This window comes from Globicephala melas, chromosome 1, assembly GCF_963455315.2.
Source record: "Globicephala melas chromosome 1, mGloMel1.2, whole genome shotgun sequence".
Taxonomy (NCBI): domain Eukaryota; kingdom Metazoa; phylum Chordata; class Mammalia; order Artiodactyla; family Delphinidae; genus Globicephala; species Globicephala melas.
The window spans coordinates 23,403,961-23,547,801 of NC_083314.1; the positions used below are offsets into that span (position 1 = coordinate 23,403,961).

A 143,841-nucleotide genomic window follows, 5' to 3' on the forward strand; every position below is an offset into this window, starting at 1 on the left:
TCCCAGGCTGACTCTCCCTTCCCAGGGCAGGCAGAGCTCGACAGGCCAACTTGGCCAGTGAAGTTTGAAGCAGGCAGAAAGACCCAAGATCCCATTAATTGAGCCAGAGAACAGCTCTTCCCCACCCAGGGGCCCGCGCCCTGGTGGTGCCCAGGCTCCTCTAAGGGTCTCCCCATGGCCTGGGGTCTGGTCCTTTCTCTGTGGCCAGAGCCTCTAGGGGATGTGTGGCGTCCACTCCAGGTTAGCAGGATGAGGGGTGCAGAAGCTGAGAAGGACCGTCCTCCGGTGGGTGGCCCAAGTCCCAGGGCGGGCGGGAGTGGGGGACAGTGGCACCACCCCTGAAGGGCTGAAGGAGCATCTCCATCAGCCTGTGTGCTGGACACAGGAGGCTGAGCAGGGAAACCCAGGCAGGCACAGGAGGCCGGGGTTTCATGGCCACAGGGGCTCCGCATGGGTTGGGGGTGATCACAAAGCCCTGGGACGGGGGTAACCACAGCAGAAAGGATGAGAAGAGGGAGTGTCGCTCACCCATTCCAGAAAGTACTTGTTGAGTGCCTTTACTGGTCAATTACCGGCAACAACAAGATCTGGAGAGACACTGAGAACGGCTGGCTGAAAGGGGCGCAGATAAGATCGCAGGAGAGGACCGAGCCCAGAGAAGCCACACGACCTGGGAGTTGTTCTCCTGCCTAAGAAGGGGTGTCTGTGTGCCCCACTGCCATGGTCACGCAGGTGCTCAGGGACCCCATCAACATTCCCTAAGCACCTGTACCTGGCACTGCGAGACACTGAAAACAACAGTTAAAAGGTCAAGTCCCCACGCTCAGGGGCAGTGTCGCAATGGAAGAGACAGACCCCAAGTCCTGTAGATGGTTTTGAACCCTGAGCAACAGTGTGGGAGATGAGACAGGGCACTGAGAGTGCGGCTGGGGTACGCTTGCTTTAGCTGGGGGTTCAGAGACCACTCCAAGGAGGCAACATGTGAGCCAAGATCTACACGATGGTGTATCTCTGTTCAGGTTCCCCAGGGAGAAAAGCCTGAGGAGGAGGCTTATTTCCTGCTGCTCTGTCAGAGCGCAAGCCCCACTAAGTGCAGCTGGTTGCTTGATCTCATAGGACCACTTTCGGGGAAGCCAATCAGGATGCATCCGTCGGGGGGGGGTGTGGTGAAGGGGCAGGGACCTACTGACCTGTTCTCGTCTCCCATTGGGGAAAAGTTTGTACCATAGGGGGATTAAATCCCCCAGACTTCAGGGTTACATGGGCACGGGGCTGGGTACCTCCCGGGGCTCTGGGCTGACAGGGGAGGAAGGGCAGGAAGCAGTTTGCGTGAACCTGTGTAGACAATGGTTGGAGCCCACTGAGCCAGCTGTGGGGCAGGAATGAGATACAGGTGTGAGAATCCGGAATGAGCATAGTTACCACGTGATAACCTGGGGAGAGCAGTCCAGGCAGAAGGGACAGAAGGTGCAAAGGCACTGTGGCCTTTTTGTACTTTTGTCCTATAATTTTTCAGAATGGTAAAGGAAGGAGGCACCAGCCCCCAGATACAGAATTCTGAGTTCTGCAAATGAAGCCACTAGCTATCCAGAGCTGGAGAGGCCTGAAGGCAAGTGCACGGAGAACGTTTGATGTGCTGCAGGGGCTCCTGTTCTCAGCTGTCTTCCTTGGCCATCCCAGCCACACGGCCATTCATGAGTCCATCAAACCCTCGCCGGGCAGCTACTACGTGCCAGGCCCAGTGCTTAGCGCCTGGGATGCAGGGTAAAGATAAGCCAAGCTCTCTGCCGTCTAGATGCTCCCTAGGGAGGGAGGAAGACAACTGGTTTTGAAACCAGACACATTCTGGATCTGAATCCCTGCTTCCCACTTATTACCCAGGTCAAGGTGTTTGTTCTAAGCCTCAGTTTCCGCATCTGTAGACTACACAGCCTTAGTCACGGAGTTAATACAGGGATCAAAGGGGACTACGGATGCAAGCACCCAGTGCCTCGTACAGAGCTCCATAAGCAAAAGTTGCTGGCAGCTCGGCCAGCCCGGGGTGGGGAAGGTGGGGAGCAGTTTGTTGCTTTGTCCCTGAGCTGCTATGTAAAAGTTTTCATGGAGAGAGCAGAAAAGAGCAGTTTTGAAGAGTGTTTAAAATCCTTTGCAGATTAAAATATTACCCAAATCTGACCCCCACCCCTGGGGGTTGTCATAGCCCCCACTGGATCCTCCAGCTACCAAAGACCCCCTCACCCCCAGACACTCCTGGAGGGCTTGGGGTGACAAGGACCACACGCAGACAGCACCCAGCACCGTGGTCTCCAGGGCCTTTATTCAGGAAGGTACAGAGCGTCTGCAGTCTGTTTGCCAGGCACTGTGCGGGGGTTTGTAACAGCTCAGTTTTCTCCAAAGGTGTGGCAGGGAGAGGGGTGCAGGAGGAAGGAGGACGCTCAGGGGAGTTCTCTCCTCCAGAAAAAGGCACTGGCAGGGGGTGAGCACCCTGCTTCTTCCCAAGCAACGGCCTGGGTTATGTACACACGGGGGTTGACCAGACGCAGAGAAACTCAAAGCTAAATACAGCGAAGCGTGGAAAGAGTCCATGGCGGAGGGTGGTGGGGTAGGGTGGGAGGACGGCCAGGGCTGCATCCGGCTCTTTCCATTGGGTGGGAAAGGAAGTTCGGAAAGAAGGCAAAGCTTTAAAGGAGAAACAGAATCCAGCCTCTCAGACTTAGTGTTTTGTGCAATTAAAAAAACCCGACAAAATAAATATAACTTAAAAACTTCTTACATGACACTAAAGGCACATCTGGGACAAGCAGTTGAGATACCTCCCTCCACTGCTGAGCAGTGCTGAACCCCAAGGGCCCCGGGGCCCCATGGGGACAGGGCAGAAAGGGCGCCCACTCACCTGTACGCAGGTGTGCACACCACGTCCCACCCTCCTGGCACCTGCACGGCCGGGACCCAGGGAGTCCCTGCCTGGACCAGGCTGGCTGGGGAAGGTTTTCAGACCGCCTGGGCAGGGGTTCTGGGAAATCACATTCCAGGATCCATCTATCCCGCTCGGTCAAGGGAGTGGGGGGACAGAGGGGAGAATGGGTTGAGAGAGAGAGTAGGTGTGCAAGAGAACTAGCATGGGAACTACAAACCCCCCAAACCCCTAATAGCATTAACCCTAGAAAGATGCCACTTTCTACCATTCACATATATACTGTAACTCAAAGCAAAAGATCGCCAGTAAGAGGCCCTATGGGCCTCCTTTAATGAACAAGTCACTGGCATATTAGCACATTGTTTGCAAACAACTGGTGCCTGCCTAAAGTGCTTGGAAAGTTTGTTCTCTTAAATTGGTTAAGTTGGTCCCCTGTAATTTTTGTTCATAGCATTAATTTGCTTTAGCAAACTCTTTTCATAGATAGAATGAGGGTAACTTGGCCAGCCCACAGTCGTAGAATTTTACATCTGAATTAATGCTGTCCCTTCCCTGCAGACAGGAGCAGCCCAGACCCCCGGGGTCCCTTCTGACCCAGCTGACTACAGCTCCCAAGACCCCGGGCTGACTTTGGTGCTTCTGCCTTCTAGGGTCATGTGGTGTCACAAGGTCTCTCGTGCTCAGCCGGGAGGGGGTGTGACCTTTAGCAAGGCAGCCCACACGGGAGCTCACTGCTGTTTTGAACAAGAGCCAGGAAGTTCAAAAGTGATTTCCATTTTTAAACTCTGTACTTATGCATCCTCACGTGTCCCACCTTCTGCCCCCACCAACCGTCACTCACCCAGCATGAAAAGGGAAACGAACGTGTCACGTGGGCAAGTTGACAGTTCCCCCAGAGACCCTGCGGTGACAGGGGGCAGCCCAGGAAGGCTTCCCCCTGGATTGGTCCTCCAGGCACACACCCCTGGGGACACATCATCTCCAAGTGTCCCTGGACCAGCTCCCTGCAGAGCAATGGGTCCAACCTCCGACAGCAAAGGTGAACACCTGGGGCCCAGCTCCAAATGGCCAAAGAGCTGGACTTTTGTTCTTTACAACTCACGCAAATTTACATTCTTCTCAATAATGTAGACCTACTTGCTTTACAATTAAAATAAGGCTTATAGTTGGTTCCTTGTGAATCTTCAAGCAACCTAGAGATCCCAGGAAGAGATGCCTGGCACCCTCCACATACTCTGGAAGCTGCTCACACCGTATCTGGGAAGCGGGTCTAAGCCCTTCAGGCCGTTAAGACTTATTTCGGGGGCGGGGTGAGGGGGGTGGGGGAATGATGGCAGTAAGCCAGCTTCCTGCCTCCTCCCTGCTTAGCGCTGGCCTGGAGCTCTGCCCCATCACTGCTGGGGACCCTGGGCCTCATGAGCATCCTGGGTGTGCAGCAGGTGGACCACCTGGCACCAGGAAGTTGGGAGGTGAGGGGACAGGAGAGGAATGTCCTTGGCAGGTTCTGTCTTTTTTCCCCTGGGGCTGCCTGGGCCCTGGCCCACTGCCCTCCAGCCCTGAGGACCCTGTCACAGCAAGGTGGGGAGTGGCAGGTATAAGTGGCTCTGGGGGTTGGGTGGCATCCCTGGAAGCTCAGGGTTGCAGAATGTCCCTCTGAATTCATGGGCGAAAATCACAGACGGGAGAACGCAGCTCCTGCCTGCCCCCTCCTGGGAAGGCCAGTGTCAGACAGCACAGTCAGGTTGGGTCTGGACTTCTGGCTCCTGGGTCTGTCCCAATGCTGGAGGGTTTCAATACCGGATGGATGGGGTCTCTGCTTTAGCGGCCCTACAAAGGCCACCACGGCATCTCTCGGAGTCCCCAGGCTGCTAGGCAGAGGGTACTTTATTCATGGCCAACATTCTGTTCCCAGTGGTTTTGTGCCCCAAATACCAGAAAGCCTGGCACCAGGCACCTATTTTTACAGCACCAGCCCATCCCCAGGCTGAGAGGATGGGGCAGGAACCGGCTGTGCCTAACAGTGGTGCCAATAGCGCTGGCCACCAGGGGGCAGCAGGCCTCCACAGGTAACCTGCCCAGAGGCTTGGGGTGGGGGGCTCTTCTGTTAGCTGGAGCCAGGAACCCCACGGCTACCTGAACCTCCCTCCAGGTTTAAACCCTACTGACCTCCCTGCAGGCGGCCAAGCCTGGGTTTGGGCATTTCTCTGCCAGTAGGAGATCCTATTGAGAAAGCAAAACGGAAGCCCCAGCTCCAAACCCTTCAATCAGGCAGTAACTAGAAAATCTCATCTCGTCTACAAAGTGTCTTGTAGTGCCGTTCGGGAGGGTCAGTTCTAGGGCTTGCACCCAGGTGGAAGTGAAGGAAAAATTCAGAAGGAGAAGGGAAGCAAGGGGGAGAAGACGCCAGGGTGGCGACGAGGTGGGGCGGAGGGTGGCCTCAGGAGAGGGGGGCGCCCGGGCACATTTCCGTCAGGATGTCGACGAGGTTGTTCAGACCCGACAGGTAGCCGTCCTCCCGGTTCCCTTCCTGCCACGGGATGTCGTGCTGCAGGGTCTGGCCCTCGGGCAGGGGCGTGGTTTTCCCAAAGTCGATCATCCACACCTTGGCCTGTTCCTTCTTGTCGTGGATGAAGAGGAGGGAGCTGCCGATGACCTGGAGGGGAGTAGGCGGGTGAGGCGGGGAAGGGCTGGGGCCCCGCCCTGCCCTCCAGACAACAAGCCGGCACCTTAGGGGGGCTTGGAAAAGCCTGAGACCTCAGGGAAGTGGAGCGAGCTTTGCTCAGACGATGGGCTCTGTTCCCCATTCTCACCTGAGCGGCAGAGCCTGCCCGAGTGGCCACGCCTTGGACGGGGGACATGGGACCCAGAACAATGACGGCCCACACTGCCAGGGAGGAATGTCCAGGACGACAGACCCCGTCCCCATCCCCCAGTCCCAACCTGCACACTTTCCTCTATTTCTAGACCACAGCTAACCCATCCCTCAGCACCTCTGAGTGCTACCCAACTGCCCGAGGGGGAGATGCCAAGGAGATGCCACACGCCCGTCTGTGGGGAGACCGGAAAGGACCCTGTCCCAAGGCACTCACAGCCCCTCGGGGACGGCGGACCGCCAGGCTCAGGTCACTCCCAGCCCGGGAGCACACCTGCTGCAAGTCCTGGGCAGACAGGGCTTCTGAGGCTGGTCTTTGCTCACGGTCTCTGCCAGGGACAGCGGGCACCCTCCCTGCTGTGGTCAGAGCACCTGCGCGGGGTAAGGCGCCTTCCCAAATATGAACACACCCTCCGACCCCCTGGGTCACCTGTGTGAGGCCCGAAGGAGACGTGGAGGTGTGGCAAGGCGCTGAAGTGTCATTCTAGCTCCCAGGGCCCCGGCCAGGGCAGGGAAGACCCCCTGGACGTGCTGAGCTCAGAGAAGGGGGCTTTCTCTTCCCAGATGGAAAAAAGCAGAAGCCCCAGCTCATTTGGCCTCGGTCTGGACCTGAAGTTTCCAAGTGAAACTCCAGAAAGAGTACAGCAAAACAGTTTTTCAGGAAGTAACAGCAAAGTGCTGAAGAAGGGGGGGCAGAGCCGTGAGACGAAGCCTGGGGCTGCCAAGTGGGCAGCCGCGGGTCCTTCCGTCCACGCAGGAGGTCATGGGCGGCTCTTCGGCCTCAGGTCCTTTCAGCCTCGGCCCCAGGCTGTCCTCCAGAGAAAGCAGGCCAGCTGGAGGAAGCTCTGCCGGCTGCACAAAGCTAAGAAGACAGAGAGACCCCAGGAGAAGCCAAGGACCCAGGGACGCTGGGCTTCAGTGAGGACAAAGGGAGAAGAGGGCATTTCCAGGATGGCCGGACCCAGTGCAGCTACACAGGGCAGAGCCAGGCCGAGCAGGCCCTCCGTATGCCCCACTCCTTCCTTATGGGCGGCCCGTCTAGGAGCAAGCAGGTCTGCTAGCACGGGGGTCAGGCGCACAGCTCAGGCGGGCGTGCCCAGGGGTCGTGGCCAGCCACACGGAACACGGCTCTCTGTCCCCGAGGACAAAGCCCCACACCTACCTCATGGCACATGAAGAAGGGAGAGACTTCCAGGGTGGCCCGAATGTCCTTCAGCCGGTCCCGGTAGGCGATCTGGGAACAGAAAAGATGACCAGATTTTTAAACACGTGGGCGTGGGAGGTGGATTTTAGGTGCTAATTGGCCCATTAGAGTCTCTGAGCGTCAGCGTGAGAGGGCCTTACACCCTGCTTATTCCAACCTCCTCATCTAGAAATGAAGAAACTGAGGCCCAAAGAAGGCGGAGCAGCTGGGGCCCTGGTCCCACACTCCCCCCACTACACACTGCTTTGTGACAGGAGGCGCGGTTTGGGGACGGGGGAGCGGGGGACAGTTCCCGAACAGCCCGGAGGCCTCCAGGAGCCCCTCGCACGGGGGTTAAGTCTATCCTGGAACGCCAGCAGTGTGGAGGCAGCACCCAGAGAGCCCGGTTGCCATGGTGCTTGTCTTCCTGATACAAACTTCAGTGCCCTGAACTCCTGAAAAGGACAGAATACGAGAGCCAGAGCCACAAATATCTCTGCCAGTGGCCTCTCCACAGAGCTGCGCTGGCCCTGGGGGTGCCCGCCCTCCCCAGGGGCTGCGAGGGAAGCCTGTCGCACACAGGCTCATAGGGTCCCTTGATGCCCATTTGAAGCAGCGCCAGCCTGGGGCTCAGGACCAGGAATAACCCCTCTCGTCCGGGCGCAGGCAGCGCGCGTTCTGTGGCAAACTCTGCTGAGGAGCCGGAATCCTCCCCGGCCGCTGACCCGGCGTCCAGAGGCTCCAGCTATGGAAGAGTTGGGGTGCCTGCCCCGTGACTGAAGCCTCAGCTCTTACCATGGGCCAAGCGAAGTCTCCCAGCTGGAAAAGGGGGGTAGGGAAACTCCCCAGTTCCAGCCAGTGCTGAGTCTCCTTGGAGAAAGGCTGTCTGGGTCCAGCCCTCCCCACTCAGCATCCCGGGAGCCTGTGCAGGGGAAGGTGCCTCTCACAGGGGCTCCAGGGCTCAGGTCCCTGGGGTACCCAGGTCTCTGATTGTCACAGGGCGCCCTGTCCTTGGGGTGTGGGGACTCAATACACCCTACCTCAGCTGATCTCAGTGCTCAGAGCCTCTGTCCAGCAGCCTGCCTGCGGCGAATGAAGTCACTTTGTCGTGAACTTCTGCCACCCACACTTCCAGGCTCAGAGAGCCCATCAGTTCTGGCTGGGGAGGGTGACGTGGCACCTCGCCCCGCAACGCCCACACACCTCCCTCACTCAGTCTCAGCCTGGTGGAGGCCCAGCCAGGCCTAGAAGCGCAGGGACCAGCAGGCTGCCGGCCCACCTGGGTGTGAGCTCCAGCTCCCCCTTTCCTAGCTGTGTGCCCTTGACCTCTCAGTCTCCTCATCTGTAAAATGGGGACAAGGATGCCAACCCGCGGCAGAGGGCTGCTACGAGGGTTTGATGAGCACTTGGCACAATACTTGGCCTTAGAGGAATACGGGCATCGGAAAGGGTTGCTCTGAAGGGGATGGAGACGTTTTTGGGAGCTGAGCTGCTGGCTAAGGGAAAGAGTGAGCACGTGTTCACCCGCTGGACGGGCTGACAACCACACCACCTCCCTCTTCACCTTCCAAGCAGAAGCTTGGGGCCAGGGTTTTCTGTGTGGGAACCTCGGTTCCGTCTCGGGCTGGGCAAGAACCTCCAGAGGGGATGCAGCTACCCCTGCCCGGAGACCACACGGCCCGACCCCTTCACAGGGGGCACCCAACTCACCAGGATGTTCCGGTTTCCTTTAGTGAATTCTCTGAAGGCCTCAATCACCTGCTCCCTCGTTTTGGTCTTCTTGAAGTCCCGGTTCACGGAGCCATCTTCTTTCTGAGAAGGAGAATGACACAGTGCCTCAGAGCCACGAGCCCCAGGCTGACCCCCGGGCAGCCAGGTGCCTACACGGGGCACAAGGAGGCAGGCGCCGCGTGGTCAATCCGACCGCACGGCACGGGGGAGCCTGTCCTGCGCCCTCGCTGAGGAGAACAAAGCAGGTGGCACCAGCATCCCAGGCAGAGTAAACGGCATTAGGGAGGCCCGGAGGCCCGAGGGGCGCTTGGACCAAGACTGGAGGAGCGAGGCTGCGGGGCCCGCACGTCCATCCTGGGGGTCTTGAGTGTGAGCAACTGGGGGCTGAGGGAGATGCATGGGCCTCTGCTTCCACGAGGGGCCACGTCCCTGGAACCGGGGTGCCTGAAGGTCCCTGCTGCCCAGGGACACCCTCCCTCACCACAGGAGAGAGGCGTTCCTCGCCCCAAGCTCAGCTCGATTCCCTTGTAATGGAAGGTCTCTTACTTAGGCTCCCTGAAAGCGAGGATAAAACACAGCCCATCCCGCTCCCTTCCCCACCCAGCGCACGGAATGGCTCCATTTCCTGAGCCCAGTACTACGTCTGTTCCAGGCTGTTCAGGCAGCACGTGGGGCTCAGCATCTCTACGAGGAAAGCTGTTCTTTAAGATCAAAGGGTGAGAAAGGCTGGCTCTACTAGGCCCCCAGACGTGCATCTGTGCACCACCAGGGTGGCGCTGAGCGCTGTCGCTGCGCGCTATCGCTGCCTCTGCAAGAACAGGCAGGACCCTGGGCAGAGGGAGAAAGCCGAGGGCTGGGCCTTCCCCACAGGGGTCTCTGCAGGGCCTTTCCTGGACCAGGGACGGGGGAGGCGGGGGTGTGCTGGTGAAGGCAGCTGGCTTCTTTCGGAGCTGGTGGCCCGCAGCCCGAGAAGATGGGCTGTCGGCCGTTCCTGCAGCTGGACAGTGGACAGAGACCAGGAGATCCAGCGAGAGACGGAGAGAGAGGTCAAGGGGAAAGCAGACTGTTTCAAACAGATACAGAAAGGAAAGGAGCCTTAAGAGGAAGAGGATGAGCATATAATTTACTCTCCCACTGGATCCAAAAATACAGCAAAAGCTGATTTCAGAAGACAGGGGAGGGGCAGATGGCTTTCTCAGCCTGGAGGTCGTAAAGCAGCTGTCACAGGAGAAGGCGAAAACTTTGCCCCACTCGAAACCATCGGCAGCCAGGCACTGCCCCGCAGGAACTTCCAGCCAATGCCATCGGCAAGGAGGCTGTCCTGGCTTCTCTCGCTCGTGAGTCAGGGCTCCCCGCTGCCCTACTCTGACTCGAGGGCTGGCCAACGTGGGCCAAGAATGGGCAGAGAACAGAAACCCGAGTATGATCGGACTGTCCTCTGCTTGAGAGGGACGGCTGCCCGAGACCGAGGGGCCAGCGCCTCACAGCCCCGCTCCTTGGGGTGAAGCGTGTGTCTGAGCAGAGGCTCTCACATCTAGCAGCAAAGGAGGCGTGTGGGAGCCTGGGTCTAGGGAGAGCGTTCTCAGGCCCTTCCCGGGAGAGTGAGAGGAAAGAAAAGACACTGAGGCGGCCCCGACCCTGGGGGTGGCCTCGGTACAGCCTCCCCAGAGGGGCTTGGTGACCGGAGGAGCAGCGCCTCGTTCTGCCTCCCAGGCAGATGGCTCGGACGTCAGAGGCAGCCGGCGCGCTCCCTCCCTTGGCTGTATCTCACTGCCAGTCCCAATTTTCGGGCCCTGGGCAGAAGGAGCCAGCTCCCGGCACTGGCACGCGGCAAGCCGCCTCCTGGGTGGGTGGGGTTCTGTGCTGGGCATGGTCTGGGCTAGATGTAGGGCCCTCGGCGGAGGGCTCAACGCTGGGTGGGGCTAGAAGCCAGCCCTGCTCCGAGGCCCCAGCCCCCTACGTGGCCATCCCACCCGGACCCAGACCAAGGAGCAGGCCAGTTTCCCCAGATGTCTGTCCCTGGGGCCGGCTGCCCATGCCCTGGGCCCATATGGGGAGGAATCTTACAGCCTCCGTAGGGTCTTGAGAGCATCCAGGACCGCTGGGTGAACGCTGCTGGAGCCCCAGGACCCAGTCGCTTCCCCACCCAGGAGCGGGGCGGCTCAGGCAGCCTCAGGCCACCGCAGGCTGTCCTCACCTTGATGCCCTCGATCCTGAACCCGAGGGTGGCCGTGGAGCTGATGGTCTCCCTCCACTGCATGTACCGCGGCTTGGTCACAGCCCGCTGGGCTTTCTCCTCCTCGGTAGGGGCCTCTGGGTCCACCTCTATCATCTTCTGGTACATGTCCTTCCGGAGGCTGGGCTTCTTCCGGGCCTTGGTGAGTTCCTCCTCCAGGTAGGTCCTGGGAGGGAGGGGAAGCCACGTGAGGGCCAGTGGCCGGAGCGCGGCCCACTGGTGCCTTGCCCGAGGGCTGCAGTCAGCTTAGCCAAGTCAGCCTCGTCCCGGACAGGCGCACATCTGCTTGCGCTGGGCCTGGCTGTCGACCGAGCACGGGCCAGCCTTGCCTAACGCGAGCAGCTTCGTTCCAAGGGCGCTGGGAAGGCCCGACAAAGCCCAAGGAGCTCTTCCTTCTGGGCACCTCACAGGACCAGCAGAGGAGCGAGGAAGAGGGGCAGCTTGGCGGCTCGTCCTGCTGGCGTGAGGGTGGCGCAGGGGGCTGAGGGCGGGTCCCCCCAGGATCCAGCTGTCCCCCCGGCTGCCTTCCACGAGGCGAGGGCTTCGTAAGCCAGCACCTGTGTGAGTCGCGGAGTGCGTTTCGTCCACATCTCCCTGGTGCCCCGGCAGCCTAAGGGCTCTCTCCGAAGAGGGGGCACCTTCAGGCCAGAAGGCGGCCTCTGAAGGGGCCCCAGTGCTGGAGGGAGAAGCCCGTGATGCGAGGCAAAGCCTCGGGGCTCTTCTTCTACCACAGAGACGTGCTGGGCTCTTCCTGCCCCTCGGACCCCAGGCCTCAAGACAACGTGGCCAAGTAAACTGTTCACCGCCCTGGCCTCCGCACGGGCTGGTAGGGTCCCCTAGGAACTGGCAGAGGTAACAGGACTGGGGACAGTACAGGATCTGGGCAGCCCGAGACCGGCTTCCCGGCCCCAGGCTGCCTCCCTGGCCCCCTTCGCCAACGGGGTGAGTCACCCCTGCTGCACATCACAGACGCCCACCCTCCTCCCTGCTTCTATTTGAAGCTCCCCTTCTCCCCGACAGTGGGCTCAGCGGCTGCCCGTGACCCTTCCTGAAACAGGAATCCGCAACGTCAGTTGAGTGGAGGGAAGTCTTCTCCCTGGGCCTGTGTGCGTGGGCGTTGCCCACACGGCGGCCTGTGACAGCAGGCCCAGCCTCCACTCTCCATCTGTCCCCGGGGCCTTGCTCTACCACTTCCCACCATACCTCTAACCTGCCGGCTTGGGACCCAGGACAGACTGGTCAAATCCTTTAAAAGATAAGTTTCCAGAACCACTGTAGCAACTCTTTCAAGAAAAAAGCAAATCCTTGGTGGTGAACTTGGGTCTGGTCGTTTAGGACCTTCCAGCGGGTGATGCAGACCATACGGAGGTTCTGTCCTTGGTTGCGCCCCTGCACACGTACACACGCACACACACACACACACACATGCACGCATGCACGCACTACTGTAGGCACGCCCACGCACGCACACGCGCATGTACGAACACGACCGCGTGCAGAGCCCGGTCAGTGCCGATAGCGCGACAGTGCAGAGCTGCGAGGCAGGCTGCTTTCGCATGGACTTGTGTCATGCTGGCCCGTGTGTGTATTTGTGTGTGTGTGCTGTGTGGTGGGCAAAGGGTTTGCCATCCCCAGTGCTCCTGAGCGTGCTGCAGGGCCTGCGGGTGGATGGGTGCTGCACTTCTGCAGAGACTTCTCAGTAGTTCCGTAAGCAGGAGGCAGCCCTCACCGTCAAATCCCTTTCCACACGGGGCTTGCTCCAGAAAGGGCCCGTGCGGCGCAGTCTGGGCAGAGTTGCTCGCCCTCTGGGAGAGGAAAAGGGCCGGGCAGAGATGCCCACAGGGGTCACGAGCCTGGTGGTGGGGTCAGGGATCCACCGGGAGGTGAGCTGCAAAGCCTCCCCAACCCTGGTGGCCCGGCCCACCTTGCCCACCCCAGCAGGAAGGTCGGCCAGCCCATGGGGAGCCAACAGGTGACACACCAAAGCCATCCGCTTCCCACCACGCTCTCTCCAGCCTGCTTCCCACCAGGGCACAGGTGCTACAGACAGCTCTGGTCTCCACCTGCCAGCCCTGGTCCAGAGGTCGGGAAGACACTCCTGATTCTCCACGGCAGGCTACGTGACACACAAGAGATACGGGGTCAAACCTAAGAAAACGCCCTAGAGCAACGTGAGCTCATGTCCATGTGGAACCGGGGTCCCCAGACACCCCTCGTTAGGACACTACGGGTGGCTGCATCACCTTTCCCTCAGGCCTCACCATGGCTGGGTCTGCTGACCAGCCAGCCCTTCCACCACTGTGACAAGTCTGTGACAAGCCTCAACCTCTCATGCCCCGGACTCAGGGCTGGTGGTGGCCCTGGGCTGTGGCCTCCTCCCTCTGGCAAGCACAGAACCCTTGGGGAGTGCCGAGCTGCAGCCCAGGCTCGACCTGGTAGTCAGAGCCCTGGTGTAGAGGCAGGCTGTGTGGCTGCGTGGCCCCGGGGAGTCCCTTAGCCTCTGGTGTCAAAGGGACTGCTCAGACTGGATGGTGGCCCATCCGCCAGGGCGGCTGTAAGGAACACCCAGCGCTCGGAGCACAGAAGGGCCTACACCCCGTCCTCAGGACCCGTGAGACAGGGAAGGGGGTGCTGGGGTGGGACTGGTCCTGGGGAGACCTACTCCTCCCCTCCGTAGGGGATCCTCACACACGTCCTCCCTCAGCCTCCAGGCGGCCCTGCCCAGGACTGGGTTAAACACGTCCCAGGCTTGCTGGTCACTCTGGGTCTCTCCTGAGAGCCCTGGGTGCAGTGGGACAGAAGCTCCAGGCAGCAGGGGGATGGGGCAGCCTTGGTAAGAGAGGGGGCTCCTGTCCCCAGCAGCCTCCCAGGGAACAGACAGGCACCCCGGCAGCCTTTTAGGACTGGCCACACGTTCCACCCACAGGGTGTACTTTTTCTGGCCCTGGTCTGAGTGAATACCGATCAGAATATTTATGTGTCGCCCCCTGAGAGGGCACATCCTGGTGCACCACGGGAAGGCCTTCCAGGGACAGAAATAAGACTCTGGGGAGAGCAGTGGCCGAGGGGTGGCTGGAGGGACATTCTGTCTTCTCCCTGTGGGCTGGAGATGGTGAGACCCCTGGATGGAGGGAGGGAGAGGCTGGGGACAGCGCAGAGAGTGGGGTCTCTACTTCCCCACCCCTTCGTCCCTGCCCTCGGGGCCAAGCCAAGGGAACACAGCGGGTCCGCCTGCAGGGTCAGGGTCTGATTTTACGACACAATTCCCAGGAGGAACGAGGAAGGAAGGAAAACCGACTGGCTTGGCTTCTTTCCTGCGGGCGCGCGCGCGCGCGCGCACACACACACACACACACACACACACACACACACACACCTTTCTCAAACTCCTCTTATAAGAAATAAAACCGCTTAAACCATCCAAGGTAAACGCAGGCTCCAGCTGTGAGCTCTGCGTCTCGGAGCCTGGTCTCCCCGGAGAGCGGCGGGCCGGATGGAGGAGGCCCGCGCCTGGCCGTCCCGTCTGGGCACCTGCAGTCGGCGGCTCTCTGAGGCTTCAGAGGACTTCACCACCCGCTGACCCGCCAGGGAGGACCTATTCCATGACTCCTGAGACGGAATGGTCAGAGTTTGAGAGGAGATGAGAAAACCCTGCTGCCAAAGCAGGGTCCAGAGCACAGGCGCCTGGGGCTCGGGTCCTCCTGGCTCTGCCCCCCATCCTGTCTTCTCCAGCCCACTCCTCCCGCCTCCTTCCCTCCCGGGTCTTCTCTGGGCGGAGCCTGGTGGTGGTGGGGGGAACACACCCATTTCCACACACATGCCCACATACCCATCTGGCCCTGTGCCCTGGACCACGCAGCCACTGGGCTGGGGTCACCGCCAGCCCCAGTCCAGAAGGCGGCAAGCTGGTGACTTGTCAGGGCCTCTCGCACCCCTCTCTCCTCCACTGCACCCTTATGACAGGCGCGAGTCTCTTTTGGCAAATCAACACAATCTGCTAACCGGCTGCCTCTTTGGCCCGGTGTTGGGGGGCGGGGGGCGGGGGAGGGTGGGATGAGAACAGCCTCTACTCCAGTCTCCCCCTCGCAGCCCACATTAACGGGAAGTCGCCCCCTGCTCTCCCCAGCAATCCCACCTGACCAGATGGGCAGCTCTCTCTGCCCTCTCCCTGGGGAGGCTCCGCATCCACCAGGTCCCCTTTCTGGTCCCACCGGCTACCGGCTACCGGCCCCTCCCCCGCCGGCCCCTGGCTCACCAGAGAAGGGAGGGGGCCGTCCTGAGCAAAGCCAGCACATATGTGAGATGACCAGAGCGGGGTCCAGCCAGACCCCTGGCCCACATGAGGCCTCAGGGACAGCCCAGAAAGCCCGGCCTCCTGGAAGCCTGGAATGCCATGCCTGGTATCTGCCGCCCGGCCAGCTGGGGGCTGAGGGGCGGGTGTGCCCCATCTGAGGAGCCTGGCTCACCTGACGCCCATCTTGCAGTCCATCACGCACGGCGAGTCGAAGTCGGCCAGCAGGTCGTCCATCTGGTTGTAGCGCTCCCCGTCCTTCACCACGTCCCCGTGGTAGGCAGGCACGTAGGGTCTCAGCACGTCGGCCATCAGCCGGTCCAGGCAGCGCTGCTCCGACTCACAGTGCTTCTTCAGAATCCTGCCATTGGCAGCCGCCTTGAAGCTCCCTGCACAGCAAGGTGGGAGGAGGCCCTGGGTCCCCAGCCTGAGCCCTCCCCGCTCTGACCCCCGCCCCTGCCAGACACGCCCTCCGTCACAGGGCCCGGGCCGCTCGGGGATGCTGTGGAGCTTGCCAAGCACGGGGCTGAAGGTGTGCCCAGGTCTCCACTGGTGGACCGAGCCCTTTAAGCGGAGTGGGTGCAAGTCCCAGTCCCCGCCCCGCCCCGGCCACGCCCCGTGCCCTGACGGTGGCTCCTGGACTTCCCAGACCCCAGGCTCCTCCTCTGAAGATGGAAGTACACCAGTGCTCACCACTGGAGGGTGAGCAAGACGAAGTGAGAGGTCTGTGTCAGGACCTATTCACCCCTCTCTGTGCGACTACCACCTCCCAACCCCACCATCGACCTTGCTTCCCAGCCACGAAAGTGTCTCCGGTCTCAGTGGAGGAGAAGCCTTGATAGAACCGGATTTAGCGCCAGGAGAGGGAGACCAGCTGAGAAGCCGCGGTCCAAGGCTCTGCAGGGCTGGGTGGTGTTCCTTCTGCGCCACACCCTCAGGTAAGTATTGAGGAAGGGTGTCCATCCACCTGCCTTGGGGTCTGGGCCAACGTGGTTAAGGGTGTAAAAAAAAATGTCAGACCCTGTGCTGGCCTGAAATCCACGGGCGGCCACTGAATTGTCCCCTGGGGACGATGCCCACCAAAGGACCACCATGGTGGGCTAGACAGCTCTAGACATCGTCCCCTGTCACTGAGGGGCCACCTGGAGACCTCATGGCTAGCCCAGGGCATGGCCACTGCAGCCGGTACTCCACTACGTCTTAACACTCTTGGGGCGACCTGCCTGCCTCTCCCACCAGCTACGAGCTCCTTCGGGGCTGACACTATATCTACATACGTATTGTCACCCAGAGGAGCACCCTGATGAGGGGATACAACAGGCACTCAGGGAAACACTTAGCTTTGTCTCTTTGTCCCAGGTGACAAATGGCAGGCAAGCTATAAAGACTGATGACTTCAACTGTTTTATTGAGTTAAAATGGAAGAGAGATTGAAAGAAAGAGATTGAAAGAGACAGAGAGACTGAGGGGGGAATGTGTGTGATTTGTGGAGAGGTGGCACAGACTGTGGAGAGGGCGGGTGTCCATGTGCATTTTTGAGGCAGTGTTAAGGCCCGTCTCTCAAGTACGCCTGCGACTGCAGACCACGAAGCCTCTCGGGGAGCACCTGTTCAGATGCTTCATCCCCAGGAGCATCCAGGGCCAGGCCCGTCCCCCACACGCGCTGGACGCCTCCCCAGAGAGCCGGACATCCTGTCAGAAAGTCCGGGAGAGCTGTGGCTACCTGCGTGTCCTGCCAGCTGGATCCAGGGGTACTTCTTCTTGAAGGACATGACAAAGGGAGACCAATGCACCATGTTTTTTATTTTCCTCCATGATTTGCTCTAGAAACAAGCAAACGAAAAGCTCTACATTAGAAACACAACTACTACTTTCTGGTTAGGATGAATTCAAAACCAGGGAACCCCCTGCCTGTGGCACAGGACAAGAGGTGAGTCTGAGGACTTCACCTCCATCAACTACGTGGCATGCATCTATGGGCTTTGTCCCATGCTACAAACAGGCTGAGCAAAACACCCAGGATCAAAGGGACAAGGATCTGACAGGCTCTGGGAACAGAGGAAGGGAAGGACAGAGCGTTCTCCATCCAGGGCTGACCCCATCCCACGCCACTTCCCCATCAGGGGACAGCTAAACCCGCACTGCCTTTCTTTGTGTCCCCTCTCAGTTTCCTCATCTGTCTAGTGAGGGATGGACAGCTGGTCCCCCATGCTCTTTGGATCAGCGGACACTCTAGGACTCTGGAAAATGACCTCTTGCATCCCAACAGCAAGGGCCCCTCAGAGGAAGACCAGAGAGGCCACGATCACCCAGCTGCAGCGTGTCACCTCCTACTGCACTTGCAGATGCGATGCCAGCAGAGGCACCTCTTGCCTGTGAGAGGTTTGAGGAGACTCTAAAGGGAACTCCCCGGGGACAGCAGAGCCTCCAAGGCTTTGGTGCACACAGGGGTGAGCCAGCCCGCAGGACTCTCTCTCCACTGCACTTCTCCTTCTCAAGACATTTCTTAAGTAAAAACTCTGTGTGTGTGTGTGTGTGTGTGTGTGTGTAGGAGGGGCTCCTTGGACAGAAAGGAGAACTAACATTTATTGAGCACCTTCTTATTTTATTTTCACAGCAAGGATGCAAGGTAATCATTATTTCCATTTGCAGAACCCAAGCCTCAGACAAGCAAGTGATAAAGCCGCGTTTAAACCTTCACCTATATGACTACTTTAAAGAAAATCCTTTTTATCCCCAGCTATAAACATTTCTCTCTATAAAAATATCCCTAAGTTACTTTAATAAGAACGGGCTGTAGACATGAAGATCAAGTGTCCCCAGACATGAGCCCCTGAAGGGAGTGATGAGAAGTGAAGCATTTCAAGCTCCTGAGAACAAAACCAGACAGTAAACCCCCAAGGCTCTGCGCTGGGAAGGAGAAGCTGGGAATTCTACAGAAGAGGGAGGTGAGAAGTGGTCCTGCCTGGACAGTGGACCCCAGGAGAGGCGGGTCCTCATTCTCTGTCCTGCAGCGTCCGCTAGCAGCCACGCTGAGGGTTGCTGGACTGACTCCAGCTGCTGGAGCCTGAGGTTAAATCAGTCTCCTTTGTTTTTTTCTCTCTGGTGAGACTCAGCTGCTTCTGTCATCAAGGTTTCAAGTTAAAATCTGTTTAAGGAGAAGAATTCTTCCCTACCGAGCCTGGCAATGTTTACCCCACCCCAGAAACCCTCACTCCACCGCCAAGACCTAGTCTAAAGCGAGGGCAGCGCTCTGCCAGGCCACGTGACAAAGGACCGGCCTCACCGACAAGGGTGTTTTTCCTAGATCCTTCTGATGCAGATCTCCGAAGAAGGCTAAGGAAAGCCAGCTTTTCTTATCTAAGCACCCAGAAGGCTGCACAAACACTCAGGACAGACAATGCACGGGGGCAGCAATGGGAAAACCTAATTACATGAGATGACCAACCAAGTGATGGTCTGTCCAGAAGGGAAGCGCACAGCTCTCACCACCTGCTGGTCATACCCCTGCAACAGAGCTCAGAGGGGACGAGGGTCCGACGGGTTCAGAGTGGGGTGGGAGGAGGGGGAGGGCAGAGCGTTTTCCATCCAGGGCGGACCCCATCCCACACCACTCCCCCATCAGGGGACCACTAAACCCACACTGCCCTTCTCCATGCCCCCTTCTCAGGGCCTCAGCTTCCTCATCTGTCTAGTGAGGGATGGACAACTGGTCCCCCCAATGCTCTCTGGATCAGTGGACACTCTAGGACTCTGAAAAATGACCTCTCACATCCCAAGAGCAAGGGCCCCTCAGAGGAAGACCAGAGAGGCCACGATCACCCAGCTGCAGCGTGTCACCTCCTACTGCACTTGCAGATGCGATGCCAGCAGAGGACCCAGGGAGGATGTGTCCCGCTGCCGGGGTCGGGGGCCTGCAAAGTTGGATGCCTGCCGGGGAGGAAGGTCATCACAGAGGCTGACCCCACAGACGCAGGCTGGGGGCACAATCGACGGAGCAGAAGAAGACTACTGCGGGCAGCGGGGCCTGTGGGAACAGAGGTCCGGGACTGGGCTTTGGAGCAGTTGGGCCGGATGTGCTGGGAATGGGAGCCGGAAGCAGTGGCTGATAAGGGTTAGAGGGCGAGGCCAGCTCTGCACGCGGGGCCGAGACGCTGGGACTCTGGGGAGTGTGGTGTTGGGGAGGCAGGCTGCCCTGGGCCTGAGTCCTGGCTGCGTCTGCGAGCCCCAGAGGTAAAGCCATCAGAAGTTCATGGGCACCGGGGTGTTTGTGGAAGAGTCTTAGTGGTCTGAGTTCAAGGAGGGGTGCCCCTGAAGTCATCCCAGGAACAGTCAGTCCGGAGCCAAGTGGCGGTGTTGCCATAGTTACTCAGGAATAAAGGTCACGGAGCCTGGGGCTGGACCAAACCCACCCTGTCAGGATGCAGCTCTCTGGGGATCCACGGGGACACACTGGGCAGTGGGCCTGGGACCCGGGAGGCAGGAGGGAAAAGAGCTGGGCGAGAACAGCCAGGTTCGAGTCCAGCAGGGTCATCTGAGCTGCGAAACCTCTAGTTCCCGGACCGCTCTTCAGGGGTCCAGAAAGGAGAGGGGTGCTCCAGGGCGGGGTCCTCTGATGGCTCGCGGGACCCGAGAGCCTCCCAACACGGCTGAGCTCTGAGTAAATGGGGCATTTTCCCGCATAGCTTCCTCTTTCCCACACCTCCTCCACAAGGGAGCATTTCTTCAACATGAAAATTGGGCCCCACATGGCCAAGGCCAGAGAGTCCCCCTGCTTCCAAGGTGGAATATTCCACTGGGGCGGGTTTGCACACCACGGGATTTCTCGACTGTGCTGGCAGCAGCAAGCAGGGGGTTTTCCTGTGGTTTTTAAATAGCGGCACCCAGGCAGTGCCTAGAGTCGCTGCCAAACATTAAACAGAAACGCAGGTCCAGGAAAGGCCCGGGAAAGACGGCGGCAGGGTGACCATCGCCCCTACCCCCGGCCACGGGAGTGGAGAGAAAGAGAAGGGCAGGAGATGACAGAGAATCGATTCCCTTACGATGCCCGGGAGACCACAGCACCCATTTAAGAACCACCAACTCTAGGCAGAAGCCGCTTCCAGGTGGTCGGTCCCAGAGGGTCAGTTGGGCTAACAGTCTCCCTGCAAGCCCCTCGCTGGAGGAAGACGCAGTCCTCAGGAATGGATACCAGGCCTCTTCCCCACCAAAGACAGCTGACGAGGCAAGAAAGGAGGGCAGCCCAACAACCTGGAAGAATCCCATCCAGAGGAATTGATCCCCTTTTCTCTCCTGGGAGAGTCTCAATTAGCCTCAGTCACTTCTCTGCAATCAGACTACAGTCCCAGGTCTCGAATTTCTTGAGCTGAGCTGTGTCAGACACACAGGCAGCTCTCAAATGCCGTGAACACGGTGTGGCAAAGGGCACCTGGTCCCTCCCCCTCGGCAGCGCTGGCTGCCGGATGATTTCACTGGCCCCGTCCCTCCATCACCTCCCAATCACCAGGGTCATCTGAACACCCTCTGCTGACCCTTCCTGGAACGCCCCCCAGAGCTCCACATGCCTGCCAGGCCCCCTGGCCTCTCTGGGTGGCGGGGTCCTCCTGTGTAAATCTGACGAGTCGGCCAGCTGACTCCGCCAAGCTCTACCCTGGCACGCTCCTTACACGCGGATCTGATAGATAAAATGGCCCACCTAATGGATACGCTGGGGTGTTCTTCCTAAGTCCACTGGGCATGACAGAGCAAAGGGAATGGCTCTTAGAAACTCCCTGCAAGCTGGCATCAGTGGTCATCTCACCGGCAGGGCTCTTTTCCCTAGATGTGCAACAGGACGGACGGATGGCCAGCCTCCCCCAGCACTGGGCCTGGCGTGAGCGTTCACGACTCATCACTATGGGCTCTCACTGTGTGACAGGAGCTGGACCGGGCTCCTTATGGCCTCGTTTCTCATCTTCAAACAACCTGGTGGTAGATAGGATTCTTTTCTCTGTAAGATGAAGAATCTTACAAGCTGAGTTGCTTCCCCAAAGTCATTCCATTCTCCTCCCCGCCAGTAGGTTGCCACATCACCCTGGGAACCTAAAGCGGTTCACCAACTGCTGTGCCTATCAACAAGCAGGGGTCCTTCCAGCCCAGAGCACGCTGGGCAAGGGGATGGGGACAGAAGATCGGGCAGGAAGGACAAGGAGATTCCTTCAAGGAGGTTCCCCTGGGCAGCCAGGCCGCTGGGCCGGCAGGACAGTGCTCCGGGGCAGGGGGTCTTCCGGCTGCTTCTTCAGCAGAGGAGCCCAGAGCCTTCGGGAGAGGCTCCACAGCTGGCCATCAAAACCCCAGATAGGTCTCATTCCAGGGCTGGGCAGGTGCCACTTCCAGCTTAGCTACCAGGGGACACAAGACTCTCCCATGAGTCCGATCAGACCAGCTAATCGCCCCTAGACTGTGGCTGGAATGTTACACTTGGGATGTTCTCGGGCAGCACTTCAAGGGAAAGGCAAGCCCCACACAGCCGATTGCCTCCTGTGCAGGGAAGGAGCCACAGGGCGGGCTGGCGACACACAGCCCTCACCTTGATTCTGTGCTGGGTGTAAGCCAACTGCAGACCAGAAGTGAGGTTTTTCAGGTGACACCTCAGGCTCCTGGGCTTGGATGACCCAGCTCCACAAATCCCTAGACGCCTGCACTCCTGGGTAAAATAAGCACTGGTTTTGTTGCGCTGTTTTCTACTTGAGTGAAGGCAGGGCCTTTCTGTTACAGCCCTGACCTCGCTCTGTAAGAGGTGGGGTCATGTTCTCTGCTTCGGCTGCACAGGAAAAGGTAGGGCCCTCATTCACACAGAGGAGCTCAAAAGGATCAGAAAAGAGCCAGGCCTGGGGAGTGGAGGCTGGTCCTTTACGACTCAGAGCGGCTGGAGACTGCCTGGGGCTCTGAAGCCGCTCTGGGCAGTTCCCTCCCTTCATACCTGACTTGACAGGAGCTGAAATATTCAGAGAATGTGGAGAGGGATTTGTAGCAGGAGAAAAAGCCTAGTAACAACAAAACCCCACCCCTCTTTAAGCTTGAGGTGACAGAAGTCACCTGGAAAGGGAGTTTCAGAACCCCAGCTGAGCCCACTGCAGCCACTGGTGCCCTTGGAAGGCTCGGGGGCTCTCACTTTTCCCTCCTCCTCTTTGCCCGAAGACTTCTGGTCTCACAGCAGACATGCATCTACTCCCTAACGGCCCATACCCCCGTGTGGCGACCTCTCCCCTCAGCACGCAGAGCCTCAGGGCGCCCGGGGCAGCCCTGGCGAGGAAGGGCAGCTTCTCATCCCTCTGGCCTGGACTCACCCAGAGCCCTTGAGAGCCCAGCATGGAAACGGTCCACTGGCCAGTGGGGCCCAAGGGAGGAAGCCTGGGCAGCGTCTCGGACTCTGTGTTTATCTAAACCGGACTCCAAGCCTCCCAGGGATGCTAATGGCTCCTGGGTAAACGCCACCCTCTGGCTGGTTCCCCCAGCCAGTCATCCGCCTCGTGCTGCAGGGAACACTGCCTTAAATAAAAAGGCTAAGTGGATGACCTCAGAGGCAGGCCTTTCTTTGACTTCCATCAAACAGGCCAAAAGGACTGGTGGAGATGAGGAGAGGAAGGCGGGGAAGCAGGGACCCAGAGCCAAGGCTGGGGGCTGAGGGGGCCTCTAGGCACCCCACTCACAGGACACTTTAGCTGTCATCAGGATCAGCTTCATGATATGCACGGCCCAGAAGGGGTGGTGACGTGGGGGCCAGCTGTTCCTTTGCTGGAGGACTGCCTCACATGCCCTAGGATGTCTGCAGGCCTAGCTCTCCTCCCCCATCCACACACGGAGGTATCTGCAGTTCAGGAAACACATGTTCTCTCAGGCCCAGGAGATTCTGCAGGCGACCCCTGGCTCGCCGCATGTACCCCTGCTCACCCACCCTCAGACACCGCAAGGGTGACACCTTCCGCCACCAGGAATTTTTTGCAAGCAATGGAGTGGAGGCAAAGGACTCTGCTAACCCCCAGGCAGCTCAGAGACCCCGGAGGCCCTTCCTCTGCTCGAGCTGTCCCTCCTGGGTGCTCCCACAGTGCCCGGGGCACGCCTGCACCCCAGCTCTCCTCTGGGCGAGTGTACCCTCCCGACAGCCAGGATCCCCAGCAGCTGGCTCCGCCAGATACTTGGCAACCCCCTGCCGCAGGTCCAGGAGAGGCCACCAGGGCCAGTCAGCTAGGCCTGCAGGCGGGAACCTGGTCAGAGCCTCTGGAAGTAAGCTGAAGTTTCCAGGGTCCTGCGGGCTCTGCTGCCCTCTTGTCGGCCCCAGCAGTGCCTGCACTGTCTCCTGTCCGGAGAAGCAGGCCTCCTGACAAAGCCTCTTTACCCAAGGCAGCCGGCCCTTCCTGCAGCTTCCCTTCCCGCTGGCTTTGCCAGGCTTGCCGCTGTTTCCGCCCTGCAAACTCAGGCTGAAGCGACGCACTCTTCCCCTCCGTCTCGAGTGTGTTTAAAATCCTCTGCCTCTGAGGCAGGCCACAGTGTTGGATTTTGTTTCCAGAAGACAGCACACGACCCAGGCTTTGGAGCTAGAACGATCCCTGGCTCTGCCACCTCCCGGCTGCAGCTGTGAGCAAGCCTTTGAACCTCTCCGACCTCAGCGTTCTCACCTGTAAACTGGGCACGATAACATCACACTTGCCCTGAGGCACACTCTACCTGATCAGTTCTGAGAGAACTGATGAGGTGGTACACATGTACACGGGTGCTCTGTATACCGTCATTGGACAGGTGAACCTTAGATGTTCACTTTGTTTGTACTTCTGTGTCTATTTTGTTTTGTTTTGTTTTAATTGAAACAGTTTTCTCCTCCAAGGCATAGGAGACTGGCAAAAATCCGCTGGGCACTTCCATAGGGTCAGTCATTGCCGGTGGCAAGAAGATGAGCTAATTGTGTGGTTAATTGCTTACAAAACTTCCCTTTGGATGTTCATGGCAACTGCGAACACACAGGGCAGCTCCTGGGGCCTCGAGCTCTGTGACTCAGGGAGAGCAGAGCCGGCCGGCGTCCAGGTGCCTCGACACCAGTTTCTGGTTCAGAAGGTCAGTAAAGTTGCTAAAAGGATAAAGAAGAGTTCCCCAAAGAACGCCATTTCACACGTGTGGAACTCTGCTAGGCACCAGCGAAGTACATAATAAACAGTGAGACTGCTGAACGGATTTCATTTTATACAGAGGGTTTACACACTCTTCTTAACCCCTTTCCCATCTGAGCTGTTCCCCTAATATTCTGCTCTTTCCTCCAGTACTTCCCTTTTTATGTAAATAGTTAGAGCACTTGCCAAACTTTTATTTTTAGATAATTATAAAGAGTATCCTTTTTTTTTTTTTTGAGTGGAAGAGATGAAGGGAAATCTCTAAAATATCAGAAAAGGGAAATTATCTCTGGACCCTATGACTCTTCCAAGCAATATTGCCAGAATCCTTTGCCTTGCTGCACATGTGTGCATGTGTCTATGATGCCTGTGCATATGTGCTGGTTAGTGGTGATAACCTGGCTTGTCCAGGGAAAGAGGCAGAGAAATCACATATTAAATGCCTAACATGTTGCTAGGTACTATGCTAATATTTCATGTAATCCTCACTCACAGCACTGATGCTTATCTACATTCTGCAAATGATGAAACATGTTCAGAGAGGTTAAGTAACTTGCTCAAGGTCACACAGCTTCCTGGTTTGCTCCGAGGATTTTGTTTTGTTTCAGCCAACAGGGTAACTGGGCCCCCATCGTCTCTCCTCCAGTTAAAAAATAGCCTCAGATAAACAGCAAGTGCTTTGTCAAAAGAGTGACCTTTCAGATGGGGCAGGCTTGAATAATGACCCGCCTTGCCCTCCTTTCCAAGTGGTTCCCAGAACAGCCTCACTGACACCCACTTTGGGAAGACACATTAACAAAGCGCTGAAAGTGGGTGAAGACGCCCGTGCCCGGGAAGGTTCATTCTGTGTCAGTGCCTTTGTTCTGGCCTTGCAGAAGTCTGAGCAAAAGGCACTGAGTTGTCCATGTTTGGAAAAAATGCTTTTTTCTTCCTTCTTTTCTTCTTTTGGTCTTTCTAAAAAAGCAGTTTGGGTTTCCCTAGTGATCGTTCTTTCCTTCGCTGGGGAAAAGGCTGTGCTTCTCCCAGGAGGCAGAGCCAGGGCAAGACAACTTTGTTCATTGTATTCGCCCTGGCAGGGCCCTCCTGTGACGGCAGTTGGGTGCAAGCCCAGGCAGGTAGGGGCCCCTGGCTCAATAGCTCCGTCCTGGAGGCCTGGTTAGAAACCTGGCTGGGGCCAAACCCACCCCTGCCAAAGTGAGCTGGGAGCCTGGAGCGGAGGAGGGAAGGCCTTTCAAAACCAAGACACCAAGGGTAGGAGAAACAAAGCCCAAGGACTTGGCAGGGCAGGTAGCTCTGGCTAAAAATAAGCATCTGGATTTTAAGACTAACCGTCTTTCCCCTTTAACAGACAAGGAAACTCCCCTAAAAACCGAATGCAGAAACACTCTTTGAGAAAGACCTGAGTAACGTTGAATTTCATCCCTACGTCTCTCCCCGCCCCACACGGTGCTCCCACAAGATGAGCGGTTCAGGGTCTACGGCTGGCACAGCGTTTCCTCACCTGTCCTGCACAGAACCCACCCACAGATCACGCTGAGGGCAGTGGGGTGGGCGACGTACCTCCCACAGCATCAGCGGCTGCTCTAGGGCAGGAGGATGAGGACGGCCGGGCCCTCACCAGCCCCTGCAGGCCCGGACCCCTTGGCTACTGAGGGCCTGAGAGGCAGGGACCAGCTCTGTGGTCTCAGGGTGGGTGCTCTGTCCTCTCCACTGCTGGTCGGATCAGAGGGCTGCTCTGCTCCGGGTTTGGAGCGTAGGACCCGGGCAGGGCCCAGAGCGCCTGTTGAAAAATGGGAGCTCCTGATGCAAGTGTTCGGCTCGGGCTGGCCCTTCCTGAGGGCCAGGAAAACCCTGAGCAGCTGCCTTCTTCCTGTCGCAACCAGAGGCCCAGTTTCTGGGACAAGGGTAGCACCCAGATTGGCACACAGGGGTCCATCCCTCATTGCCATTCTCCCTCCCCTACCATCCTCCAGAATCCCTGCCTGAGGAGTCCACCCAGGCCCAGCTGGCCCGACTGGCCACCAAGAGTTCCCTGACCACCTACAGGCGGGATCAAGGCCCCCACCAGGGACAGAGGGCCGCCCCAGACACCTGCCCACCCTCCTCTCCTACGCTCACGCTCTCGGACGCCCTCTCTGATCCTGCAGGGCTGGCCACCTTCTTGTCCCATGCCCACCCCACCTCTAGGTCCCCGCTCCCGCAGGTGTTCTACCTGCAGTGTTCTCCCCCCTCCTTTTCTTTATCCACACCCCACCTGTCCCCACAGCTGATGGTGCTGGAGTCCGTGAACTGGCCCTACCGTCTCCATAAAGCTTCTCAGACCAGCTACAGGCCATTCCAAGAACCCTCCCCGCTGGCAGGAGAGGCTTTGAGAACTTCGTGATCCCTGTGTCCTGTGCTGTGTCTCCCATCAGAGGGTAAGCTTCTGGAGAACCGGAATTTGTCCAGAATTTGTTCTGGACTCCCCTCCAGGCTGGACACACAGTGGGAGCACAATACTACCAGCTGCATGACCGACGAGAAAATTTTACAGGTCCGTCACACGGCCGGGGCTCAGGCCCTGCTGCGTGCCATCTCCTGGGAATTGATTCCATCTCCTGGAATCTCCACCAGCTCGTACCTCTTTATGCTGGCATGCTCAAGCTTGGAGCTTTCCAGAGACATCTCCAGGGGGAAGACTTGGGGGGATTTCCTGTCCAATCTGCCTGGGGCTCACTACACACCACCAGCCTCCAGGACAGTGGGCCCCGGCCCCAGGGCCTTTTCACATGCACACATAAGGGTCTGGAGGACACTCGTTCACTCTGGTTAGTCAACCCAGGAAAGAAAGCACTTCTCCCAATGACTGTTCCAGATCCACCCTCCTTCCCTCTTCCTAACTTTACAGGAGCTGGCAACAAAGGGGCTCACAGTCTTGCCAAACCAGTCTTTTTTTCTGGTTACCAAGGAATGGAGGTATCCTTCACCCAAAATGGAAATGCTCCAAATACCCCCTACCAGGAAGGCCCGGCAAATGCTCCATCTCTGATCTAGAAGGTCACAGGCTTGGCTTCTCCTTCCTCCTCCCTCCTGGACTTCATCTTCTTAAGAACTAAAAATAATGGAGCGCTAGAAGAAAGAGGCCAGAGAGGGGAAGCAGCTGAAAGCAAAGGAAATGCTTTGGTGCGCAGGGGCCTAGCCTACCTCTCACACCAGGAGCCTGCCGGGGCCGCTGGAGCCGAGGCTGGGGGGGAGGCAACAATTGCAGGAAACAGGGAGTGGCCAGGGGGCTGAGGAAGAGCCCTGGGGGATGGGGAATGGCAGCCTCTAGCAGCTGACTTCCTAACGGACAAAGCTCACAGGACAGAAAGGCTCAGCCTTTCCTCTGGGAAAGGGCATCTAGAGCCCTGCCCAGCTGGTGGAGGCGGCCCCTGCGACACACACCAGGTCCCTTCCCTCCCTCCGCTTCGTCCACCCCTCCCCAGAGATTTTATTTTTACTTTGGTTAAAATGCAAAAAACAAGGCCGAGTTACAGAGGGTGGAAATTTACTGAAGGTCTTCACTGGTCAACAGACAATTGGCACCGAAGGCCTGGGACGGCTGAGCACCCCCAGTGCCCCTCCTGGGCGACTTCCTCACAGGGGCCGGTCATGACACCCCCAGCCCCAACACAGCTCCTGCAGCTCAATCTCTCCTTCTCAGCTCGCAAGACGTAAGGCCAGGCGGGCAGTGCGGTGGAGCCAATAGCACTGTGGGCTGTTCTAGTAATAAATAGGTGACATGTCTCGACTGTTTTCTAGAGCCAGACACGATGCCAAGTGCTTGATAAGTATTATGTATGCATGATACAAATATCTCAACCTGTCACACAGGTCATCTCATTAGCCCATTTTACAGGTGGGGACACTGAGGCACAGAGACATTAAGCAACTTGCCCAAGGTTCTACACATGATAAGTGGCAAAGCCAAGATTTGAACCCAGGCAGTCTGGCTCCAGGGTCCAAGCTCTCCATCACTCTGCTAGGCTGCCTCATTGGTCATTTGTAACATGTAAACTTATAGCCGGATAAACCTAGGTTTAGATCCTGTTATTCTTGGCTGGTGGTATTAGGCAAGTTACCAAACCTCTCTGAGTTTCAGTTTCCTCCTTATCTGTAAAATGGGAATACCACCTACCCTACAAACCTCTCATGTGTCCAGTCTGGTCTGTAAGCCCCCTGAGGGCATGAGACTGTCTGTGGGATGAAACACACAGGAGGAGACTCTGCGTTGGCTCAGCAGAATTAGCAGCAGGGTCTGATCACCTCCTCCTCTATCCCAGCCCTGGCCTTCAGGGGCCACTTTTCCAAGAGGAAAGGGCAGAGGGTGAAGGCCACAGACGGCAGGCAGTGGGTCCCCAGGAACTAGCCGATTCCTTGCCATGAAATGAACCCTGGAGGAGCTGGGGGCTGGCCTTAAACAGAGACTTTCTGGAAGTCCAGAATGCCCAGGAGCCCTTCTAGGATGGGTGTGAGAGGCGGCACATAAGGAGGCGGCCTTGCACGGAAGCCACCAGCGGTCCTTCTGTTTCCTGCAGACCCTCCCCTCCCACCGCCCCAGTCCACCCCACGGACCCGAAGTCTGAAGGAAGTAACTCTGCCTGTTCCCAGGGAGGTTCAACCCAGCAACAGGACTCATGGGCTCTGACAGGTGGCCCATGTGGAAACAGACTGCTTCATCCCATGCTGGAAGATGACATTTAAATTAAGCCAGCAATCTGAAATGAAGTTTTCTGCAAAATGAGGCAGAATCAGAAAAGTCCTCTTCTCTGCCCCCAGCTCTTACAAGCACAGCCCTGCTTACGGAAACAAGCTTCTCCTGTGTTAGCAGCTCCTGTATTTTCTCCGAGATTCTCTGAGATTGAAAATCTTCTGGTTGTAAATTTGAGAACCTAAGGATCCTACTGTGTACATAGTAGAAGGGACAAGATTTCCTCAATCTCCAGTTTGCTGAAAGCTTACTTCTCCGGGCCAAGAACATTCACAGACAAAATACTACCTTTTAAGTAGTTTCGGAGAACCCAGAAAGCACTTGTAAGGGATTTGGTAAGGGGCTTACTCTGGACTAACTCCAAAGTCAGATTTGGGGGGAACTCCCACCAAAGGAATTTCTAACAAGGAAACTTTTCAGGAAGAGCATGAATACCACATGAGAACAAATCATGTGCAGTATCAAATATTTAGCTATATTTAGAAAATATTTCCCAGCAAGACATACTGGTGCAATTCATATTTCTGACAGATTACACTGATTTGCCTGTGGCTAAACGGCGCTCAGCAAATGGGAAGGCAGACTCGCAGAGGCTCAGAAACCCAGCTGCTGCAGCCCTGCCCACCAGAGGCTGAGGAACAACTCTAATGCCGGCTCTGAGTCACCCGGCCTCCCTCTCCGGACCAGGGCTGTTCAGGGCACAGGTCTGTTTCAGCGAGGCGGTCATGCATCTGTTCACGTGTAGACTGCTGGAGGCCAAAAAGACACACCAGTGAACCCCCAAGTATAAGCAAGACTTGTCAGCTCTCAGCACAGCTGTGAGATGACCCCGGGGGCGGGGGTGGTCATCCTGACGTCTGTGTCAATATGTGTGATTTTCATAAACAGATTGACTCATCGCCCGTCCCCGTGCATCTCTGTCAACTGGGGCCCTGAGTGCTTACTTAGCACTTTCCTGTGTAGCAGGAGCCTCCCGGGGCCCTGAGAAACAGGCAGCGGACTCACCTCTCATTCCCTGAGCAGCAGGGGCCAAGGGGCTCAGCCAGGCTTGGGTCCCAATCAGGGGACAGACCTGGGGCTCCCACCCCAACCCCTATCCCTGGCAGCCTGCATGCCCAACTGCAAGGGGGTCTCCCACACCCTGGCACCCTGGAAGCAAGGACACCCCATCCCTGTTTCCATCACCTTTTGGCTTTAGGCTACAATGCATTAACATCTAATTCATGTTGAGGTATTCTACAGCAGCTCCTGGGGTAATTACATGGGGGACGGACCTTCACAGCACTGTGGTGGGGATCTCCTGTGTTAGAGATGGGCAAAGCCGGCTTCCGCTGCAGTCCCTCCTGTCCTCTCCCTCGGATTTAAAGAGAAGCTAACCCACAACCCAGCATCAGCACCTGCGTATGGGTGGCACCTTTTCTATCTAAGGTACACACCACCCTCTACCTCACAGCTTGACCCACAGAAGTCCCCCTCTTGCCTGTGCAGCTTATGGAATGCTTCTGCTTCTCTTAGACGTGTTTCATCCCCTTCCTACTGAGTTAGAGGAAGTGAAACATTATTGAGAGATGCGAGTGGGTTGTCTGGAAAATGTATTCTGGAATGGGAGGGGCTGAGGTAGGGGCTTAATGACTGAGGGTCCTTCCGGCCAGTGGCCCTGAACCAAAGGAACTGGAGAGACCCTTTGGAGGACTGGACTGCTCGAAACAGACTGGGTTTAGGTGTCACCAAGCTCCGGGACTCTGGGCACAGGGAAAAGGCAGGAGCTGAGTGAGAGCTTTGTCTGCCAATCTGTGACAAGTGCAAACCACCTTTGCGATGTCCACCTGCCGTGTGCCGGCAGACCGGGAGCTAAGCTGGAAGCCCGGACGAGACGTGAGCGCTGCCCTCCTGGGTGAACAGAGCCGCAGGGACTCTGTCCCAGAGGGAGGGACACTCCGGAGTCTCACAATGACCGTGGCCCTGTCGCAGGCTCCGCCCACACCCCTGGGTCTCTGGGGACGGCCCACATTTAGGAACTGTAAGATCACTTCTAGGGAACAGAACCAGCTGGCTGATTTATTCCCTTCAACTTTCAATGCTATTATTAGGGCACATCTGTCTCTGAATGAGGTCACCAAGGAAAAACCCAAATGAAGAAAATATTTTCAAGCCATCGTCATTTCAATCTTTGGAAAAGGAAGTGAGGCGATAAACCTCCAAAGAACCCCAGAATTCAGGGTGACCCAAGAGGAAAATGGAAAGTATTTGCCCTGCGAACGCAGGCGGCTGAGCTGTTTACACGGTGCTTGGACAGCATGACGCGAAGGCACCGGCAGCTCCTGGGACCGTTTCCTCTTCCCTTACTTCCCAAGCTCAGTTCTCCCCTGCCCTTCACCAGGGAAGTCAGTCAGTGGAGTTCCCCCTCAACCCTGAATCAGACCCAGAGGAAAGCCACTTAGTGACCAATGATGCAGGGCTGAGTTTCCGGCCAGTGGCCAGCAGACTTATTTTCTTTGGCAACAATTTTTTTTGTTGTTCTAAATTAGTTGCCAACACTTAAAAATCGGGACATTTCACAGAAACATCCACATCTCCAGAGTTCTTTGAAATGCTGGGCCCGCATTCCCGGTAGCGACCGTCTGTGGGCTGGAGCTAAACTGCACACCTTGAGACATGCCTTCCGCCCCCTGTCACCAGGCCCTGTTCATGTGCGTCACCTGCCCGGCCCCCGACGGCATTCGAGGACAGATGAAGGGGACGGAGTGCCAAGGACAGCCTTAGGACCCCAACTGGTCGTAAGCAGGCTACTCACTGCCATGTAACATGGACAAGTCGCCTCCTTCCCTGAGCTTCTGTTTCTCCATCTGCAGACAGTGCTCAGAACCTCCCCCCACCTCTCAGACCGTAGGGAGGATGACGTGGGGAAACAAAAGGAGTGCTTTGAACACCTGCCCACCCCACAGGCAAGGTGAGATGGCCATTTAGGTCTAAAGGATAAAATAAAACACTCAGAGAAAGTTGGCCTCTATGAATGGATTAGTAGCCGGGGAGGGGGAGACAACAGGTGACTCAGTGGTCGCTTACAGGAGCTGAAATAGAACCGGGGGCTTCTGAACCCCTGCCTGCTCACCAGAGAGGTGGGACATCGCGCGGTCACGGCCGAACAGAACAGGCTCTGATGGGCCTCGAGTCAGTTAGAGCAGAATTTAGAACTGGGGGTGCCTGGCCCTTGGGATTGGCAGCTGTGGCCAAGCCTTGGAGAGGTGACACGCACCATGGCATCTGAAGCGGGTCAGGAGGAACCCTCACATCCTGGCTATGAAACTTAACACTCAAATGCTAGGGGAAAACCAGAGGGTCCCACGGCCTCTGAGTATTTCACAGGACAGTCGCCACGCCAGAGCCAGAGCCCCTGCCCCATCCTCTCTCTTCCCCCAAACCTGCCGAAAATAAGAACGAAATGACAGACTCGAAGGTAGAGGGCTAGCCGCCAAAGGGCTTCTCCCAGGCGAGGAGAGCTCTCAGTGGTAAATGCCCTGGTCCCACCTCCATCCTTTAGTCCTCCCGAAGGCAACGCACGAGGGAAGGCTGGGGAGAGAGCGACTGTGAAACGAGAAGAGCAGGGAGCACGGGATGGGATCCCATGGCTTGCGTGACTGTGGCTAGGGGCTGGGGACTCGGCGATGGGCCACCCAATCAGGGCGCCTCCCCAAAAGCCAGAGGCGCTCAGAGGGCGGGGCCCAAGTGCTCACTGCTCCTGGCATTACCAGCTCCTTCCCAGAGCATCCAGAGGGGAGGAGCCCCACTGCTTGTCCTCACCCCCAACCGGTTTCCTGGTGGCTGGGGGCTCTAGGGGCTCTGGGGGCTCTAGGGGCTCCTGCTCCAATGCCCGGCCTTGTCGCTCCCGCCCAGCAGGCCTGATGCAACTATGAGAATCACAACTTACGTGGGGGACCCTGGAATCTCCCCTCAGGGGAGCTAAGGAGACCCTGGTACTGTGTTTCCAGGACATCCAGGAGATGGCCAAAGGCCCCCGATTCTACCACACTGACACCTCTCCCGTCCCTACCTGGGCCACCCCTTTGCTCCTCCCATCTCTCCTGGATCTGACAGCCTTCCCGTTCGTTCTCCAGGTGTGCCCTCCTGCAGGCCCCTCTCCACACCTCTGCCTTGGAGATCTTTCTAAAATGTAAAGCTCATCACACCAATTCCAGCAGACCCATCCCTGCTGTTTTGTTTGTTTTTTTTTGCAGTACGCGGGCCTTTCACCGTTGTGGCCCCTCCCACCGCAGAGCACAAGCTCCGGACGCGCAGGCTCAGCGGCCATGGCCCACGGGCCCAGCCGCTCCGCGGCATGTGGGATCTTCCCGGACCGGGGCACGAACCCGCGTCCCCTGCATCGGCAGGCGGACTCTCAACCACTGCGCCACCAGGGAAGCCCACCCCTCCCTGCTTTAAACCTTCATTCAATAGCTTCCCCAAAGCCTTCAGGACAAAGACCAAACTCCTTCAGATGGACTCTCAAGCGCTCCTGCCCAGCCAGGCCCTTTACCCACTATGCTGAAGAAAAACTGACCGATCCTCCAAGACACATCCTGCTGCTTCACGCTTCTGAGCCTTTTGTGCGGTTCCCTCTGGCTGGAGAGCCCTCCGCTAACCTGCCCAGAGAGTTCTCCTCCATTCTCTCAAACCATGCTCACTTATCACCTGCTCCTTGCCCTTCCCCAGACCCCACTTCCCCTTGCCCAGCGCATGAAAAAGCTCACTGCTTCCTCCTCTGCAGACCTGCTACTCCGTACCTTGTACATGCATTCGCTGCTCCTCTTAGAGTGTATTCAACTCACCTGATTGTACCCCGGCTCTCACCCCCACTACAGAGAGCCATCCTTGAGGGCAGCGAACAGCTGAACCCCTAGGCCCTAGCACACTACTTTCCCAGGGTCAGGAAGCAGTACGTGCCCGTAACACTAAACTGCTGGGAGCCCCCTAGACTCAGAGCCTGGGTGGGAAGGCAGGAGGGAGATGTGCCCGGAATCCCCAGCCCTCACTAAGGAGTCTGGCTGAAGGCTGGAGGTTCCTAAACCAGGAAGGGGCGCCTGACACTCACGCAGAGGTCAAGAACTAGAGGCAGCAGCCTCTGAGGCCTGCTTGAGGTCCCGCCACCAGGGCCAGCCCCTCAGGGAGAGCCCCAGACCCCGGAACCAGGCAGGTATCCCTGGGTGGGCCCCCAGGCCTCCCCGCTGTCAGAGGCTGGTCCTGGCCTGCACACAACACACTGTGGTCGGCTTCCTCCCGCAGACCTAGGGCAGGGCCGCCTGGGGACTAGGACACACAAGGAAAGCAGATCCCCCAAAGGCACCTTGTGTGATGCTCTGACCATTGGAGCAAGAAGCAGCCACCGTTCAGGCCACCCTGTGCAGGTCCATCACGCAGAGGATGCCCAGAGGGAAGGGACCTGCCCAGATCACAAGCTCAGCAGAGAAGAATCCAGGTCTCTCCGTACCCAGGCCAAAGCTGGTTCCACAAGTATGTCTGTCACCTCTCTTTGTCAGCCCTCCTCTCCAGAAGGGTCTATCCTTACTGAGAGCAAACAGTCCAGCTGTGCTCCCTCCACTACTAATCCCCAGCCCCCCACCAAACACACAGCTTTTATTTACTGCCATGATCATATACACAAAATTCAGTAAGAGAAAAGTTTCACTGTCTGCAATTCTTTTCTAGCCATTTTCATTATTTGTTTTCTCTCTTAATTATCACTGAAAATAACTCTGTCATACAGAAGAGAGGAGTGTTAAAAAAAATCATCCACGCCAGGTGCCAAATATGCTAGATATGCGACTGATTCAGCTTCCTGACAAGAAGGTGTCAAGAAGAGAGCAGAAGGTGAAGCTTTGGCAAAGGAGAACGAAGCCAAGATCACCAAGGCCTGGACTGCCAGGCTAATGAACTTGGACGACAGTCTCTAGGGAAATAGGTAGAACCGATGGAGGAAATTATCAAGAGCTTTGACTATCCAAACTGTAAGACTTCTAAGTATCAAGGGCAAAGAAACCCCCAAATCAAAATAAAAGTCAAATCAACTGGAAAAAATATTTTACAAAATACATTATGGTGGAAGGGTTAACACATTTTGTCCATAAAGAACTTAAAGAAATGGGTGAAAAAAACCCTCTTAGATGCCAACAGATAACTTGGCAACATACACAAAATTCAACAAACACATAATGAAAAGAACAATATACGATTTCCCTATGAAATGAGCAAAAAAACAGAAAAATAATCAATACGAGTGATTGTGAAGACCAGGACACCACAGAAGTCTGCTGGAGACATCCCAAGTGCACAGGACCCTCGGGGAAAGCAACCCTCGAATATGTTTCAAAGGCAATAGAAATGTCTGAACTTTGCATTAATTATTTTACCTCTGGAAATCTCCTTAAGGAAATACTCTAAAATATGGAAAAACTTACAAGCACAAAGATGTTAATTAGGCCATTGTTATTTAACAATAGCATTGAAAATAACCCAAGATCCAACAATAGAGGAATAATTAAATAAATTAGGGGTCTGTCCTTGGGATTTATCATTCAGTCCTGAACAATAAGACTTAGAAGGAAACATGGAAAATTTGGTAAAATGTTAAGCGGGGGCCAAAGCAGAAGAGACTGTGAAGAATGTGCACATTTAAAAGGCCAGGAGGGGGAAATTTCCTGGCGGTCCAGTGGTTAGGACTCTGCGCTCTCACTGCTGAGGGCACGGGTTCGATCTCGGTTGGGGAACTAAGATCCCGCAAGCCGTGTGGTGCGCAAAAAATAAAAAAAAAAAAAAACAAAAAAGGCCAGGAAGAACTATACCAATTTATATGAATAGTTGCATTCGTATGCATTTCTGCATATTAAATTTATACTGACTTCTATAAACGTATTTAACCCTTTGATTTCTTAGCTATTTATTATATTCTATTGCACTACATATGTTTGTAAGCATCCTCAAACCTTTTTGAATTAAGATGGAATATAAAGTAACCAATTAATAATCAACAGAATCAATAGATTTAGTTAAGATTTTAGGGTTATGATGATAGTACGGTTATAGGCCCTTTTGCTTTATTTTTTAAATGTCTGCGTGTGGTTAGTCTGCTTTTATAATTTAAAAAAGTGTACGGATCAAACACACACACACACACACACACACACACACTAAACAGGCGACATGAATACGCTGCTGCTATATCTCCTCCAGCACCTTCAGTGCTTCTCCCTGCATTTGATCTGAGAACACAGCTCCCTCCAAAACGCCTCTTCATCTGAGCGAGAAGCAGCCTTCCTTCCCCTCTGGGTAGGCTCCTCAAGGTCGAGACTGAACACGGTTCCCTGAATGGGACCCCGTGGAACTCTGGAAGCCCAGGAACATTAGCAGAGGATAACAAACAGCTAGAAGCACATGGTGAGTGGCCTTCCCAATATTCAAAAAGCACAGGCAAGAACAGGAATGGGGAACAGAATTATGTGTGAAACCCTCCCACAGAGAAGAGATCAAGGTTGTGCAACGAGCAGGGCTATGAGATTCATCCTTGCGCCCCTTGCTACAAACACGACGCCCAAGCAAGAGCTCCATAAATGCTACAGCTTGTGGGTGCATTTCTTTGCTGGCCTTTGGACAAATATTTATAGAGTACCTACCACATGCAGGGCCCTAGGCATGGGGGACGCAGCAGTGGACACAGCAAAGCCCCTCCCTTCCAAGTAGAAAAAGGCATAAATATATAAATAGTACATCATGTAAATACATACACAGTACCTTGGATGGCAGCAAGTGTTTTGAAGAAAGAGAACGGGAGGTGGAGGAAAGGGTATGGCGGAGGGCAGGGGGAGGGTGTGCCATCTGGGCTGGACGCTGAGGAAGCCCTTCCTGCAGGAAGTGAGGGGCTGAGCCCTGCACACCTCCTGGTCCTGGCCAAGGGAACAGCCAAGTACAGAGGCCTGGGACAGGGCGTGCTGGGCAGGTTCAAAGGCCAGCAAGAGCAACAGAGTGGCCGAATGGAGTGAGCAAAGGGGGGCGTGGAATGAAACCAGGTCCACTCAGGCAGAGCTCTTCAGGCTGCATTGAGGATCTTGGATTTTATGTGAGTGAGACAGGAAGGCACTGGAGGGTTTTGGGAGAGGAGTGTCAAAATCAGTCTCAGGGGCTTCCCTGGTGGTGCAGTGGTTGAGAGTCCGCCTGCCGATGCAGGGGACACGGGTTCGTGCCCCGGTCTGGGAAGATCCCACGTGCCGTGGAGCGGCTGGGCCCGTGAGCCATGGCCGCTGAGCCTGCGCGTCCGGAGCCTGTGCTCCGCAACGGGAGAGGCCACAACAGCGAGAGGCCCGCGTACCGCAAAAAAAAAAAAAAAAAAAAAAAAAAATCAGGCTCACTCAGCCTGTGAAGAGCAGACCTGGGGAATAGAAAGAAGGGCAGAGAAGAGAGATCAGTTTTGAGGCTGCTGTAATCGTCCAGGTAAGAGAGGAAGACAGACTTTTAAGAAAACCAACAGCTCTCTGCTTTGGACCATGACTGTTGGTCTCTGGGTGTGAGAGCACAGCTCCTTCACATGCCCACTCTAGCCTGGAGGCGAGATCCCTGTTCAAAGTAGGTGCTTCCAAAGACCTTGGGATCCTGACAACAGGGAAGTGGGAAGGAATCCTGTGCCAGAGATATGAGCCTGTCTGTGGGCAGGTGAGGGGTGCTGCCCTGGGTGGGCATCGGTGGGAGGTGAAGCCTGTAAGGAATTCCATGTTTCATTAGGGGCGCAGTAATCTCACTCCAGACTTCAGCTCCTAAGAGAGGTGTGAACTTGGGCAGACAAACAGGAAGTAGGTCCCAGGTGCAGAACCTGCACTTGGTTTCTGTCCCCCAATTCCAGGGATGAGAAATCCCCACCACGTTCAGAACACTGGCCCTTCCTAACCAGAATCCTGCTTCTGACAAGTGGAGAACATGCTTTAAACTGTACCAAGTGTAACGACAAGAATCTTCTTCTAGATATTCCCATGTTTAAAAAAAGGGATGCATGGGAGAAATTGTGGAAACAGGTTCGGTTTTGCTCGGGAGCGGAGATGATGTGAAGAAGGCCAACACAGACGTCTCGGTCCGTCTAAACACAAGCACAGCAACCAGGGGCGGTACTAGTAACGAGTTCAGCCGACACCCAACCCGTAGCCAGTCTCAACTCCTACCTATCAGGGGACCCTCCTAAATTCTCTAGACATACGGAAATATTTGATAGGTCTTCTGGAGCCTGTAGAGTACAGAGTATAGCGTAGCTATAGATGGATACATAATACATCATATACATTAGATATACGTCATATATTTTTGTTTCTTGGCCTTTCAGCCTTATTATCTATCTGCGCGAAGTGAGAAACGTTACAAGCCTGTGTGCAATTTAAGTTTCTATATCTGGACTGCCCTGCGACCCTGCCAGAGTTGCAGGAAGCTCCTTCTTGTTCTGTCGAGAGATCTCTCGGAGATCTGCTCTTGTACTGTTCCATTTAATAACGCATAAAGATTAAGCACAAACTACACAAAGAGTGGCTTTACTTGTTTTCCCCCTCCTTTGGCTCAGGACCGCATAACTGGAGGACAGAGTCAGGAGGTTTTACAGCCCATACATGCCTCAAACTCCTCCACTTCCTCGTCGACCTCAGTTGCCACCCTCCAAAGGGTGATCTACATCATAAGCATTTTCTGGTGATGGGATTTCACGGTCTTCAAGGCTCTAAGAAAGACGGGTGGGTTCAGAAGTTCTTGTAACCCCAAACCAGCAATTACAATTTTTTTTTCATTATTAAAGTACTTGAAAAATATCTAAAATCAACAGTATCTTCAGACATTTTACTCATCCTTTACTGACCCTTTCCTTATATTCCCCACACCCTTTTAATTTCTCTAGAATCCCTATTTGCTTCCTTTTCATCATTACCTAACCACCAAGTCCTGCTCTGCTCCCCTTGCCAATTTCAAAAGAACCACTGTTCCTTATCCTCTCTAACAACCTGACCATCAAGTCTGCGATGTGATGCAGTGTGTCCCCCTCCACCCCTGATAATTAACGGCTCCGTATTCCTACTAAGTTGCCTCCAACCCAGTTCCCTCCAACATGAAGCAGGATGACAAAGCACCTCGGCAGACCTGCACCTGACTTGTGTGTGGGTTTTCTGTGTTCCGAAAACCCTACACCCGAGGGGAAAGGGACCTATCCTTCACAGCCCTGTGTGTGTATTTAAAGACAAAAGGAAAAAAAGGAACCCGATGAGGCTCTCAGAAGGGAATACTCTTCTGTAACTGGTGTTTACCATGTTCCACTGGGTGCTGAGGAGGAAGTGGTTACTATAACCCCAAGGGGGAAATGCTCGCTTGAAACAGGAAAATGGAACTCTTACTACTTTCCACTAGCAGCGTGCAAGAAACCGGCCACACCTGGAAACGCTTGCACAGCACTCTCCAGCACTGAGTGTCTAAGACTCAGTCCTATTACCCTAAACCTTAAAAAGCACAGATCAGGACACAGATACAGCTCCACTTTTTTCCAGAAACATCTCAGCACTGGAAAAATTCTCACGATCACTTCCCTTACCTCTAAGCAGAGGGATGGCCAGGACCCCCTGGGCAGCTGAGGGGAGGAGAAGGGGAAGAAGCCTGGAAAGCGGATTGGAAAGAACACTCAAGAAAGCAAGGGTCGGAAGACCCGGGTTTAGTCCCAGCTCTGCCATTTACTAGCTGTGGAAGCTTCGGCAAGTTACTCAACCTCCCTGCTTCTCGGTTTCTACTTCCTCTATAAAACGGGGATATTATTAACTGCTCTGCTCACATCCTTGGCTGTTGTGAGATTGATATGGCATAAGGCATAAAGGTGAAGGCATAAAGGACGCTCCAACGTGCTATGCCCATGCAGGCTGTTACCATCAACAAGATTCAAGTCTTTACAAAGCTTTCCTGAGTGCTGAGCTTCGGCTCCTCCAGTCCATCCCCTCAGCTACATTTCCACTTGAGTACCTGCCCAACTCATCCTTTTGAGCCTTGTTTAATATTCTGCCCACAGTTCTTTAGAGTTTTGGTAGAATACCCTATAGAGTCTCGTCAGGGGATCTAAGCAAGACCAAACAGAAAAAGTGGGGAGAAAGAAACAAAACTACCTAACTCTGGGCCCCTGCTCCCACATCTTCTACAATCAATCCAAAGACAAAGACTTCATCCTCAATGGCTAATTTGCCTGCTTGGTGGGTCAGGGTGGCCCCAGTTCAGAGTCATATTTTCCATTTATTAAAATGAACATCTGGCTGCTGCCTGATGCCTTTGTGTATGGCCTTTTAACTCACGATTACCTGCAGAGCAATTCTGATGTGTAAAGTAATGCAGAGAAAAGGATCATGGACACCCCCATGCTAATCCACGCCACTGTGCATGGTGCGAAAGCAGGCTGGGTCTGGCACAGAAGTCAGCCATCTTTGTTTACGTGCAAATTCTAATGAAGAAAAGCCACAACCAGCAGGTCCACACACTCATAAAGAACTGTGGGGACTTCTCTGGTGGTGCAGTGGTTAAGAATCCGCCTGCCAATACAGGGGACAAGGGTTCAAGCCCTGGTACGGGAAGATCCCGCATGCGGCGGAGCAACTAAGCCCGTGCACCACAACTACTGAGCCTGCGCTCTAGAGCCCGCGAGCCACAACTACTGAAGCCCGTGCGCCTAGAGCCCGTGCTCCGCAACAAGAGAAGCCACCGCAGTGAGAAGCCTGCGCACCACAACGAAGAGTAGCCCCCGCTCGCCGCAACCAAAGAAAGCCCGCGCACATTAACAAAGACCCAATGCAGCCAAAAATAAATTTATTTTTGAAAGAACTGTGAATTAATTTAATCCAAGAACACCCCCACCCCACCCCCAGATCTTGGGTCCCAGGAACCATCCTGCTGTTTCATCTCAGTGGGAGGCAGGCCAGTTAAGGAAAGCCTGAGCTCCAGGGCCCTCTCCGCTCCCCGTGTGACCTTGAGCAGGCCACTGAACCCTCCAAAACCTTGGCTTCCTTATCTGTGAAACAGGGATAATAACAAGACATGCCCTGCCTGGCTCCCAAGGTTATTGTGACAACTAAGTGAGAAAACAGATGTGAAAGTGCTTTGCAAACCACAAAACATCATCCAAGTGCGAGGTATTACCTAGCAGAAGTGCCTGGAGAATAACCCCCAAATCTGGAAGTGTTTTATTGAATCCATTAATGGACATATATCCTGCATTCATTTAACAAGAATTTAAGGTAGTTGCCCGGAGGGATGCTTAAACAATTTCTAAAGGAGTTCATACAAGCAAGTTACAAAAACCACCACATGAACTGGACAGTAGGCTTCGGGGATTTTTTTTAATAGGAAAACTGGAAATCTTTTACTTTTCTTCTTTCACTCTGATTTCTGCTTTAGAGCCTTGAAAAGGACTACCATAAGCATATTGTGTTGCCTTTTAGGTAGAACTATGCAGCGTAGCCTCCTCACATTTACACACACACACACACACACACACACGCACACACACACACACACACACACCGCCTTCCCACTTCTTCCCCCAGCACCTGGGGCAGCAATTTGGCCAAACCTGCAAGCCCTCCCTTCCCAGACCCCAGCTGGGTTGGAAGTCTAGGGCTATTTGAAACTAGGTTTCCCTAAGATCTCCAGGCCAAAGGCATCCCCATCACACTTCCAGGAGGGTGTTGCCCTCAGGGAGGGACAGCACGAGTTTCCAGGACACACAAAGGCTTATTCTGCTCACAAAGGCTATTTACCAAGTCAGCCCAGCAAGTTTGCCAGAGCAGAGCTGGGACAGCCTCCTGAATACACTGCCTGGCAAGATACCCCTCTCTATTATTAGCACCAGGCAAGATGCCACCGGGCTGGGGAGAGACCTGTGTGTCAAGGTGGAGAAGGCAGGAAGAGGTGTGTGTGCAGGGGAGTAGCATGAAGAGCTGCTTGAGGTTTGAGGGGGAGGGAGGGGGCATTAAGGCTGTCTCCCCTTCCTCCTCAGTTCTCTAACCTCATCTGAACCTCAGACAAGCCCAGGCCCAGGATCAGAAGGCCTGGAACTCAGACCCAGACCCAGACCCACTCTGGCTGGAGTGGAGAGGTGAGCTCCCACCCGCCGTCTGGGCCTCGCTGGGAGTCACCAGCCGCCGCTGCCCACTCCCCCTGAGCTCCGGGCTGTGCCAGAGGCTGCGAGACGGAGGAGCCTGGAAAAACAGAGCGAGTGGGAAAGCTAGCGAGCCCCTCTTTCCACGGCAAAAACGCAACTTACTGCAGCCCTAACGGACATATGTTCCCACTGCGTAACAACTACCATTTTATTTATTTATTTTTATTGAAGTATAGTTGCTTACAATGTTTCAGGTGTATAGAAAAGTGATTCAGTTATACATATATATATCTATTCTTTTTCAGACTCTTTTCCATTATAGGTTATTACAAGATAGTGAATATAGTTCCCTGTGCTCTACAGTAGGCCCTTGTTGTTTACCTATTTTATATACAGTAGTGTCTATCTGTTAATCCCAAACTCCTAATTTATCCCCCTTCCCACCCCCGCTTTCCCCTGTGGTAACCATAAGTTTGTTTTCTGTGTCTGTGAATCTGTTTCTGTTTTGTAAATAAATTCCTTCATATCTTTTTTTGGGGGGTTCCACAAACAACTACCATTTGAAGAGAACCTTCTAGGGACTTCCCTGGCAGTCCAGTGGTTAAGACTTCACCTTCCAATGCAGGGGGTGCGGGTTCGATCCCTGGTCGGGGAGCTAAGATCCCACACGCCTCACAGCCAAAAAATCAAAACATAAAACAGAAGCAATATCATAACAAATTCAATACAGACTTGAAAAATGGTCCACATCAAAAAAATCTTAAATAAATAAAGATGACCTTCTACATAAATCACGCTCAGTCCTTCACAAAGTGGGGCATCATGCTCACATTATAGACAAGAAAACAAGCTTGGAGAGGCTAAGTAAATTGCCCAGGAGAAGAAAGTGTCTAACACTGATGAAGACGGACAGCGTTGAAGGGGGAGATGACTAACTTCACTTCTATACATCTTGTAATGTATTATCCCGCCTGTACGGGTATTTCACTTATATTATTTCACTTGCTGTATCAAGCTTGTATAGGCATTACTTGAACATCAAATGAAGGAATTTTTTTAGAAGATATGTTGCCAGTCAGTGGTGATCTATATTTAAACAGATTTGTCCAATTCCAGAATATGATCTCTGGTCACACATCTACACTTGTCCAAACCCAAACCAGGACATGGAAGCTGACCAAGATTATTTTTCTAATATTATTGCTATGAAAAATTTTACAAAAGAACCAGTTACTAAATGACAATTTGTTATTAAACATGACAAAAATGGCCTGGTGGAAAGAAAAGAAAATGACACAAAATGAAAACTGGTTGCCATGCAAACTTAGGACAGAGCATAGGAACCAAGGCTTCTACCTAGTGTTCAAGACCTCAGACTCTGGCTCAGGAGAGAAGAAAATAAAATCCCTGCGTAGCTGGCTGCAGACCTCTTATAGTATGCTGTCACACAGGCAAAGGGCTGAGCCCCTGTAGGAAACCAATTAGTCTAGTCTAGTGGTTAGAAACATGATCTCTGGAGCCAGGCCAAGTGTGAATTCTGGCTCTGCCATCTACTAGCCCTATGACTCCCGGTAAGCTTGTCTGTGCCCCATCCGTTTCCTCATCTGTGAAATGAGCATGGGACACAGTGAGATAGCATTAAATGCTCTCTAGGTGTTGTAGGAAAAAATGGGGTGCGAGAGGATGGTCACGTCCCAGGTATCGCGTGAGTCCCCGGGATGGGCCGCCAAGTGAGGGTCCTTGGCTTCGTGCAGGAAAGAATTCAAGAGCAAGCCATAGTTAAGTGAAAACAGGTTTATTTAGAGAGATACCTACTCCACAGACAGAGTGCAGGCCGTCCCAGGGCATGGGGTTGGAAAGGGCACTGGGAGAAACACATTCCACAGACAGAATGCATTCTGGTCTATCTCAAAAGGCCCCGAGGTGTGGGGTGGTTAGTTTTCATGGGTGGGGTAATTTCATAGGCTAATGAGGGGGAGGAATATTCTAACTATACTGGAGAAGGGGTGGGAATTTCTAGGAATTGGGCACCACCCACTTTTTGGCCTTTTATGGTCGGCCTTGGAACTGTCAAGGCACCTGTGGGTGTGTCATTTAGCATATGCTGATGTATTACAATGAGTGTATAATGAGGCTCAAGGTCTACTGGAAGTCAAGTCTTCTGCCATTTTGGGCCTAGTAGGTTCTAACCAGTTTTTGTGGTATCCTGTTCTTTTTAATGGTTGTGTCATTCTTTTAATGATTGTGCCCTGCCCCCTTCCTTCCTGTCTCATAGGTGTCCATTTTTATTATCATTACCGTCCCAGTCAGAGAGAAAAAGAGTGAATTATCTATTCCAAAAAGAGCCAAGCTGCGCTAAGGCTTTGGTTGGGATTTTACATGGTCTTGACAACCCTGTTCACAAGAGGCTTACTCTAGGCTGCTCTCAGGAAAGAGGTTTCCTGTGTGAAGAGAGAGGCCTCCCAGGAAGTGACAAGGAGTGTCAATGAATTCTCCCAGGAAGAGAAACAGGGCAGGCACAGAGCGGATGCCAGGAAGTGGAGCATCCCCAAGGGGCAGGCCCCAGAGAAGGTGCTAGTAATGGGCGAATGAAGAATGGTGGCAGCCCAGAGGACAGACCAGCAGGAGAAAGCACACAGCCTCCAGGATTTTGGCTAGAGGATTTGGGGGCTGACTTCTTCATAGATACGGCCATGTATCCCAAAGAAATGGGTGCCTCTCTAAGACAGAGACCTCTGCCTCTCTATGTATCCATCTCCTTGCTGGTGTTTTCTTCCAATGGGGACAGCATCTATTTAGAATTTTAGAAAACGTCATTTTATTTCCATTTGTGAAAAGAAATTAGAATGTATCAAAATTCCAAAGAAAATTGTCTCTCTCTAACTTGACTGCCTACTTCCCCTGTACCCTTCTCTGCCGTTCTTAGTTTAGATTTCCAACCTGAAAATGAGTTGCCATATTCCGTGTTCTTGGAGTTTGGGGAGATCTGCAGCTAAATCGGCAACCCCAAGCTTGTCATGTCACTTCTGAGTCTCAGTCCACAAAACGGAAGGGTTAACCACATAAACTGAAAAACAATAGCTGGCTCTGAAATTCCGTGGTCTTGGGATAATCTCAAAAAAGGCCAAATTGTGGTTACTGACCTGCATTAATATTCTGCTTCCCTTTTGAAGTGATTTTTAAGAGAGAAAGCAGATAAGAGAATGGAAAATTTGTACTTTATCAGAGTAACCCAAAAGAGTATACTTAAAATTGCATTTTGACAGTATGAAAGCAATTTTTTAAAAAAATGCTTAAAAATGTCTAACACGATAAATATAGGTGATTTTCATTTCTTTATAGTTTTCTGGATTTATCCAATTGTCTACAACGGACGTATAACGTTTTCAAGAAACTTAAACGTTCCTGTTCCATATTATATTTCCTGAGACAGGGTTAAGAAAGAATCTGACTTCAGAAATATCCCTCTTCACCACTGTGAACTGCCCTCACTCCCAACCAGGCAGAAACCTGACAAGAGTTAACGCGATGCCGGGCGTGGGAGAAAGTGAAATGCGAAAGGCCCCTGACAACCTGTTGTTTTCCTACTGATGTGGACACCTTGGCCCCGCGTCTACGCCTCTAACCTGCTTACGGAGACCACCTCCAAGCCTAAGACACATCTCTGGGCGGGTAGTGAATTTCCCGGGACGCCCCGGCCCCAGCAGGGGGTTGAAACTTAACCCAAAAGTCAGAAGGCCGAGCCTCCCAGCCTCACGCCGACAATGTGACCGCGGCCCCGCCCCTGCCTTGAAGAGTCGCGGCGCTGGAGGGCGGGGCCGGAGCGCAGGGACCGGCGCACTGGGCTCACGAGCCGCCCAAATCAGCGCGACCCGGAAAGAGCGCCACGCTTTTGGAAATTTAATTCGCATTCCTTTGAGATTTGAGGTTCTAAATCCCTTTTGGCCGCGAGGTGGAAGGCAGGAAAGCGCGAGGGCAGCTGAGTACCGACAGGAGGAACGGAAACTCTTCCCCTAAAGAGATAAGACTGAACGTTTCAGGGTCCTTGTCTAAGAACAGCGGGTGGACGAGTTACTGGACAGTTGACTTTACCGTGATTAATTGTATTAAGTTAGCCACGATTTGTATTAAAAAGGAAAGCAAAGTCTCACAATCTGGGGAGGAAGCAAGGGGACCCTGGCTTTTCAGCTTAGCTGGGATGCAACTCAAGCCAAAGAAAAGTCAGATCAAGAGAACTTAAGCCAAGACCTGTTGTCCAGGAGACATTTTAAATGCCTTCTGTCATCACAGGGATTTATGCTACCCTCTTGCCTTGAAGCCCACTGGACATAAGAGCGCTAGCCTGTCCCTGCGATAAACAGGGAAGAATGTTCCACCTCATGCTGGGTGAATGTGAGGCCTCACCACACTCCAACACACACACACACACACACGCACGCACGCACACACACACACACACACACACACGCCTTGTGATGGCTAGGTGGGTGTGTTTCTTCATATGCTGAGAAAATGTCCCCAAACGGGAAATGGTCAGCCTGTGAGGTGAAGTCCTTGTGCCTGACAGTGCCTTTGAGAGGTACTGTCCTCTGAAACCAAAATTCACCAGGGATGGCAGAATCATTAGTGCCACCTCCGGTGGCCTTTCAGCTGAGCACCTTGGTCAGAAAGTTAACCATCCGCTTTCTTCTACCATGTCAGACCGGGTGGTCTTGAGAGAAGATCTAACACTGTGTGGTGGGCTGTTGCCAGTTCCCACGGAGAAGCCAAATAGCTCCTTTCTTCCCAGCCTGTGGATCCTGCCTAGACCAGGCCTTCGGCTCTTGAGGGGTTTTACTTCACTTAACATTGGGTTGACCGGCAGGTTCACTACTGCAGAGCAGCAGACATCCCCGTCTTTAAAATGGGGCAGAGAAGGAAGGGGAAAGGATTCATATGCATCGGGTGTGCGTTCCATGCCTGGCACTGTGTGAGAGAGACTGTGTCCGTTCTCTCAGGCTTATCCGCCACCCTGGCAAGGGCACAGAGTGGGTAAGTGTAGAAATTTTGATAAATCCAGAGCCCAGATCTAACCCAGGTCTGCTAGATGTCAGGCTGCCTTCCTGCAATTGCCTGGGGCACCTACATCAAGGTAGAAGATTTGATTTAAAAATTAAATATAGTATTTTATTTTAAAACCCAATTTGCATATTTTTGCATTGTACAGATTTGGATCTGTGCTTAGCGTTTCCCACCTGCAACATTTACATGCCTCAACCCGAGTGCTGAAAAAGGGAGTGAATGCAGGTCTACTAGCTGGCCATCTTTTTGGCATCCCTGCAGGACACAGTTCTCCTGACAATACCTCACCTCCCTCTTCAAAACAAATACCTTCATTCCCACATCTGTCTTGAGAAACCCAGACTGGGAGTTTTCATGCTGCTTATAAAGCTTATAGGCTGGGACTTCCCTGGCAGCTCAGTGGTTAAGAATCAGCCTGCCAGTGCAGGGTACACAGGTTTGAGCCCTGGTCCGGAAAGATCCCACATGCCGCGGAGCAACTAAGCCTGTGCACCACAACTACTGAGCCTGCGCTCTAGAGCCCGCGAGCCACAACTACTGAAGCCCGCATGCCACAACCACTGAAGCCTGTGCACCTAGAGCCTGTGGTCCGCAACAAGAGAAGCCACCGCAATGAGACGTCTGCGTGCAGCGCAACGAAGACCCAACGCAGCCAAAAATAAATAAATTAAAAAAAAAAAAAAGCTTATAGGCTGTCTGACGCCATTAAATGAAAAGTCAGTGGCAGAGCTATCTGGAAAGAGTGTAGCAGCCGTGGAGGTGGGCCACCTAAAGGGCGGGCTGAAGAACTTCTTGGCCTCCTGAAGGATCCCAGGCAGCTGCCACCACCTAACTTCCGTTACTCAGAGGAGCACCGCCGGCTAGAGGCCTGGTGGGCGAGTGCAGTGGTCCTTACTCCTGGCTGCACAGCACCACCTGGGAGCATTACAGCCATTGTTGCCTGGGTCCCACTCCCAGAGAGTCTGACTTATTTGGTTTGGACTGCAGTCTGGCATCGGGATTGCTTAACGCTCCCACGTTTCCAGTGTGCAGCCTAGGGAAGAACCATTGGGCTAGTGTTTGGTCATAGTGGCCCCAAAGAGCTGGGAAAACAGAAGTAACATTCAGCAAGCCATTCGGGGTTCCTGAGGACTTCTGTTGACCAGCAGTGAAGGTGAGTTGGCAAGGTAGAGCATAGGTTTCAGAGCCAAGCAAGCTGAAATCAGAACCCTAGCTCCAGCATGTTGCCCACTGTGTGACCCAGGCCAAGCCACTGAATGGTTCTGAGCCTTAGTTTCCTGGTCTGTAAAGTGAAGGTGTTAATAATAATACTTCCCTCACGGGGCTGTATAAGGACTAGCTGTACTAGGACATTGCCTGGCACGTATTAGGTCCTCGGTAGGTGATGCCCTGTTAACAAACCACCTAGGATTAACTCGCACTTGGTATGAAGAGAAGGGATGCTGTGGGCTGACGGCAGTCTTCAGCGGAGCCCCCTTGAGTGAGTGAGATTCATACCTCTTTGGGGAGGAGATCCATGAAGCTCTGAAGTGGCATGGGAGACAGGCAGGGCAGCCCTCCAAGCCTCCAGGACACCTCCCACTTTGGTTCCCCACCTCCAGTCCCCTTTTCACTTCCAAATTCAGCCTCAGGAGGAGGTGTGTACTCAGGGGAGAATCCAAATGCATCTGGCTACAGCTCTACCTCCCAAAGTGCGTGGCCATCAGACTGGATTGTGTCACCCTGGGTTATGTCACCCGAGGCAGCTCTGCCCAGGACAAGTCTGTCCGCCCAGGGACCCACGCCTGCTCCCTCCCTCCTACTTGATGCCATGACGTCATGACGCTCCGAGGGGAGCCAGGCCCCAGGGGGGCGGCCACACCACAGCAAACTGTCACCTGTCCTGTACAGACGTGTGCAGACCTGGGTGGAAGAGACAGAGCTTGGGAATCTGTGACAGGTGTCCGAAGGCAGAGAGGAAGGGGGGAATCCCACTCCGGAACAACAGTTCCCCATTCATGCTCTGAGCAGCCCAGCATAAAAGACCCTGCTGCCAACATGGTGATGTCTCCTTTTCCTCTCCTCTCCTTCCTCCACATCCGCAGAGTTGATGGAGCTCTTCTGCATATACTATGTCACTTGATGCTCAAAACAGACCTGTGAGGCAGGCAACGCAGGGACTAAATTACCCTTGTTCATCAATAAGAAAACAGAAGCTCAGCAGATCCCATGATTTGCTCAAGGTCACAGAACTCATCAGGGGGCATAACCAGGACTTGAGTCCATGTCTGTGTACTGAGAACCCATTTCTCTCCACCACGCTATGTCCCCTTGCCCCTACCCATTTCAAAATCCCTCCCGCTAGCTGTGTAGTGTAAGTCAATTGTGAAATATGGGGGGCAGGGGATAAGGAGAGGTGGCAGGCTTGATTTTCAATTCCAAAACTGTAAATGTGGGCAACACATCATTCCTTGTTTTCTATGCCTGTCTCCTATCTTCAACTGACAAATGGCCAAGCCACCTACCCAAGGCCAGGTTATAGGAGGACTAAAAAACCAGTCACCAAGCCCCTTACAAGATCTATGCCCCAGAGCAGAGCTTTAATCTTACCAAACTTCATTTTAAAAAATTAAGGAAATAAGGATAGTGCAAGGTATTTTGCAAAGAGAGTTTATTAGTTGCTGATCCCAAGTGGGAAATGTTAAGTTCCAGCCAAAGAAGGCACAGATATCCTGCTAATTCCCCAAGGCGTGCTCCATACTGACAAACCATCTGGCTTGATGGGTCTCAGGGAAATGTCCAATACAAACAGTAAATGAACTTGAAACAGTAGAAAAATAGCCCCTGTACAGCACCCAATTCTCACCAACAGAATTCTCTCCTGCCCTTAGCGTGAAGTAGTGATGTGGCGCTATTAGGAACAAAACCGAGGGGAATGAGATGGAACCCGCACAAGCGTTACCAGAAGGGAATGTGGGAGAAGTACAGACTCATCCCCAAAGGACTCAGGGCAGGAGAAACTCCTGCTCACCTGTTACCAGGCCCTCTCCAACCGGCCCGCCTGGCACAAGGCTTCCAGTAGGAAATGAGCACCACCCAGGCAGCAGAGCAGCCAGCCCTTAGACCCCACCAACCTCCTTCAAAAGCCTGTGCGGAATGCCTACACTTGGATTCACGGAGCAGCCCTTTTGTCGGTGAGCGGGGAGGGGTGGACGAAAGGTAGCTCTTTTTTTTAAAAAACCAAAAAGGGACATGCACAGGTACAGTCCCTACAAACCCGAAATCACACGTGACCCAGACTGGGGTCTCTAAGAGCCCTTCTCCTCAGGCAGAAAGTCGTTTCCACAATGGAGGAAGCCAGTGAAAGCCCTTGCGGGGGCCAGGTACAGGACCACAAATGCACGCATGCAGGGTTATCATTTGCCATTCAGGGAGAATCCAGAAAGTGTGCAGTCATTCACATCTACAGATAAGAACACCCAGGCACAGGGGCCTAAATGACTCGCCCAGAGGGACACAGGGGGGTTCAGAGGCCACTGTGCTGTCCTCTCCATCCTGGCACCCTGCCTCCTGCCCTCCGCCACTCATGCCCAGGGGTCAGCATTCCCGGGGCAGCAGAATATAGAACTCAGGATCAGACTGATCGACCGGTCCATCGAAAGAAACCAAGGTGGGGAATGAAGGAGGTAGCCTTCCATGCACCAGGAGGGAAACAGTCCATCAACGGGAACAACATGGTCGGAGAGTCATCCCAAAGTCCCTGTCGTCGGAGTTGCCTCTCCACACCTAGATGTGTTGTTGCCGTTTTCAAACCTCGACATGTCCTCTTGTCACTCACAGGATATCTGAATCTGCTGAGAGTGATGCCCGTCAAAATTCAGCCTCCGTTGAGCTCAATGTTCAGTACCCTCGGTACAGACACTCCAGCACTTCCCCACCCCCGCCCCACAGTCCTGGGACGCCGCTCACTCACCATTTCCCGGTCCCACCACACTCTCTCAAGTCTCTTGGTTGCTGGCTCTTTTGACATGGACTCTTCCCTCCCTGTCCAGCCACCGATGTCCAGCTCACCAGTGAAGACGTGGCTCCACTGACCCCGCGTCCGGGAAGCCTTCACGGATGGCTCTGGGCTGGAGGCTTCCCAGTGTGCCCCACGGCCCTGCCCTGCCCCTCCCAGGCTCTGGATCTGATTGCACCCCTGTGACCAGCTACACCTCCAGCTCCTCCAGGGCAGGCACTGGGTCTCGCTCAGCTGGAATGCTTAGCATGTGACAAGTGTTTAGTTCAGTGTTTATAAAATGAACTAATGAAAAGTCCAAACACACTGCAGAAGGAAAAAGAAAAATCCCCTTTCTTGATTACAAAGCTCTTGATCTGGGGAAGTGAAGTGGCTTCTGAGTGCCAGGAGGGCAGGGGACTGACTGATGGGCAGTCTTTGGGAAGAGGCCTTCCCTGAGCAGATAAACGTGGAGCAACACAGGAGCTGCTGATGGGTGTAAGCAGCTGAGTGAAGAGTCGGGGGAGGATGACGATACCCACCCCCGATTAACGGGACAAGTTGCCACAGGAAAGTGAATAGCTCGTCCAGCATGGTAGATAAGGTCCATGCCCACAGGACTCCCAGGGAACTTCAGGAGAACCCAGTGGAAAGCCATGTGGGCTAGCAGGCTTCCCAACTGGTTTTGTCTGCTGCAAGGAAGCAGTGGAGGTGAGTAAGCTGGGGGCAGGTCACAGAAACATTTGCCCTTAGATCAGCAGCGAGGCTCTGATTGGCTGGAGAACGTTTCCAATCCCTTAGCCGCCCAGTGAGCCTAATTCCACTTCTGGGCATGCCTGGTGTTGACTGAAAAGGAGGGCATGGTTAGTTACCAAAGGACATGGAAAAATTCCCTCGGGTTCACACAGATACCATTACTGGACTCGGGTCCCCTCCAGCATTTTGCAGTCCAGAGCTGGGAATCCACCTTGGGCTTTGGGAAAATGGGATAAATTCAGAAGGATCGGACCATTCAAGCAAGGCTCCTTGGGAAAACACACCCAGTGGGAAAACACGAAGCTCCTGCACCGCCCCTCCCCAGCCTCTGAGAGGCCCCGCCTCCTCCAGCCTGAGCTGTGAGCGCCCTCCACCCAGCACAGACCAACCCAGCGCTAAAAGTGCCTCCTGCCCACCTAGGATTCCCTTCTGTAGCATTAGCTACGCACAGTGTTGGAAAAGGGCACCCAAAGGGTTTGGGTATATGTGCCTGGGGGCTACTTGGGGCTGGTTTATGGCGATGGACGGGGCTGGAGCAGAACATGAGGTGCAGGAGGACGCGTGGGGAGAGGAAAGGTGCCGCTGGGGAGGATCTGACTGTGACAACAAAAGCCCCCAGAGGGCTCGCCTGGCTGGGTGCACGGCCCGAACCTCCAGGGAGTGCTGCGGCCCTGGACCAACCCCTGCCTCACTGATGTGGTACAAGTCATCTGCTGCCTTGAGTTTCGAGTTCTGTAGTTGGTGAGCAAAAAGGAATACCTAAAAAAGGAATCTTTCTATAGCGTCATTTACACGTGGGCTGAAGTTAAGTTCAGGGTGGAGCAAAGTAAACTCCGGTTAAGAGGAGAAAGCAGAAACAGAGTATAGGGATAGGAAATAGGAATGCTGCCGAATATCTAGCCCATGAGGGACGGAACCATAAATTATTCGTGAAGAGAGCTCTTTCAGGGTCATGGGTCCACGGCTCTCATCCTTGGATGGAAACAAAAACCTCACCCACTGCCCACACAGAGCCGCCAAAAGTGGGCCTTTTTAGGGGCCACCGGAGGGTTTCAGCTGCCGTCTGCTGCATTCCATGTCCCCCAAAGCTCCCTGGTTTCTGTTCTCCAGCCCAGGGGTCAGCCTGGAAAAGAGCCTCTGCCTTTTGTCCCTGTAAACTGCTTCCTCCAGCATAAAGGAACGTGAGCGAGCTCTGACACAAAGTCTGCTTCTGAGCCTGCAGACTTGAAGCCAGTGAAACCGAGGAGTTCCCTGAAATCCTGGTCCTAGCAGCTCCACTCCCCTGGAGGCGCAGTGCCTCCTGCCCTCCTTCGGCCCTGCATGGAGCAGAGACAGCCAAGCAGATGCCGCTGAGGGCCAGGGCAGCTCCGTGATCGATCCGCACCTTCAAGGGCCCCTTACACGTGGCCCTCTGCGAGGCAACAGAGGCTGAGGTCAAAAGACAGCATCCCACACCTCCTCAGGGAGCTCACCAGCTCCTGCAGGCATCTGGGGAGAGGGTAGAGCTGCCCCTGGGAACCAGGACCAGCCAAGGGTGTCTGCAACAACCTTTTCCCCCTGTTTTTTTTTTAAACAAGAAACAGGAGAAAGCATCCAATCTTCCTAAATTTTCCTTAGGATAAGGAAAAGTGGAAGCTTATATACCAAGTCTGGCCCAAATCCAAGGCAAGGGAAAAAAACCCTGGGCCTAACCCGTCTTATAGAGCTAAGCACCGATTGCAAGTCCCTCTGAAATGACAAACTAGACTAGTGATATTACTGTAAAGAAGATCCCTGCAGCCCTGAAGGGCTCAGAAGAGAAGAGTGCTCCCTTGATCACCGCAGCCCTCTATGTGACAGCTGCCATGTTGGGCAGAGCTGTTCCTGGAGACCCAGAATGTAAACCCCCGGCTCTGCCAGGACGGCCCCATCTGTTTAGCGTCTCCTGTAAGACAAAGAGAAGAGCCACCCCCATCCCGCTATATTTGGCATTAGGTAATCATGAAGGTCACGAGGAGAAAGGAGGAAGGGAGGCCTCGTCACCAAAGCAACCCTGACGGCAGACACACTGCTGGGCCCATGGCCCGATGCTAACGAGGCCCATGGCAATTAGGGGGAGGCTCAGAGCCACGGGATCTCAGAGCCAGTGCAACATTCCCATGTGTGGGAGGAGCCCATCCAGCCCAGGACAGAGCTTTTATGCCAGAACTTTCTCCTCTGCCTTCCACCTGGCGTCTGGAACACCACCAACAATCCCTGCATCCTCCTCTCTGCCCAAGTCACCAACTACCCACGGAGGCTGGTATGATTCACTGGTCAAACCAAAGACACACACCCTTGGTGGGGGGGAGGGGAGGGTGGTGGTCGGATTTGGACCCTTTATCCTCCAGTCACCCATCCTTCGGCCCCCAACGCCAACACACAAGCCTTCCCCACTTTACTGATATCCAGATTCCACGCCACTAGCTTGGGACAGACGGAGTTTGTTCTCCGACTTCCTCAGGGTATTCAGTGACCCTTCATCCAAAGAGCTCTCTCCAAGGAGAGATGTTTGGCTTTACGAAAATACCTAAAGCTACTGGGGTATGTTTTCTTGCCAAGATATCTGACAACTGGCCTATTTTTAAAGTCCCAACCAATAATCTTTGAGAGGCACCCTACACACAGACAAGGAGGCGATGAGCAAAAAAGTCATGAGACCAGTATCAGGTTTTTGTTTTTCAATCAAGCCAGAATCTACCCAACCAAATAAACAATATTTTCTTCAAAGGGGTCTCCTTAGGGGGCCCTGCCCTCATTGCACTGATGCTTTGTTTGTTCAGAACACTTTTGGGAAGTCCTGTCGTAGCAGAGCCTCTGTTTTGCATATAGTCCAGCATAATATTACAAGCACTCAACTAGCGCTGCTACTGTGAGCCAGGCACTGTTTAGGCCCCGAGGCCATCCAGGTAAATAAAACAAGGCCCGTCCCAGCAAGGTGCTCACTACCTGGTGGAGAAGGGAGGAGAAAGGGAACAAAGATTTTGGGGGGAATGCACACCATAAGCCAGGTACTGGGCTAACAGCTTTTGCTACGTTGCCTTTAATACACGCACACCAAAAACAAGGTCCTCGTAAATGCAAAGACTGAGACTGAGTGAGGTTCAGCGATTTAGCCAAAGTCACACAACCCGGGAATTACAGGACCGGTGCTGGCCCCAGGCTGCCAGGCTCCCAGCTGGATCTCCCACCACTGCAGCACCCGGCAGTAAACAGGCCATCCTAGTACAGGAGGTGAGGTGGGGCTGGTCAGAAGAGGCTGCTCAGAGCAGGGAAACTCCACCTGGGCCCAGGGGAGGAGCTTGCCACGCGTGTCTCCTCTCGTGTCGAGAGCTTGCCTTGCACGCGCCTACTGTTTATCCTCTCGTCAGGACTCTGTGACAAGCCAGGTGGGCAGGGAGAGTTTCTCCAGATATTAAACAGGACTCTTATACCCTAATAATGTATGTACACGTAGACAGACAGACGGACACTCAGGCACATCCAGATGTGCCTCACGCACTCACACAGAGTACCATCCACGCAACTTGTCAACCTCACAGGGAGGCAGGGAAAGCAGGCCTTCGTCCCAACATGTCAAAACTAGTTTCTCACAATAGCCAAAAGGTGGAAACCACCCAAGTATCCATCAATGGATGAATGCATGAACGAAACGTGCGCTACACTCACAATGGAATGTTATTCAGCCCTGAACAGGAAGGAAATTCTGACGCGTGGATGAACCTTGAAGATATTATGCTAAGTGAAATAAGTCAGTCACAAAAAGACAAATACTACATGTCTCCACTGATATGAGGGACCTAGAGTGGTCCAATTCCTAGAGACAGAAAGTGGGATGGTGGCTGCCGGGGGCTGGGAGGGAGGGATGGGGAGTTAGTGTTTAATGGGTATGGCGTTTCAGTTCGGGAAGGTGAAAAGGTTCTGGAGATGGAAGGCTCTGGTGTTGGTTACACAACAATGTGAATGTACTTAGTGCCACAGAAATGCACACTTAAAAACGGTTAAAATGGTAAATTTTATGCTGGAGAGGATGTGGAGAAAAGGGAACCCTCCTACACTTTTGGTGGTAATGTAAACTGATGCAGTCTCTATGGCAAACAGTATGGAAGTTCCTCAAAAAACTAAAAATAGAGTTACCATATGATCCAGCAATCCCACTCCTGGGCATATATCTGGAGAAAACTCTAATTCGAAAAGATACATGCACACCAATGTTCATAGCAGCACTATTTACAATAGCCAAGACATGGAAGCAACCTAAATGTCCACCTATGTATGAATGGATACAGAAGATGTGGTGTGTATATATAATGGAATACTACTCAGCCATAAAAAAGAATGAAACAATGCCATTTGCAGCAACATGGATGGACCTAGAGATTATCACACTAAGTGAGGTAAGTCAGACAGAGAAAGACAAATATATCACTTATATGTGGAATCTAAAATATGACACAAATGGACTTATTTACAAAACAGAAACAGACTCACAGACATAGAAAACAAACTTATGGTTACCAAAGGGGAAAGGGGGTGGTGGAGGGATAAATTAGGATTTGGGATTAGCAGGTACAAACTACTCTATATCAAATAGATAAACAACAAGGTCCTACAGTATAGCACAGGAAACTATATTCAATATCTTGTAATAACCTATAATGAAAAAGGATATATATATATCTGAATCACTGTGCTGTATACCGGAATCTAACACAACATTGTAAATCAGCTATACTTCAATTTTTTTTTTTTAAAAAGTAAATTTTCCACACTTAAAAAAAAATTTGTTTATTCTCCTTGGGAGTAAGATGCATATTCTTTTCCTCAAATTAACCACAGACACATTCATAAGATCAGTTTCTTCTATTCTCTTCCCAACCTCAGGCCGTAAGGCTTCCAGTGTCAGCAGCAGGCAGGGGCCGAATGCAACTGCACACACAGTAAGCAGACGTTCTAGAATGAGCCCCAGAAAAAGCCCCCAAATGTATATAAATGCCTTAGCTCGAGCCTGAATCAACAGGAGGAAACGGAGGACCTAGAATTCGCAGACACATGCCCCCTCCCAATTTGCAAAACAGTATTTTGGCTCGTGTGGTTGGCCCAATACAGAGCACAGCAAATAATTTTGATGCAGGAACAATAAAAAGAGACTTCTGGTACTAAGACTGATGTGTTAAGGAAAACTTTGTTCTCTGACCAATTTCAACTTTCCCTGATAAATAATAATGTTGTAATGCCCAGGAGTCTGTCCTGTCACCTCAACAGCTGTGTACTCTGCTTCCAAATATTTCTTCTGTGTTGCTTCCATCTCTCCCCATGGAGTCTTTGTACGTGATGAGTTCAATTTTAAATGACCCCAAACTAAAAATAAACACAGAAGAGCTCTGGGAGCAGTTCTAGATTGTATCAGCCCTAATCCCCAAGGCAAGTTGCAGTGGGTCCCGGGAGGCCCAACCACGACCCACCCAGAGTCCATAGCGGCTACTCTTTGTCCTGGGCTCCCAGGTACCGGCTGGAGTCCACACGGTGACTTATGAAGGGCCAGTAATGAAACATAACAGCTCTGGGAAAACAAGGATAAAAGGCCTGGGGTGGGGAGATGGGGGGGTGGGGTCAGTATTTATCAAGGGCCTACTATGAGCACGATGCTAGACCTTAATTTTTCATGAGCCTTCACAACCGTATAGTTGTCCAGTTTAATGAAGGAGAAGAAATTCAGCAATCTGCCCAAAAAGAAGGGCTAGAATTCAACTCCAAGTCATCTGACTCCGCAGTTTACACTCTTTCCATTACGCTCAGCTGCCTCTCACAATGCCTTTTATATATTTTTTTAAATCTCACTTGTCTGTATTCTAAGCTTTCCCAAGTTTTCTGTAGGCCCCAGCCCAGTCCAACTTTCCATTTGAGTTAAAAGAACATCTTCCCAGCTGCTGTGTCCCAAGTCACGTGAAATGGCGGGAAGAGGTTTCAAAAACCCAAGTCCAAAAGCCTCTTCAAATAAATAGGAAACTGGAACTTATTTTTAAAGGGGTAAGCTTCTAAAGAAAGCACCCTCATTCTGCAGCCCTGAAATCCTCCACAGAAACCAGGGCCGATCTCCACTCTACCCGGCCCCAAAGGAGCTGAGGCTGAACTTGGCCTCTAGAGAGCCTGGGGGTCTGGGCCACGCTGGCTAGTTCTGAGCCACCGCTTTAAGGAAAAGTCACATCACACCACCACCCGGCTGAACCCCAAAGAAAGAGCTGGAGGGCATATGGTGTTCCAGAGACTTAGCTCCATCTGCATAACTATTAATGTCCAGAATATAAATACTGAAGTTTGAGGAACACGCCAACTTCTTAAGAGATGGAAAGAACGAAAGAGACAGGCCAACTCACCATGCAACAGCACCTTGTGGAAGTATTTTTGCCAATGCGAACGCTGTCTCTCATTTCTCCTCCTCCTCTTTTCCTAACACGTACCAACAACCAGCAGACAATAAAATCTCAACATCTGGCCCTAAGTCCACGGCTTTGGTCTCCTGGCCCGGCTACTTCGGACCCGACTGGAACAGAGCTCGCTGGTCAGGGAACAAAGCAGGCATTTCGGTCCAGTTCTGCTTTTGTCCGAGGACCAAAGAGCCCTTCAAGGCCACACCGTTACAACAGACCTTCTGGTCAACTGCTGGGAGCAGACAGCACAGAGCTTTTCCAGAAGCTGGATTAAAGTTACTGCGTGGAATGGGAGGCCCAGGAGCCCAAAAGCAGAGCGCGGAAGACACTGAGCTAAGTTTGCCTCGGGCTTCCGGAAGGAGTCAGGGCCCTCCATCACCCCCTTCCACCTCTCCTGCCTTTTCCTGGCTGGTCTAAACCGAATACCATCAAGCAATGCTGAGAACCTCTTTACACACAGAGATTAGGGAAACGCTTGTCTAAGAGTCATGGTTTTAAGAACTTAATTTCTAGACTTTAGAACCACTTTCTATGTCCATAGCAGGCAGTCCTCCCATTCTGAGTTCACATCACGTGCTGACACCATGGGTCAGACGGAAGGGCTACGTCGGGGGCTGATGTGTATCTTATTCCCCTTTCCTGGATGACCCCAATTTCCCCACAAAGCCTCATGTGGTTCTTTTAAGAGAACTCAAGTTATCCAAGGGCCCCAGCCACAGGGGATCTCCCAGCGCACTTTGCTTACTATACTTGTCTTCAGGGACAGCCCAAAAGAACTCCACTGCGTGTTCACAGAACCGCTACCAGTAACCCTTAAGATAGCACAGAGAGTATGAGAAGGCTCAGAGGACTACAGACAGGTCAATATGTATTTGCCTAATGTTCTGCCAACCTGGATTCTGGAAGCTGCCAACTGGCAAACAAAGGGCTGGATTATAGAACAAGTGATTTGTGAACAAACAGAGAAAAGTAGACATTGCTAACAGTCTAATGCATTCAGTAAGAAAAAAATCTCAACAAACCACTCTCATTTCTTCTTTGGATGCAGGCTACAAAACCAGGAAGAATGCCACAGAGAATGTGTTTATATCTCACCAAGTTGCATGAAGAAGCAGAGAAATAAAATCTGCACGAGAGCGTGGTTGAATAGTTTTGAAGCTGTTTGAACTACATCCTGGGGACTATTGACAACAGACCTTTAAGAACCTTGAGGGGTGCTTCTGTTAGGACCCCACAGTGTTCTTTCCTGAGTCTAACCCTAGACGACCTTTTCACTGATATCAATGACTTCTTATAACTGGTGAATACAGCAGGACTAACTGGTCTGGAATGCCTTCCATCATAACTGACCAGATGAACTGGACGCCCATATTGCATATCACAGTTTTATCAAGTACTTTCACGTATCTTATCTCATTTGAGCCTCCCAAGTGAGGGAGCCTGGGATCAGGACACTCATTTTGCAGCTGAAGAAACTCAGACTCAGTCATCAGGGTTTCTCAACCTCTACCATACTGACAGTTCGGATGGAGTAATTCTTTGTTCTGCTGTGCGTGTAGGTTGTTGAGCAGCGTTCATGACCTCTACCCATAAAATACCAGTAGCACCCCCTCCCTTGTGGTTGTGACAGACAAAAAATGTCTCTAGGTCCAGAGTTAAAAAGTTGCCAGGGCTGTATTTGCATTCAAGTCTCCTTATTCTTCCTACCCTTGCAAAAAGTTGGGCGGGACAGTGAATAGGATAAATCACAGAAATTCACAGGAGTCAGAATTACCTTGAGTGAAATGTTAGGCCAAAATCAATAATAAAAGAGAATGGAGTCCGTAATTTGGTGTTAAAAATACCCATTGTGCAGTAAGGCTGATGCCAGTTTAACAGCAGTTATATGCGGCAGACCAGGGGCGGGGGCCGAGCTCGTGAAGTGCAGGTGTCTCCCGCCCTTCAGTCCAGCTCCGCTGCCCCAGCACCGCCCCGTGGTCCTGTCTCCCCTCCCCACCCATGGCAGAGGACCCTGAGACACTGCAGAGCCCCCGCTGCCCCTGGAGAACTTGCCTCCACCCCATCCTCACCCTGCCCTTCCGAGGAGTCCGGCGTGCCGTAAAACTGGCAGACAGACAGCAAGAAGGAAGGGAGGTGGGGGAAATGGCTAGAAGTGGAGGAGGGCAATGGAGAAAATATGGCAAGGCCCACACCACCAATGGAACCCCCAGTGCGGGGGCATTGCAGGAGGATGCGGGCAGGGAGAGGGCAGAAGGGCCCTAGGCCCAGGACCAAGAAGAAAAGAGAAAAAGGCGGAGCAGGGGAAAAGACTCATGGTCCCCAGGCCTCCTCCCCAGCCCTCCAACTGTCATTCCCACTTTCATTTTCCCTCGTCCCTCCAGCTCCTGCCTGCCCCTCACCTAGGACACCCAGCTTCGCCCACTACCCACTCACTAATGCCCTACCTGAGAGTCTTTGGAATTCAATATAATTGGTTAAAATCCTGGCTTTACCAATTACTAGCTGTATGATATGGTCCAATTATTTAATCTCTCTAAGCCTCAGTTGCCTTATCTGTGAAATGGGGATAATAGTTTTGCTCATAGTTTTGCTATGGGATTAAATGAGAATTAGGTTGGCCCACAAAAAGTGCTCCTGGTACCTAGAATTAGATGTAATGGACAACCCTGGCAGGTAGATAGTAACCTTATTCTACTACCCCAAATGCCAGCTCCCACCTCTGACGAGGCCACAGCTGAGAGAGGAAACGGTGGTGGGCCAGGCCCTGCACCTTCTCCTCCGTTTCCTGAGGACATCGTCTTCCAGTTGGAGCATTAGCTGCTCCTGTTTCTCAGGGTCCCTTCAGAGACAAAGTGACCACTAAGATGACCGATTTTCTCCGGAGAAGTCACTGCTGGCATTAGCAGTGAGAAAAACAACACGCAACGCCTTGACATCCAGTGAGGGCTCTGCATAGTTTCTAAGTGCTTCATCACACTTAGTAAGGTCACAGAATCTCAGAGCTGAGACACTGCAGAGGTGACACGGTCCCAGCCTCCCCCTTAGGCTTGAGTCCCCCGTAGGGATTGCAGGGAGCTCGGCACAACCCTTCCCCACTCCCAGGAAACATCCCCAGCACGGATCACACTCAGGGACGCCAGCTTCCTACATAAGGACAGGTGGAGTGTCCCTAATTAAAAAGAGGACACACCCTGACGTTCATTCATCCAGGCTTCTTGGGAACAAACCATACCAGGAACCACTAAACAAACTGGTTCGCTTGAATTTGGAGTGGTAATCATCTGAGAATAATAACCATATAGTTCACTGAACCAGAAAACATGGGCAAGCGTCGACTACAAGTTGGTAGGTCCAGGAGGAAATCCACTGATTCAGGCTACGTGCCTGTCGCAAGGTGGTTAACCTTTCTGCATCTGTTTCTTTGGCTGAGAGATGGCGGAAATAATCACTGTGGGGTGTGATGAAGGATTAACGCATTTAAGGGCACGGTGCAGTGTTTGGCGAATATTCAACAGAGGTGAACTTTCTTTCCCTTTTCTCCACCAGTAAGCAAATCTGAAAAGATCACGAACACACAGTACAGCGAACACGAGAAACAGAATCCCCGCCTTGGAGATGAGCGAGCACAGGAGACAGAGCTCTGGCACGAGCCAGTGAAGGCACCGGTTCCTCTTCTTGGCACCCTCCCTGCTCGGACATCGGGTCCGGGATCCCTTTGCTCCGGTTCTCCAACTCTGCAGTTGACATCTAGCCACTTCCACGCTGAGGGGGAAGCTGAAATGGAGCACATCTCACATGAAGACGGGCTGCACGTGGTTCCCAGCACTCTAATCAGGGCTCAGTCACTTCTCAGCACAACTGCCGGGGCTGGAGGGTGGGTGATTACAGGGGAAGACGCCGGCACCCCGCTCCGGGTGGCATGAGTGAGAGAGACAGAACTCTCAGCATCTTTGCCCAGAACCCTGAGCTCTCCCAGCAAGGGCTGCCCCAGCGAGGCCACGGGTCTCCGGCCTCGCCTGGCACATTGGGCCCCAGCCACGCCCCAGGCCAGGGCCCTTAGCTAGGATTGGTGGTGTCTCCTGGGAGACCACACAGAGGTGGGTGAGGGCCTGAGGGGTTAGGACTGAGGGGCAACGGGCTCTCGAGCCTCCCTTTCCCAAGCCAAGCCCTCAAAGGGAAAAGTAACTTCCAAAGCCGAACCCTAAAAGGAGGGCAGAATTTGGTGATGTGGCCGGTCCTCTGCTACACGTTATCCCCCAAAAGTGCCTTTCCACGTGCATGAAGGCTGAAGCAGCTCCTCAGAGATCATTCCAGGGAAGGGCCCTGTCAGAGTGGGCAAGGACAGCCAGCAACACAAAGGGCCCCAGAGAGGAGCAAACAGCCTCTTGGGACAGTGCTGGTCAAAGCTACCAGGCCCAGAGGCACATGTGTCACACTGCCCCCTCCAGACAGATGGTGTGGCACTGTCCCGCGGCAGGACAGCACCACAGGCTGAAGGGCAGCTTTGGGTTTCTCTGCCCAACCCGTTCAAACCTTGTTTTCTGTTCCCTAAATGTCATGGATGTGACTGTCAAGGGGCCAAGAGGAATCACTCATACTGGACAGTTTCCTAAGGGCAGAAGATCTGTTGAATTTCTGCTTCTGCAGCACCTAGCATGGTGTCTGGCATGGCGTGGATGTTCAGGAAATCTCTGTTGATGTGAAAGATGAGAAAGGTCACTGACTCCTTAAGGCTTCTAAAGCAGCGGTTACAGCTCATTTCTGGACTGCACACGGCTGGCCTCAGGGCAGAGGGGCAAGGCTCGGGATGCTGAATGCATGGGTGACGAGAAACCTCGCTTAACTGAGAATGTGGACGCTCTGAGCTAATTAGAGGAGGAGCGCCTTTCAGAATCATAAGGCTGGAAAGTGCGTGTCTTTTCACTTCATTTTGCCTCTCCCCAAGCTCAGAGCAGGGCCCAACCAAACCACACCTGGAAAGACAGAGGCTCGGGGACAGGTACTGTTCACTCACGTTTGAATGGGTCATAACTCCATAACTCCAGCAGCTGGAGACAAACAGAAAAGACAGACTCCTCCTGCACGTGGCTGATCCCGAAGCTCGGGAGCTGCTGACTGAGGCCAGAGCATCAGGAAGAGGAGAGGCATCATCTGCAGGAGGTTCTGGAAGGCTGCATCCTGGATGGGGCAACCCTCTCCCCGCCAGGCCACTGAGCTCGAGCTCAGCCCTGCACCTGGCTTCTCCTCCCCTGCTGCTGACTCAGCACTCACAGATCTGCTGATAAGCTCCAGGAAGAGCCCTGGGCACCACTCGCTCTGCTATGCTGGTCACAGCTCAGGCCTCTCCAACCTGCCGCACTTACTTGCTTAAAATGAAGAAGATTGAAGCCTGGCAGCTCAAGAAAGAGCTGGAAAACTCATATCAAACCAGGGTCATCTGGAAACTCCAACAAACTGCTGGGGAGGACCCAGGGAGCAGCTGATGGCCAAGGAACAATGCTTTAAGTTTCCCTCGGGTTTCTTGAACTCTCCATGGCCCTGTGGCCTCCTCTCCCCCCGTGGCCTCCTCTCCCCCCAACCATCTTCCATAAAGAACAGGCTTGACTTTCTAACACATTGATAATAAGGGTCTATCAGGCCAAGAGAGAGGGAAAGGTCTCAGCCAAAAGGGAAGCATTCAGTGGGCCATTTGTTTAGTAGGAAAGCTGAGTAGGCGGCCTCCCAGTCACAGTGGCACTGGGACAGAGTAAGGAAAGGTTCAAGGGCAGGATGCCTGGAGGATGACCTCTGAGGGTCTCAGCACCACCAGGCACCCACTGGCTGCTGACCACACTGGTTCCCTAGTCTAACAGCCTATACTGAGAGGCAGGGGAGAGCAGAGTGGTTCAGAGCCCAGACCCCAGAGCCAGGCTGCCTATTTTCACATGCTAGAACTTTCTCTGAGACTTGGGAAGTTACTTAACCTGTGTCTCAGTTTCATCATCTGCAAAACAGATATATTAACAGCCTTACCACCCAGGGCCATCATGAGGATTAAATAAGCCAAGAGACTGAAAACGCCGAGAACAACGCCTGGCCCATAGTAAACCCACAGTAGTTAACTATTATCATCTTTACCGTCAGCTTTCTGAGAACAGTCCTCACTCAGATAGTCTCCGCAGTGCCCAGTGTAGCACGGCCTCATCAATGTAAAACAAAAACAATTAGTACCATTTACCACGTATGCACCATGGAGACTTACATCACTCACTCCCCACATAAGCCCAATGCAGGAAGTATTTTCACAGAAGGTAAATATCTTGCCTAAGATGAAACCAGTAACTGTCCAGGCTGGGATTGAAACTCAGCCTCTGACTACAGAGCCTGCTTCTTCTTCCCACAGGCTACACTGCCTGACTGCTAACCACCACCTGCTCAGCACAGAGCAAGACGGGAACGGAAGCCCAAACAGAAGTCTAGCAAGAGAAGAAGAGAATATAAAAAGAGATGCTGTGGACCTCAGAAGAAATTCACTGTCTCGTAAAGGTCTGTGTCTTTCTCTGGACCTAGGTTTGTCATCATTTGAGCTTTCCCTTGGACTCTGGATTTCAGATCGCACAGGGCATTGCACGGCAGTACACAGTGCCTTCCATTCTTCGTGTGAACACACTTCCAAGAGTTTCAGATACTCTTGGCACTCTGATCAGAAGCCAGCCATGCAGGGTCAGTGTGAGCTCCAGGTGAGGCTCGCTGCTATATTAGCCGGGAACTTCCTGCTTTTGGAAGTACCATTTCTACAGAACAGAAAGTACAATCCCAACAGGAGAATTCCTGTAAGGCTCTGAGGACACTAACATCTTCTAACAAGAGCCCTACTTCGAAAACTTGACTTTCCCCATCTCCTCTAAGGACCTCATCTTTTAAGCGCCACGGAAACATGGGAGACCTGCTCAGTGAACTGTCAGCACGGCAGGGAGTAGAAGAGGTGGGGATTCCGCCCACTGCTGACTGGGCCTGAAATGAGCACACTTCAGGGACCCTCACTAACGTACCCGCTTGTGATGAGAAGGCTCCTGGTCATGAACTGAATGCTTCTCACTGACCTCACAGCATCAGCACCATAGACACTCCCTACTTCTGCAGAACACCCAGTACCAAATAGCCATTTCCTGCTCACCAGCTGCTCCCTTATCAGAAATCTTCCTCCTCCTTCCTCCTCTAACACCCCTGCACACACACCGAGAGGATCAGAAAAAGCAGGAAATGCTTGCCTAAGGCCAGAGAAAATACCAGAGAACAGAAAGAGACAAGAAAACTGCACCAGGTATTTGTTGAGCAGGGCGACTAGTTCCCTAACAGAAAGATCAACTTGAGACTCCCCCTCTATCTCATGACAGTGAGGTACCACGAGTTACCTGCTGCCGTGCTGCCTGTCATCTTCCTGGGGCCTCACTGTATCTCTGTTAAAAAGGCAGGAAACAACAGGCACTGTGCCTAGAGAGAGAAGAGCTGAGGCAGCGACTACACTTACACATAGATAAGAGCATAGATTTAATTCCCATCATTTGGCTCTAAGAAACCCATGGAACAACTGCTCAGTCTCTTTACTGGGCAGGTGGTAATGCAGACCCATTAACAGGGCGCCTTCCCACTTCATCGGTCTAGAACTCTCTAAGACTCGAGCGGAGTAAGAACAGGGAAACCCAGAGCCAGGGAACCTGGGGCCACGTGCTGTGAGCCAGAAAGCAAAGTTAAGGCGAGTCCATCACCAGGAGCCAACAGACGTTGCATTTCAACAGGGGTTTCTTTAGTCCCTGGTATGTTTTGTACTCATCTGTGTAACTGCTCCTTGCCTTAGCTCCCCCCAGTCTCAAGGAACCAGGAGTTAGAATAATTTCATTCCTTTCTAATTAAACATTTTTTCCTCCAGTAGATAATCTACATTGACCCTAACGAGGAAAAATCTGAGCTGGTGAGACTGCAGGAGGTGGTTTATTTTCACAACAGTAAAATATCTAAACCAAATATGCCCTGCGTTTCAGCAGCTTAAACATTGAGGTCTGACAAGGACCCAAGATTCCACTTCGCTTGCCAAGGGCTAAGTGTGTATGTTTAAGTAGGAGAAAGTGATTATGAAGAAACACGGGAATGTCTGAGTAGGTGAAGGGGAAAAGAGGTGCAGACATCTCTAGAAAAATGAGATTGCACACAAAGTCCTATCGCCTAAGCATGAGAAAAAGCGAGGGGCAGCGCCCCTGGGTGTGAAGGTCTGAGCTTCCCTTGAAACCAGCGAAGCCTGCACCAGGGACCCAGGGGGCCAAGCCTGACTTCATTTCCCACTCGAGCTGTTTACAATTAAGCGACGGAGCGCCGGGCCTTCCGCCCTCCGCTCTGGTTCGCCCTGCCAGGGAGGTCGGAAGAGAGCCGGCACTCGGCGAGGCTTGGCCGCCCAGCGGCTCCTCCTCGCGCCCGGCCCCAACCACCCAGCGCGCGCTCCTCCGGGGCGCGCCGCCCGCCGCCCACTCGCGGAAGCCCGCGGCCTGGAAGGGGCCACCGTCTCCCGGCATGCTCGGCGGCGGGGCGCGCGCCCGCGGCGGTCACGTGACGGCAGGGGCGGGTCCGCGCTTCTGCCCGCAGCCGGGTTAAGGGGACCTAACAGGCTCTCCTGGGCGTTTGCTTGGTGCCCTGGCGGTGGGAAAGTCTGGGGTCCGCCACTGCACCGTTTGGGAAGGAATCTCAGTGCCGCTATCTGCCAGCTCCGTGGTCTTGGGAGGATTTATCGAAGTCTCGGTTTCCGCATTTGTAAAATGGGTAGAATAGCTCTTTTGTAGGGATTTTGTGAGAACCGAAAGGGACAATCTAGGTCTGCTGACCTAATTTACTGAGTTAGCAATAACTTGTAATTGGTATTTTATGGCACGCTAAACAGGTTTTTCTAAAGTGTTTGTACTGTTACTATTTATATGACTCATTAGTTGAGCAGTCCCCGTTTTTCATACCGCCAAGTATGTTGAATTCAGCCCACACTGAATTACCGAACTTACCGGCTCTTATGTCTTCCCCATCCCTCTCACACCCCAGGAGCAACAACTTCTGGTCTCACTGTTGGTTAACTTTTGTGTAAGGGCTGATACCCCAAAACCCACAAAGAAACAAAACCCTTCATTTATTCATAAAACACTGTGCCCAACGCCACGGACAGCTTGCGAAGGGTACTGACCGGTTGCGAAGGGTACTAACCAGTTCCGCAAACGAAACCGACAGACTTAAGCTTGTATTTCCCTAGACCTCAAACACTGAGAGGGTCAGGCTCTAATACTATTTATTCACAGCCCAGAGAACCTGGGATAATTCAGTCTTAGGCTGAATTCAATATGTATGAAAAAAGAGGGCTGCTAAACTAAGAGTTTAGAGCAGAATAAACATTAACAGTACAAGCACTTAAGAAAAATCTATTTAGCATGCCATAAAATATCATTTACAAATTATTAACTGTTACAAAATTAGGTCCCCGATGTAATTGTACATGACTAAGAAAGTAATAAAAATGACTTATCTTTTTAAAAATTGTTATATGATCCAGGCTAGCCACACACCCACCCCGCAACAGCCAACATAACTGGTCAAAGTTGTGAGAATTTCCTGTATAAAACTTGTGTGTGCTGATGAAAATGTATGAGACTGGAGAAAAACCCAGCTAGTTTCTTTCCTGGGTCATTATGAAGAACTGAACTGAGCAGGCAACAATGAAAACTGTCTTTCTGGGAGATTTTCTTGGGGAATGCAACATTTTCTCACTCCGCAGAAACAAACAGAAAAAGACCTTGACCAAAGCACTGGAGATAAAAATGACGTGGGGAAAGAGAGTTTACAGTGGCTTGAAACAAAGCAGTGCATCATTTTGGCAACTCTACAGGAAGGCTTTTTTCAGGGATCACTGGCTACTTAAACAGTAAGTGATGGACGTTCAACAATGCAGTGCCCAGTCTAGGAGTAAGAGGCTTTCGCCTCCTCAGCTGATACGGGAAGAACTGTGACTTCACACAGTTTCAGCTTCATTTGAAATCTTGTGCTGGAATGAACTTTCTTAAAGTTGTAGGCTCTCTTGCACTGTGAAAAAACTCCTCAAAACTTAGAACTGGAAGGGAGAACTACTGGCAAAATCGTGTGTGTGCTTTTTAGAAGAATCACAGCATTGCTCCTGCTTGGTTAAAAGTGCTAAATGTTCAGAGGTGAGTTCCAGAATACGCAGGAAACAAAAAAAGTACCAGTAACTATGGTAGAACCAGGTCCATAGGTTCCCCACACTCAGGCCACTCTCCCACACAGCAAAATCATCCTAAAATTTTGTAAAATATTTAGGGGCTGATTCCTTTATCACTTGCCCCACATTTTACGTAAACATTCTGACGGCCAGTGGGAGGGAAGAGATCCCAGAAACATAAAATCGGGATTGAAGATTCTGATTCTCTCCCTCCTGCCCCAAGTCCTGTCAATTTCCTGGGTCGAATCCAAATACTGAGAAGCAGCTGTGTGCACACGTATGCACACGTACCTTCAACCTCCAACCAGAAAGACTTGTATCTGTGACTGTCTCCGTCCCACTGCAGGAGGCTGGGCTGGCCTGGACAGTTGGAGGCCCAGCTGGTGACTGTGGGCATCTCCCCTCCAGCTAACACCAAATTACACTGGGACTTTTCTCCTGACCCCTGAGAACAGATCTCTGAGACCCGAGTCATTCCCTTCAGCTCCCTCTCAGGCAGGTCATTTGAGGAATTAGAAAAGTCCCTGGGAACTGAAGCAAAGCCTCTTAACCAAGCAGGCCCAGAGGTGCTGGGAAAGCACTCTGATGAACCCGAAGAAATTTTCCTCCCCCTCTTCCAACTCCCAAGGACCCATCTGCTCACAAAAACATCAATGCAACCAGCCCGTTCTCTCATGTCCCAAGCTGCTAAAGGCGAAGGGTCAGCAGGCAAAGGCTAATAGCTGCTGGGAGTTGCCAGGAACATCTGGGCAGATGTTCCCCTCCCCCTTCCTGTGATAGGAATGTCAAAAAGCATTCGGAACCCATCTCCACCCCCAAAACCCTAAAAGATTTCAATAGTTTCAGAGGCACTACAAAATTTTGAAAGAATAAGATAAAAGAACATGGTATCACAAAGTTGAACTCAACCCTGGAAAATAACAAACAACACAAAACAAACAAACCAACAAACCAGATAGTAAAACCCTTCGGGCTGGACAGTTGCTTCCTCCAAGTACATACAAGAGGCTCTCCTTTGCCCACTTCAAATCCCAGGTTCCTTGACCGGAAACTTTCTGGAACTTGGACTTTCTGAGCTAAAAAGGGACCTCAGAGATCAACAAGTCTTTGGGTTCTAAACCTGCAGACTGTGGAATGAAGTTGAGGTGGGCTTCTAGCTGCACACGTCCTTAAAGAGCATGCAAAATGGTTTTTGAAATGTGCATTTTTCCAGGGAAAGGGTACACTGCTTTCAACCACTTTCCAAAAGCACAAGACGCAAAAAGGGGTTAAAAACCACCGATTTAGTCCAACTCCTGGACTTCAAAGACCCAGAAACTCAACTGAGTGCTCCAGGTGACAGAGCAAATTACAAGCCACCTTCTAAAGCTGGTTGGGCCTGTGGGAGGGGAGGACACCGCATGCGCTAACAGGCTCTTTCCCTTTCTAATTACAAGGATTCCGTGAAGTCTACAGCCGCCACTCTGTCTGGCTTTCTGGGCCTGGGTGTGTCGGTCGCCACTCGGTTGCCAAGGTGTACAGATGGCCCGGGGGGCTGGGGATGGCTGGATATGGCCAGCCGCCAGCTAGCCAGCACCCAGGCACCAGCTCTCCACCAAAATGCCTCCTGGGAGTTCAAAAGGGGGTTTTCAAAAAACAGGGTGAGACACAGTTCAGTCCTCCAAGGACCCATCACCAAGGTTGGCTGCATAAGAAAAATCAGTAAAAATCATTGCCCTCAAGTACCACATGGTCCCTATTTCCAGACCAGGACAATTAAGAACAGTTTCACACGGGGGAAAAAAAAGAGAGAGATTAGAATAAATCGGAATGAAACACTGTTGCAAAATAAAGTATGCTTTTCAGAGAAAACCACAGAATAGAAAGACATTTGTAAATAATATACTGATCACTTACTATAGAAAAATGCTATCAACACGGGCCATTAATACCGCAATTCAATTACATGGTTGCTCAATGGGGACAAGCAGCCAGTTTGCATAATTAAAGGCATCATCACAAGGAAACATGTAGGGTCTCACTTTAACTAAAGAATTACAAATTAAAATTTTAGGGGAAAAAAAATTTTAAGGGACAATTAGACAATACCAAACTAGAAAGAAAACCCACTGGTGACAGGGAAGCCAGAGCATTTAGACCTTGCAGATGACCCTGAATTGGTTCAGTTTTTCCAGAGGGTAAGGCGGAAAGATGACACAGCCATATGTTCTTGGGCTCTGACCGACAATACCACTAAGAGGAACATTTTCCAAATTAGTTACTAAAGGGAGTAGACAGAGGGTAATTTTTACGAAAATGCTCATTGCTGCTACAGTAAAGGCATGACCGTGTAAATTACATAGCGGTTCAAAGCTGAGACTCAGGAATCAGGCTGCAGTACCTTTCTAGATACTGTGTGCCTCAGTTTCCTCATCTGAAAATAGGCTGCTATGAGGATTAAGTAAAATAATCCATAGAAAACACTTAGAACAGTGCCTGCTCTACAGTAAGTACTTGATAAAAGTTAGGTGCTATCACTATTATATTCACTTAAAATGACAAGCAGATGACCCCATGTCAATTCATGAAAATGAAAATGTGAGATGACATTAAAATGATAAAATCGAAAGATAAAACTATCAATACTACAATCAGATTACACGTATGTAAAACAAAACTATGCAGCTTATCGAAGTACACTCAGAATGAGTGAAATCACTCGTTTGATCATGGTTATCGTTAGAGTCTTTCTCCCTAATGTTTATGTTAAAAATAAAAAAGAACAAAGGAAATAATCAACACTGCCTCAAACGCTTTGCAGGATGAGGCAGGGAACAGAGCAAGGGACCTGATATTGTTTGGGTGTCTACATCCGCCCTGAAGGAACCCAGCAAAACGTGTGCTGGGTGAAGCTTTCCAGGAGTAAACACGTACTAATGGTTTTAAGTCACTTCCAGGCCACAGGCGGACTTGGGCACAAGCTTGTGACACATTCTGTTCAGCGAGACGGGGCTATCTGCCAGCCATCTTCTGAGAAAGATGCCTCAGACACAAGGAAGAGTCATCCCCCTTTTCCCTCCACACAGGACACTTGGACCTGCACCAGCCGTCCTGCCACCCAGAGAAGAGGGGCATCACCGTGCTGTGGGGACGGAGCAGATCGATGCAAAGGACATGAGGGACTCTGCTGCTCTAGTGAATTACCCAGCCCTGCAGCTGCCTATGCTGGAGCTAATTAATTAAGGTGAAACGTTGTATTTTCCTTACTGTTCAAGCCCGCAGAATTGCAGTTTTCTGATACTTGCAGCGAGAGCATCTTAACTAATGAGGCAGGGAGCCTGTGCAGCCCCCTCGAAGCCCCGGGCCCTGCGGATTCTGCCAGGAGGCCTCATTGTAGCCCATCCCGGGAGAGAGGTCAGGGGAGGTGGAAGAAGAGAAGACACTGGCTTTTCTATCCCCATCTTACAAAAGAGGCCTAAGGACAACTCCAGGTGGCACAGTAAGCAGGTGACAGCACTGGGCAGCAGAGCCCCAGACGTCTGGCCCCTTAAGAGGGGACCTCCAGAGGCCTCCTGGCCTCCAACGCTCATTTCTGGATTCACACATTTCACAAAGCCTAGGACAAAACTGCCCTCTGGAGTAGGGCTGCCAGGAAAAGTACAGGACATCCAGCTAAGTTTGAGTCAGATAAAGAACGGTAACTTTTTAGTATAAGTATATCCCATATGTGAGGCTTCCATGCCTCTGCTCCAGCTCTCCCCCCTCTTCCAGGCATCAGATTAGGAACAAAGGCCTTCGTCTGCACACTGGACATGGAGATGGCCCCCCTGACCCCCGGTCGTCATCTGGGCTGCCCTGGGTGTGTCTGGCCCATGGGTAGGAGGATGGTCTGCGTCTGGCCTCACGAGGTCTCCGATGAGTCTGGGAAGGTCTGATGAGCATGATATAGTAACAGACAAGAAGCGGCTGAGCTTCAAATGCAGGGATGGGGCAGGCGTTGCTATGGTCCTGGGAGGTCTGGCAGCTATGCAGCAGGCGGTAGAGGACCTGGAGAAACACAGAGGCTCCTGACCTCCAACTTCCCCCAGAAGAGCTTCACTGATGAAGCAGAAACTTCCCTGAGCCTGCCCTGTCTGAATATGACTCCCCTGCCTCTGGGCAGCGCCGGTACACTGTCTATAGACTCACCTCATCTGTGGTCACGTCGGCCGCATGGTCTCTCTCCAGCAGGCCATGTCTTACGGCACAGTCCCCCAGGCCGAGCACGAGGTGTGTGTAATTTGCTTGGTGTGACACTATCTACACCTGCTCACAGACAATCCCTTAATACAGCTTGCCGATGAGAGGGGAGCCTCATTTCCTGGAACCTGGCTTTATGGTTCCTGTCTGGTATCCCTCCAGTGTCCTGCCCAGGCCAGTACTGGCCCAGAACTGGCACACAGTAAGAGCCTGTGAAGAAACAGCTCACCGACTAAGGAAGATCTGACTGACTGACTGAAAACTCCAGCCACGTTCCAGCGACAGACAGATCTCCCTTCCCCTCCCCTCTCTCTTCTCTTCCCCGTTTGCTGCTTCCTGTAGAAGCTGCTGTGCCAACAGGTATTGTTAGAAAAGTTTGAGGCTGGTGACCATGACCTTCAGAAGGACAGAGGGAGAAAACACATGGAATCTCCTACATTCACAGTGATCCCTTTTAATTACTTGTCTGTTTTCCTTCCAGAAACGGGAAGGAGAGCTAAACAGAAATGGCAGGTAAGAATGCTATATAATTTGCAGGGCCCAGGGCAAAGTGAAAACAGTAGCACCTGTTGTTCAAAATGCAGGGAAAAGGGCCAGGAAAGGTAGTAAAATATAAAACTTTTTTTCTTTCTTCCACAGTCTCTCTTTCTCTACCGGAGGTAGTGTTGATTCTCTGCTGTTTAACATCTCTGGGCTAATGCAGACCCTCACGGGACCCAGGCGTCTCACCCCATGACTCTGGCCACTCAAGGGGGCTGCTGGGTCCCCTCCCACCAGCCGCCAGGTCAGGGGCAGAGAGGTCTCCTCTCCCCACAGGCTCGCCTGCCCCAGGATGGGAGCACCCAAAGGATCACAACCTCCGTGTGGGACACCCTTGGTACCTGGATGGGGAGGGAGAGTGAGGCTCGACCCAATAAGTTGTCGCTTTGCGGCGTTGCCAGCCTGGGGTGGGGATGGCCACCACGCCCCACCTTGCGACACCAGTGGCATAGACCCTGGCCCTCCCTGACCCCTCCCCCAGACCCCTGGTGCGACGTCAGCAATTGCTGGGGGGTGGGGAAAGGAGGCAGGTGGTGCCCCAGCCCAGGGGACCCAGGCTCCATTGTCTCACAGGACTTCATTTACAAAACACAACTCAAAGACAGAATTATTAAGAATTTCAAGATGGTGACTGCAGAGCATTAAGCCCAAGGGTGGGGACTTTGCAGGGACCACGGGGCCCTGTGTGACTGCACCGCTCACGCACCCATGAAGCCGGCCCTGAGGTAACAGTGCTGATTCAGAGAAGATGGAATGAAAATGTAAAATAGATAGCTAGTGGGAAGCACCCGCATAGCACAGGGAGATCAGCGCGGTGCTTTGTGACCACCTAGAGGGGTGGGATAGGGAGGGTGGGAGGGAGATGCAAGAGGGAGGGGATATGGGGATATATGTATATGTATAGCTGATTCACTTTGTTATACAGTGGAAACTAACACAACATTGTAAAGCAATTATACTCCAATAAAGATGTTAAAAAATAAATAAATGACCAAAACCAAAAAATATATATATGAGGCCCATAGCCGGCTCAAGCTAGCAAGGTGTTTGCCTAATATCCCACCCCTGTCTTCTCCCCACCTCTCCAAAATCCTTTGGCTGTGACTGGTGTCCTTCTGAGATGCTGCCCAAGTAACTAATTCCTTGCAGTGGTTCCTAACCAGACACAGTATGTGGCCTGGCCCCAGGGGGTGTCTGGAAGGGGAGGTGCACAGTGGACAGGGGAGTTACTACTGGCAAATACTGCCCAGTGGTGGAAAATACTAGATGGCCAGCAGTGTGCTGGCAGTCCCAAACTATGAGACGGGTCCTACCCAGCATATGCCAGCAACGCCCCAGGAAGAAAAACCACGCAGGGGAATTTCGAGTCACCGAAGCTTCAGTGGAAGCTGCCCTTCCGGACCTCCTCTCCCTTGTCATGGAGGCGACAACAGAAATAGCTCAGGAGTCCGTTGTCTCTTCCAGGTTTGAGCTGAACTGCTGGGGTGTCTGCCAGTACTTAGCATCCCTCACACACCACGCCGGTCCCTGGCCCCAAGGCCCCACGTGAAGGGCGAGAAAGAGGGGTTTCACAGCAGGCTGGGGCCATGTGGGGCCCCAAGTCAGTTAGCAGGAGCTTGAGCGTGAGGTTAATCATTCTTCTAGACGCCCTTCGTTCCCTTCCACTCTCCTCCCAAGCAAACCCTGCAATGCCCTCGCGGGGAGAGTCCCCCAGCCCCTGGGACTGGGAGGAGGGCTTCAGGAAATCTCCCTGCGGTGGCTACAGTGAGCCAAGCCAGGGTGGAAACTTAGCAAGAGTGAGATAATCGCTGAGTTTTATATATAGCACCTGTGTCTTCCGGAGACCTCAGAGCGGGGAAGGACAGGTTTAACCACCTTCCACCTCCCCAGGGGTGGGTAGGGCTCACCAGGAAGCAGCCCTTCTCGGAGCCCTGCTGGGAGGGGTCGGGCCCTTGTGGGGTCCACAGCAGTCTGGGTCCCCTGCACTCTTGATCTCTGTGGGCACAGTGCCAATCCGAGGATGAGTGAAGGGTTAGCAAGAGTTCACAGCTTCCCCACACTAAGTGGGCAACTGAGAAAGACGGCAAAGGCAGCTGGGCTACAGGCCTCCTCTGCCCAAACAGGTCCCCAGAGCCCGTGCACTTGCAAACAGCTCCTGCTCGGCTACCTGCAGCATGCCCACTTTACAGCCGAGAAAAAGATGTTGAAGGGATGCTGGTCCTGACTGGGGAGGCCTGGCCTGGGCGGAGGGGGAGCTGGCCTGGCCCTGGCCCTGCACCCCACAGGCCCACCTGTCTGTTCCCGTCTGGTCCTGCATAACCTGCTGAGGGGCACCATCGGCTTTGATGCTCTCAGAGGGAGAAAGCACAGGACAGGCTGGGGGTGTGAAAAATGGAAGGGAGCCACCGTGCATCACGGAGCACCCTGGGGTATCCGACAGCAGAGGGAGGAAGCCCGTGCAACCCAGGTTAGGCAGCTGTCAGCAAACCGCAGGACGGTCAGGAACGCTACCCCACTGCACACCTGGCATCGCAGCCCTCCCTTGGGTACAGGCAGCCCACGCGCCCCTACAGCTGCACACACGGGCGCACACACACTCACACTCACGCTCACACTCACACACGCTCCAGCAAGACCCCAGAGGTAAGGAGACTCTGGACCTAGCTTGCTGTTCTCAGCTCTTCTGGTGCCTGGAGTCCCTACCTCCAAGTTCCCAGATTGTGACTCATCCTGTCTCCCTGTGGGTCGATGCCTGTGTGTCGCCCCCGCCCTCCCCATTTCTGTCCACCTCACTTGCCCTGTCTCCCTACACGCCACGGGGAGAAACAGTTTGGAAACAGAGTGGAAACCAGGTTTGGAGAGAGCACTTCATTGGGGAGGGAAGTGGCCAACGATTGCTATCTTTATTTCTATTTTTCTAAGACCTCTGTGCCCCCTCTGCCTAGGGGTGACAAGGACTGCATCCTCCCCACAGGTTTCCGGTTTTTTCCCATTTTAGATCCACTGCAGCCAGTCTCTGTCTCTATCTCCTCACCCCAGGGCCTGGGACAGAGGCGCGGTCTGAGCGAGTTTCCAGCAAGGAAAATGCTCCTGGGTTATTTATAAGGCATCGGTTGAGACTTTCTAAAATCATCCCAAATGCTCTCAGTGGCTCCTGCTCTCATCCAGGGCTTCCTTCTGTCTCTGAACAGCCCCATAAATTTACAGTCCACAAAGGACACCATCTTGCTACTTGGCTCGGGCTTGAAAGCTGTTCTACTTACTACAGGACCAGCCAGGGAAAGCCTCCTGGGTGGGTGTTGAGATAACTACCAGTGTCCTGAACAACTACACCCACTTCCATAAAACAACCTACGGCATCCAGGTCTTGTTTTCTCCACTCCTTCCTCCCACTCCCACCCCCAACGTCCAAACCCTAAAATGAGGGCCTGTGACTTGGTCCTAACCCACAAGGACCTCTCTGGCTTATTCAGAGTATTAAAATTTTTTGGAATCTTAATAGTTTAATTTTCTCTTTTTGCTCAGCGATTTCACACTGGCTTTGGCAATAGGCCATCACTGAAAGCCAAGCTAGGAGGCCCTCAAAGAGAGGATGAGGTGTCCGTGGTCACGCATCCCAGGTGAAGACCTTTGACACCTGTGGTAGACGTGAGTGCTGTCTCCAGCACACTTCCGGTTCTTTCCCCGGGCACGTGGTAGGACCCGAATCCCCTGCCGCCTTAAAGTTGAGGACATGAGACTCGCTTGGCCAATTAAATATGAGCAGAAGTGATAGATGCTACTTCTGGGCTGAAGCTCTACGAGCCAGGATGGGATACGCCACATTCTCGTTCCCTCTGCCCTGGTGCCCAGCAGTATTCCAGACAGTGGCTGCACCACCAGCCTGGGTCACAGTGAAGACGACAAGCAGTAGAGCCCACAGCTGACCCAGATCAGGCAGGAGGCATGAGCAAGAAACAAACGTTTGATGTTTTAAACCGCTGACTGCGAGGTTGTTATGCAACAAAACCTAGCTCATCCTGACTGATACAACACCTTGGATTGAAAGTAAGAATTATACGGCTGCTGTGAACACAGCCTGATGCTGAGGAAACAAGACAACATCAAGAGAGGGAAGTGAAGGGTCTAGAGTGAACGGTCATCCCTTAAACCCGCCTTGTCTTCTCACGCTTTCATGCTTTTGTGCCTGTGGGTCCTTCTACTACGAATATCCTTCCCCTTTCTCCACCTAAGTGAATTCCTCCAAAATTGAACTCAAACAGCACTATCTTGGAGACTTCTCTTCCCGATGACCCCAGACAGAGTGGCATCTGTCCTCTGCTTCCGACAGGACTCTGCATGGACTTATCGTTCTAAACACATGGATACTGTGCTAAGCACTTATTACCTGGGTAGGCAGTATAGAGCCATGGTTACTAGGACAAGCTCTAGAGCAGTGGCTCAACCAGAGGTGAATTGCCCCTCGGAGGACATTTGGCAATGGCTGAAGATATTTTGGGTTGACACAACCTGAGGGAGTGCTATTGGTCAGGGATACTGTTAAACACCCTACAGTGCACAGAACAGTCCCCCAAACTATATATATATATATCTGGCCCCAAATGTCAATAGTGCCAAAGTTGAGAAAACTTATTCTAGAATAAGAATGTCTGGATTCATACTCTGACTCTTCTACTACTGTGATTTTAGGCAGGCCACTTAACTCCTCATTCAATGCCCACCACATAATAAATGCGTAATAGGGACTTCCCTGGCAGTCCAGTGGTTAAGACTCCGAGCTTCCACTGCAGGGAGCACGGGTTCGATCCCTGGTCAGGGGACTAAGTTCCCACATGCTGCGTGGCATGGTCATAAAAACCAAAAGACAAAACAAAACAAAAAAATGAAATAAATAAACGCATGATAGATGTTAGGTATTGTCAATTGCCTCCTCGATTGAACTGAAAATTCCTAGAGGGTAGGAACTAAGCTTCACTAATATACAGATCCCTACCTGTCAGCACAACTTGGATGCAGTCAGCACACAATAAATGTTTGTGGGCCGTAGGAATAAAGAGTTAGTTCACCCTTCCCTGAAAGTTAGCTAGTTGCAAATAGTAGATAAAACCCTCCGCCTGGTCCCAAGAAAACCAAGTCTCTGCATTTAGCAAAACCTCTGCTGGTTTTAATGTTAAGTATTTTATTACTTCTAGTTCATTGCAAAGTACTAATGCAAGTATAGTAACTCTCATTATCCAGAATATTTAAGAAATGAGGTCAACACACACACCATCCTGGAAGAATGCAAGTTCATGGGAAATGAGTTTTATAACAGTGATGCTATCTGGAGAAGTGACTTGAATCAAAATGAACTTCTCACCAATAGCCATAATACGTTTGATTTATTCAACCTCAAACCAAGTGCAAATATAAAATTTTAATTTGAACGAGGAACGTAACGAGAGTTTTTTTTTCTTTCTTAACTCTATTGAACAAGTTCAAACCAGAAATAAACCTAGATTTTCAAAAAGTACCAAACCAGAAAAGTATTCTGAACCAAACCGTCATGTGATTCAGCTCTATGTTTGGTCTTGGACCCAATCAAATGACCACTACAATGTGCTGGAATATTCTAACGGGCCACGGGGAAAAGCCCGTGACCATCTACGTTCAGGAGACTATCTCCACCGCCCGGGCCGGGCTCAAGGGACACTCCTCTGCTCTTTTTCCGAAACTCCTCTAAGCCCACACAGAAAACAAGTCGTTCTTTATGATAGATTGTTTGTACAATTTCACCAAAGGAGATTTTGCAAATATTATACTTCATTATACCGAGGGAGAAACAACCATGTCTTTTCATTTATGACTCACTGACGCTAAGATCAAGGATGCTTATTTCATGCGCTGTAAAGTCCCATATACATCATTAGGCAGAAGAACAAAAATAAATACATTCTTAAGCAGATGTCATCTACCCTGCTTCCCAGTGGAGACCAAACCCTCCAGCAGGCCCTCAAACTGGTAGCAATTCCATTAACACTCAAGACCACTTCCGGCTGCCCCTACTCCTGACACAGGAGGCAAGAGGAGAAAAATCAACAACACTGCCAAGCAGCGGAGGCTGAGAGGGTGCGAGTCAGTGCACCCTGAAAAGTGACTTCAGTGCACCCTGAAAAGTGACTTCAGCCACCACTGTCCTTAGCCGTTTTAAATGACACAGACACATTTTTTGTTTAATTAACATAAAAAGGGAAGCACTGCTGGGACCTTCAGCATGACCCTGTTGCAAAACTAAACCGCACAGCACAGGCCCCGCTGAGGAGACGCAGAGGAAAGGAGCATCGGGGGGCCGGGGGCCTGCTGGGCCGCAGCCTTCCAGGAGGCCCAGAGGGGGCACGGAGACACTCGACAGTTCTTCCTTTGTTTTTCCTTTTATTTCCAGGCCCAACGACACCTTTCCTTAAATATAGCACCCATGAGTCAGCCTGGGCGGGATCCTGAGGACACAAGAGCTGACGGTGTGTGGGTGCGGACGCCCGGGACCTCCCTCCTGCACACCGCGGTCCCGCCAAGGAGGCGCTGCTCTAGGTCACCACGCTATTTTGGAGTCAGAGAAGCTTGGGGGCATGAAGGGACCTCAGAGACGACCAATCACCCCCAACCTGAAGCCCTGAGAGGGGAAGCTCATGCGGGGGCGGGGTACCAATGCCCAAGGCTTTTGACCCCTGCCCATGGTTTCACAGCAGCTCTGTGGAATTTTTTTATTTTTCTAAGTCAGGTGATTTCACCGAAGAGGGTATACAGATGGCAAATAAGCACATGGGAAGATGTTGAACACCATCAGGCCACAAAGAGACAGCCCTGCATAGCTATCAGAGTGGCTAGAATAAAAACTAGTACCACCACCACGTGCTGGCGAGGATGCGGGGAAACGGCATCACTGCTGGTGGGAACGTACAAGGGTGTGGGCACTCTGGAAACAGCTTTGCAGTTTCTTTTAAAAACGTAATAAATATGCAACAGCCTATGGCCCAGCGCCTGCATTCCTGGACATTCAGCTCAGAGAAATGAGAGCTTATGGTCTCATAAACACATGTACGTGAAGGTTCGCAGCAGCTCTATCTAAAGAACCAAAAACTGGAAACCACCTAGATGTCCCCTCCTAAAAGTGAGACTTTCTTCAGAGTCTCAGAAGGCCACGCCGAGGCTGAGAATCCCAACTGACAAGCTGAGGGACCCCGTGAGAGGCTGGCGGTCCCTCCGCCCCGGCCTGCCTTTGCCCTGTGGCACTGCTCGCTGCCCCACGTGGCCCCTACATGGTGCTCAGCGGAGGTCACCTTCACGTGGTGACGGTGCTGTGCTCCTCTCTAAGGAGACGCACGGCATCCTCGGAGCTCACACCCTCAGGTCTCAGCTCTGCCCACTGAGGCTATGCACAGAAAAGTCTCTTCTTGTAGGTCAGGAGCCCCAAGGCAACCATCCTATGGGAAGCCTGGGCCTCCCGGCCACCTGCCCCTTTGGAATAAACTTCCTCCCTTAGCTCATCCAGTGTCTCCTAATTTATCTGAAGTCTGTAGGCAGGTGATGCAACCTGATGCACCCACTTCCAAGTGAGGTGCTAATACTGCGTTTGAAATATAAACCCAGGACAGGCTTTCACCTGTGCCATTTGAAAGGAGCCAGAATGCCTGGGGCTGTGCCGTATAACTGAATCCAGGGACCCATGAAACGAAGAGACCCGTGACGCCCCTCTGGGTGGCCTGAGGAAACGGGACACGTACAAATCATTGCTCTGCGGAGACCCCTGTCCTCGGGCAGCACTGCTCTCTCTCTCCTATGGGAGGGGGCAGGCGAGTCCCCAGGGCCCCTGGGGGCTGCAGGACGAATGCCTGATGCCCTCCCCTCCCGCCACGGTGAGGGGCTCACAGCCCAGCTCTGTCCGAGCAGTGAGGAGCTTTCACTTTTCACTGCCCTTTTGGGTTAGGAGTTCTCCACTTTTCCACTCCACCAGGCCAGGGGCCGAGAGGCAGCTCCAGAAGCTCGCTTCTGCTGCGGTTCCATCTGCCGATCTGTGTTTCCGTACAAAGGCCCATTGATTTAGAAGGAAAAGAATCCCCTCTCAGTTCCACCCCTGTGAACAGAAAACTGATCTTGCACCAGACTAAAATGCTACTCCAAGGCAACCATGTGAAGGCAACTCTCCTGCCCCCCTCCAGATGTAATATGTCCACGGCAACAAGCAACTCTAGTTCCCTCAACCATCTCCAAGGCCTGTGGTGCAGACCGCTCGTCAGCCCAGCATCTTCCTCTGCACTCAGTACAATTAGTCCCCATATTCCTAAAGCACGGAGCCCAGAACTACACTCAGCATCCCTCTGCACAGAGCTCCATCCCCTTCCTCTCTCCTCCAGGTGACAGACAACGGAAGGAGCAGGGAGCTGGGAGATACCCATGAGCTCAGATTGCAGCCCTGCCGATGCCCAGCTGTGCCCCTGGGACTGGCAACCTCATCTGCCTGATCCCTAGTCTGCTCGCTGTAAAAGGAGGAAGGTAATATACACCTTACAGAAATTGAATGACGTAACTTATGGAACGTGCCTGGCACAGAACAGATACTTCTGAAATCCTAGCCACTGTTATTTGATTATTGTTGTGCGGCCTAAGACTGCTGGGCGTTTGTAACAGCTGCACGGCCAGCTAATGCACGCTGAATTTTTGTTAACATTATAACTCGAATTTCATAAGAAATTCATAAGAAATTTCATAAGAATTATTGCTGAATTTCATAAGAAATATTGCTGAGCTGGATCCCCTCCATCCCATCCTTCATGCAGCTGACTTTGCAAAACCTCTACTCAGGACTTACATCCTCTTTTACAATACCTGGTCATGGAGTCATACTGAACTATTTTCTGAAATTCTTGAAATCTTATGTCCAAAGTCAGTGTAACAGGTCTGCAAACCATGGTCGGAGGTCAAGCTAATGATCCCCAGCAGTGTGCCACCTGGGACATTCAGGGCACTTCCCGCCAGGCTCACCCCCATCGACCCTTAGGGCCAGCTCCCTTCCTCTGCAGCTCCTGGTGAGACACTCCTGCCTTCCCCTGGGGATGTGGTACTTGAGGCCAATGGTGACAGATCAGAAAATCTAGGCCAGTGCAGAATGCCAAAGAAAGGATGCCAGGAAGAACCTCTGACCTGCAAGACTGTTCAGCTTCTCAGCGTGAACCAGCAGCCGGCCCACAGTGAGGGGGCAGGCGGCTCTCCGGAGGGAGCGGGCTGATTTTTGATGTGCAGCGTGATACCGCAATGTAAACAGCATCCCAGATGCTGCTCCATATGGCTTTAGCCTGGGATGGAAACTAATTACCGTCCTGTGTATATTTCCAGGTCCGGGCAATAGGGAGTTACTGTCCTGTGCACTCACTCTCCAGACCGCCTCTGAGGTCGAGGCTGCCACATACTAACAAGTTCCTTTCGTGGTTTCATTCCTTCCAGACATCAGCCCCTCCATCCCTGCAAAGGACAGGAGGAGACTGGGGCTCGGGGGAGGGGGGATGTTAGCACAGGCCAGCCCTGAGACCCATCTCTCCAGAAAGGTGCGTGGCCCAGTAACGTCACGTGAAGGACCCAACAGTTTAGGGCCTGGAAACTCTGCCCGGATGCCTAGTGGCCGTCTTGGGGTGGGAAGGTGAGCGTGGACCAGCGGCAGACAGGAAGGATGCGAACCCCAAGGGTGCACACCACAGGCTGCCACCCCATATTACAGCCAAGAAGGAAAGAGGGATTTCCACATCACACATCGAGTGTGCAGCAAAGTAGAAGCCCGTGTTTGGCAGGCAGGGCGCCCAAGACTATGGTGATGTCTGGCCCCGGAACAGTCTGTGCTGCTCGGCGGGGACTTGTGGCCACAGAGCCCCAGCTCCCGCCAGGGTCTGCACAGACTCCCACAGGCCCTCCTGGAACTCCGAAGCATGCTGGTATGCCCAGGTCAGCCCAGCTGAGCCCGGCCGCCTGACTGCGTTCTCCCTCCGTACCACCGTCCACCCTCCCAGCCCTGAGAACAGGCCAGCAGGCCGGGTCTGCTCAGCCAGGACAAAGGCAAAAAGCAGCCGTGTGGCTAGGAAGCGCTGCGCAGGCTCTCCTTTGCTCACTCTCCTTTGGGGTGTGCAAAGCGTGCTGCGGAGACCACCAGCCTCAAGACCTCAACTGGGTCTGCAGTGGAAGAAAGCAACTCCTTATCCTAAGAAAGAGAATAAGAAACATCTTCATAAGCCTGTGTCCAGCCCGCCACCAGACACGGCACAGGAAAGCAATGAAGGCCAGTGAAATCACGTACAAGTTCAAAGACCTCCCTGGCAGGAAGAGCCACAGCTACACAAAGCGGTGATGTTTCTCATACACATGTATATATATTTCATTCTCTCTCTTAAGAGCAATGGTGACTCTAAAAGACACACCAAGAAAGCAGAGGCGTGAGGGGAGGGGAGAGAAGAGATGGAGGCTTCCTCACCTGCAAAGGCTGGGCCTCCCGGGCCTGGGTGACCTCAGCCAGTTTCCACCTCCAAAACAGAATAAAAAGAGGCTGGTCCCCGGTGAGTAACCTGACACCTCTTGCCAAGCTACTGAATAAAATGGATTGTTTTTTAAACATTAAGCTCTGAGCCCTGGTGACAAAGTGAGGCCTCTCCTGCAACTGAGAAACCTTCTTGGAAAAATAAGTCCTGCTGCCTATTTTGTCATCATCCTTGACAAGTAACTGCACTTTGGGATGAGGTGGCTGAGGCCACTCAGTGAAGGCAAGTTAGCGTCACAACTGGGGGGTGCAGGTGCAGAAGAAGGGCTGCCTCTATCCCTGCCTGTTCTGTGCCAGGTCCTCGGGCCGCACGGTCTCAGTTCATCTTCACAACAGCGCGTGACAGAGGATTGTCACCCTCACATGGGAAATGAAGAAACCAAGGCTCAAAGAACTGAAGTCCCTGCCGAGGTCTGGGACGGAGTGAGGGCGTGGCTTCAGGTGTGGCTGGCCGGAGCCCCCTCTCCAGCAGACCCTCTCACTTCCTCCCCACTCTAGCACAGACCTCCTACTAACCTCAGCATCAAAGAGCCCCCAGGCCCCATTTTTTCTGCTAGGGGAAGAAGGGCACCAGCAAGCAATACTCCCTTGGTTACCCTCGTCACTTTCACCTAAACAAAGAGAACGGTGGACATTGCAGGTTCAGCATAATACGCTCAGCAACGAGAGCACGGCTGCCTCTAAGTCCTCGTAGTTGCTGTTTATTGAGCATTTATAGTATGTCCAGTCGCTGTGCCAGGCACTTCACACATGACCTCGTTTAAGGCTCACAACCTTACAGCTGGTATTAGCCCCACTGCACGGATGGTGAGACTGAGGGACAGAAAGGTAAAAGCTTTCTCTAGGGTCACACAGTCAGGAAGTGGCAGAGCTTAGACTCAAACCCAGGACTGTCCTGACGCCACGCCAGGGTTCTCTCCCTGGAAGGGTCTACACAACCCCCAGCCCAGCCACCCCCAGGGCTCTTCCAAAGCTTCAGACTGAGGAGACACTCACTGAGCAGAAGTCCTTCCCAAGTTTTCCTGACCATGTCCCTCTGGTCGATTGGGGTGGGGATGGGGGTTCTCCCGAGGCCCCATTTTAGCCGTCCAAGCACTACATCCTTTATCTGCTGAGCATCAATTTGTGTGGTGTTCAACGCAGGGCGTTAAGGCTTGCGGAGGGAGGGGCGTGCCCTCTTCCCTTCCAACCTCGCAGAGTCTTTGGATCCAGAATAGTCCCTTTGCTTGACCACTTCTAACAGAGGCAGCAAACCCCTCAAGGCCTTGACTGTCTTCAGTGGCTGTCGCCCAAATTCAATTCCCCTACTCCCTGTTCCACGACACGCACTGAAGCCTCCTGCATTTCCCACGCCAACACTGGTTCATTATTTATCAACTCATATTTAATGAATGTGCTCGTTTAATGGCTAGACAACTTGTTCTTGAGTTTCACAAATCTCAAGTCTGTCTGTTGGCATCCACTCTGCCTTAGAGGGTACATCCCCAAGGACAGGGATAGCATCAATTAAGCCATTCTCCGATGCACAGGTATCTGCAGACGGTGGATAAATGCCTGCTGCTTGGCAGCCACGGGGGTGCCACGTCCGCCTCTCAACGTGGGCAGCCACCAGAAGGGAGGTCCAGCCCTGTGAAAGGGTTTCGGGATCTAGCCCAGGGCCCGGCCATACTTAGGAAGTGCCCAGGAAACAGCTGCTGAATGTAATGTCTGCTTTAAAAAAACCCAAGACTGCCGAATTCCTCCCTTTCACTTTCCAGGACACGGAAGGGAAAACCACAACTCGGTATTGGAAAAATCAATGCTCCCGTTAAGCATCCTCGGACTCTGGATGGAGCGGAGTCTGCTCTCAATTATTCAGGAGCTGACAGACCTGCTCCAGGAACATCAGACCCCTGCTCTGTGGCCCCTCCTCGCTCCCTCCAGCCTTTCCTCAGGTCCATCACATTCGCATATCCATGGACCAGTTAGCAAACCACAGGGGCATGAAGCTTCGTCCACAGTCAGCACTGGCTTCGATGGTCCCTTGGGCAGGAGGCGGCGCTACTGAGCAGCTGCTGTGTGGAAATAGGATGTAATTCTGAACGTCTACTCATCCCTGCTCCCCGGGCCCACTGCCACGCCCACGTCAGAACTGGCTCTGCTGTGGACATAGAGGTTGTTTCTGACAGAGTCCTTAGCAATTTCTCTTTCAGCAACACAGATGTGGGAATATCTTGCACTGGTGCAGTGATTGCCCTGGTCCATCCTCTTCTGGGAAAGCTTTAAAAACAACATCACAGTTGTACACCTGAAACTAATATAATATTATAAGACAATATTACACGTCAATTACAAAAATAAAATAGATCACTGTTTATTAAAAAACAACAAGTATACTTAGAGTGTGCATGACAGAAATAAACAAATGAGTACTGTAGAAATCAAGAGAAAATCTGGGGGAAAAAGGCAACATCATAGTACTCGTGAAAAAAAAATTTAAGTGGGAAAGAATACACCCTCAAAATGACTCTACAAACACGATCTCATTTAAGACTCACAAAGTCCACATGATGTAGGAAGATTATCGATGCACCCATTTTACAGATGAGGACACCAAAGCCCAAAGAGGCCAAGCACCGAATCTGAGAGTCCTAGTTTTCCCAGCACACTGCACTCCTAGAGTATGCCCAGGAAAGTTCTCAGAGAAGGTCTTACATGTCCTAAATTACTTGGAATTAGCAAGATGCTGAATACTAATGAGTACTTAAATGCTGTGACAATGATGATGACAACGGTGAAGAGGAGGAAAAGGTTTCAATGGCCTCATACAGACTAAAATATCAATTATAACGCATTCAAAATGTCTCCGACGTTAGCATAGTTTTGTATCCGTAAGGATTTTTCAGTAGTTTCTCAAACCAGTGTCTTCCCAACCTCCCAGCTTGAACATACAGCAACCAATTTTCCTACCCTTGGCTTAGCAACCTGGGTCTCAGGATCTGCTGTCCCAACAAAACCTCCTAGCCATTTCTTAAGTTACTGGCTGCGGCTGGATTTTCCACTTGACATTGTTAATAGATTAAACTGTTTATCTCATTGTCATACACAGGCCTTTTCAGTTTCCTGCTAATAGATTCAGGTTAGATAAGGATTACAGAAGTGATACTCCCTGAGTTCCTCTCCATACCCCAGCCGGTCTCCTTTCCCCATAGTTATGAGATGTATTGTATTAAACCTACTCTCCAGATAGCTAACTTGCAAAAAGAAAATCTTACACACCCATGTATAGCAGAGGATTAGCCAAACACCAGCTCCTGCACGACTGTGGAAGAAGCACTTAACACAAGATCCTGCTGAATTATACATTTTACGACTCAGTCATCAATTACCATAGAGAAGAAGAAAACAAATTGAGCTGAGCCTGGAAAGAATGTCAGTGCAATTGGAAAAACACTCGCTGGGAACCGCCTGGGGGTGCAGGGACCTCCCCGGTAACTGCCGGGGTCCCACCAACTCTCAGCATACCAAGAGAAGTTGCCAGGTGAGCCGGTGGATAGCAAATCCCTCCGTCCCAGGGCACACGGAAGACTCCCCATAGTGAATGAAAATATTGAGCACTGCTAATATAAAATGTATTACAGCTTCTTCTTGGAAGAACAATAAACAATCAGTTTATTTCTCCTGATTAAATGGAATGGGGGGGCAGGATGCAGAGGACCCATTAAGAAGGGTAAAGAAAGAAAACAACTGTCACAGCCCCCAAAGCCCAAGGCCAAAGTACCTCATTCCTGCCCTCCGGATGCATTAAGACCAATTTTATAAACATGAGCGAATGGACCAGACCACCCTTTCGGCAAGCTCTCCAAGGACAGAGCCTTACCGGGCCTCACAATACATATATCATCTCTGGGTTAGGCGAACCCTAATCTTAGTCACCAGGTCAATGGAAATGATCTCAATGTCTTTGTCTGAGATGCTGTATCATTTTATTTTCCCTTTCCACCCAGAATCTTACCACAAAGTTAAAATGGTAGATTCACAGGATAACAGTGACCTTCAAGAGGGTGGAGTCTCTTCAGTTGAATACTGGTTACCACCAGGTCGAATGAGAAGTTTTTTCCTACTCATTCTGAGATGGGAAAATAAAAACATAAAAAACAACAAGTATACTTAGAGTGTACAACAAGTATACTCCCCCTCCACGCTCCCCCCTACCCCATCAAATCATACATACATATGAACTGCAGAGGTTCATCCCGCTTTTGCTTACTGTCTGGAAAATTCGTTGGGTCCCTTGGAAGAAATTCTTGGTAGCAACTCTAGGATTTTGTTGAGGTGCCACTTTCACCACTTTTACTGTCTGCAGCTCCTACTTTTGGTTACTTATAAAACTTACCAGCTGGTTTGGAGCAAAATAGAAATACACATTTCAGGAAATAAAACATGTAGTATTGACTAGCGGCCTGAAGAGATACCTTTTGTTGAATGGGTTTCCATAAAGTGATATCAAGTAAATAAAATGCCCAAGTAAAGCTCAATGGAGGGGAAAGATCAGATCTCTAGGAGTGAATTCTTTTTTGTGTGTGTGTTGTTTTTTTTTTTGCGGTACGCGGGCCTCTCGCTGTTGTGGCCTCTCCCGATGTGGAGCACAGGCTCCGGACACACAGGCTCAGCGGCCATGGCTCACGGTCCCAGCCGCTCCACGGCATGTGGGATCTTCCCGGACCGGGTCACGAACCCGCGTCCCCTGCATCGGCAGGCGGACTCTCAACCACTGCGCCACCAGGGAAGCCCTAGGAGTGAATTCTTAACGGAACTGCTGAGAAACACACCAGACAAGTTAGTCAAAAGCCTGCGCGTCTTGGCTTACCAGGGAAATGATGATCATAAATCATTCCTCATCAGAGAAAGCCTGGAGGGCCCTGCCTTCCCATGCAGAGCGGTCTTCCCTGCACACACACTGTGAGAAGGTATCGTCCCTGACCTTGTTCCCTGAGGCTTGTATTGGTCTTTGATCCCCAGCCCCATAACTGAACCAAAGGAAACTACACTAGGAAACAGAGACAGAGGGTAAGACCAGCCTTCTTCTCAATGTTCCATGAAATACACTTCAGGAAGCTGTTGTGGTCCCACAATAGCGTGTGAATTCACGGGTAGCCTGTGAATACCGGTCTTTGAGAAATCCATTTCATTGCAGCCTTATTGGGTGAGGCAGAATCATCTTCCAGGACGGTACTGGGTGAAAGTGGCACCTCAACAAAATCCTGGAGTTGCTACCAAGAATTTCTTCCCAGGGACCCCGTGAATTTTCCAGACAGACACTGCCTCACCAGTACTTAAGATGTCTCCTAATTCCACCTCCACTAACATTGATTGAGCCTGTACCATGTGCCAGGAGCCATCCGAGGCACTTTTAGAACACTGCGTCCCTGAACTCTCATCCCCCACCCCGTGAGGTCATGCCTCCTCTCTCCATTTTTCAGAGGGCTTGCAGGCCATGTGCAGACTGGGATTTCACCCAGGTCTCCTAAAGCCCAGTCTGGCACCCCTACTCCTATGGCAGGAAGGTCACAGGAATAAGCAATGAGCCTGCCTTAATTGTTCTTTTTTCCCTTTTTTTGTTCCTCCTCTCCCGGATGACTCGACAGTTCTTTTATGGGTAGATAATGCCGCAGAGCTACTGTCTATCATTCATTCATTCATCCATTCCTTTAACAAACATTTTAAAAACACGTCCTATGTTTAAAGCCAAGGTGGATCTCCCCACGTGAGTAAGGACTTTATCCACTAATGAAGTTTTTTAAGGGAAAAGAAAAATGTAAACATGACTGTATTGAATACGCTCTGGCCTCGCTTTCCTCACCTGTAAAATGTGGGTATTGGAGAAAATGAGTTCTAAAACCTCTCCCAGACTCAGATTTATATTATGATACTTATGTAGGTTATAGAAAAGAAATTGTTATTTTTTAAATTCTAAGAACAGAGGCCTAATTCCCTAATGAGATCATATTTTTATCTATAGTGTCTTTTAGCCCAGGAGACCTGAATTGTCTTTAAAATAATAATACACCCCTGGAAAAATGAACGACCAGGTGTCTTGGGGGAACCACAACGAGATAGTTGATGGCAGAACTACAGTAAGTCATGTCTGACTACAGGATCATGGGACCAGGTTGGACCAGATTCTTCCAGACCCCCAGGGTGGCCTCCACAGTCTAGCAGACTGGACCCATCGGTCTGAGGGAATGCTACAATGCTGAGTGTTTCCATGTTGTTGGGGCCACCTGTAGTACCACACTCCTTAGTTAACTAAGATAACAGTATGCAACCACAGGAGGGCACACAGTCTCAAAAGAACTGGACATACAAAATCCCAAATATTCCAACGAGACAATGGAGGTTGGCACTCTAACTGGCTTTTCACGTTACAAGAGAGTTCACAGTTGGGTTTGTTGCGATTTGTAAACAATGAGCTCCCAATTCATGAAAAATACATCATTCACAACGTCAATTCCACCCAGTCAGGAAAAAATCATTGCAAGGCACATTTGTCACGGACTGGAGGGAACAATGTGTATAGCTTACAATGCCAAGATCTCGTCTCTTATCAAAACCCATAGACCAGGACTTCCCTGGTGGTCCAGTGAATAAGACTCCACGCTCCCAATGCAGGGGCCCCAGGTTCGATTCCTGGTCGTGGAACTAGATCCAGCATGCATGCTGCAACTAAGAGTTGTCATGCCACAACTGAAGATCCCGAGTGCCGCAACTAAGACCTGGTGCAACCTAAATAAATTAAAAATATATATATATATAGATCCTTCCATGCTGACAGTGTGTCCACAACACAATTTAGAAGAGTTCGTGAGTTAATCCTGAATCACTGATGACCTGAAGTCTACAAGTTTTTTCAATCAAGATATAAAACTCTTACCATTAAATATTTTAAAATTCTGCCTTTAGACAACTACATTGAAACCCGACAAAATAAAATAAGCCTAAACAATGTTATCAATGCTCCCAGGAATATAAATAAACTACAGAGAACTAATCTAATCTGTAACTACATTTAACTGGCATGTGCCACCAAAATCAGAAAAGTGGCTCGGTAGCAATTTGGCGCTAAAAAGCAAAGTTCTGAAAATGCTTTCTGTAACACCTGAAATACATTTCTCTAAAAGCAGAAGCCGTCCAGTTTAATATGTTTTTTCTTGTTAAACCTAAAAGCCTGGTAAATCTTGAGCTGTGTTTTTGTGATGCCTCAACACCAATCTCTCTTTTTCTCTATGCCCCACCTTTATTTGAAAGGATTCAAGCTGGATGAATTACTTTTATCTTTGATAAAACGAGGTCTTTGAAGTGACGTTTTGGCTCTGCAGAGGCAAAGCCTCAGTTTCCAAACTGAACTATCTGAGGAGGCCGAAGCCCTCAGAGAACAATGCATTTTTCACTTGTCAGTTTAATGTGCTGGCATCCTACCAGCACAGCCTCTAATATCAATCAGTCTAACCATTAACGAGAATCTTGGGTATTGTACTCATTTATTTTGATGATACTTTTTCAATGTGAAATTACAAAGAACCATTCTTCCAGTTAAGAGAGATGAGAGGCAGATAATTAATGGATCTTAAGGAAAAGCACACAATTAAATGTGCCCAGTTTCGGCCTCGACTGCCCAAGGTCCACACCAAAGAAATCTTGTCACATTTCCAGACACCATGATACGTACTTCACATACAGCAGGTTTTGAATCAAATGTCTGGAATTACATAGTCACAGAGAGTTAGAACTCTACAGGCCCCCATGAGCTCACCCTCACGCAGAATGCATATTTTAAAAGGAGGAATCTGAGCCAGAGCTGCAGCCCTTGGGTCCCTTTGCCCCTCTGAGTCTTGGTTTCCTCCTTCTTAAACAGATCAGGGTAACACCCAGAACCTCACGTAAATGACTAGGGGTTCTCCCAGATCTGAAAAGTCCTGAAGCCTTTCCAGAAAGATCCTGGCTGCACACCTGAGGGGGAAGGGTGCCCCATCTTAAGAAAACAGCATATGCAACCCGAACTCGTGACCCGATAAATCTGGACCTTCCATATTCTCTTCCAGATAAGAATTTCCCACTTAAAAGTACTTACCACCATATTCTTTTTTTTTTTTTTAAGTAAGTATCCCACTAAGGCTTTTAAATTTTAATTGGGTTTACCCTCAGATAAAAATTTCACACTTTTAAAAACCACATAAAACCATTTTAAACTGCTCGAATTTTTTTACCATATATATTAGTTAGTTTTTTACTTTAAAAAAGGCAACAAAACTAGTCAACACACAAAAAACTAAAGGAAACAAAATTCCAATGGCCCTGAAAAAATAGTGAGCACCAAGAAGGCAAGGATTTTGTATTATAATTCCTTAAATGTCCCCCAGGTAACTAGACCAGCGTTTTGTTTTGGTTTTTGTACACATGATTGCTAGTACAATTTTGGAATAAATCAAGAAAACCTATTTTTGGAAGATGCATGCTTATTTTAATTTAGCACTTTAAACCTGGTGTTTCAATGGCCCAGTTACTTTTAAATGGCATAACACAGGGAGGTCAAGAACTGTTGATTAATTTCTAGTTGTCTTAAAGAACAAGAGAGAACACCCTTCTTCCCCAGTGCAATTCGCTTCTGTTCAGATCTCAGAAAACCGTAAATGTGAACACGCCTGAATTTAAGCCATTGAACGCAAAGCACGTGATACAACTACCTGTGAGCAAATTTCAAGCGCCTGCTCCTTTACAAACAGACACAGAGGAGCAAAAACTCTGGAACACTCTATTTCAGAGACAGGCACATCTGAAGCCTGAGCTGTAGGAAAGGCCTGAAGCACTTTGCATACAGCTCCTACCCATGGAAGCAAATGAGCAGAGGCGCTTCTCAACACATTCCCTTTCAGTAAAAAGGCCTCTGCGAATTTGCATAATCTAAATGGCTAAATACGTTTCAGAGTGCATTTCCAAACAACCTGCTTTGCACTTTGTTTTTAACTACAGGGACATCTTCGAATTCCCCTACACTGGCGCTGGGACTTCTCACAGTGATGAACTGGCAGGGAGGCCACACAGCAGGAGAGCTAACCCAGCAGCCAGGCTCCAGGCTTTGCGGGGCTGTCACCTCTGCCTGCGCACCTCGTCACACAGTCATGCCTCCGCAGAAGCAAAGAACCGCCCGCGCACACGAGGCATGAAAGGTCTAACTCTGCTCAAAGACACAGCAGCACACTAAAAAAGTGTTCTCAGTATGGGTCTGAAGGTCAGGGGTTGGTTGTGTGACCGGAGGCTGAACATGCAATTTCCAACCTGTGTGTGTGAACGGGCTGCTGGGAGTGTATGTGTGAGGGTGCGTACAGGTGAGGACGGGGACCCCTGAGTGCGGTGCTGCAGCGTAGACAGAAGCAGCACAGTCCGAGGAGAGGACCGAGTATCGATACTGTAGAGCCTCAAACAGCGCCGGCTGGGGTTTTATCTATAAAACACTGAACAGCCAAGCCAAAAGGCCCCGTCAATCAAGTTGTCTGGCCTTCTGTAGACAAAATATCAATCTCAGGTAATCAAGTGATTTTTGACTCAAGGAGCAGATGTTTTGGTGTCACAGATAAGGCTCCGCCGCAACAATCTGTATGTGAAAAACAAAACTGAGCGTATCGTGCAAGCAATCAACCAAAAGCTCAAAAGTCCCTAGGATCCCATAATTTCCAGTTGGTTACCCACCCTTCCCCCACAGACACTCCCTATCAGCCGCACATGACCAGAGAGTGAGGCTGGCAGGGACTTTTTCCCTGGCCCTTCTCTGTGGGTGTCTGAAACCTTGTTTAAAGAAGGGAGGTAGGCTGGACCACAGGCAGGCCTCGTTGCCACCTCTGGACCTGTTCGCTACCTTGACACCACTCAACCCTCTGGTTTCTCAGCTGGCATCCCTCTGGCAAATGAAAAAAAGAAAATTGTCATCTATCATTATTTATCTCCCCTTTAACTCACTTCCAGACAAGAGCCCTTTTCAAACATCGGGACACACAAAATACTTTGAGAGCCAGCCAGTAGGAGCTGCTAATCCACCACTAGAAAGGGCAAATGGAAAGTTGGAGAACAAGTTAAAACAACTTGGCTATGCTGGCTACGCTCCAGGGTATAAAAAGCCAAAGGGAGGACTGGAACAGAGGACCATCTCATAGACCTTTAATTGTGGGCAAGAAGGCCGAGAAACCTGAGCCATTCCTTCAGTGAGAAGCATTTTCCACCTGCCCTTCACCACCATCCGTCCCCTTCCAGGTGGACCATACCTCCTCTAAAGGTGGTGTGCCCGTGCCAGATGCCCTGTGCTGGCCACAAAATGCCAGGCTGATTGGGGCCAGATTCTGCGTACATATTTGCCTCCCCATCATCAGCAGAAGGCGGAGTCTCATGAAAAGAAATGCCTCGTCTACAAAGATTCAGACTGTGATTTCTGAAGTGGGAGTATGACAGACACATGCTTTGGAGCCCAGAATAACTTAGAGCAGCATGTAGAGTAGAAATATAAAGTTCTCAGTTGCTGTGGTTTAAGTTACTGAGGTACAGCGAATAGTACTTGATAGTCAAGATTAAATCGGAAGACTACCTACTACAATAAAATGCAGACTTTCGCCCAAGGTAGCACAAGAACCCCTTACACGCCGAACTAGGAAATTCCCCAGACTCTGGAAAAGCTAAGAGAAAGTCCAGACCTTTTCAGAAGTGCTAGCTTCAACTCTTACATCTTTCATACGATGCTCTGATCCTCCTAAGAGTGTAAACAGCCTAGGACTGAGATGAACTGTGTACAGAAATAAACCCGTCTACCGCCATAGCCAAAACAAGATGTCAGTGTGCTGAATCACAACAGATGCACTTGAAAACGTACTTGAAATGTACCTGTACCAGCCAATGAGCATATCCATGAGGACGTATCTACCTTAGGGATATCACCCAGATGCAATTCAACCTAATGTAATGTAATATCCTGTTATTAAAGAAACTATCTGCTTAGCTCAAAGCCTAGTTTTCATTTTAATTCATACATCAAACTGTATCTTCTGCTGACCCCACAAATATTGCAATGTCCTGACAATTTCCTGAGGCTAGGTGATTGTTCACCCAAAAGACCGGCCAATGCCACATCTGCAGGTTTCAGCGCCCTGTTCCAGAATCACGTCACTCATTTTCCTAGCCTATTAGTAGAGTCTGAGTTAATTCGATGACATCCTTGTCAGTTCTCCTCTGCCTAAATGAAGCACAGAATTAAGTGTTTCACCTGATCAGACAAAAGCTACACTCAGCAGCTCTGTTCACTATCTTTGGAGATTCACCAGGAAGCTTTATGGTAACACTCACGAATATTATCTTCCCCAAAAATGAGTGGTGACCTACCAGAGATACCTTAAAAAATGTCTTTTAAGATGTACATGGAAATAACAACAGAAATGACTCCGGTTCACTGTCCAAGCTACAAAGTGCATGGCCAGTGCCTAGGTACCTCCCCAGCAAACACACCTGGAGAGGATTATAAGTTGTGACTGCCCCAGGGCCCTGGTCAGAGTCTTTCTGACTCAGTAGAAGGTAAGAAAAAGGGACACGTGGGCATGAAAGCAGCACAAGTTCTAGAAAAATCTCAGGGCAAGACCTACCACTCTGGGCTTCTGCTGGTCCAGGGTATGCAGGAAGGCAGAGTTGGGGTCCAGGCAGCGCTCGGGGTCACTGGAGATGTCCTCCTCCGAGTCCTCATAGGAGGAGGAGAAGCCAGTGGAAGACGCAGAGGAAGAGGACAGTTTCCTCAGCGGCAGGCCGCCCAGAGGGCTTCCCTGCACCTCCTCCAAGGCACCATCCTCCTGGGCACCCATGTCTGTAATGATGACGGCGGGGATATTGCTTCGGCTGCACGCCTCTCCCCCGGAAGGCTTGTCCTTCTGATCTGGGGAGAGCTGCTCTGGGCTGGGGTGAGCATCTCTGCCCTGAGGCTGGCTTCCCCAAGTCCCCTCGGATTGTACCCCTGTGACACACGTCCAGGCCAGACCCGCTTCTTCCATGGAGCCCAGCCAAACCCTGGAGCTCCCAGGCTGCACACCCACCCTGTCCCCAGGAAGGCACTGAGGTTCTTTCAGATCTTTTGCTTCCCAACAGGGCAAAGGCTCCAGCATTCCGCCAGAGGGAATCCCCGCCTCCAACTCCCCCGGGCCTGGCTGTGCTGAGCTGCTGCCCCCAAGCAAGCCCAGCGACACAGACCCTTCATCCACTCTGTTGGAGCGCGGCCGTGCCTCCCTGGCCACTAGGGCCCCACTCTGGGTCCCCTCGGAGCCTACTGAGCCCCAGTCTCTGGGCTGCCTGAACCAGCCCGGGGCCTCAGAGGAGTCCGCTGGACTCTGCGCGTTCACAGTCCTCTCCTCTGGCCTTTTGTCCGCTTCAGGCGCCCCGGAGCCCGGCATGCCACCGGGCAGATTTCCTCTCCCCACCTTCCCAGGGGGCTCTCCACTGCGGGGCCCGCCCCTCTCTGGGGCCGGACTTGTCTCACTGCCCAAAGACTGCCCCTGACTCTTGGACAGGGCCTCTCGAGGGTACACACCCCCAACCTCGCGGGCCCTCTCAGACAGCTCAGTGAGGGCTGGGTCCTGTGGATGGTGTGGCCCAGTGGATGTGGCTCTCGCTGCCACTTCTGCGGCCATCGTTATGTTCACTCCGACCAGCCCCAACGGGGGAGCTTGGTAATTCTGAGTTCCCAAAGGAGGAGAAACCCTCTTGTCAACTTCCATAGCAATGGGTGAGCCACAGTGGCGTCCGGCCGGGACCGGCTTTCTCATTTTCACCGAAGCGCCTGGACCCTGAGCCGCTGATCCTGCCGGGGCAGCAGGGCCGGGGAAAGGTGCTACTCCCTCTTTGTCTTTCGAGAGGCGTTGGCTGGGCGTCCCTCCTCTTCTCCGGGAGTCGGCCTCTGAAGTCTCCGGACATTGTTCCCCCCAGGACTTTGTCCTCCGCCCCTCACTCGGAGCCAGGACCCTTCCTCGGGGCTGACTGATGCTGCGGAAGGGGCACGGGGAGGGCGATCGAGCCCTGCCCAAACGCGGGCTGCGGGGCGCTTGAGCGGCGGAGCTCTGCGCCTGGATGTGTGCCTCGAACATGCCCACTTTCTGGTTCACCTGCACGTTCTGCAGCTCGCGCTGTAGGATTCGAAGCTTCCTTTTGGCCTCCTCCGGCCCCGGAGGGGAGAGGGTACCAGTGGTCACCACCTGCTGCCCGTCGCCTCTTAGGCGACCCGCCCAACTCGGGCTGCCCACGCTGCTGCCGCTGCCGCTGCTACTATTCAGCCTGCGCCGGCCACTCCGCCAGCCCAGGGGGCTCCCGGGCTCCTCCGGCGACGACTCGGCTGCGGGGAAGAGGAAAGAGGAGCCACTCCCGGGGCTGAAAACGCTGCCGGGGCTCAACACGGCCCTCCTCGGCGGCGGGGGCGTCTCGCTGCTGCTGGGCCGAGGGCCGCCGCCGCTCTTCACCTGGTTGGCGCTATTCATGATCACCAGGCTGTTGAGTGCATAGCAGTACATAGCCATAGTACTGGGTCCGCCGCGCTGCCCGCCGCCGCCGCTCCTGTTCCGGCTCCGCCGCCGGCGCCTCCTCCTCCCGAGGCTCTCGGCTCCCGGCTCAGCCCCAGAGGCCCGGCGGCCGCGGCTCCGCGCGCGGATGGGGTGGCATGGCCTGGACGTTGGGCGGGGGGCAAGACCGCGGGCTCAGCCCCCGCCGAGTTCCGTAAACAACAGCGCCGCTGTGGAGACACAAGGAGAAAAGTCAGGACCCTAGAGGGCGGGTGCGGGGGACGGCTAGGGGACTAGGACTGGGATTGGGATCCCGCAATCTGTCGGGGATCGGTGCCACTGGACATCTTATCTACAGGGGCTGTGCGGCACGGCGAGGACACAAACCCCGGGGGCCCTCGGTCGCCAGCTAGGTTGTGGGTGTGTTTTCCGAGTGCGCTCCCACCCTTCGCCCCAGACTGTGATGCGCTTGAAGGTCCCTTCAAATTCCAAATTCTAAGAGTTGCCTCCAGAGCCGCGCGGACGGGCGGGAGACTGTACAACCACTTGATTGCTAAGCGGGCTATGTGCGGGGCGCGGCAGATTCCGAGCTCTCCGAGAGTGAGGACACCCCCTCCACCGTCTCTGGGTCCCCTCGGCTTTGCAAACACTGGTTGCATCGGGTATAACGGGGCAGCTCCCCCCACCCGCCTTGGGCTTCAGGATCTCCTCGCTCCACCCTCTCTGGCCATCAGGGACCGACTCGGAGGGAACCTGAGCTGGACCTGCCTTCCCCGGTCGCTGCCTGAGCCCGGATCTAGGAAGACCCCTGCGTGCCTGCCTTTTACCTTCCTGACCCTGGCCTTGGTGCTGTGTCCCTCGGCCTACGACGGCCTGGGCGCGCGGCGGGGCCGCAGCCTAGGCATTTTTCAGCACTGGCTTTGTCGCCAGTCCCCAAACAAGTGTGTATTGTGAGTGTGGGTGCGTCTGCGCGCGCCCGGGGCCGAGGCGCTGCTCGTCCCCTGTACCGGAACCAATACACGCCGCCCCCCCGCACGCTGTCGCCCCCCGCGTAGGGGTGTGTGTGTGTGTGTGTGTGTGTGTGTGTGTGTGTGTGTGTGTGTCTGTGTGTGTCTGTGTCTGTGTGTGTGTGTGTGCGCGGACAGCGAGTCCGCACTCCGCACACCCTGTGCCGGAGGACGCGGCTGCCTCTGCGGGCTCCGGGACCCTTGCCCACTCGGAAGGACTCCAGGGTGTGCATGGCTGCAGCCAGGCGGAAGCCCGGGCTCTGCAAACCTCCCGGGGCCCCGCTCTAAGCCCGGAGGCGGCGCGGCCGAGTGCAGGGCTTCTCCGTATCCTGGGCAGCCTCGCCCGGCGCCAAGCCGGCTGCCCGGCGGCCGGAGCCCGTGGACGCCTGCAGCGCGCCGAGGTAGGCGGCGGGGAGTCAGCGGCCCGGAAGGCGAGCACGGGAAACGCCGAAAACTCGCTTCTCCCTCCTCTCCACGCCACCCTCCCCAATCAAACCCCCTTGCCCGTCTCCCTGGCCCACCTCTCTGCGCCTTTTCAGAACCCGGAACCCTCAGATTCGCTCCAGAGCAGAGAGAGAGGGGAAAGAGGGTTCGGAGGCGAGAACCATTAAAAAGCCGCCAAACTTACCTACAATTGCTCAAGATTCCCGCGTCCTGTGCAGACTACATGGCCCGGGGAAGCAGACCTCGAAGGAGAAAGATGGCTTTAAAAGTAAAAAAGTTCGTAAATGGTTTCCTCACTTCTTTTGGAAGACAAAAAAAAAGGGGGGAATGGGAAAAAAGAGGGAAAGCTCCTTGGCCGGGGCGGGAGATCCGGGCGGTGGCGACGCCGGCCGGCCCTGCACGCCCTTGTGGGCTGTTGAGATACTACCCCTGTCAGTGTCTGCTCCCTGCTACTTCAGTGTTTGTTCAATGTGCGATTAAAAAAAAAAAGTTGGGGCGGGGGGGTTTGGGGTGGAGGAGGGAGGAGGGAGAAAGGCGGGGGCTTGGGGTAGGAAAGCAGGAAGGAAGTTGTGAGCCTGTCTGGGGTTGAACTCAGCGGAACAAGTTTTTCTTTTCTTCTTTTTTTTCTATTGCTTGGCAAGACCGAGGGAGGGAAACACTTAAAAAAAAAAGTTTCCATTGTTAGCTAACAACCAAAAAAAAAAAAAAAAAAAAACCTTTTAACTTCTGCGGGTTAAAGATATACGATCCATTTTCCACACCCTCCAGTGAGCCTCGCTGACGGCTAGCTTTATGAAACATTTTTTGAAAAATGTTTTTAATAAAGTTTGAGCGTGCATTTTAAGCAAAGCAAATCATGGGGACTTTTTTAACATTTAAAACGGGCTAAAGCCTTATATAAACGGTTTGTGTTCTTGTACACAAATATGCAAATTCGAAGAAGGTACTTTGTGGGCACCTCGTTGCAGAGTTGCAGATTTTAAATGCTTCACACTTGTATTTTGGAAGACTGGTTGGGCTGTGAGCTGTTGATGGTTTTGCAGTACAATTGCTAGTTGTATAAACACGCCTTCGCACTGCACAGTTTTCTGTTACTAAATGCACACAGCAAATGTGACATTGGCATATTTTTGCACTCAGTTCTCAAGGGTATTTTAAGAAAAAGGATAGTCCTGGAACTGAGAAGGCCTGAGACCCCTTGCTCAGTCTCCTGCAGCTGGATGATTTTCAAGAGACTTTTCCCCCCAACATCAGCAATTACTACTGGGCAGGGATCTTACCCCATTTAAGCTCTGGTGCTGCAAGTGTGTTTTCCATAATTCCCTAAATTCTACACTACAGAATTTAGTGGAAAGAGGGAAAACACAGCTGCCAGGCTCAGGAAATGTAAAACTCCAAAGCCTGTATCAGTCCTGATAGTCTTATTAGCTAAAATTTAGATGGAAATTTTGACTTTGCTTGTGGCAAACCCATCTCTTGCTTGTTTATGTAACAATACTCTGTGAGAAAAGCTGCCTGCTGCTGCATCAGAAAAAAGACTCATGTTAAATCTGAAACTGAGATCTTCTAGCTAAGAATTCCCAGGAATGAGACACTTTTGAGTCCTACTTGTTTTTTTAACGTGCCATGTTGAAAAGACTGAGCCTGGATCCTCTCCCATCCCCAATGGGGCTAAATAAAAAGAGCCCAGAGTTTATTCAGGTGTTGACTCAGGATCTGGGCAGTTGCTAAGGCAGAGAAGCCAGCTCTACCCTTGCCCCTAATTCGCTTCCCCAGTGACAAGAAACAGGAGCTGCCAGTTCCCAGGAGACCCACTCCATGGAGCTTATTTCTATCATAGGAGATGCAAACACCCATGCCAGGTGTCATGGTGGAAACAACTGGAGGACCTAGCAGTGCATACAGTGAACACAGAATCTTAGCTTTCCAGCCTCTGGGAACTCTCACTGTCACCTCAGACATCATTGGCATTCCGAAGAATTGAGAAATTCAGCCTTCCTGAATGAAGAGTTCTTGCTCAGAACGCAGCCAGCAACTGGTCAGGTGTGGCATGCTGAAGGGATTCCTGCCTTGGGCTGGCGGTAGAACTAAATGATAGTTCTACCAGTCTGAAGTTCTAACTGTGCTACCAAGGACGGCAGGGATTAGGGAAAAGATGGAGCAAAAGCCATATCTGGAAGCCAGCATGGTTGGCTTGCATCTTGAAGCAGAATCTGGTAGCCTTCCATGATTTTAAATGAACAAAGAAAAAAAGTTATATAGCACTTATTATCCAGGCACTGTTCTAAGCACATTATAAATATTTACACATTTCAATCCTTATAACGACCATATGAGATACATACTGTTATTACCCCCATTTTATAGGTGAAGAAATTAAAGCACAAAGTGGTAAGCCATTTGCCACATCTATTCAATATTGTACTGGAAGTCCTAGTCAGAGCAACTAGACGAGAAAAAGAAATAAAAGGCATCCAGATTGGACAGGAAGAAGTAAAAGTGTATTTATTGATAATATGATTGCCTATATAGACTATCGTATGGAGTCTACAAAGAAGCTACTAGAACTAATAAGTGAGTTTAACAAGTGTATTAGTTGCAAGGGCTGCTGTAACAAAGTACCATAGACTGAGTGGCTTAGACAATAGAAATTTATTTTCTCACAATTCTGGCGGCAAGAAGTCTGAGATCAAGGTGTTGGTCGGTTTGGCTTCTTATAAGGCCTCTCTCCTTGGCTTTTAGATGGCCATCTTCCCCCTATGTCTTCACATGGTCTTCTCTCTGTGTGTCTGTGTTCTAGTTTCCTCCTCTTGTAAGAACATCAGTCATATTGCATTAGGACCCACCTAATTTTAACTAAATTACCTCTTTAAGGACCCTATCTCAAAATACAGTCACATTCTAAGGTACTGGGAATTAGAACTTCAACATGTAAATTTTGGGGTAACTATTCAGCCCATAGCAACAAGGTTGCTGGATTCAAGACCAATATACCATAATCAATTGGTTTCCACATATTAGCAATGAACAATCAGAAATCAAAACTTAAAAAATAATATTTATAATATCATCAAAAACTATAAAATATATAGGGATAAACATGAAAAAAGATGTATAAAACCACAGAGTAAAAACTACAAGACACTACTGAAAAAATTAAAGAAGACCTAAATAAATGGAGAGATATACCATGTTCATGAATTGGAGGACTCAATATTGTTAAGATGTCAATTCTTCCCAAATTGATCTATAGAGCCAGTGCAGTCAAAATCAGTATCCCAGCAAGTTTTTATTTTTGTAGAAGTTGACAAGCTTATTCGAAATTTCATTGGAAACTGCAAAGGATCTAGAAGAGCCAAAACAGCTTTGAAAAAGAACAAAGTGGAAGGACTATTTGATTTCAAGACTTATCATAAAGTTACAATAATCAGGAACATGTGGTATTAACATAAAGTTAGACAAATAGATCAATGTGACAGAATATGAGTCTAGAAATAGGCCAACATATATACATATGGACAATTGATTTTTTTTAAAGATCTTTATTGGAGTATAATTACTTTACAATGGTGTGTTAGTTTCTGCTTTATAACAAAGTAAATCAGCTATACATATACATATGTCCCCATATCTCCTCCCTCTTGCATCTCCCTCCCACCCTCCCTATCCCACCCCTCTAGGTGGTCATTTGACAATTGATTTTTGATACAGGTGCAGAAAAGTTGAGAAAGGAATCTTTTTGACAAGTAGTGCTGTAACAATTGGATACCCATGTGCAAAAAAAAAAAAAAAAAAGAACTTCAATCCATATCTTGCACCACATACAAAAAATTAAATCAAAATGGCTCATAGATCTAACTGTAAAAGCTAAAACCATAAAACTTTTATAAGAAAACATAAGAGAATATCTTTGGGATCTTCAGTTAAGCAACTATTTCTTAGATACAATACTGAAAGCATGATCCACAAAAAGAATTTTGGCAGGTTGGACTATATTAAAATTTAAAACTTCTGCTCTTCTGAAAAGAATGAAAAGACAAGTTGCAGACTAGAAGAAAATGTATGCAAAATGCATATTTGATAAAGGACTTGTATCTAGAAAGAGAACTCTTAAAACTCAATAATAAGAGAACACTCAATTTAAAAAAACGGGCAGAAGATTTGAGCAGACACTTCAACAAAGAAGTATAGGAGTGGCAAACATGCATATGAAAAGATGCTCAACATCATTAGTCAGTAGGGAAGTGCAAGTTAAACCACAATTAAACACCATTACACACCTATTAGAGTGGTTAAAAACGTAAAACCTTACTTGGTAAAAATATGGGGGAACAGAGCTCTCATACACTGCTAGTAGGAATATAAAATGACATAACCACTTTGGAAAACAGCTTGACAGTTTCTTAAAAAGTTAAACATATACCTATCATACGACCCAAGCATTCCACTCTTAGGTATTTACTGTAGAGAAATGAAAGCGTATGTCTATACAAAGATATGTACACCAATGTTCATAGCTGCTTTATTTGAATTAGTCATAAACAGGAAACTACCCAAATGTTCATCAACATGTGAATGAATAGACAAATTGTGATATGTCTATACAATGGAATACTATTCATCAACAAAAAGAAATGAACTATTGATATACATACAACATGGATGAGTCTCAATGTAATTATGCTGAGTGAAAGAAGCTAGACTGACAAGAATATCTACTGCATAATTCCTTTTATAGAAAATTCTAGAAAACACAAATTAATCTATAATAACAGAAAGCAGATTGGTGGCAGTCTAAAAATGGGGGGCTGTGGGGAGGAATGGGAGACAGGGAAGACAAAGGGGCATGAGGAAACTTTTGGAGGTGAGGGATACGTTCACTATCTTAATTGTAAGGAAATGTATACACCAGGGAAAACTTATCAAATTATGAAATGTTAGATATGTGCGTTATTGGACTGTATATCAATTATAACTTAATAAATACTTTTTAAAAATAGCTATGGACAGCTACAGCCTTTGATAAGGATGTTATGGGCCCCCATCCTAGTGCCAAGCAGAGTGCCTGACATATGATATACTCTCTGGGTAAAATATGAAATCATTCATCACTCAAGAACTTCATGGAATAATTCTGTGTCCCCTCTCCCCATCATATATAACTCTGTTATTTGCTGCACTGTAAAAATCTTCAATCTTACTATCTTTCCTGTTCTTTCCTAGATAGTGAGCTCTTGAAGGGAAGGACCCTGATGTATTTATTTTTCTAGCCTTAGGTTTTAGCCCCACACAGAATGGATCTATCCATGTTTTAATTTATTTTTAATATGTTTTTATTGAAGTATAGTTGATTTACAATGTTGTGGCAATCTTACATGTTTTTAAATTTTAAAAAAAATAGATGAATCAAGCAATCGAATCATTATGCAAAAGGACCAAGGAATCAGCACCATCAGGAAAGCTGCCCCTCCTATTTCCCATATTTCCCAGACAGAAGGAAGTACTTCCCACCGCCATGCTTGGCTGCTGCGAGCAGGCAGTGGAGGGGGTGATGATGGAGGTCTCCGTCAGTCTTCCCCTTCTCCTACACTTCTTGCTTGAAATCTTAGTTCTAAAGGTCCCAAAACAGCATTAGCCTGAGCCATGGCTGAGGTCAAGGCTTGTCTCTAAGGGAGATCACCACACCCTCTCCTGTCCAGCACAGACCAAGGCCACAAACAAAGAAGCAGCCTTCTACTGCCTTTCACCTCTGCCCTGGACCCTCTGACCCCTTCTTCACTTGTTTCCCTCACCTTCCCCCTGATCTGGGTAAGGCAGTAGATGATTCCCTCATTCCTTAGGTATTGGACTACTGAGTGAGAGCTGTGCATCTGGCCTGCAGCAGCTACTAAACACAAGATGATGAAGACTATCCCTGCCCCCCACTCTAGGGGGAGACCAGCAGGTGCATCAAGAATAGGCTGTACCCTTCTTTCAGCTGCTGCCAAGGAGGGAGGGAGGGAGACACAGCTCAGTTAGAGCTGAGGGTCTTATAGGCTCCTTCATTTCCCATAGCTGTGTGTCCTTAGGCAAGTAACTGAAACTCTCTGAGCCTCAGTTTTGAGCTCTGTAAAGTAGCAAGCATTCTAATACCCTTCTCCACAGTGTTCTTATGAAGATCTATTAGATAAAGCACAGTTAAGCACTCCAAAAGATACGCTTTCTTTAAAAAGTAGCTCTCAACCCGTTAGCCTCTCACACCAAAAAGATCCAAGACTTAGTGAATCTAAGAATCTGCCTTACACAAAGCAGGTACTCAATAAATAGTTGCTTCTAGAATAAGATTCTTTAGTACCCAGGTACCCTTCCTTCCTATGCTGATGCTACTCCGATCTCCTGGTGGGAGCACCAAGGGTGGAGGGGTTTGAGCAGTTTCTCTTTGCTCTATCTTGAGAAACTCTGAGGTCTAATGACACCTAGATTGGCTACGCCCGCGCTCAGGCATGTAATACTACATGAGAGATGCCTGTTCCCAGGCCACATCCCCTTCTAAGTGAATCTGCCTGCCTGTTCCTGATTAGAAATGCTGGGTTATCAAAGGGCCATGCTGGGCCCACAGCTAATTAGACCAAGATGAACAAGCCTCCCAAAGACAGCTAATCCACCGGCTAGCTAATGACCTGGCATGAAAATATGAGGCAGTCAGTTGGATTCTCCTCACGGGACTTTGGAAGCCTTATTACAGGAATGAGCAAAAGGATCATGTAGTAACCGTGGGGCTAGTGAAGCATGTATGAGAGGAACCAGGAATGAGCAAAAGATTTCTCGGGAAGTGGGGAGTGCGGAACAGGTGTGGAGACCAGAGAAACTACAGCTCCGGATGAAAGCCAGGGAGAGAGAAAGGAGTTGCCTCACCAACTGGTGGCATCCCAGATCCCATGCCCATGAGGCTGGCAGGTTCTGTGTCTGCCCTTAGGTATGTGAACAGCTGTGGCATTTCTATGAATAACCCCACCCTCTCCCAGCCACCTAATACCTTACCTTACACAGAAATATTTATTCGCGATTAATTCCTTAATCTTAAAAAAATAAAAAGATTTTTAAAAAGACACACACACAGAGTCTTGCTGCTCTCTGCTACTACTAATAGGCCACAGAATCTGGAGGAGCAAAATGCAAATAGCACAGGTTGTGATTCTAGGTTGATAGGAAGCAGAAAAAGCCCATCTTGTCCCCGCCCACCCCCAGTCTTATTATTTTCCTGTGTACAGCCGTTAGCATCGGGGCTTCCCTGTGTTATGATAGCTTATTCTTTATTTCTTCCATTCATTCATCGAACATTTACTAAACACCACTCGCTACACATCTTTTGTAATCTGCTCCCTTTGTCTCCTTCTCTTTGAGACAGGGAATAATAATGCCTCATTCCCATCTGCAGCTTCAGGGCCTGATGTAGAGAAGGTACTTGATAAATGTTTGTTGAATGATCACTGTCCTCACCTCAGGTAGGGGCACGAAGCAGAAGGATTTTTTCTACCTTCTATTTTGAGGTGGTGCTGGAAAATCAAACTGGCTGGAAATATTCCTGCCGCAAAGCGTACATAGGTAGACCCTACTTACATGTGGAATAATGAGTTTCAAATAGACTTTTCAACCACTTGAATAACAGATTTCTGCACAGTTGGATTGGATGTGTTACAGATCTGATTCAAGCATGGACATGCAAATGCCGTGGATCAGCCATTATCTAAGCTATGTGGTTCATATATATAAATATATTTTTTTCATTGTCTGCAAGCAACCATGAACTGATACGAGATGGATTGAAAAGATGTGCTCCTGCTTTTCATTTGTGAACTTAGCCAACTTCAACACTCAAGATGAAATGTGGTGTCAAGACTTCGCTGAAATTTAAACCAAGTCGTTTGTTATCAGTTTAAGATACTGGTAGGGACTTCCCTGGTGGTGCAGTGGTTAAGATTCCACACTCCCAATGCAGGGGGCCCCAGTTTGATTCCTGTTTGGGGAACTAGATCCCACATGCATGCCGCAACTAAGAGTTTGCATGCCACAACTGAGGCGCCTGCATGTCACAACTAAGGAGTCCACATGCCGTGACTAAGACCCAGAGCAAGCAAATAAATAAGTAAAAAAAAAAAAAGATACTGGGTCTATGGTTTTGTACCACATACACCCCTTCTGCAGGGATCCCCTCCCACTCACTGAGCCTGTTTGTGACTGAAAAAGCTGCTCTTATTGTAAGGTTTAAAAAGTGAAGCAATGAGGAGCAGCCTCAGCGTCTACAGCCCTTCCATAATGCCTTCTCTAGATAACTGGGTTTGTGTGGTATCTGTGGACCCCCTGCGACAAAAAGAAGTGACGAGAAAGAGCATGGAGGACATGTAAGTTACATGAAATTTAAAGTATTTCCTTTGAAGTTATGATATAGTCTGCTTTGGGCTTTAGTGATCTCAATCAGCAAGTCCAAGAGAGCCAGAGAGAGCCTTTGAGTCAAACCTGTCCCATCATCTAATATTTTAGGAAGAGGAAGGAAGTGTAAAGTTTACATACAGAGTCTTTAAGGACAAAGTCTCAGAAAAGGTCACTGTGTAATGTTCTAATACAAAATAGACAGCTATCTCCAGCAGAAAGAGGAAGTTTCTTAGGCCTCTCATTTCTCCTGTTCCCCACAATGAAGGAACGGTATCAGCTACATGAGATCATATCTCTCGTGCTTGCAAACCACCGTCCATCAACACTGTAGGTGTCTAGAGCTTTCCCTGTGTACCCATGCATGCAGCCTATTCAGCTCTTATTTGACCCATGAGCACCTTGTTTCAGCCTTGGGTATTATCATTAATGCCATTCGTTCACGCATCAATCCATTCCGGAGTTTTCCAGGCAGGGAGAGCGGGAGAGAAGGACAGGAGGAGGTATATGAAGAAGACTAGAAGTCTAGGAAGTTCTTCAGAGAACTCATAGACTAGCAGGGAAGTCGAGTTTGAAAACAAGGATAACTCAGTGTAATCCGTGTTATAACAGCATTCAAAGTACCAGGAGAGCACAGTGGCGGGCTGCCCTGGGGCTGGAGGAAGAGGTGGGAAGACTCCAGGAAAGGGCACTATTTGAGCTGGGCCATAAAGGATAAGTAGGAACTCACCGGGCAAAGAAGAAAGAGTCTTCTAGGCAGGGAGGGACCCAGCATGTGCTAGGGCCCTGAGCTATGGAGGAGCAGGTGGAAGAATGGTAGGTGAGAGGGTGGGAGCAGAGGGTGGGAGAGGCTCAGTACTGGGGGAGAAGAGCCTGGAAAAGCAGTTTAGGGACATGTAGTGAAGTTCCTTGATTGCTATGCTAATAGGACTTTTATTAAAAATAATAAGGCGCTCTGAGGAGTCTGAAGCAGAGAGTGACACAATTACGTTAGCATTTTAGAACCATCTCCTTGAGGCAATGTGGAGGATACTTTAGAGGGGAGACAGAGGCCAGTTCAGTGGGGCCACATTCTTAGAGCACCTGTGCTGGGTACTAGGACTTCAAAGATGAATAGAACTCCATCCCTGCCTTTCAGGAGCTTGCAACTGAGGGAGTATACCAATTGCCTATTGCCATAAATATTACCAGAAACGTAGTGCCTTAGAACAACACATATTTATTATCCCACAGTTTGTGTGAGATGCAGTGTGGCTTAGCTGAGTCCTCTGCTTCTGGCCACAGTTAAGGTGTTGGTCAGGGCTGAGGTTTCATCTGAGGCTCAACTGGGGAAGGATCCTCTTCCAAGCTTATGTTGTTGATGGTGGGATTCAGCTGCTTGCTGGCTTTGGCCAGAGGCAGCCCTCCGTTCTCTGCCATGTGGACCTCCTCAGCATGGCCACTGACTTCGTCAAAACATGTGAGCTGAGAAGGCAATAGAGAGAGACTGCTAACAAGACAGAAGTGGTGCTCTTATATAACAATCACGGAAGTGATAGCTCATCATCTTCTCCATATTCTATTGTTTAGATGCAAGTTCCAGATGCCACTCGTGCTCAAGAGAAGGGGATTACACAGGGGTATGAACATCTGTAAGCAGGAATACTTCGGGGTCATTTTCGAGTCTGTCTCTAGGGAGGGAGACAGATCTTAAACTATTTCAGAATAATCAGGGGAAGACAAGATAGGAATACTCTTGGGGGCTGTGAATCCAAAGACAGGTTATCTGGACCAATCTGGCAACTGTGGGGATGCTTCCTTGAGAAGGTCGATTAGGAAGCCATTGCTGTGGGCCTATGAAATGTCGAATATCTGAACTTTTCCTGTTATTTTTTTCTTATTACCCATAGGGTCCTTTGTTTTAAAAGTCTGTGATGGATAAAGGTTGGGACTCCTGATCTGCCATTTAGAGCTGTGTTAATTTGGAAGTTAGGTAGCCTCTCTGAGCATCAGTTTCCTCATTTGCAAAACAGGGATACTGCTGCTCACCTCACAGGGATCTTGAGGGATTAAATGAGATGGCGTATATAGAAGAACCTGGCACAGGGCTTGCCACATCCAGGTTTAGCCAGTAACTAAGGCCAATAGTACAGACCCAGATGGACATTAGGCCTTGTTCAAGGTCACACACAAAGCAAGCCCCAGCTATGAGAGAGCCTGGGTTCCAGGCTTCTCCTGAGAGGACCGTGATCAAGACTGTCACAGACACACCCAACACCAAGATCACCTCAGTGGTAAAAGTAGGAGGCCCTTACGTCTTGTGGCGTGGACACTCCATCCATTTGGTAACTATCTGATAAATACTTGTTGACTGCCCTCTAGGATGTGGGCTCCAGGGCCACGTCCTCCTCTCCAGATGTTCTGCCAGGGCCCTGAAATGGGCAGCTTCCCTCCACCCTTAAGGTCCAGCATTCATTCGATGGCATGGCACTGCCAGGCACAGAGGGGATGTGAAGCCAGATGCAACACAGTGGACTTAGAGACAACAGAAATCCCTCAAGGTCATTACATCTTTCTCTCCCTGAACAGTAGTAACCAAAATGACAGATGAGCTCCTACTGCCCCATCCCAGTTTCTAGAGTCCACAGCCTCCGACACCGGACTTGACTTCCATGCATCCCTCAGTTTTACTTATCAATTACCTACTTAAAACTGTCTCCATTTACTCTTTTTTTTTAATATTTTTTTAAATTTATTTTCCTTATTTTATTTTATTTTTTTCGGCTGTGTCGGGTCTTAGTTGTGGCACACGGGATCTTTGCTGAGGCACGTGGGACCTTTTCGTTATGGTGCACGGTCTGTTGGGGTTTCTCTCTAGTTGTGGCATGCAGGCTTCTTTCTGGTTGTGGTGTGTGGGTTTTTCTCTCTCTAGTTATGGCATGAGAGCTCCAGGGTGCGTGGGCTTTAGAGTTTGCGGCATGCTGGCTCTCTCGTTGAGGCGCACTAGCTCAATAGTTGTGGCGTGTGGGCTTAGTTGCCCCACGGCATGTAGAATCTTATTCCCCTACGAGGGATCGAACCCACATTCCCTGCATTGGAAGGTGGATTCTTTACCACTGGACCACCAGGGAAGTCCCTGTCTCCATTTACTCTTATCTGCAGTCCACAGACCAGCCGAAGAGAAAGCCTTGGATTGCTTTTTTTTTTTTTTTTTTTTTTTTTATTTTTGTCTGCATTGGGTCTTTGCTGCGTGCGGGCCTTCTCTAGTTGTGGCGAGCAGGGGCTACTCTTGGTTACAGTGCACAGGCTTCTCATTGTGGTGGCTTCTCTCATTGCGGAGCACGGGCTCTAGGCGCACGGGCTTCAGTAGTTGTGGCACGCGGGCTCAGCAGTTGTGGCTCGCGGCGTCTAGAGCGCAGACTTAGTAGTTGTGGCGCACGGGCTTAGTTGCTCCACGGCATGCGGGATCTTCCCGGACCAGGGCTCGAACCCATGTCCCCTGCATTGGCAGGCGGATTCTTAACCACTGCGCCACCAGGGAAGCCCTGGATTGCTTTTTAAAGTTATTTATTATGTGCCTACCTCTGTACTAAACTAAGATGCATGATTAAGGATAGAAGGCTGGGGTAAACGGGGCTGACATGGGGTGGGGTAGCTCCCAACTAAGGCAGAGCTCAGAAAAAGGAGCTAGGGATAGGCGCGAAACCTCTTCCTCAGTCAGGTCTCCTGAGCACAGCTGCAGTGGTTGTGATGCTAAAATGGGATATACGGGCTTCCCTGGTGGCGCAGTGGTTGAGAGTCCGCCTGCCAATGCAGGGGACGTGGGTTCGTGTCCCGGTCCGGGAAGATCCCACATGCCGTGGAGCACCTGGGCCCGTGAGCCGTGGCCTCTGAGCCTGCGCGTCCGGTGCCTGTGCTCCGCAACGGGAGAGGCTACAACAGTGAGAGGCCCACGTACCGCAAAAAAATAAAAAAATAAAATAAGATATGCAAATATCCTGGAAATGGACCTCTAGAAGAATATCCCCCAGAGGAGTTCTGGGTCACGAATGCTCGGGTTGAAAGCTTTCCATCCAAATTCTGCCTCCATGTGGTGAAATTGCCACCAGCTTGGATAGCTCACGTCATGTGCAGGAAATCCATCTGAAGAAGGCTTCAGAATGCCCAGATGCATAATAACTTCAAATATAGACATCTTTTCCAAAGACCACAGACGCTCTGAAAAAGCACGGAGATGAACGACTTCAAAGTGTGAGATGCAAAGAATACTAAATTGCCCACATTTGGGAAGCTAGGTTGTGAGAGGTTAGGAAGGCTTATATGAGGCTACTGCTTTCCCAGTCGTCCCTCTGATCTCAGTGGTCCCTGAACGTCCCCACCCTCTGTTGGTGCTCGTGCTTATTGCTATGGAGTATCACAGAGCAGAGCCCTGTAGTAGTCAGGGTTCCTAATGGCAAGCAACAGAAGCCTGAGTTTAGCCTCTATAAGCAGAAGACAAATTTATAGTAAAGGATATTGAAGGACCCGAGGCAGGAACACACCTAAGTGTTCAAGGAACAACTGTGGCTGGGGCAGAGAGAGAGGGAGGGGAAAGTCAGAGGAAATAAGAGCAAGGAGATGGGAGAGGTTTTATCCAGCACAAGGAGGGGTGCTGTTGGAAGGTTTTGAACAGAGAAGTGAAATTATCTGACTCACATTTTAGAAGGAGCCCTCTTACTCTGGTGGAGAACAGACTGTTGAGGAGAAAGAGTGCAGGCAGGGAGAGATTAAGTGGCTACTGCACTAATGCAGGCGGGAGGGCGGAAGTGGGACCCGGTGGGAGGGTGGTGGTGATGGGAAAGAGACAGATTCTGGATGTATTCTGAAGGTAGAGTCATCTCCCGATGGATTCGATGTTTCATACTTTCTTTTTCACATATACACATGTACATCTATATGCATATACACGTGTGTGTGTGTTTAGGCAAAACAAGAAAACTCTCATCCTAATCAGAGTTCTGTTCAAAAGTTAACATAGTAAAATAAATATAAGAAAGGAAAGAGAGATCAGTTCAGTTTTGAAGCTGAGAATCGATTAGCACAAGCTCCCAATTCCTTGCCACTGGGTAATAATAATCATAATGATATTTGTATTGAGTGCTTACTGGGTTCCAGTCACCGTGCTAAGCACCTTACGCATGTCATTTCCATGTATTACTCATTTCATTATCACAGTTATGCCATAAGGTAGGTAATATTATTATTCCCTCTTCAAAGGCAAGGACATTGAGTAACAGAAAGGTTAAATAAGTTAGATAAGGACCACTTACAGAGAAATGCAGTTTGGATCTTTTTTAAAATTAATTAATTAATTTTAAAATTTTTGGCTGCATCGGGTCTTCATTGCTGTGTGCAGGCTTTCTCTGGTTGCGTCAAGCAGGGGCTACTCTTCGTTGCGGTGCACGGGCTTCTCCTTGCAGTGGCTTCTCTTGCTGCGGAGCACGGGCTCTAGGCGTGCAGGCTTCAATAGTTGTGGTGCACGGGCTTAGTTGCTCCACAGCATGTGGGATCTTCCCCGGCCAGGGCTTGAACCCATGTCCCCTGCATTGGCAGGCAGATTCTTAACCACTACACCACCAGGGAAGCCCGAGAAACGAAGTTTTGTCTTTAGTGAAAGATGGAATAATTATTAAATAACCATGTAAACATACACATTCCTCACTGGGGCCCGATTACCCATCTACAAAATGAAGGTATTGGAAGGGATAATTGCTAAAGTCCTTTAGCTGTGACTGTCCGTGAATCCTTCGTTGCTAACAAAGGAAATATTGTCCTGTTTGCCTCCCTCGCATTATAAACAGTAAAAAATCAAGTCACGTTTTCTCAATGCCTACAATGATCATTTAAAGAGTAACCTGATTTCATGAAGTATTTGTTTTTGCTTAAAAATTGTCATTGATGGGCTTCCCTGGTGGCGCAGTGGTTGAGAGTCCGCCTGCCGATGCAGGGGACACGGGTTCGTGCCCCGGTCCGGGAAGATCCCACATGCCGCGGAGCGGCTGGGCCCGTGAGCCATGGCCGCTGAGCCTGCGCGTCCGGAGCCTGTGCTCCGCAACGGGAGAGGCCACAACAGTGAGAGGCCCGCGTACCGCAAAAAAAAAAAAAAAAAATTGTCATTGATGCTAATTAGTTTGATGAATAGTGTGTCTTCATTCAGAAAAATTGTACCTTTCACATATACAGAGCCAAATATTCTCCAACACAGGTGAAAAGTCAACAAAGGGCTGGAGTTCAAGGGACAGCTGCTTGTGGCACCCCAAACCGTCCCACCCATCTGTCCATCTGTTCGTTCATACAAAAAGTATTTATTGAGTCCCTATTATATGCTGAACTGTTCATTGCAAGTTAAGATGTTACAAGACAGCAACATACTCAAGGATGGACAGTGTAGGAGGATGCATTTTGGAGTCAGGTATGCTTGGCTTCAAATACTGCCTCAGCAATTACTGTGTAACTTTGGGCAAAGCAGTAAGCTTCTCTGAGCCTCAAAATCCTCATCTGGACAATGAAGATAATAATATCTAACTTTCCATGTTATTGTAAGGATTTGATGCTACATATGTAAAGCCCATGTAGCCTGTGCTTGGCTTGGAGTAAACTCTCTGTAAATGGTGTCCCTTGGTGGTCAACCTCTCCTGGACAGCACTTTGATCCTTTGAATTCTTTGAACCCCAAGGCCCAGCATCCTTGGGTGTGCTGTGATCCACACACACTCCTTCAGGGCCCCCAACCTGCTGCCACTGTACATCATCAGTGAGCAGTCCAAGGCCCCTTCAGGCAAGCTCGCCGCAGTGGAGGAAGCCGGGTGGAAGAATCCCAGAGCAGGGTGGCGTTGAGAGCAAGACGAAGGGATAGAAGAGTCGCAGAACCTGCTCTCTCACAACATGCATTTTCGTCTCTATTTTCCCAGTGTAGAGTCTAATGTTAAAGTTTATTGCCAGGAGGAAGGAATGAAGATTAAATTAGTAGTATTATTTCAACTCTTAAAAACTGATAAAGACATTAGGACTCAGAGAGGTTAATTGACTTGCCTAAGATTACACAGCCACACAGATATATTTGAACTCAGGTCTGTCTGAAACAAAAGCCTATGCTCATTCTGCTGCCCAGCTGTGGTAGGTGGGCCCACCAGAAATAGAGCCTGAGACACCAGTGCACATCACTTACATATGAAGTGTTCACAAGAGAAAGGGGGTGAGGACGGGAAAGGATGTGAAAGGAAGGATATAGTCTTAGCTGGAAACTAGGTAATTTCTTCAGCCTAGTCCCATGGGGAGCTCTAGAGCATGAATTACACCACAGGGTTTGTCCATCTTGAGGTGAGAAGGGAGCCAGCTTTTTGCTCCTCTATGTGCAGGTGAATCATGGGCTGCAGGGGAGCAGGCCGGGGAGCCTCCCAGTTGAAGCAGCTCCCTTTTGGTCAAGGACAATTCTGTGAGGCACTAGCAGCCAATGGTCAGAGCCACTGGAGACAGGCCCACCTGCCCAGTGAAGGGATTTGGGCGAGCCATCAACAGTGAAACAGCATCCGTTTCGTTCACATTGCATCCCTAACCATCGACTGAATGAATGAATGAGTGAATGTGTTTTCTCGGTAATAAAACAGAAATGGTAACGTGTACTTCAGGGGTCGTTAGGAAGCCTAAATGAGCTCATGTGCGTAAGTTAATCGGTCTAGCATTGTGAGTGCATAATAAATGAGAATAATTATTAGCCACAGTAAAATTAGTATTAATTTAGCAATAATCAGCCAATTAGGTTATTAATGATCATAATTTTATTTTTGTGACCATTGGCAGTAGCCCTTACTCTGAAGCCTCAGCTAGTTGGCTGAAGAAGGATGAAAATTTGCAAAACAGGAACTCCTTCCTTCCTGACAACACCTGGCTCAGATCTGCACGTGGCAATTCAGTAGCTAAAGCCCTTTGGAGTCCAAGGTGACTCCACTTCAACCCAATTCCTGTGAGGATGCCTAGGGAGGGCACTGGTCAGCATGGCCTTGGGTATAGCCCACAGAAATTGGACTCATCACCCCAGCCCTAAATACGCTGTAGGGTAGAGGGGGTGCGGGCAGGGAAGATGAGGTAGGCTGGGAGATGATGGGAAGTGTCCCCAGCCCTGGGTCTCAGACCCAAGTAAAAGGAGAACTGGCTCAATCACAGCGTTGCTGCTTGTAGTGATGTCATTGTTTCCAGACCCAGAGTCGTCACTGAAGGGAAACCTTCTTGGGATCTTCCCTTGTGTGACACTCAGCATTTCCTGCCTGGTGCTTGTCTACCCCCACTGCCCTTCCCCCACTGATTAGAGAATTAAAAAGCCCAGGTTCTGCTGAATTTTCAGAACCTCAAATGACTCATACTGTGCACTTTAGTGAACGCGAAAAGAAACGAGCCATTCCTGTTCCAAATGCTGTGGTTTCCCTCTTCTTGAGGTTATGCAAATCTGCATTTTCTTTTTTGTACCTTGGAAACACTTGATGGAGGCTGAAGGATGGTAGGGAAGCCTGGGGGAGAAGGTGGACTCTGGAGGAAGTCAAATTGGGCACATATGTGACATACGTCTGCATGACCGTTTTTTTTTCTACTTCTAGAAACATTTCGTAGGATCTGGAGCTTCATGAATTGGATTTCTTTGCCCCTCATTCCTCCCCCACCTTAAATGTAGATAAGTTGTTCACTCCTGTGCCCCATTCTCTTCTCTAACTCCGCCGCCTCAAACTCCACCTTTGCCGATGACACTGCAGACTGCCCAGACCTGTTCTCTCCCAAACATCAGCCTCGTATCTAAGCAGCCAGATGAAATCAGACGTGAGTCCACATCGAACCAGTATCTTCTGTTCCTTTGGTGGTCCCTCTCTCAGTTGAGGACCTAATGACACCACCCGGTCATCCAAGCTAGAAACCCTAGAGCCTTCAGTTTACCTTAAGGAATTGACTTGGCTTCTTCCTCAGTGCCCCTCACCCCAACTGAAACTCAGTTCTACTCCAACTTGTGACTCAAATCCACCCCTACCTCCCCATTTCTGCTTCTACTTCTCAGGTGCACGTCATCCCTGCATGAAACTAAGGTGATAGACTTCTAGTTGATTTCTTTGTTTCTCCATCCCTCTCTCTGTCCATCAGTCTGTCCATTCTACACATTTTATTGAGCACCTACTATAAGCCAATCACTCTTCCAGACCTGGGAACACAGGGCTAAACCAAACAAGATCCCTCCCCCGTGGAATTTACATTCCAGTGGGGTTACCAGGTAATATACAACAAATAAAAGACTTTTGGACTAAGATATCAGATTGAAACTTTCTCATAGAGTTTTATTCTGCCAGTACCTCAACAAATAGCCAAAACAATAAAGAAGTAAAAGTAAGCAGAAGAAATTCACCAACAGCAATTAAATAAGGAAAGAGCCATACCCCGTACAATAAATTTCAAAAACTGTTAACCAAGAAAGGAAATAAAATTGGGGAGTAAAGTAGAGAAGGCCAACAAGGCTTGGCTCCTAACCTGGTCCCTGCTGCCCTAGCAGCTGCAATGGAGAGTCTGCAAAGTCCTGGGAATTTTCACTAATACCCCCAAAGCCAAGAGAAGCCAAGCATGTAGGTGTCCACATCCATTTCCTCCACTGACTGAAAAGTAGTAGAAATAGCTATTAGGGAGAAATGGGTAAAACTGGGCGAGTGAACAATGGGGCTGATTCTGACCAAAGTAAAGTCTTCAGGGCAACAAACCAAATTTGGGCAACAATGAAAGCTTGAGGTTCTACCCACCAGGGAACGATGTATACTATCCAAACCTGAGGATTAAATCCTGACACATCTCCAAAATCGCAGCAGAAAGAGCAGAGCCCAGACATTCCAACCACCAACACTCTGCCCGCTGAGCTTCCCTTCTGGTGCCACCACTCCGCAGTGAAACAGAGAGAAAAACAAACTGATCTCAAATACAACGGGGAAGGAATCAAGAAGTCACCCACACTCTATCAGAACAAATAAACTGAATGGATGTAATTCCCTATACGTGAGCAAAATGAAAGAATAAGCATGACAACAATAAAACCATACTATAGGGCTGAGGGCTAGGGAGAAGCAACATGCAAAAGACCAGGAACCCAGATGAGAAGAAATAGCAAATCAAGCAACAGAAGGAAACTCCTCCCAGTATCTTCATGCTATACGGCTTAGAGCATGAATCCAGTGAAAGAAGAACTCAAAGATGAGACGGTAAAACGACAGAAATGCGATGGAAAGGGAGATTTCAGATTTAAGCACATACACGGAGGGCAATATTATAGAATGAAAATATACATTAGAAATAAGAAGAACAGAATAAGAAGAAACACAATAGATACTGTTGAAATGTGAATTATGATGCAGAGGTAAAGCTTAAGATGATCACTGTGAATGTAACTGAGAAAGAAATAGGTATGGAAGAGAGAAAAAATGATTAAATATAAAGATAACTGATGGCCCTTAAGTAGAGGGCCCAACACATGGGACAAAAGATGTATTCAAATGTAAATATGATCGAGTGAGTTTCCATGAAGGAAGGGCTAAATATATAAAAAAGCAGAATACACTGTTCCAAGGAAACATGATGCAGAATGTTAAATACCAACATATAGTCTAATGAAATTATGAACTTTGATGATAAAGAAAAAATTCTTCAGGCATTTGAGAGAAAAAGCAAATCATTCCAGGGGAGCAAAAACCAGCAGGACTCAGCCCTCTTCACAAGTGACATTCAAGGCCAGAAAACAGTGGACACAAAGCACCTAGCGGAGACAAGTTCAGCCCCCCACAGGGGGAGTGGACGTTTGTTTAACGGCTCTATTTGACATTAGATTATAAAGGTGAAAATGCACATCCCCTATAATCATACCCATTCCACCTTTGGATATATATCCTAAATTTTTATTTGCAATAAAAATTATTGCAAATATACTAGGAAACAAGCATAAGAATGTTCATGACAGCATTGCTCAATATAGAAAACAACTAGAAACAACCTGTCAGTTGACAACAGAATGGATACATTGTAGTATATTCATGAAACTGAATACTTTACTTCAGTGATGACAAATGCACTACAGCTACACACAGCAATGTGATCAAATCTTAAGAAACATGCCGCACGTTTCATGTTAAAGAACAATTATGTACTACGTAAGGAAAATTTCGTGGTAAATCTATAAAGAAAGTTTAGGATCATGACTTTCTCTGAGGGTTGTCCGGGGAACTCAGCTTGGGGAGGTGCCCAAAGGGAGCTTCACCAGTAGCAATAATGTATCCATTATGAGGTTAGCTGATGAATTCATGCACGTTCATTTTATTATGAAGATTTCTAATATATAGTTTATGCACATTCTTTAATAGGTATCAATATTTCATAAGAATAAAGGAAACAAAATCCATCCATGTTGCTCCAAATGGCAGAATTTCATTCTTTTTTACAGTTGAGTAATGTTCCATTATATATATACACCATATCTTTATCCATTCGTCTGTTCATGGGCACTTGGGTTGCTTCCACATCTTGGCTATTGTAAATAGTGCCTCTGTGAACACTGTGGTGCATGTATCTTTTTGAATTAGTGTTTTCATTTTTTCCAGCTATATACCAGAGGAGTAGGATTGCTATGGTAGTTCTATTTTTAGATTTTTGAGGAACCTCCATACTGATTTCCATAGTGGCTGCACCAATTTACATTCCCACTGACAGTGTGGAAGGTTTCCTTTTTCTCCACACCCTCTCCAACATTTGTTATTTGTAGATTTTTTATGGTAACCATTCTCACAGGTGTGAGATGATATTGTTGTTTGACATTTTAAAGATTCTTTTAGTCACTAGGAAAATAATTAAGGAAGAAAATAGATCAGTATAAAGAAAAATATATATAGTACTATAAACAAAGCATGACTGAGAAAATGATACTCAGACAAGATGCCATTTCAGTATAAAGACAAAAGGCAGACATTCTCAAACTTGAAAGAGCTCAGGAATGTAGCACCTATCAGTCTTTTTTGAAAAACAAAAACCTATTTGTTATAAAATCAAAGCTTTAGGGGAATGAATCAAATGAAGAACTCAAGAATAGAGAGAACTTTGTAAAAATTACATTTAGGGAATTAGGGAGAATATCGAATCTATTTAAATATAGTATTATTGCTAAAAAGAAAAGAAAAGAAAGGGGTGGAATTATGGCTACAAACCCAGAACAGACGTGTTATAAACTTGGACAATGTAATAATAAACATGATCATAATAGCAATTTTCTACTGAAAATCAGGGATGGATTTTTGTATCTGGCCATCTTGGAGTAACTGGTACTGAATATACTGTCCTGCTTAAATGACTATAAAAATGGGCAAAACAGATGAAACAACTGTTTCCAGGAACTGGAGCATGAGCAGCACAGGGCTGCGATCCTTGAGAGCTGGGATACACACAGGTGACCACACATCCACCCCAGCTTCCTGTCCCTGGGAGCCTTCTCTGAACCACAGCAAGGAGATGCAGAGAGAGGCGGTCTTACGGAGCTGAGGAGGAAGAGCTGAAGCCCCCGGAATGTGTGGGGTGGGAAAGTGGAGAGAAGGGAGCCCAGGAGTTTGAGTGTGGTGGTCCTTGGCAGAGGGCTGGACAGAGAGCTCTGAGGTTATGAGGCTGCAAGCTGCCTGGAGACCCCAGAAGCCAAGCCGTACCGTGAGTAGCTGGCCTGCCCCAGAGCCAGAGTGGGCAAGCCCTGCTGAGCACCTGGGGTGCCCAGCTGGACCCTAGAAAAGAAGAAACCCCATGAGAAGATGACATAAAGTCAGGCACAGTCTGAAGTCTACACTAGCAAAAGAGATACTGATTGCAAAGGCAAAATCAAAATCAGGGCAAGGAGACGAAATATTTTCATCATTACATAGGAAATGAGCTTACATGAAACAACGTGGACCCTCTGGCCCAACTTAAAGACGGTTTGGGATGCACTTCCAACAATTCAACCTGTGTCAACACAAATTGAAAGGTCTTTTTCTACCTCTGGAACACTTGTCATGAAACAAAGATCAAGACCATTGTTTAGGCCAATTGATGCTTTCTGTGTTTAAACATTTCATTTTAAGAACAATAGCTTTCAGGGGCTCCCTGGTGGCGCAGTGATTAAGAATCCGCCTGCCAATGCAGGGGACACGGGTTCAATCCCTGGTCCGGGAAGATCCCACATGCCGCAGAGCAACTAAGCCAGTGCACCACAACTACTGAGCCTGTGCTCTAGAGCTCGTGAGCCACAACTACTGAAGCCCGCGCGCTTAGAGCCCGTGCTCCCCAACAAAGAGAAACCACCGCAATGAGAAGCCCTCGCACCGCAATGAAGAGCAGCCCCCGCTCACTGCAACTGGAGAAAGCCCGCGTGCAGCAACGAAGACCCAACGCAGCCAAAAATAAAGAAATAAATTTTTTAAAACTTAAAAAAAAGAACAATGACTTTCAGTATCTATGATAATATCTTTCAATTTTAATGACTTTTATTTGGTATTTATTTTGTTCTTCTGGTATAACTTTTATTGTTTTCTACTGTCAAATGTCTATATCAGGTAGAGATTATTCGTGTTATTGAAATATATAATCTACAAGCACTATATATTTCTTCATAACAATAATAAATTATACATTTATTATTATGTCTTTTTAAAAATGGAAAACCTCTGAAACATTTATTATAGCCCTATCACAGAAACATGATCATGATTTTTATTATGGTCACCCATTATTTTTTGAAAACAACTACATAAAGTGTTGTAAAATATAGAATAATTTATGATCTGGGGGGAAATTTCAAGAATTCCAGGGAATTATGATTTATTACTGAATCTCAAAGACTCATGTTACTTTTTTTGCCTCATGATCATGCTCATATATCCCCTCTACTGTAAAACATTCTATAATTGGAAAAAAGACACCTTTCTGTATTAGCCAAGGCTGACGGTTGCAAATGTCAGAAATCCAATACAATCTAGCTTAGGCAAAGGGGTACTTTACTGGCTCATGTGACGGAGTGGTTGTAGCTTCAGGTTCAACTGGATACAGGGGTTCAGAATGCCATGATTTCTCTCTGTCTCTGCCTCTCTGTCTCTCCTTCCCTCCAAGCTCTTCCTCGACTTAGGTTCAGTTTCTCTCCACCTAAAGTTATAGATGGTCACTGGGAGCTCCAGGCATGCATTATCTTTAAAGCTCGGGACCCCAGACAAAAAGACAATGAATGCTTTTCTAATAGGTTTGATAAAAGTCTTCAGTAGCTGATTGTCCTTGTGTGTGCTCCATGGTCATCCTTGAGCAATGACTGTCATCAGGGAGGTAGATATTCTGATTGGCCAGACTTGGATCACCTGCCCTCATCACCCTACCTGACTACATGGAACGAATTCCCCACAAGTAAGACGGCTTCTCCTATCTGAAGACGGGAGGGATGCGATGCCGGGTATACAGAAGCCACAGATCTCCACCTTACCGTCCATTCTTCTTTCCTACGCCAGAAAGAATCAGTACCTCCCTGTCTGTACTCCCATAAGTTTTATTTCTTCCTGCTGCATTGCTTCTCACGGTGTGCTCTTGTTCTGCCCATGTCCATCCCCTCGGTGCACTGCTCAGGGAGCTGGTCTAACTCCTTTTGGCATTCCGGTGCCTAGCCCGTGCCTGGTACATAGTAGATATTCAATAGCTAACGTTTATTGGAATGTGTTAGGCATAGTCCGTTCTATATGAATTTGTTTACTTTTCACAGAAATACTACAAGGTAGATATTATTATCCCCCAAATAAATATTTATTGAATGAAATAATAAGGATAAATCATGGTTTAAGGAAGCTACAGACTGAACCCCATTAGAGAGCCCGAGGGCTGTCTGTCGCAATTGGAAGGATGTGGTGCTGTCAAAGGGAGCTATTGCCTTGTGGGTACTTCCCTGAAGGTAGCCAGGCTGACCACATAACAAGGGTGGGATGACCCCCACCAAAGAGCCTGGGCCGGTGCCAAGGACGGGGGCCCCCGAGGCGGAGGGAAACCTGCCAGTCACTCACTGCCACCCCCGCTCCCTTATAACATCATAAAATATCTGGGTTCCCCCTGAGGACAGCAAACAAAAGAACAACTGCCTTTTGGAATAAGTAATCCTTAAACTGGACGTCGTCCAAGACACACAGAAGGAATCCCTCTGGCAGATAAATCGTGGAGTTGCAAAGCACGAGGGACCTTAAAAATCAACTAGGACTATGCTTTTGTTTTCAAGATGAGGAAACAGAGGCCTGCAGAGGTTAAAAAAAATTGTCCCAGGTCGCACAGGTAGTTAGTATCGAAACTAGAAACTGGAAGTAGAACCCAGGTCACTTTCTGTGTCCCCTGAAGTTTCACATATGCTGAATCTTTCCTCACATGATTTACAGCCCTAACTTTAATAACTGGGCAGATGGCATTGTCTTCAGTTTCTTAGAGAGGGAAGGATTTTTTTTTTTTTTTGGCTGTGTTGGATCTTCGTTTCGTGAGAGGGCTTTCTCTAGTCGCGGCAAGAGGGGGCCACTCTTCATCGCGGTGCGCGGGCCTTTCACTATCGCGGCCTCTCTTGTTGCGGGGCACAGGCTCCAGACGCGCAAGCTCAGTAGTTGTGGCTCACAGGCCTAGTTGCTCTGCGGCATGTGGGATCTTCCCAGACCAGGGCTCGAACCCGTGTCCCCTGCATCGGCAGGCGGATTCTCAACCACTGCGCCACCAGGGAAGCCCCTCAGTTTCTTATAAACATGCTCTGGAGGAGCCTTGGTTTGGGGCTAATCTGAGGTGGGAGCCCCAGGACACAGTTCTGTTGCCTGGAACCTTCCATGCTCAGGGAGGATGGGGTCTTGGTCCCATTGGAGACCTCCTTCAGGGCTGGATGGTGAAGTGTATTGATTTCTTGTTCTGATCAGCAGAACAAACAACTCTCTGAGGATCCTTTCCCTGCTGTTGGCATCGCGGCCCTGCATTTTCTGAACCCCTCCCCTTCTGGCTTCCAGGCTGCCAGGGTGGACTTTTTCAGCCCTGCGACGATGTTTAGCACTATTATTGGCGAGTTTCTAGCTTGGTTTGATGCTGTTGCTGTCTCTTGTTCTGAGATTTGGGGCAAGGCCTGATCAGAATATCAGAATATCTGCTGGGCTGAGCTGCTGCTCTTCTTGAATGCAGACTCCAAAACGCCCCTAAAACCGCCGATCTCCATAGTAACAGGCCCACCCCAGAGCAAGAGCTCCACATACACTATGTCTAAAAAGTAAGAAGAGATAAAGCAAACCAATAAACTGTAAAATAACACATGCTCCCTCCTCCTACCTTGACAAATTTATCTTTCTAACAATTTATCTGTTTAGAATAGATATTTATGTATCTATTTATTATTATATATAAATATAAATTTATTTATAGGATGCGTCTGGTCTTCAGTTGATAGACTTGCAATATCTAGATGAGTAACAAAATAAAGACATACAGAATTCACATATTATCATACTATTTATTCCATAAAATTAATTTTCCTTATCTTTATTTTAGCAACGTTATTAATTATGGTATTGTAATAAAGATATTTGGATAACTTGTTTTCCATTAACAATAATGATCTAAAGAATTAAATAATAAAAAAATCATATTCAGGGCTTCCCTGGTGGCGCAGTGGTTGAGAGCCTGCCTGCCGATGCAGGGGACACGGGTTCGTGCCCCGGTCCGGGAAGATCCCACATGCCACGGAGCAACTAGGCCCGTGAGCCACAGCTGCTGAGCCTGCACGTCTGGAGCCTGTGCTCCGCAACAAGAGAGGCCGCGACAGTGAGAGGCCCGCGCACCGCGATGAAGAGTGGCCCCTGCTCGCCGCAGCTAGAGAAAGCCCTCGCACAGAAATGAAGACCCAACACAGCCAAAAAAAATAAAATAAAATAAATTAATTAATAAAAAAAAAATCATATTCAAAGTACACATTTCAAAATATTTTCACAAAAATATAAAGAAAATGCAATAGATTAAAATTATAATTTTTTTTTTTTTGGCCACTCCCTGCAGTATGCGGGATCTTAGTTCCCTGACCAGGGATCAAACCCATGCTCTCTGCATTGGGAACGTGGAGTCTTAACCACTGGACCGCCAGGGAAGTCTTTATGCCTTCTTAAAAGTTATTTTTCTTTAAAAATACTTAAACTTACCTAATAAAATTAAAAGCCAAATTATAAATTAATAAATATAAATATTTTGATCAAAATTATTTAAAGATGAAATTTTTAATTTACTTTATTGAAAGTTTAATTAAATCTTATTACTTTTTTTTTTTTTTGCGGTACGCGGGCCTCTCACTGTTGTGGTCTCTCCCGTTGCGGAGCACAGGCTCCGGACGTGCAGGCTTAGCGGCCATGGCTCACGGGCCCAGCCGCTCCGCGGCATGTGGGATCTTCCCGGACCAGGGCACGAACCCGTGTCCCCTGCATCGGCAGGCGGACTCTCAATCACTGCGCCACCAGGGAAGCCCCAACATTTTTTTAATAAGAATAGAAGTGTTTGCATTCTGGCATTCCATGCCCAACTAGCTAATATAGTGTAAAAAATTGGTATCTTACTTCACACGGGTTACATCTAGATCATATAGAGTTGTCCCTCTTTATGCATGGATTCTGTATTTAAGAATTCACCTACTTGCTAAAATTGATTTGTCACCCCCAAATCAATATTTGCAGGGCTTTTTAGGTCATTGGGGACTATGGTGAAAAATTTGAGCCACGTGACACACATGCTCCCAGCTGAGGTGGAACAAGGGACACCCTCCCTTCTTGTTTCATACTGTAAATAAGCATCCTTTTTGTGGTCTATTTAGAGCCACTCTTTTCGAATTTTTGTGCTTTTTGGGGTGACTTTGCTGTTCAGAATGTCCCCTTGCATAGTGCTGCGGTGCTGTCTAGAGTCCTAAGTCCGAGAAGCTGTGCTGGGCCTATGAAGGAGATACGTGTGTTATATAAGCTTTGTTCGGGCATCAGTTACAGCACTGTCGCCATGAGTTCAATGTCAATGAATCAGCGATACTTATTAAATAGGGTGTTTTTAAACAGGAGCACACATAAAACAAGGTCATGTATAGATCAATTGACAAAAATGTTGTGACCAGAGGCTCTCGGGAACCTAATTCTGTGTTTCTTGTAGGAACAGTGGTTCAGTATTCATTAATTCAGGGTTTGTGGTGATTTTATAGAACATAACTACTTCGAATAATAAGAACTGACTGTCTATCCAAATCTAAGAGTGATGTTTAACATTGCAAAGTATTCCAAGGTTGGCATGTGCAACTGAGACAGACACTGCACTAGTGAGGGCCCCCGGAACCACAAGTGGGAATCCAAGGATAAGGAAGAAAATGCATGTTTGAACCCCCTGGGAAATGATGCTTCATTGTACAAGGATCTATTGAATTCGTGCTGAGAAGAGGACTTAACAAGTTAATTAATTTGTCTTTTATCTAAATTCTTCCACTGCTCAAATCTTTCCACACTCCAGAAACAGTGTCCTTCTCCAAAGTTGGCAGTGATACAACCCACAAACTTCATGGCACTCAGAGGCAGTCACTTTTTGTCTTGAAAATATGGGGCAATAGATGTAGAGAAGCATGTTTCTTGGGCCTGAATGGTGTTAGTTAATAGAGTAGATGCGTACGGTTACCAGCCTCGCTGTACTCAACGTTGAGCACCAGATCCCAGTGACAAAGCCATCTGCGTGTGACTTGATACATTTATTTCTGGTGCACACGTGTGATATCCAGAGTGCCGAAGGCCCAGGCCCAGGGCAGAACAAAGGGCTACAGAAGGCTTGTAGAGGCAACCTGAGTTCTGTCCAGGAGGTGTCCAAGCCAAACACTGTATCAATCTGGATCTTCATCCACTCTTTTAACACAATCCAACTCTGTATGCTCCGAAGTTCCAGTAGGATAGTGAAATGTTGTATGAGAGTTTTCCAGAATAACGTGTTTGTGTGAAATTGTCATCCATGACCACTTGTCATAAGAGGAAATTTCTTTATTTGTTTGGAGAAGAGACAAAAGATAGGTCTCTTTGGCCACCCAGTCAATGTATTCAAAAATCCAACATAGTTTTTTAAAAAATGTGCCTAGCTTGGTACATAATTCTTTGTACTAGCTCTTTGCCCCAGATTCTAGAAGATCAGGATTTCCAGGAGGTGTTGTTCTGCCACTCAATAACATTTCCCTCCTTCTTCCCTCGTTCTCCTTTTTCCTCCTGTCCTTCAGGGCTTAGCATCTAAGACTGCCTGTCGCTAGCTGTGTGACCTTTGGAAAGTCTTGTCAAGGAACCGTTGACTCAAACCTTGGCCAGGCATGATGCTAACTGCTTGCCTGAGTTGTCTCACAACAGGAGGTCCTGATAAAGAACGCAGTGCTGCCGCCGAAAACTAACCGGGAGAATTCGGCAGGGGCCGAAAGGACGTCCTACCAACCTCCCAGAATCCTCCTCACCGGAATGCATCTTGGCTGAGGGATGGACACACCACCAGGAAGGACCCTGAGTCAGACCAAATATGGGCCAACAAAGATGATTGGCCAGAGACAACCTGGAAACTAATCCCATCACCACAAAACCTGAGACTGTGAGCCACGTGGCAGAGCAGTTCTCCCGGGGTCCGTCACCCTGCTGCTCTCCACCCGGGCACCCCTTCCCGATAAAGTCTTTTGCTTTGTCAGCACGTGTGTCTCCTCGGACAATTCCTTTCCGAGCGTTAGACAAGAGCCCACTCTCGGGCCCTGGAAGGGACACAGTCCCTCTGTGCCTCCGCTTCTGCAGTGACAGCGTGTGGGTGCTTGCGCTCCCACCACCAGCACGGAATTGCTGTCACACTGAGTGACATCCTCTCTGCCGTAAGTTGAGGGCTGGGCTGAGCAGGATACTTGGCCCGACGCTTTCGTTAGTCATCATTCTCGTTATTGTGGCAGGAGGATCTGATTACCCTCCACACCCCTCCATCAGAAGAATTTCATTGAACTTGGAGCTCTTCCCGGGGTAACAAATCAAGGAGTCATTAAAGATTAATGTGGCAGGCTTCCCTGGTAGCGCAGTGGTTGGGAGTCCGCCTGCTGATGCAGGGGACATGGGTTCGTGCCCCGGTCCGGGAAGATCCCACATGATCCCACATGCCGCGGAGCGGCTGCGCCCGTGAGCCATGGCCGCTAAGCCTGTGCGTCCGGAGCCTGTGCTCCGCAACGGGAGAGGCCACAGCAGTGAGAGGCCCGTGTACCGCAAAAAAAAAAGAAAAAAAAAAAAAGATTAATGTTGCTCTTTTATGACCCAGGTAGGGCCCTGGGTGGAGCAAGAAGAAACCAAAGCTGCTCGTCCCGGCGATGCGGTTTCATTGGCAACAAGGGCTGGTCAGGCACCTTCTGCACTAAGAAAAGAATTCGTCTTAAATATGGAGTTGGACAATGAAAATGAAATATACGAACATATGAAAAATGAACATGAGTTTTCATGGAAGAGCTTCTGTAGATTTTGGATCCGCCTCTCACGTGTGGGAATTCCCAGATTCTAGAGGATCAGGATTTCCAGGAGGCGTTGTTCTGCCACTCAGTAACATCGCCCTCATTCTTCCCTCGTTCCTCTGGTTGGAAATTCCCACCGGAGCACCCGCATCCATGCTTTCCCAGGGCGGGCAGCTGGCCTCGCTCCTCTCCTTGAGAATGAGGGCCACATCCCAGTGCAGCCGCAGAGTTGGGAGGACAGGGGACTGAGATCTGAGGTGTGCTGGGGGCAGGATGGAGGTTGAGGTTGAAGATTTGGCGGGAGACGCAGGAAGAAAGAAGCTGTGGAGAAAGCAGCGGGAATCTGGGACAAGCTTGAGGACAGGGTCTCTCTGGGAACTCACGTAATTGACAGGAGAACGAGTCTCGGACAGAGCTAAACAAGACACGGTCTCGTCAAGACTCCCTAGGAGCCATCCGTTTAGGCCACTGCTGTCCTCATCACCATGCACATTTACTACTGCTCTTCTGGACCCCAGACACTCACCAGCATCCTACAGGATGCTGCAGCCCCTGAACTCCCCCCACCCCCAGTTCTGGGCTGTAGGGTCCACCACGGCTGTGCCGGCGGCTCTGACTGACTCTGTGTCTTAGTGCCCCTCCCTCAAGAGTCTAAGTCCTGGGTAAGAGCACCTGCCTAATGCTTCAGGCCTCGTGCCTGCACTTCCCTCCCACTGGGGCTGGGATTCTCCCAACCGAGGGCTGTTTGGCAGGTGGGTGGCTGAAATGACACAGGTTCTTCACAGGCCCCCAGCTTTACTGCAGACTGATGGAATCTATTAGCACCTCTAAATTAAAAATCATCAGTCAGAAGGGAATTAGTAAGTCTCGGGAGAATAGGAAATAGAAAATGTGAAGGCAGGCGCTGGTTGTGTCGATTTGCGTGCCTGATTTGCAAAGAGATTTATTGAGTTCCGAGTCCCTACCAGGCACTATGTTAAGTGCAAGGGATGTGTCACAGCTCCTGTTCTCAAGGAGCCTGCATTTAGACGGGGAGAGAGAAATCAGCAGGCCCTTTGCAAGCTGGGAGATGGGTGGGATGACCCAGGAGAACACAGGAGCCACGGGAAAGCCAAGGGCAGACTCCTGTCCGGGGGTGGGGGTGGGGGGTGGGGGGGGCGTGCCTCCTGAGGAGGAGGTGTCTAAAGGCCAGGAATGGCCTTCGGGCAGGAAGAGGGTATCTCAGGCCAAGGCACCTGCCGGCTTTGGATGAAAGGACAGCCCTTGACTCTAGCCAATGCGCTGCTTAGAGCACTCAGGGGAGCAGAATTTGTAGCCGAAATCACTCTCAGTGGAAAAGAATGCTGTACTGAACTAATACGTCTGCTATAGGTGAGGGAGTGGGGACCGGCAGAACACTGTATAACGTCAGGCCAGTCTTAGAAAAAAGGAGGGTAGACGTGATTACTTAGAAAGTGGATGCATGTAACAACAGCAAAATTTGAGAGCCGTCATTATCAGCTCTAGGTGACCCAAAGTCCTGTTTTCTAACAAACAGTTTATATCTCCTGGAAGGGAACAAGTGCATAATATAACCTACATGCATACATATGTTTTAAAAAAAAAGCAATATCAGGCCCTAACTAGGTCACAGAGGTCATATCGAGGAAGAAAAAAAGGAACATATTTATAACAAAATAATGTGTATTTCAATATGTGAATTTGGGGACACAACTACTCTAGAAGACATAGTGAGATGCTGGCATCTGCACCTAGAATCTCCATAAAGGGGACCATGACAAACACAGGCGGATATACGTCTGTGGATTTGGCGACTCAGCCATCACAGGTAGCTTTCCCTGAAGTGGGGAACGACTCTCGGTGAACTTCTGAGTAGTGGCCCCCAGTCTTCCCTAGAAAATCTGGTATATTCTAAAACTGTGAAAAATGTGCCCTGGGTTTGTACATAAAACAGACTCAGGTTCTAGGCTCAATTAATTATAACCAGATGTATCGGCTGCCTCAGGTCCCCTCCGACACACCTTCGTGTATTAGTTTCCTATGGTTGCTGTAACAAGTTACCACCACCTTAGTGGTTTGAAACAACTCCGATTTATTCTCTTACAGGTCTAGAAGCCAGAAGTCCAAAGACAATTTCTGTGCTAAAGTCAAGATGTTACCAAGGCTGGTTCCTTCTAGGGGCTCTGAAAGGAAAATCCACATCCTTACCTTTTTCAGCTTCTCGTGGCCACCTGCTTTCGGCCCCTCTGTCCACCTTCAGAGTGCATCACTCCAATCTCTGTTTCATCATCACACGCCCTTTTTCTCTGACTCTGACTTCTGCCGTGTCCTTCTTATAAGGAGTGCTGTGATTACATCAGGCCCAACTGGATAATCCTGGTTAATACTTTCTCCTTGAGATTCTTAACTTATCACATCTGCAGAGTCCCTTTTGCTGGGAGGTAGCATTCACAGGCTCGGGGGATTAGGATGCAGGCATACCTGGGGGCTAGTATTCTGCCTACCAGACACTGAGTCCAGCTGTTGCTGCAGTATGCAGTCCAGGCAGACTCCCACCTTCGGGAAAGGGAGGCTTGCCTCAAGTGCACCCCAAGCATGTTGGCTTCCTGCCCCAGGCATCTCCCACCCTGGGTACCAGTGGGGCACACATAACAGCACCTGCACAACTGGGAAATGGAGGCGAGTGTAGCGTCTGGGACACTCCTGGCCAACAAGGAACCCTGGATAGATGCCTCTCATTCTTCACGTGGGATTGAGCCCCAGTCACTATTAGTTTTTTCTCTTTCCTTGCTTCACTTTCTGTATTAGTCAGGGTTCTCTAGAGAAACAGAATCAATAGGAGAATATATATGTCATATATATATATACACATACATATATATAATTATATAATATGTAATTATAAAATATATACTAGAAAATAGATGATTTTATATTATGTATTATATAATAATTTATACAATCGAATATATATTAAATATATATATATATATATATAGAGAGAGAGAGAGAGAGAGAGAAAGAAAGAGATTATTTATTATAAGAGATTATTTATTATGGTGGCTGAGAAGTTCCAAGGTCTGCAGTCAGTAAGCTGGAGTCCTGGGAGAGCCAATGGTGCAGTTCCATCCAAGTCTGAAGGCTGAGAGGCAGGAGAGCTGATGGTGTTTCGGTTTGAATCCAAGTCCAAAAGGAGCAGAAGACCAATGTTCCAGCTCAAAGATAGGCAGAGAGAGAGTTGGACTCAACCAACTCAGCCTTTGTTCTCTTCAGGCCTTCAACAGATTAGATGAGGCCCACCCACACTGAGGAGGGCAATCTGCTTTCCTCAGTCAACCAGGTCAAATGTTAATCTCATCCAGAAGCACCCTCACAGACACACTCAGAATAACGTTTAACCAAATATCTGGACACTCCATGGCCCAGTCAAGTTGACACATAAAATTAACCATCACATACTCTTTGCTTCCTGAAATCACCTCCTAAATAAACCACACATAAGCCTATACTTCAAGATCTGCTCTGGGGGCAACTCAAACTAAAAGAACAGGATTTTTACCAACACTGATGTCAGATAAGACATACACAGGTCTTACAGGACTATGGACAGTTCTCTGCTGTGTGGAATAGTCTACACATCGCAGAATATCTAGTATTCCTGGCATCTACAAACTAAATGCCGGTAACACCTAACATTCCCAAGCACTATGACAGCTAAAAGGGCCTTATACGTTTCTAAAATGCCGCAAGGGGTAGTATTACCCAATCACTCCCACAAATTGAGAACAATTTGTCTGGAGGATGTGAGCTTCAGCTAAACTTTTCTGCCCCAATTGATGCTTTGTTTGGAGTATGGAGTTTTTAATGGAGTTTTGGGGGGCCAGTCATGGTTCAGTTTGGATAGGGAACTGCAGATGGAGTCGGTCTCCCTGTAGCCCATGGGGTGTGCGTGGCTGATACTGTGATAACAGTTTGAGCCTTAGGAGGGGAAAGGATCCTGGATGGGGAACCAACAAATGCACACAATAGGCAATGTGCCACTTCCGTGGAACCGCAAGTTGTTTGGTGTGACTGTGGTGTGGGGAACAGGAGTGAGCAGATAATAGACCATTTAAGTTAATGAATGTGATCTGTTCCCCTTGTTCCTCAGCCATGTTTACCAAGCAAAGTCCCAGTGACACTTTCATTTCCCACATTACTCACCCATCAACTGGGAATGCTCTGACTGGTCCTCCCAGTGACTGTATTCTCACTTTGAATCAGGGCACTCTGGTCTATACATCAGTCTCTGTGAGCCAGGTTAGTGTTAATTGGCCCTTGAGAAAATGGGCACACTCATTGTGAGTGACATTAGATTCTTGAGCCTGAAGGATTGAACCTGACCTGTGGCGAATTTGCCAAGTTAACTGTGACCCCAGGAGACCTCCTGCTGTACACTCACACCCACATGGACACATGCACACACCACCTATCACATCCCTGGATGCGGGAGCCTATTAACAAGTAGGGGAGGGGGAGGCTGACTCGGCCTGTGTCTAGGTGCCTGTGAAGGGCCTCAAGCAAGCCCTGACTGCACTGGGCAAGTTGGTCTGAGAAGCTCTGGTCTTCATCAGGTGGCATCCATCCATGCCACAGCGCCTGCCATAAACCGTCCAGCTGTCTTTACCCCTAAGCCGGAACAAGCGGGGTCACGAATCTCTCTCTCAGTCCCTTAAAAACAAGAGCTGTCTCCGAGGCACTTACTTATAACAACACCAGGAGGATTCTGGAGAAGAAAAGACTGCCCAGGGTGGTGAAATCCATCGATGGACATCCTCGTAATTTGGAGGCTCTCCGGACACAAAGCCATCTCCTGCCTTCCTGCCTCTGTCAGAGACACCACAGAGCAGGCTCCGTCCCCAGGCCCAGCAGCTGAGCCAGCCTCCCCCACAGCTGTGATAAGGGCTCCAGCGACTCTGAGGACCAGGCTGGGACGGCAGAGCCCCTCAGACTTCACGCTTCCACAAGACGAGGTTCAGCTTTCTCCGTTTTATTCTCCAAAAGCTCCGCTGCCCAGACTGTGGAAATGTTGATTCCATTTCCTGCAGCTTCTTGCTCATCTCATCCTAAGAAGGTGCTATGGACTATCTCAACAGTGTCAAGACGTGAAATAAATTTTCATGCAAGCAAAAGACCAAAAACCCCAGGGCTGGGGGTGGAGGGGGGGGATCGGAGAGGGAGAGGACAGGGAAATGGAAAGTCTGAGGCCTGTATTTTGCAGACCAAAGAAGCATCGTTTGCTCTTTTCCGGCCCTAAGAGTCAAAACTCCCTTAAAGGGCCACTCTCCGCTTCCCTATTATGGAGTTTGGGCTGGAGGAACAGTGTTCCCAATAAACAGATGGACAGACCGGCTCTCCCTTTCTTTTCCTCTGGGACTCATTTAGGCTCTGTCTGTGGCCCTTGAGCCCCTCCCTGCCACGGATTACACTGTTTAAATTCACAAAACCTTGAGGGGTTTATTGCTGTTTTGAGGGCCCAGCTCCTTTTCTGGTCTTTGGAAGAAGAGTTTTCCTGAGGATTCACAGCCCTCCCATCGTTCTGGTACAAGGAGGAAGCTGTGAACGAGGGGACACAGACTCGCTGAAGCAAAGGCTTGAGATGGGCACGCGTGTCCGACCTCTGTCCTTGTGTTGTCCAGCACGGTCGCTCATGTGAACACAACTTCTTTCACGGGAAGGGGGCTTGGGAGCCTCAGAGTTTGTCCTGTTAAGGCATTGCTCATGTCAGGAGAGGCAGGGTGGTGATGATGGGAGATTTATGTGGTCGGACACGTTTGGACTCAACTCTTGGCTTCTCGCCTATTGACTGTGTGCCCCAGGACAGTCGTTTAACTTCTCTGAGCCTCGTTTTCTTTACCGGCAGAATTAGACAAAGACCACAGCACAAGGGGGATGGCCAATGAAACATGGCAGTTTGGAGAGGGGTCACGAGGTAGTAGGGAGAGAGCAAGCATGTGTGTGAATTGATCTATCCTCGCTTTCTTCCGGGCGCATGGCTAAACTGTATTTCCCCACCTCCCTTGCAGTTAGTATGCTCATGGGGTGAAGTTCTTGCCGATAGAATTGAGCAGAAGTAATGTGTGTAACTCCTGCTAGGCCTCAGGACAGCAGGGTCTCCTCCTGCGTGCTTTTTCTCTCTTTCCACCAGCTGGCCAGTTGGAACTTGTAGCAACTAAGCTCTGACATGCAGATGACAACAATGTCTCAGTGATGACACAGCAATGACTAGGAAGGAGCCTGGGTCTTTTTTTTTTTTTTTTTTGTAAATTAATTTTTATTGGAGTACCGTCGATTTACAATGTTGTATTGATTTCTACTGTACAGCAAGGTGAATCAGTCATACATATACATATATCCACTCTTTTTTAGATTCTTTTCCCATGTAGGTCTTTACAGAGTATTGAGTAGAGTTCCCTGTGCTATACAGTAGGTCCCTGTTTGTTATCTATTTTATATATAGTAGTGTGTATACGTCAATCCAGTTCTCCCAATTTGTCCCTCCCCCCAGCTCTCCCCCCTTGGTAAAACCGTAAGTTTGTTTTCTACATCTGTGACTCTCTTCCTGTTTTGTAAATAGGTTCATTTGTACCATTTTTCTTTGAAGGACCAGGCAAAACAGAGCTGCCCACCAGCTTAGAATGCTCGCGTGAAACTGTACAGGAGAGAGATCTAAATGTATTTGTTCTTTTTAATTTTTAAATTTTTAGAAATTTTCTTTTTATACCTCCTATCCCTCACCCCTATACTGCCTCTCCGCCCCTCCCCACTGGTAACTACAAGATTGTTCTCTATATCTGTGAGTCTGCTTCTTTTTTTGTTATATTCACTAGTTTGTTGTATTTTTTAGTTTCCACATATAAGTGATATCATACAGTATTTGTCTTCCTCTGTCTGACTTACTTCAGTTAGCACAATGCCCTCCAAACCCATCCATGTTGCTGCAAATGGCAAAATTTCGTTCTTTTTTATGGCTGAGTAATATTCCATTGTATATATGTACCATGTCCTCGTTATCCATTCATCTGTTGATGGACACTTAGGTTGCTTCCATATCTTGGCTATTGTGAATAATGCTGCTATGAACATTGCGGTGCATGTCTCTTTTCAAATTGGTGTTTTTGTTTTTTTCGGATATATATGCTGGAGTGGAAGTGCTGGGTCATAGGGTAGTACTATTTTTAGTTTTTTGAGGAACCTCCATACTGTTTTCCACAGTGGCTGCACCAATTTACATTCCCACCAGCAGTGTATGAGGGTTCCCTTTTCTCTACACATATTTGTTCTTTAAGCCAGCAGTCCTCAAATTTTTGGCACCAGGGACCAGTTTCGTGGAAAACAATTTTTCCACAGATGGCAGGGGGTCGGGGGGATGAGTCAGGCGGTTGGTTCAGGCGGTAATGACAGCACTGGGGAGCAGCAGATGAAGCACTGCTCGCTCGCCCACCACTCACCTCCTTCCGTGCAGCCCGGTTCCTAACAGGCCTCGGTCCAGCCCGGGGGTTGGAGACCACTGCTTTAAGCCACTGACATCTAGGGATTTCTGCTAGAGCTCTCTAGCCTCCACCCTAACTAACACACATAGGAAAGCTCTGCTTCCCCTTTCTCTCCTAGAGACAGGGGAAAAGCACAGGCTCTGGTCTATTGATGGCCACCGTTGCATGGAGACTTTGTTTATGATGCAAAGAGAATAAGCTGCCCAGCAGAAAAAGTTGCAAAAGATTCAAAAGAGCTTTGAGCCAGTTCATTTGTCCATTCAGCCCACAAACATTGCCTAAGTGCCTCTACGTGTAAAAGGCATAGTGCTGCCTGCTCCCATTCGGAACATTCTCTGCCCACCCCACGCCCACCATGTCCAGGATGCCATCTTCCCAGATCTACAGGAAGCAGGATCCACAGAGGTGAAACGGGAATTCCTGCTCAAATGCTTTGATGCGTGGGCAGCAGACAGAGAACAGCGAGGATGGAGTGTTGGATGGAGAAAGGCATTCTCCGTCCTCGGTACCAGTGTCATTCCTGCTCTTACAGAATTGCAATTGTTCACTTCCATTCATTTGCCACCAGATTTATTCCTGACACGCAAATCTCCCTCCCACGCAGGTCTTTGTCTTTCACTGTGGTGATTGTTAGTGGTAACCGTTTAAAGGAGGTGAGGGATACATTTGATCACAAGGACTGAGTGTGCCCTGACAATGAATATTTCCCAGCCAGGTCATCTGATTTCTAGTCTCTGGAATTCAGGTCCCTCATCTATAAAACGGGGATAAACTTTTCTGTCCTGATTGTCTCACGTAGGTGGAAAGTTGGGAAGCAGATATGGAGTAGAATTATAATGAGGTTTTCTGAGTCCCACCAGTTATACCCCAGGGGTACTTGAGTGCACTAGGCACTACCAAACTGAGAGTGATATGGGCTGACATGGTGACCCCAAATGAACCGCTGCCCCCTCCCTATGAGACCCTGTCTGTAAACCCCAGATCTGCAAATCTTTCCTTTCATAGGTACCTTGCTGAAAGTAAAGGTCCATCAACAGATGAATGGATAAACAGATTCTGTTATATACATAGGATGGAATATGTTTCATCCATAAAGAGGGAGAACTAATACTTGCTACACTGTGGATGAATCTTGAAAATATTATGCTAAGTGAAAGAAGCCAGACAAAAATGTCACATATTTGATTCCTTACATAAAACATTCAGAAGAGGTAACTCCATAGAGACATAACACAGATGGGTTGTTGCCAGGGGCTAGGGGAAAGGTGGGATGAGGTGAGACTGGGTGTGGTGCTTTACTTGGGAGTGGTGGAAATAGTTCGGAGCTACTTAGAAGTGGTACCTGCAAGGCGGTGAGAATGATTGGATGCCACTGAATTGCTCACTTTAAAAAAAAAGGCTAATTTTTTTATATCATGTGAATTTCACCTCAGTAATTTTTTTAATTGAGAGAGACAATTAAATGACAGTGTTTCACAATGGGACCTCAGCAGTGGCTGCCTGAGGATGAGTTCTTCGTTAAGCTCTGCGAGAAAGCCTCTTCCATTCTCTTCACTCACAGCCTGTAACACACTAAAGCCTCCTGTGGTTATCATTTCTTTGATGCAGCAAAGGTCTTCTTCAGGACTTGGTTCACTTCACCAGCTGGCTGCCCACCTCAGCTTCTGGGTCCATGCTCAGGGCAGCTTCAGTCAGAACACTCTGAAATGTATATATCTTCATGCATTCCACAAATATTGGGACGGCCATTCCAGAAAAATTAGACCCAGATTTCCAGGCCAGAATCAAAAAAGTGAAACCTATATGTGTGACTGTGTGAGGATGTACACTAACATATTAATAGTGGTTCTGTCTTATCTTTGGCTTGTGGGATTAGAAATGGGAATTTTAATTTCCTTTTTTGTGTTTACCTAGATACTTTATTTATTTTTAAAACAATTGGCCTTTCGATGAGTTCAATATGGTTATTCTAGATTTACAACAACCTATTTAACAATTTATTTATTTATTTATTTTTGGCTGTGTTGGGTCTTTGTTGCTGCACACCAGTTTTCTCTAGTTGTGGCCAGCAGAGGTTACTCTTCGTCGTGGTGTGCGGGCTTCTCATTGCGGTGGCTTCTCTTGCTGCAGAGCATGGGCTCTCAGCGCGTGGGCATCAGTAGTTGCAGCACGTGGGCTCAGTAGTTGTGGCGCACGGGCTTAGTTGTTCCGCGGTATGTGGGATCTTCCGGGACTGCAGGAACTCAAACCCGTGTCCCCTTCGCTGGCAGGCGGATCCTTAACCACTGCACCACCATGGAAGTCCCTACTTAGATATCTTAAAATAATTCTACAATAAATGTGACTTGTTTATGTAATTTTAAAGAAAATATTAAGTGGGGATGGTCCATTAAAAGATGTAGTATGTACACTCATAAAAAATTATATTCATTCATGGTAATTTTAGAAGCTCATGTAGGTGTGGAGCTTATAAAAATGAGGATGTATCACCCTCCTGTGATATTAGAAGCATTCACAAAGCTATATGGACTTACTTCACTTAGTATGATAATCTCTTGATAATCTCTAAGTCCACCTATGTTGCTGCCAATGGCATTATTTCATTCTTTTTTATGGCTGAGTAGTATTCCATTGTATATATGTACCACATCTTCTTTATCCATTTTAAAAGAATATAAAAAAGAATGTGTATATATATATGTGTGTGTGTGTGTGTGTGTGTGTGTGTGTGTGTGTGTATAACTGAATCATTTTGCTGTACAGAAGAAATTAACACAAAATTGTAAATCAACTACACTTCAATTAAAAAAAAAAACACAAAGCTACACAGAAACATAGCTATGTGGAAAGATGGATTAATTCCACCTGGGGAAGTCAGGAAGGGCTTTACAGAGATGTCATTTGAGCTAGACTTCTCCTCCAGCCAACTGGTAGACCCATTTCCTTCTTTCTAGTCTTCATTGTCATTGCTCTTTTTCCTTTATCAGAACTGTATCCTTCTTCCAAGGACTGTAGTTGCTCCCTCTTCTGAATTACCTTATCACTTGCTGATTGCATTGTTCTTATATGACACATGTTGTATGCTACTGATCTTTTCATGTCTATTGCCCTAATTATATCATAATTTTTTTGAAGAAAGGCACTGCTATTATACACCTTTCAGTAACCACATCATCCTTAAAAAAATGTGTTATTGATGGTTATGATATCATACATATATTCTGAATCCATCAATAATATAATGGACATGCCAGAAAAATCTTTACTATTTGGTTTTTAAAATACTTAAGACACGTTCTTAAAAGAACCACTGTCATAAATTAAGAGTTGGTGGGCACCAAGCTAGTCTACTCATAAATGCTCTTTGGGGGAGACAAAAGCAGACTAAAGGAGTGGCTGAAAAATGAGAATTTCAAAAAGTTACCAAGTTTAGTAGTTGTGTCAGAAAATGGAAACTGAATAAAATATGTTTCCACACAACTAGCTTTTTTTTAAAAAAATACTACGTATATGATTAGGCCCTGAAAGAGTCATCACCTAGGTCTGAAATGATTCTTTCTCTAGAATGAAAGATGATTTCTGAAAAATCTTTAGATAAACAACACCATTTTCGATTTATCTTCAGAAAGGCTTGCTGCATTAATTTGGTTTATGCCTACCGGCAAGTAACGTAAACCCAGAATAACAGTAGCTTAAGTAAACTAGAATTTTATTTCCTTCTCATATGTAAGAAGTCTGGAGGTAGTCATCCTAGGGCTTGTGCAGCCTTCCATGCTGTCAGGGAACCAGGTCTTCTATCTTGTTGCACTACCATCTGTGGCTTCCATTCCCAAGGCCCAAGATAGCTACTGCAGCTCCAGCCATTATGTCTGGAATCCATGAAGCAGAAGGGAGGAAGAGAGAAAGGATATATTCCTTCTTTTTAAGGACTCTTTGAGGGAATTGCAAACGCCATTTCTATAGCATTACACTTGTCAGAACAAACTAGAAAGTATATCTCTATTCTACCCAGCAACATGCCCAACTAAACATCAAGGGCATAGGGATTTTTATCCTTTTGTTGTTGTTGTTGCCATGGATCCCTTTGGCAGTCTAGCGAAGCTTTCGGACACCCTCTCAGAATAATGTTTTTAAATGAATAAAATAAATACATAAAACTACAAAAGAATCCAATTATACTGAGATATGGTTCTATTGACAAACACTTTAAGGGCTGTAGACCCCACGTTAGGAATCCCTTCTATTATTTAGAAAAAGAGGGATGGTTATCAGCCTCTGACACTTGACAGAGAAAAACTCTACAGAATGGCTTTATTCATCCATTAAGCAACTTTAAGATCCTATTTTAAGCCTCGCTCTGTGTTGTAGAGTATGATGAATACAAGAGAAATCTGGCCTCTCCTATTGGTCATTCTGTAATTCATCTAAATACTTAATACAGTGGAAACCTTCAACTTATAAAAATGGGTAGTCATATCGGCCAGGTTTTATATATCAGTATTAGAGTTCAAAATAAGGGGGAAATCATGTGGAGTGGGCTTGGAGAAAGGGAAGAAAGAAAAGTATAAGGTTTATTCTGCAAGAAGGGAGAGGCAGCATATTGGGGGAGGGACAGGGGAATGTGAGGGGAGGTGATGGGAGTGGCAGGAGGGTCCCAAGGGGGTCTAAAGAAAATAGCTGAGGACGCATGGTTGGCAAGAAGAGGATTGTATTTGAGCTAATTTGAAGTAGAGAATTATCATTAGTTCTTGAAACTGAAGGGATGAAAAAAAGGCAAAAAAAGGTCAAAAATGTACATAAGTTGGTATGTAAAAATATTTAAAATGGTCTAGAAAGACAGACTTCAAGTTTCTGATAGTGATTGTGGTTGCTCCTGGGGAATTGGATGGGGTGACAGTCAAAAGGATTGAAGTCTTACATACAATATTTTATTTCTTTGAAAATAAAAAGAGATGGGACAAATATGACAATATATGAATAATTAAGAATAAGTTTTTGTTATATCATTCTTACACCACCCCACCCCCCGGCATTTTTAAACATTTCACAAGTTTAAAAAGGTAGTCATCACTTTAAAAAGTTTAAATGCATTTTTACTCTGTACTAGATGTGATTTAACTTACCCAGTAAGTTCTGGCTACACATATTCTAAAGTTTGATGTTGACTTTGAAGAGGCTGGTCTCTTCACATCCCCCTTAAGCACGTCATGATGGTACTTTCCTCGAATTCTTTCCTTAGTCTGGAGTGTATTCTCATCTCTTCCCTGCCCAGCCATTGTCTGACTTCCTTTCAGGACCTCCCAGCCGGTTTTGATTTCTCCCTCACGGGAAGTCCAGTAATACCACTCATTTAGCACATATTATTTGACTTTGAATTTAATTTGCCTTCACCATAGAATCATTATGCTCCTTGCAAGCCTAACCATCTTATAATCAGGCTGGCAAAAGACATTCCATTCCCCATCCCTATTCCATTCCCATGGCAGACATAACTAATCAACCACATTACTTTTTCCCAGTGAACTTGGACGTGGCTCAGAGTCCTCCTCAGAGCACCTGCAGCTGCAGTCACCAATTGTGTAGATTGAGCATGCAGATGAAACCTCTCTCCGCCCCTGCCTGTGCTTCCTTTGTGGCTTCCAAAGGACCAGTGTTGTTCCCAGGAGAGACTCAGAAGGAACAGCATCATCTTGAAAATCCAGAAATTATAAATGTCTTAGGCAAGTAATTTTGAAGAAACTTCACACCTCATTTTAGTGACACGCTGATGGCTGAGTCAACTGTTGGAAATGTCAACTAGTCTGGAAAGGGACAGAAAAATTGGAAAAGAATAATAGTGCAAGAGATTAACGTAATGCCAAACACCCGTACACCTGACACCCAACACCAGGAGAGCTTGGCTGCCAGATGCAGGGGAAAAGCTCAAGTCCAAAGTCGCTTCATTTCCATCATTAAGTGGAGGGCGGCCTTCCCAAAGCTCATTAAGGCCTTGGGAAAGTGCTAGGACAAGAGCAGGGGAGAAGGGTAAGGAATGGTTCCCTGGTAAATTGGAGAAATGGCTGTGAGTGAGGCAGCTGGGAAGGAGGCCTGAGAACAAGTCCTGAGGCCAAGGCCTTTGAAATCTTATTCTGCCCCTAAGAGATGTCAGAGTCCTGAAAGAAATACGCCAACAAACTGACTATTGAAGCATCTTCATGATGGGGTCATGAGTAATTTTTTTTTCCAGCTTCTTTATTCTTTTTTCTACTTAAAAAATTCCTATAATGACCATGTTTTATTTTCATGGTCAGAGGCTGAAAGAGGAAAAAAAAGAACAAAAAAAGATTCCAGAGGAATACCAATCTTTTTTTTTCCAGATTTATTTATTTTTATTTTTGGCCACGTTGGGTCTTCATTGATGTGCACGGGCTTTCTTTATTTGCGGCGAGCAGGGGGTACTCTTCATTGCGGTGAGCAGGCTTCTCATCGTGGTGGCCTCTCTTGTTGCAGAGCACGGGCTCTAGGCACACGGGCTTCAGTAGTTGTGGCTCACAGGCTCTAGAGCACAGGCTCAGTAGTTGTGGCGCACAGGCTTAGTTGCTCCGCGGCATGTGGGATCTTCCCGGACCAGGGATCGAACCCATGTCCCCTGCATTGGCGGGCAGATTCTTAACCACTGCGCCACCAGGGAAGTCCCACCAATCTTTTTTAAAAGTGTTACTATTACTCTACCTTTGGAAGCAGAAGGAAAGAGAAAAATATATCATTTCACCCACCGAGGAAGTGGACATTGGAAAACTGAAAGCAAATATAAAACTCCTTTATCAAAGTGCCCAGTTTGGTCACCGATCACTTTTTCCCTCATTCATTCATTCTTTCATTCATTCAATGGTCATTTGTGGAGTGACTTCTAAGTGCTGGGGATACAAGACAAAAAAATAGGGGAAGGATACAGTGGGAGATAGGGATTGACATATATAAAACAATAACTAATGAAGACCTACTGTATAGCACAGGGAACTCTACTCAATACTCTGTAATGACATACATGGGAAAAGTATCTAAAAAAGAATGGATATATGTATATGTATAACTGATTCACTTTGCTGTACAGCAGAAAGTAACACAACATTGTAAATGAACTATACTCCAATGAAACAAAAAAAGACAGAAAAATATACAACCCCTGCCGCCGCAGAGCATTCAGTCCGGGGGTGGGGGAGGGGAAGGTCCACAGACCTTCATCAGATGACCACACATGGATGTTAACTTACCACTGGGCTAAGTGCTGGGGAGGAGGGGCTGTAAGTGGCCCTGTGAACGTGGGTGATGGCCTGGGCTGGGGGCGGGGCTGACTTCATCGTCAGCCCCAGCTCTGGGCTGTCCCCATCATCACCGCATTGGCTGTGGGCTGTGACACGCCTCGTCCCAGGCTCTCCCTCTCCAGTGCATCCGGCAGCCCCTCTCACTGCTGGCTTCCCCCAGCCTGTCTCGGTATTCAGTAGCTCCATAACACACAGTGGCTCCCTATTACCACCAATTGTCTCAACATTAAACAACTCTGTCTGTCTAGCTTGCCCAGTCCTGGGGGATCTCACCTCTTAGGGTCTTTCCTAGTCCACACAGTACCTTTGGTGCAAGTTTTAAAAAGGCGTCTCTTCCAACCCCTACCAGGGCAACTACTACTTGGAGAGCAGAGCTCAGGCTGCATTTCAGTCCCTACTCCGTTTTCTAGTTTTATCTCCAGATGTAGACCACATACCTCTTGAGTAGGAATTTTATTCTTTTGTGTTTTAATTCCCATGGTGCCCAACTCAGCACTGGACACGTGGTAGCAGGCCTTCTCGGGGACAGACGGGCTGCCAGATTGAGTCTTAAATTATAGAAACTTTCCAGCTAACCTGTCTTCTATGATCTTGGAAAGTGTCCTTACGTCCTGAAGACCTCCATTTCTTTCTCTCTCTTTTTTAAAAATTATTTATTTATTTATTTTGGCTGCACCAGGTCTTAGTTGTGGCATGTGGGATCTCCGTTGTGGCACGCCTGTGGCCTCTAGTTCCCCGACCCGGGATCCAACCCAGGCCCCCTGCACGGGGAGCACAGACTCTTACCTAATGGACCACCAGGGAAGTCCCCCGAAGACCTCCATTTCTTCATCTGCAAAGTGGGAGGACTCACTGGGGCACTTCAGGCATGCAGCGAGCTGGGAAGAGAGAGCAAATCAGGGCTGAGGGGAGACAGAATGAAGACGGGGTGGGGCGGGCAGAGGAGAAGGAGGACGTGACAGGTTCCTTCTCCCTTGATCTTCTCGAGTTTACCACAGGAGCTGAGAAGTAGC

The 143,841-nt window shown here is 49.9% G+C and overlaps 1 protein-coding gene across 2 annotated transcripts; it reads right to left on the reverse strand.

The window, feature by feature from the left end:
• Positions 1-2,296: 2,296 nt before the first annotated feature.
• On the reverse strand, positions 2,297-99,511 carry ITPKB (inositol-trisphosphate 3-kinase B). Of its 2 annotated transcripts, none has more exons than XM_030868471.2 (8): positions 99,227-99,511; positions 95,699-97,821; positions 16,954-17,053; positions 15,406-15,619; positions 10,901-11,105; positions 8,683-8,784; positions 6,952-7,023; positions 2,297-5,570 (listed from the first exon to the last, which is right to left on the reverse strand). In XM_030868471.2, exons 2-8 carry the CDS (start codon positions 97,607-97,609, stop codon positions 5,355-5,357), a joined length of 2,820 nt encoding a protein of 939 aa, XP_030724331.1. In that variant the 5' UTR covers positions 97,610-97,821; positions 99,227-99,511; the 3' UTR covers positions 2,297-5,354. The 2 variants fall into 2 exon arrangements, with proteins under 2 accessions (XP_030724331.1, XP_060159632.1); XM_060303649.1 differs by lacking the exon at positions 99,227-99,511 and adding an exon at positions 98,419-98,551.
• Positions 99,512-143,841: the final 44,330 nt, after the last annotated feature.

Excerpts from the sequence above, each read along its gene's own strand:
- ITPKB (XM_030868471.2), bottom strand. The coding sequence starts at position 97,609 with ATGGCTATGTACTGCTATGCACTCAACAGCCTGGTGATCATGAATAGC. Across the intron at positions 8,785-10,900 it reads TCAGGATCGAGGGCATCAAG|AAAGAAGATGGCTCCGTGAA; the intron begins GTGAGGACAGCC and ends TCTCCTTCTCAG. Across the intron at positions 7,024-8,682 it reads AAGGAAACCGGAACATCCTG|ATCGCCTACCGGGACCGGCT; the intron begins GTGAGTTGGGTG and ends TTCTGTTCCCAG.